This window comes from Diceros bicornis, chromosome X (genome assembly GCF_020826845.1).
Source record: "Diceros bicornis minor isolate mBicDic1 chromosome X, mDicBic1.mat.cur, whole genome shotgun sequence".
Lineage (NCBI taxonomy): Eukaryota > Metazoa > Chordata > Mammalia > Perissodactyla > Rhinocerotidae > Diceros > Diceros bicornis.
The window spans coordinates 59,061,962-59,206,140 of NC_080781.1; the positions used below are offsets into that span (position 1 = coordinate 59,061,962).

The 144,179-nt window shown below is 40.5% G+C and overlaps 2 protein-coding genes across 2 annotated transcripts; one reads left to right on the forward strand and one right to left on the reverse strand.

Moving 5' to 3' along the window:
* Positions 1–1,544: 1,544 nt before the first annotated feature.
* ZC3H12B (zinc finger CCCH-type containing 12B) lies at positions 1,545–84,979 on the forward strand. Its single transcript, XM_058536027.1, has 6 exons — positions 1,545–1,747; positions 72,496–73,263; positions 79,016–79,155; positions 80,641–80,875; positions 81,540–81,646; positions 82,815–84,979. Exons 2-6 carry the CDS (start codon positions 72,653–72,655, stop codon positions 84,230–84,232), a joined length of 2,511 nt encoding a protein of 836 aa, XP_058392010.1. The 5' UTR covers positions 1,545–1,747; positions 72,496–72,652; the 3' UTR covers positions 84,233–84,979.
* Positions 84,980–94,195: 9,216 nt separating this feature from the next.
* On the reverse strand, positions 94,196–114,986 carry LAS1L (LAS1 like ribosome biogenesis factor). Its single transcript, XM_058535076.1, has 14 exons — positions 114,849–114,986; positions 113,778–114,475; positions 112,907–113,032; positions 111,867–111,936; positions 110,956–111,037; positions 109,872–110,153; positions 109,538–109,584; positions 108,593–108,702; positions 106,734–106,819; positions 105,804–106,010; positions 105,300–105,447; positions 99,403–99,926; positions 96,469–96,619; positions 94,196–94,521 (listed from the first exon to the last, which is right to left on the reverse strand). Exons 1-14 carry the CDS (start codon positions 114,984–114,986, stop codon positions 94,398–94,400), a joined length of 2,793 nt encoding a protein of 930 aa, XP_058391059.1. The 3' UTR covers positions 94,196–94,397.
* Between the last annotated feature and the right edge of the window lie 29,193 nt (positions 114,987–144,179).

Below are 144,179 nucleotides of genomic sequence, written 5' to 3' on the forward strand. Positions count from 1 at the left end.
AGTCCCAGTTTTTTCAACATCCAAGTTACATCTCCTGGACTGCACCTGGCAATAAAAAGCCACACAAAAACCTCATTTATCAGATCTTATGGCCTCATTTGAAGTTTGGAAAATATAGTCACCACGCTACTAAAAGTAATAATTGGAGAATGGGAATATACCCAAAGCTAGGGAGTAAGGGATGATGATAAGGAACTCCACAAATTTTTTTAGGTCATATTTTGCTCCTGAACCATGGCTTAATGCTTTAACATCTAGGTAGAAAACATGTTTTGAACCACTTAAAATTTAAAATATTGTAATTGGTTATTACTGTAATAATTTAGCATTTTAAATTTTCCAAAAAGATGATCCATTCTTTTATTTTGCAGTCAGGTAGAAGGGAATGAGTAGAAGGTTCAAAGCTGATCGTATCCAAGTGTTTTTCTTATTTCTGTCAACTTTGTAAACTGCATGTGTGACTTTTTAGTTAATTGGAACATGAGCAAACTAATAGAAAATTCTCTTCAAGGTGGAAATCTAATACATTTCAAGTCATTAGGAAATTAATGTTTATTTTTGTCAATGCAAGTAATGAAAAATCAATCTATAGATCAAAATTGAGATGACTTTAATATATGAGCCAATTCTGGCGACTATAGCATGGGAGAGCAATCTCCATCAGGGAAGGAAGCACTCCAGAGAAGCGAGGTGTGCAGCATGGTTATATACTGTTTTGGAACAAGGAACATACATAAAATATGACAGGAATACTTTTTTTTCTTTTTATTACAGTCACAAGATATTTTGCTACATACAGCAGGTCAATCTGACACTTGTTTCTGGGAAGGAATGATTATCTGTAAAGAAATGCTGATATGGGAGGGAGAGATTCCTCCCTATCTTTAAAGGCAACATTCTTTGCTTTGGGATACTGTTTAATGTTTAAAGCAGATGTACAATGCATGCTTGACAGGCCACATCAGGCCATTCTGGAAAAACAAGTTCAGGCCGAATCAGGTTTAAACCAAAATGGCTTCCTCATATATCTCAATATATTAACTTTTCTTATTGCTTTTCATTTATTCCATCATTCTAAATTGTGGTCTTTTAAGATTTGTGATCTTTTTGTTTTACATAGAAGATAAACAAGATGAAAGTCATACCTAAACTGCAAATCATACATAGGATCTATCTGGCAACATTCTGCTACTTTATGAAAAGTCTAGATAAAGTAGTTCTCCTTAAATTCACTGTTCATCTGTTTTTTTAAATGCATATATGTGTGTGTGTGGCATGCATAATTCAGCTACTGTTCTTTTAGACTGAGTCTTATCCACAGTCACAAGTTATGTTGTCTTAGGCCCATGGAAGGTTCTGAGTATCAATACATATAAGAGACTAAAAATGTGCTACACCTCAGATTAGCACAATTATTGAAAAGAACTATCAACCTTTGAGATCTAAATCTCTTGCTGCCCTGACTATAGTACTGAACTTTAAATAGGTAAAATGTCTTTTAGAGGGTGACTTATTGAGTTTTCACCATAGGTTTGCCTTCTGCTCATGCAAGTCTATTGGAATCTCCCTTTCCCAAGGCTTTGGAATCTTTTTGACATTTCTCCCTCAGCAACAGAAGATAAAAGCCATGATGTGATGAATAAGCCACACAAGTAAGAAATACAGGTATGAACTACAGGCCTCCAAAGAAGAATTGACCTTGCTGAGGATCTGTGCCACGCACTGGAAATGTCTGAGATGTTAGGAGGTGGGTACTTTGGTGGTTACAGTTCTTGAGGGGTGTGTGTTGGAAAGTGTATACTATAATAAGATTATTATTATCTTCATAATATGAAAAGCTGAGGTTACTTTTTAAAGAAAGTTAAGCTTTCTTTTAGAAAAATTGAGGTATCAAAACAGTAGTGAAAATCTGAAGAACACAGCTAACAAGATTATTTTCTTAGGTTGAAAACATGTGGGCTTTTGTAATAGGAAATCATCCTAGGAGGGGGCGAGAGAAAAGCAACTATCATTTATTGAGCTTTACTAATCAAGTAACAAGAACTTTACACATGCTATCCCATTTACTCCTCATAACAATCCTATAATGTATGTACTATTATCATCTCCATTTTACACACAGAAAACAGTCTTGAACAGGTTACTTGATTTGCCTAAGGTCATATAGCTATTAAGTTCAGGGTTGTGTTGTAGATCCAGGTCTCTCTGACTTCTAACACTGCGCTCAGAAAGGACTAAATATCTAAAAGAAAACTATGACTGTATCATTTCATGGTTTTCTTATGAAGAATTGTACCTCTACTTCATTTTAGTTTTCTGAGGAAAGTTTTTCACATAGTATATTCAGAAAATGCTTCAGCAACCCCAATATATGCAATTGAAGAAAAACTAGCAGTAGAGAAAGAAGTAACCATTCTCAGCAATCAAGCAGCTATGATTATGACTTTTTTTTTCCTTCTTCTGCATTTTCCATATATTATGTAAATGGACAACAAATTTTCCAGAGTAGGTATATCCTTTATAAGTATAGAAATGAAGCCTTCTGTTTGGAGATCTGTTTAATTTATTTAGCTAAAGCGGCAACAGAAATTTTCTTCTGACTGATTCTAAACTCATATACATACTTTTGGACACTTGATCAGTCTAAGGAATTTAAGCTTCTTTTATTTTTAAAATTTAGAAATGTTTAGGTAGCTTCAAAGAAAATTGGAAATGTTAGTTTATTTTTATTGTTATAGCATTTAGAACTTCTTCCACATGGCATTTATTAACTTTTAAATACATATTTAATAATATCTTTCAGAATTCATTAACTATGTCAAAATTATAGGCAACTGTGGTACAGTGGCTAGATCACTTGATTTAAAGTCAGAGAATCTGAATTGAAATCTCAACTCTGCCTCTTATTTACTGACTAGGTAAATTTGGGTAATTCATTTAATCTCTCTGAGCCTCAGTTTTTTTCATCTGTAATATGGGGATAATAATCACTACCTCATATTGTTGTTGTCACAATAACTTGAGATAATAAATGTGAATGTACTTTGTAGACAATAAAATACCATCAAAATGTAAGGAGAAAGGGAATAAAATGAACACTAAGGGAACACTTACCACTGTGTTAGTTGGTAAGGTAACATTTTCTCTTTGTTTCTCCCAGCAAGACCCAGGTCTGCATTTTCCTGAGGGAGAACATACCCCCCATTGTGTCACATTTCCTGAGTCTCCTACCTATTGCACCAGGAGCCATGCAGTAGTAGACAAGGTACTGGCAGGAAGGTAAAAATGTATGAAAGAACTGCCTCCTAGGTTATTCTCTTCATGTAAAGTGATCTCTCCTCAAGGAGAAGCCTGCTTAACAATGCATATCAATATCTTGCTTCAGGGCAATGAAGGGAAAGTTGGAGATGGACAGTAGTTTCATAACAAAGTCCAAAAGGACCATTGAAATGAGGTATTGTGGTAGAGAAAGAAAGGCACTGGACCGGAAGAAAGGGGACCAGAGTTCCATCTTGGTTTCACTACTGACTAATTGTGTAACCTAAAACAAGTCCCTTTTCCTTCTTGGCCTCAAGATTCCCCTCTGTACCATGATGTGGGATGGAATAGAGTATCTCCAAGGTCTATTCCAGCATTGATATTCTGTATAATATTTTTAATTATAATGAAAATATTCAATGTCTAGATTTTAGGATGCCATTTTACACTCCAAAAGAAAAAAGAAAAAATTACACAAATTGTTTATGCGTTGTGTCATAATAAACATTCACTTACGATAATAGCTTTACTGGAGTATAATTAACATAATCCTTTACATTTTTAAAATGTTTTAACATCTAACATCTCATTAGAGTCTCAAAATAATGAGATTTCATCATTTATCCCCACATAATAAATTAAGAAACTAAGGCTCAAAGAATTTATAACAAATTAAAAGTTTCATAATAAATTAAGAAACTGAGGCTCAAAGGTTTGCACAAAGTCACACAACTAGTACATGATAGAGCCATAAATCCAACTCTGGTCTGTTTGTCTCTAAGCCTGATGTTCTTTCCACTACCCCAACCTGCCTAGGGGATTTTATCTGGGCTTAGAATAAGTGGAACTCATCTAGAAAATTATTTTAAAAGGAAAGAGTTACTGTTTTATACATACATTAAAAGTGGAAAATAAAGACAATTTTTTATATTCATTAAAATATTAGTGAGAATGATGTCGACATCATGGCAGAGTAAGATCTTCTCTTAGTCTCTCCCCCTAAGATACAATGAAAAGGACAGTCATAAACTAACAGAGGACATTTGCACAACAAAACAGATGTCTGAGAGATCTACACAGCCATACATCTGAAGGTGGAGGTGCTGGACCCCCCAGCAGGCAGTGGAGGGAGTTAAGGAGATCTCCTACTCCTCCCTGAGTGGCAGCAATCTAGGGCATGAGACCTTGAACAGTGGCCAGTGCACGACACTAAGAGGATAAGGGGAAAAAGGCAACCTTCCATGGGAATGCTTGCACACTAAGAGTTGCCTCCCAGCCTGTGGGAACACTCCACATTGAGGCAGATAAGCAACCATGAGGGTGTCCACAAAAAGCTGAGCAGCCAAAGCTGGCAGACAGTGAGCAGGGGCACATGGGATCACACACACAAAAGAAAGCACCACACCCTCCCTCCTGCCTGGTACGCCAGCTTGGCCTGTCGGCCAGAACAGGGGTTCCCCACCAGAATTGCTTCACATATGTGTGTAAAGCAGCAGTGGCCAGTGGGCAAATATAGGTGGCCCAGTTAGCACAGCTTCCAAAGGATGGGCACATCTGCCATGGGTCACAGATGGCTCAGGAGACAAAGCTCCTGGCTTCCCCACATGGTGGCAGATGGAATATGACCAGATACTACCACTATGCAATGGCACAAATCCACCCCATCGAATAGCATGAAGATGTATATTAACACTTCAAACCAGAAGGAAAATGACAAGTACCCAGAAATCAATCTTGAACTCACAGAAATTTACAATCTAAATGACAGATAATTCAAAATAGCTGTCATAGAGAAACTCAATGAGTTACAAGAAAACTCAGAAAGAAATTTTAATGATCTCAAGAATAAAATTCATGTACAGAGGGAGTTCTTCACAAAAGACACTGAAACAAAAAAATTCAGAAATGTTGGAGATGAAGAATATAATCAGGGAGATAGAAAATATCTGGAGTCCTTAAGAAATAGAGCTGATATTATGGGACAGGATCAGTAATTTAGAGGACAAAAATATAGAAATGCTGCAGATGGACAAGGAGAGAGAACTAAGACTAAAAAGAAATGAAGAAATTCCCCAAGAAATATCTGACTCAATTAGGAAAAGCAACATAAGGATTACAGGTATTCCAGAAGGAGAACAGTAGGAGAAAGGAGAAGTTAGCTTGTTCAAAGAAATAATAGCTGAGAACTTCCCAACCCTGGGGAAGGAGCTGGAATTACATGTAAATGAAACTAACAGAACTCCTAATTATACCAATGTAAAAAGACTTATCCAAGGCATATATTAGTAAAACTGGCAAAAGTTAATGACAAAGAAAAAATATTAAGGACAATAAAGCAGAAGAAAATAACCTACAAAGATACCCCTATGAGGCTTTCAGTGGATTTCTCAGCAGAAACCTTACATGCCAGGAGAGAGTGAAATAATATATTCAAAATTCTTAAAGACAAAAACTTTCAGCACGAGTACTCTATCTAGCAAAAATCTCCTTCAGATATGATGGAGACATAAAAAACTTTCCAAGATAAACAAAAACTGAGGGAGTTCATCACCATAAGACCTCCCTACAAGAAACTATCAAGATGGCCCTCATATTGAAAAAAGAGAAAGAGTATACAAAGCCTTGAGCAAAGAGATAAATAGACAGACAATGTCATAAAATTACAGCTCTCTATCAGAACAGGTTAGGAAATAACTTTATCCTTAAAGATAAATGGAAAGAAAGCATCAAAAATAACTATAATCACTTCATTTTAATCACAAACACAACACAAAATGGAATAAGTTCTAACAACAATAACTTGGGCAAAAAGAAAGGAATGGAATGTGCATAGTCAAAAGAAATAAGAGACTATCGGAAGATGGATTATCTCATCTACAAGATCTTTTATACAAACCTCACGGTAACCACTAAACAAAAATTCAGAGAAGAGACACAAATGATGAATAAAGAGAAAACTGAGAAAACCATCATAGAGAAACACCAAATTGAACTGGTAGTCCGAAATACATGGGACAAGAAATAAGGAAAATACAGAACAATCAGAAAACAAGTGATAAAATGGCAGTATTAAACCCTCATATATCAATAATCCCTCTAAATGTAAATGGATCAAATTCTCCAATCAAAAGACACAGAGTGGCTAGATGGATTAAAAAACAAGACCCAACAATAGACGCCTACAGGAAACATATCCCAGCTCTAAAGACAAACACAGGTTCAGAGTGAAGGGCTGGAAGACAATTCTCTAAGCTAATGGCAAACAAACAAAAAAAAAACATGTGTTGCCACACTTATATGGGATAAAGTAGACTTCAAGATAAAAAAGGCAATGAAAGAAAAAGAGGGGCAGTATATAATGATAAGAGGGACACTCCATCAAGAGGACATAACACTTATAAATATATATGCACCTAATACAGGAGCACCAAAGTACATAAAGCAACTATTAACAGACCTAAAAGGAGAAATTAACAGCAAGACAACAGTAGTAGGGGATCTCATCAACCCACTTACATCAATGGATAGGTCATCCAGGCAGAACGTCAACAAGGAAACAGTGGAATTAAATGAAAAACTAGACCAGATGGACTTAATAGATATGCATAGAACACTCCATGCAAAATCAGCAGAATACACATTCTTCTCAAGTGAACATGGAACATTCTCAAAGATAGACCATATGTTGGGAAACAAGGCAAGCTTCAATAAATTTAAGAAGATTGAATTCATACCAAGCATCTTTTCTTTTTTTTTATAATTTTATTTATTTATTTTTTTCCCCTAAAGCCCCAGTAGATAGTTGTATGTCATAGCTGCACATCCTTCTACTTGGTGTATGTGGGACGCAGCCTCAGCATGGCCGGAGAAGCGGTGCATCGGTGCGAGCCCAGGATCTGAACCCAGGCCGCGAGTAGTGGAGCGTGCGCACTTAACCGCTAAGCCACGGGGTCGGCCCCAAGCATCTTTTCTGACCATAATGTTGTTAAACTAGAAATCAACTACAAGAAAAAAGCTGTGAAAGTAACAAATATATAGAGACTAAACAAAGTGGTACTGAACAACCATTGGATCAATGAAGAAATCAAAGGAGAAATCGAAAAATATCTGGAGACGATTGAAAATGAAAATACCTCATACCAACTCATGAGATACAGCAAAAGCAGTTCTAGGAGGCAAGTTCATGGCAATACAGGCCTACCACAACACACAAGAAAAATCTCAAATAAGTAATCTTAAGCTGCACTTAACAGAAGTAGAAAAAAGAAGAACAAACGAAGCCTAAAGTCAGCATAAGGAGGAACTAATAAAAATTAGAGCAGAAATAAGTTAAATAGAAACCAAAAAAAAATGTAGAAAAGATAATAAAACTAAGAGCTAGTTTTTGAGAACATAAACAAAAATGACAAACCCTTAGCCAGACTCACTAAGAAATAAAGAGAGAAGACTCAAATAAATAAAATTAGAAATGAAAGAGGAGAAATTACAATGGATACCACAGAATTATAAAGGATTACAAGAGAACATTATGAAAAACTATATGCCAACAAATTGGACAATCTAGAAGAAATGGATAAATTTTTAGACTCATACAAACTCCCAGAACTGAATCAAGAAGAAATAGAGAATCTGAATAAACCAATCACAAGTAAAGAGATTGAAACAGTAATAAAAAACCTTCCAAAAAATAAAAGTCCATAACCAGATGGCTTCTCAGGAGAATTCTAAAACTTTCAAAGAAGATTTAATACTTATCCTTCTCAAACTCTTCCAAAAAATTAAACAAGATGAAACACTTCATAACTCATTCTACGAGGCCAACCCTGATCCCAAAGCCAGACAAGGACAACACAAAGATGGAAAATTACAGGCCAGTGTCGCTGATGAACATAGGTATAAAAATCCTCAACAACAGATTGGTGTCAAGATAGCAGGACAGGCGGACTCTGAACTTACCTACTCCCATGGTCACAACAGACTTACAACTACTCTTGGAATAATTACCCCTGAGAAAGAAATGAAAACTGGATAAGAGGAACCCCTGCAACATGTGACAGTCCTGACACATAATTCCACTGTTTCCTTGTGGAAGAGACAGAAACTCACTTCTGGAGAGAAAAAAAGTTACCTTTGCATGCTGCAGCACTTCATGGCCACCTGGGAGCACTCCAAAGGTACACAGCCTACCATGGAGGAGTGGGGGACCTTAGCGGGGGAGAATTGCCACTATAAGCATCTTTTGGACCCAGCATAACTGAGACAAGTGTCATAATATCTGGCCTTGCTGGCTACTAACAACAACAGGGAATACCCCCAGAAAAACTATAGGACACAAGAAAGAAAAGCCAGCTCTTAAAGGACCCATGCACAAATACACCTATTGAGGAAAGCAACATAAAATCAACAGAAAGAAAGGTATAGTCCTTTAGTGAAAAGAGACTCACCTGATACACCCTGGGTGCATCTTGCTGAGAGGTGAGACCTCTCCAGAGACTGAGATATTGGTGCCAGCCATAGTTGTGATGTTGTGCAGTCATGCTGACATAGTTGCTGACAGATGCCATTGAGTTCTTCCCCTGGCCTGTTAGCACAAGAGTATGCCCCACCCACTAGAGCACTGATTTAATCCAGCTCAGCCAGGGCAAGCAGCCAGACCTGGGACTGGCACCACCTAACAGCAAACCCTTGGGCAACTTGTGGGGCTTGCAAAGCCTAGGTGCCTGTATTCTCTGCAGCCAGGTGAGTGTGTCCATCTCTGTAGGGCAGAACATGCATGAGGAGTGGGTGGAGTACGTGGGGCATTCGTGGAATGTGTGGGACCTCTGCTATGGGGCGTCTGCATCTCCTTCAGGGGGTCTGGGTCAAGCACACAGAACAGGACTGTGTTGACGGTCTATGGGGCCCTGTGGGTGGTGGGGCTTGTCACCTGCAGACTTGTGCTTCTCAAATATCCACATAGGGGATTGGACCCACATTCCATTGCCTGAAACAATTGGGTGCTCCCCTGCCTGGGGCCAGCCCAACCCAGCTGTAATCCTGAGAGAGCTGACAAAAGCCTTATAGGCCTGAGGCCTACAGAAATTGTAAGCCCCTGAGCCTAACAACCAGCCATGCTGTGGGCCTACTCACTTAACAGAAAAACTGCAACAGGAATGTGCTATTAGACCTTGCAGTCAACTTTGTTGGGGCTTCCCACACATGATAAGGAGACTGAAGAGTCCAAAGTAGCCACACACAGCCAAGCATTACAACCAGCCAGCCAGAGGGACAGATCAGCCACCTTGGGCACCTACAACAATAGCAACCCTGCCAAAACAGGACAGGTATAGCCCACACGTGGGTCACTCCTGGAACATTTAGAACTGATGATGAGAGGGAAACACACTGCTGGGCCTCATAAGGCATCTCTTACCTAAGGTCACCTCTCCAAGATCAGGATGCATAGATGACCTACCTAATAAATAGGTACAAGCACAGAGAAAGAGGCAAAATGAGGAGGAAAAGGAGTACGTTCCAAGTAAGGGAACAGGACAAAACCACAGAAAAAGAACTAAATGAAATGGAAATGAGCAATCTACCTGGAAAAGTGTTCAAATAAAAAGTCATAAGGATGCACCCTGATCGTGGGAGAAGAATGGATGAACTCAGTGAGAACTTCAACAAAGAATTGGAAAAATAAACAGGAACAAATCATAAATGAAGAATACAATACTGGAAATGTAAAATTCACTAGAGAGATTCAAAAGCAGAGTAGATGATACAGAAGAATGGATCAGTGACCTGGATGAAAGACTAGAGGAAATCACCCAAGCTGAATATATAAAAGAAAAAAGAAATAAAAAGAGTGAGGACAGTCTAAGGGACCTCTGGGACAACATCAAGTGCACTAACATCTGTGTTATAGGTGTCCCAGAAGGAAAAGAGAGAGACAAAAGGGGCAGAGAATCTATTTGAAGAAATAATAGCTGAAAACTTTCCTAACCTAAGGAAGGAAACAGACATCCAGGTACAGGAAGCACAGAGAGCACCAAACAAGATAAACCCAAAGAGGCCCACACCAAGACACATCATAATTAAAATGTCCAGAATTAAAGATAAAGAGAGAATCCTAAAAGCTGCAAGGGAAACGCAACAAGTTACATACAAAGAAAACACCATAAGACTATCAGCTGAGGGCCGGCCCCGTGGCTTAGTGGTTAAGTGCACGTGCCCTGCTACTGGTGGCCCTGGTTTGGATCCCGGGCACGCACCGATGCACCACTTCTCTGGCCATGCTGAGGCCACGTCCCACATACAGCAACTAGAAGGATGTGCAACTATGACATACAACTATCTACTGGGGCTTTGGGGAAAAAAAAAAGGAGGAGGATTGGCAATAGATGTTAGCTCAGAGCCGGTCTTCCTCAGCAAAAAAAAAGAGGAGGATTAGCATGGATGTTAGCTCAGGGCTCATCTTCCTCACAAAAAAATAAAAAAAGACTATCAGCTCACTTCTCAGCAGAAACCTTACAGGCTAGAAAAGAATGGTGTAATATATTTAAAGTGCTAAAAGGAAAAAAACCTACAGCCAAGAATAATCTACCAAGCAAGGTTCTCATTCAGAATGGAAGGAAAGATAAAGAGTTTCCCAGACAAGCAAAAATTAAGGGAGTTATTCACCAAGAAACCAGTCCTGAAAGAAATGCTAAAGGGTCTTATTTAAGGGGAAAGAGAAGACCACAAATAAGAAAAAATTGTCTATTTCCATGGTAAGAGGGTAAGAGATACAAATGCACAAAATAGAGGTTAGATATAATATCAAAACCATAAAATGTGGGAGGAGGAGAGTAAAAGAGTAGATCATTTAGAAAGAGGTGTAACTAAAGAGACCATCAAGTTACTATAGATTGCTATATACATAGGTTATCATATATCGTCCGCATGGTAATCACAAACCAGAAACCTATAATAAATACATAAACTCTAAGAGAAAGAAACCCAAAAATAATGCTAAAGAACGCCATCAAACCACAATGGAAGAGAGCAAGAGAAGAAGAAAAGAACAGAGAACAACTACTAAAACACCCAGAAAAAAATTACCAAATGGGAGTAAGTGCGTACTTATCAATGGCTACTTCAAATGTCAATGGACTACATGCTCCAATCAAAAGGCATAGGGTGGCTGATTGGATAAAAAAAACAAGACCCAGAAGAGAAGTCAAGATAGCAGCATAGGGAGTCTCTGAACTCACCTCCTCCCACTGACACAGCCAATTTACAACTACTCGTGGAAAAATTACCCCTGAGAGACAACTGAAAACTGGATAAGAGGACCTCTTGCAACAAGCAGCAATCCTAACTGAGGTGGAAGAGGCAGAAATTCCCTTCTGGAGAGAAAAAAACACCACCTTCACAAGCCTCAGCTCTTCATGGCCATGCGGGAACAGCCCAAAGGTACACCACCCTCCCTGGAGAAGCGGGGCCCTGAGCTGGGGAGCTGCCCCGCTGTAGGCATTTGGTTGGACCCAGCACAATCGAGACGAGTGGCATAATATATGACTTTCTTTGCTACTAGAACATTGGGTAGTATCCCCAGAAAAGCTGGTTCACAAAGAAATTAAAACTGGCTCTTAAAGGTCCCACGCACAAACTCACCCATTTCAGCAAGCAACCTAAAATCAGCAGAAAGAAATGTGCACAGCCCTTTGGGGAAAAGAGACTCACCTGATAGGCTCTGAGTGCATCTTGGTGAGAGGTGAGACCTCTCCAGGGACTGGGACATTGGCAGTGGCCATTGTTGTGGCCTGGTGTTGGCATGCTGACACAGACCCTGGTAGATTCCATTGGAGTTCTCCCTGGGGCCTGCTAGCTCAGAGTCAGCCACACCCACTAGAGCATTGATTTAATCCAGCTCAGCCAGGGCAAGCAGCCCATGCTAGGGACTTGCCCCACCCAACAACAAGCCCTCAGGCAACTTGTGGGCCTGTATAGATTGGTGACTGGATTCTCTGCAGCCTGGCAACTGAGCCCACTTCAGTGAGGCAGGGCGTGCACAAGGAGAAGGTGGAGAGTGTAGGGCGGTGATGGAGTGTGTGGGGATCCCACCTTTGGAGAGACTTCAGGAGGTCGGGACGCACACACGGGGCAGGACTGTGTTGACTGTGTGTGGACCTGTAGGCAGTGGGGCTTGTCAGCTGCAGAAGACTTGTGCTTCTCAAAGAGTGACATAGGGGGTTGGTCTCACCTTCCAAAGCCTGAAACAATTGGGTGCTCCCATGCCTGAGGCCAGTCCCACTAGGCTGCAATCCTCAGAGAGTTGACAAGGGACCTAAAGGCTAGAGGCTTGTAGCAATTGTAGGCCCCTGAGCCTAACAACCTGCCACACTGGGGGCCTACTCACTTAATAGAAATACAGCAACAGGAATGTGCTATTAGACCTTCCAGCCAACTGAGCTGAGATATCCCACACCCGATAAAGAGATTGAAGGGCCCACAACAACTACACGCAGCTGAACATTACAACAGTTGGCCAGGGGCATAGCTCATCCTCCCTGGGCAACTATGGGAAGAACAAGCCCGCCACAACAGAAGGACACAAGTAGCCCACACAGGGGTCACTCCTGGAACATTGGCAACTGGAAAGGAGAAGGAAGCACACTGCCAGGCTTCCTAAGGCATCATTTATATAAGGTCACCTCTCCGAGAGCAGGAGATGTAGCCGACCTACCTAATACATAGACACAAGCACAGGGAATGAGGCAAAATGAGGAGGAAAAGAAATATGTTCCAAGTAAGAGAACAGTACAAAATCCCAGAAAAGGAACTAAGTGAAACAGAAATGAGCAACCTACCTGACAGAGTTTAAACAAAGAGTGTTAAGGATGCTCACTGATCTTGGGAGAAGAATAGATGAACTCAGTGAGAACTTCAACAAAGAATTGGAAAATATAAAAAAGAAGAAATCAGAAATGAAGAATACAATACTGGAAATGAACTTTCACCACAGGGACTCAAAAGCAGAGTAGAGGATACAGAAGAACGGATCCGCGAGCTGGATGAAAGACTAAAAGAAATCACCCAACCTGAACAGATAAAAGAAAAAAGAATAAAAAAGAGTGAAGACAGTCTAAGGGACCTTGGGGACAACATCAAGCACACTGACTTCCATATTATAGGTGTCCCAGAAGGATAAGAGCGAGACAAGGGCCAAAGAATCTATTTGAAGAAATAATTGCTGAAAACATCCCTAACTTAAGGAAGGAAACAGACATCCAGGTTCAGGAAGCACAGAGAGCACCAAAAAAGATAAACCCAAAGAGGCCTACACCAAGACACATCATAATTAAAATGTCCAGATTTAAAGATAAAGAGAGAATCCAAAAAGCCACAAGAGAAAGACAAGTTACATGCAAAGGAACTTCCATAATGCTATCAGCTGACTTACCAGAAACCTTACAGGCTAGAAGAGAGTGGCATGATATATTTAAAGTGCTAAAAGGAAAAAATCTACAGCCAAGAATACTCTACCCAGCAAGGGTATCATTCAAAATGGAAGGAGAGATAAAAAGCTTCCCAGACAAGTAAAAATTAAAGCAGTTATTCACCAAGAAACCAGTCCTAAAAGAAATGCTAACGGGACTTATTTAAGGGGAAAAGACCAGACCACAAATAGGAAAAATTATCTATTTCCATGATAAGGGGGTACTGAATAAAAATGCACAAAAAAGAGGTTAGATGTGGTATCCAAAACATAAAATGTGGGAGGAGGGGAGTTAAAGAGTAGAGCTTTCAGACAGAGGTCAAATTAAAGAGACTATCAACTTAATATAGACTGCTATATACTCAGGTTACTGTATATGAACCCCATGGTAATCACAAACCAGAAACCTATAACAAATGCACAAAAAACTAAGAGAAAGGAACCCAAACATAATAGTAAAGAAAGCCATTAAACCACAAGAGAAAAGAGCAAGAGAAGAAGAAAGGAACAGAGAACTACTAAAACACCAACAAAAAAAGTTAAAAAATTGAAGTAAGTACATACATATCAATTGCTACTTTAAACATTAATGGACTCAATTCTCCAATTAAAAGGCATAGGGTGGCTGACTGGATAGAGAAACAAGACCCATATATATGTTGCATACAAGAGACACATTTCAGACCTAAAGACACTCACAAACTGAAAGTAAAGGGATGGAGAAGGATACTGCATGCTAATGGCAATGAAAAGATAACTGGGGTAGCAATACACATATCAGACAAAATAGTCTTTAAAACACAAACTGTAACAAGAGACAAAGAAGGGCACTACAAAATGATCAAGGCAACAATCAAACAAGAGGGCATAACACTTGTAAATATCTATGCACCCAACGCAGGAGCACCTAAATATATAAAGCAATTACTAACAGAAATAAAAAGAGAAATAGTAACACAATAATAGTAGGGAACTTTAACATTCTTCTTACACTAACAGATAGATCATCCAAACAGATGATCAATAAAGAAATATTGGCCTTAAATGGCACACTAGAAGAGATGCACCTAGTAGATATATACAGAACATTCCATCCAAAAACTGAAGAATACACATTCTTTTCAAATGCACATGGAACATTCTCCAGGATTGATGACATATTAGGCCACAAAACAAGTCTCCATAAATTTAAGAAGATTGAAATAATACCAAGCATCTTTTCTGACCACAACCAGAAACTAGAAATCAAATATAGGAAGAAAATCAGAAAAGCCACAAATATGTGGAGATTAAACAAAATGCCACTGAGCAACGACTGGGTCAATGAAGAAATCAAAGGAGAAATAAAAAAAATACCTGGAGACAAATGAAAATGAAAATACAACCTGGCAGAGTTTATGGGATACAGCAAAAGCAGTTTTAAGAGGGAAGTTTATACCAATACTGGCCTATCTCAACAAACAAGAAAAATCTCAACTAAACAATATAATAGTACACCTAAAGGAAGTGGAGAAAAGAAGAACAAACAAGGCCCTAGATCAAGAGAGGGAGGGAAATATAAAAATCAGAGCAGAAAAAAATGAAATAGAGACTAAAAAAACAATAGAAAAAAGTCAATGAAATCAAGATCAGGTTCTTTGAAAAGATAAACAAAATTGACAAAGCTTTAGCTAAACTCACCACGAAAAAAAGAGAGAGAGAAGGCTCAAATAAATAAAATCACAAAGGAAGGAGGAGAAATTAAAACAGACAACTCAGAAATACAAAAGATTATAAGAGAATACTATGAAAAGCTGTGTATAGGATAGGATAATCTAGAAGAAATGGATAAATTCTTAGAATCATACAACCTTACAAAACAGAACCAAGAATAAATAGAGAATTTGAATCAAGCAATCACGAGTAAGGATTTCGAAACAGTAATCAAAAACCTCCCCAAAAATAAAAGTCCTGGACCAGACAGCTTCCCTGGAGAATTCTACCAAACATTCAAAGAAGACTTAATACCTCGCCTTCTCAAACTCTTCCAAAAAACTTGAGGAGCACAAGCTTCCTAACTCATTTCATGAGGCCAACATTACCCTGATAGCAAAAGCAGACAAAGAAAACACAAGAAAAGAAAATGACAGACCAATATCATTGATGAATATTGATGCAAATATCCTTGACAAAATACTAGCAAATCGAATACGACAATACATTAAAAAGATCATACACCTTGGTCAAGTGGAATTTATTCCAGGGATGAAGGGATATTTCAACATCTGCAATTCAATCAACCTGATACACCATATTAACAAAATGGAGAATAGAAAACACATGATCTTCTCAATAGATGCAGAGAAGGCATTTGACAAGATATAGCATTCATTTATGATAAAATTCTGAATAAAATGGGTATAGAAGGAAAGTGGGTCAACATAATAAAGACCATAGATGACAAACCGCAGATAATATCAGTCTCAGTGGTGAAAAAATGAAAGATATCCCTCTAAGAACAGGAATCAGAAAGGGATGCCCACTTTCACCACTCCTATTTAACATAGTATTGGAAGTCCTAGCCAGAGGTATCAGGCAAGAAAAGGAAATAATTGTGATCCAAATTGGAAAGGAAAGAGTGAAACTACACTATTCGCAGAGGACATGATTTTATATATAGGAAGCTCTAAAGAATCCACCAAAAAACTTTTAGAAATAATAAATGAATACAGTCAACTTGCAGAACACAAAATCAACATACAAAAATCAATTACATTTCTATACAATATCAACGAACTAGTAGAAAGAGAAATTAAGAATATAATCCCATTTGCAATTGCAACAAAAATAATACATATGAATAAACTTAATCAAAGAGGTTAAAGATCTGTACACTGAAAACTATAAAACATTGTTGAAAGAAATTGAGAAAGACACAAAGAAATGGAAAGATATTCTGTGCTCTTGGATTGGTAGAATTAACATAGTTAAATTGTGCATATTTCCTAAAGAAATCTACAGATTCAAAGCAATCCCTATCAAAGTCCCAACAACATTTTTCACAGATATGGAACAAAGAATCCTAAAATTTATATGGAACAACAAAAGACCCTGAGTAGCCAAAGAATACTGAGAAAAAAGAACAAAGCTGCAGGTATTTCAAAATATACTATAAAGCTATAGTAACCAAAACAGCATGGTACTGGCACAGAAACAGACATGCAGATCAATGGAACAAAACTGAGAACCCAGAAATAAACCCATGCATCTATGGACAGCTAATTTTCTACAAGGGAGCCGAGAACATACAATGGAGAAAGGAAAGTCTCTTCAACAAATGGTGTTGGGAAAACTGGACAGCTACATGCAAAAAAATGAAAGTAGACCATTATCTTACACCATACACCAAAATTAACTCAAAATGGATTAAAGACTTGAATGTATGACTGAAAACCATGAATATTCTAGATGAAAACATAGGCAGTACGCTCTTCAACATCTGTCTTAGCAACATATTTTCAAGTACCATGTCTGAATGGGGAGGGAAAACAATAGAAAAAATAAACAAATGGGACTACATCCAACTAAAAAGCTTCTGCACAGCAAAGGAAACCATCAACAAAATGAAAAGACAACCTAAGAATTGGGAGAAGATATTTGTAAACCATATATCTGATAAGGGGTTAATATTCAAAATATATAATGAACACATACATCTCGACAAAAATAAATAAATAAATAAATAACAACCCAATTAAATAATGGGCAAAAGATCTGAAGAGACATTTCTCCAAAAAAGATATACAGGTGGCCAATAGACACATGAAACTATGTTCAACATCATTAACTATCAGGGAAATGTATATCAAAACTACAATGAGATATCACCTCACTCCCGTCAGAATGGCTATGATTAACAAGACAGGAAATGACAAATGTTGGAGAGGATGTAGAGACAAGGGAACTCACATACACTGCTGGTGGGAGTGCAAACTTGTACAGCCACTATGGAAAAAAGTATGGAGATTCCTCAAAAAATTAAGAATAGAACTAACATATGATCCAGCTATTCCACTGTTGGGTATTTATCCAAAGAACATTAAAACATGAATGTGTAAAGATAAATGCACCCCTATGTTCATTGCAGCATTATTCACAATAGCCAAGGCTTGGAAGCAACCTAGGTGCCCATCAAGGGATTAATGGATAAAGAAGATATGGTATATATACACAATGAAATGCTACTCAGCCATAAGAAACTGCGAAATTTGGCCATTCGTGACAATATGCTTGAAACTTGAGGGCATTATGATAAGCAAAATGAGTCAGAGGGAGAAAGTCAAATACCATATGATCTCACTCTTAACTGGAAGATAAAAACAACAACAATCACATAGAGACAGAGATAGGATTGGTGGTTACCAGAGGGGAAGGAGGGAGGGAGGAGGGTGAAATGGATGATTAGACAAATGTGTGTGGTGATGGATTGTAATTAGTCTTTGAGTGGTGAACATGATGTAATCTATGCAGAGATCAAAATATAATCATGGACACCTGAAATTTCTATAATGTTATAAACCAATGTTCCCACAGTAAAAAAAATAATAAAGTACTGAAAGAAAAGAAAAATCCTCAAGGAAATATTGGCAAACCGATTACAGCAATACATTAAAAGGATCATACACCAGGATCAAGTGGGATTTATACCAGGGATGCAGGGATGGTTCAAAATCCATAAATCAATGTGATACACCACATTAACAAATGAGTAGTAAAAACCACATGATCATCTCAATAGATGCAGAGGAAGCATTTGACAAGGTCCAACATCCATTTAAGATTAAAATAAACTCTCAATAAAATTGGTATAGAAGGAATTACATGAACATAATAAATGCTACATATGACAGACCCACAGCCAACATCATACTCAATGGTGAAAAATTGAAAGCCACCCCTCTGAGAGCAGGAACAAGACAAGGTTGCCCACTCTCACCACTCTTATTCAACATAGTAGTGGAGGTTTTAGCCAGAGAAATTTGGCAAGAGAAAGAAATAAAAGAGATCCAAATTGGCAATGAAGATGTGCAACTCTTGCTATTTGCAGATGACATGATTATATGTATATAAAACCCTAAAGAATCCATTGGAAAACTGTTAGAAATAATCATCAACTACAGCAAAGTTGCAGGGTACAAAATCAACTTACAAAAATCAGTTGCATTTCTACACTCTAATAACAAACTAACAGAAAGAGAAGTCAGGAATATAATCCCATTTATAATCGCAACAAAAGAATAAAATATCTAGGAATAAATGTAACCAAGGAGGTGAAAGAACTACACAATGAAAACTAAGATATTATGGAAAGAAATCGATGATGACATAAGGAAATGGAATGATACTCCATGCACATGGATTGGAAGAATAAACGTAGTTAAAATGTCTATACTACCTAAAGCACTCTAAAGATTCAACACAATTCCAGTCAGAATCTCAATGACGTTCTTCATGGAAATAGAACAAAGAATCCTAAAATTCATATGGGGCAACAAAAGACCCCAGAGCTAAAGCAATCCTGAGAAAAAAGAACAAAGTTGGAGACATCACAATCCCTGACTTCAAAATATACTACAAAGCTATAGTAATCAAAACAACATGATACTGGCACAAAATCAGACACATAGATCAATGGAACAGAATTGAAAGTCCAGAAATAAAACCACACATCTACACCCAGCTAATCTTTGACAAAGGAGCCAGGAACATAAAATGGAGAAAGGAAACTCTTTTCAATAAATGGTGTTGGGAAAACTGGACAGCCACATGAAAAGGAATGAAAACAGTCCTTTATCTTTTTCCATACACAAAAATTAACTCAAAATGGATTAAAACCTTGAGGGTTAGATGTGAAATCATGAAACTCCTAGTTGAAAATATAGGCAGTACACTCTTTGACCTCAGCCTTAGGAACATCTTTTCGAATACCATGTCTACTCAGGCAAGGGAAACAAAAGAAAAAATAAACAAATGGGACTTCATCAGACTGAAGAGCTTCTGCAAGGCAAAGGAAACCAGGAACAAAGTGAAAAGGCAACCCACCAACTGGGATAAAATATTTGTAAATCATATAAACGACAAAAGGTTAATCTCCAAAATATATAAAGAACTCGCACAACTCAACAACAAAAATAATACCAATCAAAAAATGGGCAGAGGACATGAACAGATATTTTTCCAAAGAAGATATACAGATGGCCAACAGGCACTTGAAAAGATGTTCTACATCGGTAATCATTAGGAAAATGCAAATGTAAACTACAATGAGATATCACCTTTCACCTGTTAGAATGGCTATAGTTAAGAAGAAAAAAAATAACAAATGTTGGAGAGGATGTGGAGAAAAGGGAACTCTGTTTCACTACTCGTGGGAATGAAAACTAATGCAACTATTATGGAAAATAGTATGTAGATTTCTCAAAAAATTAAAAATAGAAATGCCATGCAATCCAGCTATCCCACTACTGTGTATTTATCCAAAGAACTTGAAATCAACAATTCAGAGACTTATGCACCGCTGTGTTCATTGCAGCATTTTTCACAGTAGCCAAGACGTGGAAGAAACCCAAGTGCCTATTGACTGATGAATGGATAAAGGGATAAAGAAGTTGTGGTGTATATATATATATATATATATATATATATATATATACACACACACATATCTAGGCACACAATGGAATACTACTCAGCCATAAAGAAGACAAAATTGTCCCATTTGCAACAACATGGATAGACCTTGAGGATATTATGTCAAGCAAATTAAGCCAGAAATAGAAAGGCAAAGACCACATCATTTCACTCATATGTGGAAGATAAACAAACACATGCACAAAGATAAAAAATTAGTGGTTACCAGAGGTGAAGGGGGTTGGGGAGTGGGCATAAGAGGTAAAGGGGCACATATATAGGTTGACTGACAAGTAATAATGTACAACTGAAATTTCACAATGTTATAAATTATTATGCCCTCAATAAAATAATTTTAAATACTAGATTAGTGGTTGCCAGTGGCTGGGGCAGGGAGCTGGAATTGAAATTGGCTAATAATATGTATACGGTTTACTTTTTTGTGTGTGAGCAAGATCAGCCCTGAGCTAACATCCACGCTAATCCCCCTCTTTTTGCTGAGGACGACTGGCTCTGAGCTAACATCTACCGCCAATCCTCCTCCTTTTTTTTCCCCAAAAGCCCCAGTAGATAGTTGTATGTCATAGTTGCACATCCTTCTAGTTGCTGTATGTAGGACGTGGCCTCAGCATGGCCAAAGAAGCAGTGCATTGGTGCACGCCGAGGATCTGAACCCGGGCCACCAGTAGCAGAGCAGTAGCACTTAACCACTAAGCCACGGGGCCGACCCCTGTATACGGTTTCTTTATGGGATGATAAAATGTTCTAAAATTAGGTTGCAGTGATTGTTGTACAACTGTACAACTCTGAATATACTGAAAGCAATTGTGTTCTCTACTTTAAATGAGTGAATAGTGTGTTCTGAGTTATATTTCAATAAAGTTGTTATTAAAAAAAATTCTTCACATTTGAGACTGAAGCTGCTAACTACATTCAAGCAATTGCACAAACAGAATATAAATGCATCTTTCCAAGCCCTATGGATTATGAAAGATTTAAGAAATTGTATTTGTAACACACTTTAATATCCTTGGAAGAAAATGGCTATTTAAATATAATATTTAGAGCTGTCACTCTCAGGCATGTAATAGAAAGGAAAAGAATAAGGGATGGTATATAAGAAGATATCCATTTATCTAGGGATCATCTATCACCTTCATTATGTTACTATAGACTTGTGTGGCAACTGCTGTACTCCCTACTTTTCCTTTCCCATGCTTCTTCCATCACCCCTCCAATAAATATAATTGTAGGCTTTAAGGAGTTTAAAAACAGTAATCTCATCAATGAATGAAGGGACTGCTTGTTATTGGTGTCATAGCAACAACAAAAGCCACCAATGGAGAGTTTGTCTAAAATCATTATTAGTAATGATATCAGAAAATGTATAGTTTCTGGGAAGCCTATGCATTAAAATTAAAGAAACTCCATTTCTCTGACAAATAAATGTTTTGTGAATGTGGAAGGTATTAACTTGCTTATTAGCATGTTAAAATTTTAATCAGATCCAGCAAAAGATATTTAGATACATTAGATTTAAAGATTTTTGAAAATGAGCCTATATGCATTATGAAGAAACCTACTGTTCCAAAAGCATGCATTCCAAGCCTTTCCAGTCCATGAAAAAGTAAGTATCAAATATTTACTATGAATCCAACTCTGTTGGGGAAGCAACAGAGATTTAGGATATGGGTGCTGCCCTCCTGGGGCTTACAGACTGATGGGGTACATGGAAAGATACCTTCCATTCATTATCTTATTTGATAAGCAAAACTAGCTTGTGAGGGGATTCTTATCCTCATTTTACAGATAGGGGAACTCAGGTTCAAAGAACTTAGGCAATTTGCCCAAAGTCACATAGCTAGTATGTGGCAAGGTCAAGATTCAAACCCATTGATTGTAAAATACATACATTTCTTTGTACGATACACAGAAAAAGAAAGACAAAGAAGAAATAACACTTTAGTAATAAAATAAATAAAACATGTAAGTGCAATTGGAATTCAGAGAAGGGTGATATGATTTCAAGTTGGACCTTAATCAGTCCATATTTTCTTCACAAAGGATATAGTACCTAAGATGGGTCTTGTAACATGTCTAATTAGAGAAAAGGGGGGAATGAATAATCCTCTCTCTGAGTCTGTTTCTTCATTTTTAAAACAAGGATGGTGCCATCCATCTGACAGTACCATTGCTAGGGTTGAATAAGATGGCATATGTAAAAGCATTTAGTAAATTAAAAAGCATTAAACAATGTAAACTGTTATTATTACTTACTAAAGTATGAAAGTCTGAATGCATGTGATGTGTGTACATCAAGTTGACAGTGAGGATACTGGTTCAAAGATAGACAACTCTCCCACTACCAACTCAGAGAATTAAATAAACTTGAGGTAGAAAGGGACCTCAAAGTTCATCTAATGTAACCCCCATCTTGTGCTTATTAAAAAAGAATCTGGAGTAGAAAATGGTCTGATGTCTATTAAGGGAACTTATCTGTAGCTTAGTATAGTCATTTCCCTCCCAAATTCTGTTAATTTTAGACTAGAGTGCTGCAGTTTTTTTCATCAATCTTATAAATTGACTTGAATTCACCTTTTCTTTTGCTTTTAAAGATTTTAATAATGTTGACTGAAGTAAAAGTGCTATATTTATTTCAATGCAGACTCTTCTTTGCTCTTCTAACTATCATCTTCCAAAAATATAGTACCTGGAAGATAGGAAGGCAGTCTGCTTAGTTCTACTCATTGTTTCTGAATCGTACTCCTAAAAGCAGAGTCTAGGGTCTTTGCATTCCTAAACAAAAAACCCTGACTCCTTGGGGGAGATGTTCTAGCCAAAAGCACAGAAAAGGGAGAGGAGAACCCACAGCTTCATCTTTCAGCTCACTTAATCTGGATGTGAATCTCTACCTGGATGCTAATTCACATCAGGGAAGACCTTGCCACTAATTTGAATCAGGTTGGACTTTATAGTAGGTAATCATTTCAGAGCAGTCCTCAGTATAAATGGGTTAATTTAGAAGGTAATGTTAGTCACTTTTCTGTGGTTCTAAACATACTTCCAAGGAAACAACAATATTATAATGGTAGTTAATCAAAACATTAAAAGTAATTATCTTTAGATGGGGAAAACACAGGCGACGTTTATCTTCTTCTTTATATGTTTCTCTGTTTTCCAATTTTTCTACAGCAAGCATGTAATACATATATAATTTTTTAAAATAATTTATCAAGTTGAAATTCACATAAAACAATAGTAGCCATTTTAAAGTTGAGCAATTTGGTATCATTTAGTACACACACAATGTTGTACAACTACCTCTATCTAGTTGGAAAACATTCCCATCACACCAAGGTAAAACCCCTTACCCATTAAGTAGTTTCTCCAATTCCCCACTGCCCTTAGCCCCTGGCAACCACCATTCTGTGTTCTGTCTCTATGGATTTATCTATACTAAGTATTTCATGTATATTTTGAATATTTCATGTATATAGAATCATACAGTATGTCTGGCTTCTTTCACTTAGCATAACATTTTGAGATTCATCTACGTTGTAGCATGTATCAGAACTTCATTCCTTTTTATGACTGAATAATATTTATTTGTTTATTAATCCTTTGGTGAACATTTTGGCCATTTCCACCTTTTGGCTATTGTAAACAATGCTGCAACGAACATGTGTTACATGCACTTGTTTGAGTACAGGTTTTCAGTTCTTTTGGGTTATATACTTAGGACTGGAACTGCAAGGTCATATGGTAATTCTATGTTAGGTTGTTTGAGAGATTGCTAAACTATTTTTCACAGTGACTGAGACATTTTATGTTCCCACCAGCAAAGTATGTGGGTTCCAATTTCTCCACATCCTCACCAACACTTAATTTTCACTTGTTATTTTTATAGTCATCCTAGTGAATGTGAATACCTCATTGTGGTTTTGATTTGCATTTCCCTGATAGCGAATTATGTGGAGCACCTTTTCATGTGCTTGTTGGCCTTTTTATATGTTTTTTGGAGAAATATCTATTCAAATACTTTGCCCATTTTTTAAAAATTGAGTTGTCTTTTTGTTGTTAAATTGTAAAAGTTCTTTATATATTCTGGATGCTAGACCCTTATCAGATATATGATTCTCAAATATTTTTTCTCATTCTGTAGGTTGTCTTTTCACTTTCTTGATCATGTCCATTGATGCAGAAAATGTTTTAATTTTCATGAAGTGCAATTAATCCATTTTGTGTTGTTGTTGCTTTTACTTTTGGTGTCATATCTCAGAATCTGTTGCCAAATCCAAGGTCATGAAGATTTATCTCTATGTTTTATTCCAAGGGTTTTATGGTTTTTACTCTTATATTTGGGTCATTGAACCATTTTTAGTTAAATTTTGTATATAGTATGAGGTATAGGCCAAACTTCATTCTTTTGCATATTGATATCCAGTTATCCCAGCAGTGTTTGTCGAAGAAACTATTTTTTCCCATTGAATAGTCTTGGCACCCTTGTCAAAAATCAATTTGCCATAGATTTATGGGTTTATTTCTGGATTCTCATTTCTATTCTGTTGATCAATATGTTTAGCCCTATGCCATTACCACACTGTTTTGATAACTTTATCTTTGTATTAAGATTTGAAATCAGAAAGTTTGAGTTCTTTGTGTGTTTATGTCTTCTTTTAGCTTTATTGAGGTATAATTGATATACAAAATATTGAACGTATTTAATGTATGTACCTTGACGAGTTTGGACATAAGTATGTCATCACTACACCTCAAGGTACTAAACATATCCATCACCTCCAAAAATTTCCTTGTGTTCTTTTGTGGGTTTTTTTTTTATAAGAACACTTAACATGAGATCTATTCTCTTAACATATTTTAAAGTACACAATACTTTATTGTTAACTATAGGTATTATGTTGTTCAGTAGATCTCTAGAACTTATTCATCTTGCATAACAGAAACTTCATACCCATTGAAAAACAATTCTCTATTTCCCCTCTCCCCCAACCTCTGGCAACTACTATTGTATTCTCTGTTTCTATGAGTTTGACTATTTTAGATACCTCATATAAGTGGAATCATGTATTATTTGTCCTTCTGTGACTGGCTTATTTCACTCAGCGTTGTGTCCTCCAGGTTCATTCATGTTGTAAATGGAAGAATTTCCTTCTATTTGAAGGCTAAATAATATTCCATTGTATTTATATACTACATTTTTTATCCATTCATCTGTCAATGGACTTTTGTTCTATTCTCAGAATGTTCTGGCTACTTGGGACCCCTTGCAGTTCCATATGAATTTGTGAATCTACTTTTCATATCTGCAAAAATGACCTTTGGAATTTTGATAGACATTCCACTGAATTTTTAGATCACTTTGTGTAGTATTGCCATCTTAACAGTATTGTCTTCCATTCCATGAACACAGGTTGTTGTTCTATTTATTTAGGTCTTCTTTAATTACTTTCAGCGGTGTTTTGTATTTTACATTGCAGAAGTATTTCACCTCCTTGGTTAAATTTATTCCTATGTATTTTATTAATTTGGATGCTATTGTAAATGGAATTGTTTTATTTATTTCTTTTTCAGATTGTTCATTGCTGTCATAAATTTTTTATTACGCTGTTGTTTTTGATTTGCTAGTATTTTGTTAAGATTTTTTGCATCTATATTGATAAGGGATATTGGTGTGTGATTTTCTTTTCTTGAAATGTTTCATCAGACTTTGGTGTCAGGGTAATACTGGCCTCATAGAATACATTGGGAAGTGTTTTCTCCTCTTGTATTTTTTTGAAGAGTTTCAGAAATGTTGCTATTAATTCTTCTTTGAATGTTTGGTGCATTTCACCATTGAAGCCATCTGGTCCTGGACTTTTCTTTGTTTGAGAGTGTTCTGTATATGTCTATTAGATCTAGTTTGTTTATAGTGTTGTTCAAGTCTTTTATTTCTTTATTGATCTTCTATCTAGTTCTAGCCATTATTGAAAGTGGAGTATTGAAGTCTCCACCTGTTATTCTAGAACTGTTTATTTCTCCCTTCAATTCTGTTAATGTTTGCTTTATATATTATGAAGCTCTGTTACTTGGTGCATATATGTTTATGATTATATCTTCTTGAAGAATTGACTCTTTTATGAGTATATAATTTCCTTCTTTGTCTCTTGTGACAGGTTTTAACTTAAAGTCTATTTTGTTTGATATTAATATAGCCACCCCAGCTGTATTTTGGTTACTATTTGCATAAAATACCTTCTTCCATTCTTTCACTTTAAAACCTGTTGTGTCTTTGGATCTAAAGTGAATCTCTTGTAGAAAACACATAGTTGGATAATGTCTTTTTATCCAATATGCCAATCTCTGCCATTTGATAAAGTAGTTTAATCCATTAGCATTTAAAAATAATTACTGATCTGGAAAGACTTACTCTGTCACTTTGCTTTTTTCTTTCTGTGTATCTTATAGATTTTTGTCCTGAATATCCTTCATTACTGCCTTCTTTTGTATTTAGTTGAGTTTTTATAGTGTATCATTATGATTCACTTCTCATTTCCTTTTTTTATCTTTTTTAGATATTTTCTTAGTGGTTGCCATGGAGATTATACTTGATATTCTAAATTTATAACAATTGATGCTTAGCCTCAATAGCATACAAAAAAATCTGCTCCTATACAGTTCTGCTCCCTTTTTGTATTGTTCTTGTCACAAATTATATCTTTATACTTGTATACACAATAACTTAGGTTTATTATTATTTTTATGTCTTTGTCTTTTAAATATGTAGGAAATGAAAAGTGGAATTACAAACCAAAGTGGAAATAATACAGGCTGTTATATTTACTTATGTGGTTACATTTACTGGATATCATTATTCCTACCATCCTTTCATTTCAACCTGAAGAACTCTATCATTTCTTGTAGGAAAGTCTACTGGTAAAATCTCTCTCAGATTTTCATTATCTAGAATGTCTTAATTTCTCCTTCCTTTTTGAAGGCTAGTTTTGCCAGCTATAGAATTCTTTGTTGACAGGATTTTTTTTTTTCAGTACTTTAAATATGTCATCTCACTATCTTTTACCTCCATAGTTTCTGATGAGGAATTGGCTGCTTATCTTAGAAAATCCCTGTATGTGACAAGTTGTATCTCTCTTGCTGCTTTCAAGATTCTCTTTATCTTTGTCTTTCAACAGTTTGATTATAATGTGTCTCAGTGTGGATCTCTTTAAATTCATATTTCTTAGAGTTTTATGAACTTCTTGGATGTGTACAGTCATGTATTTCATCAAATTTGGAAAAATTTCACCCAGTATTTGTGCACATATTCTTTCTGCCCATGTCTCTTTTCTTCTCCTTCAGGGATTCTCACAATGTGCATGTTGGTATGTTTGATGGTGTCACGTAGCTCCTTTAGGCTCTGTTCAATTTTCTTCATTCTTTTTACTTCGTGGGCCTCAGAATCAATAACTTTAATTTTCCTATCTTCAAGTTTGCTGATTCTTTCTTCTGCCTGCTCAAATGTGCTGATGAACACCTCCATTGAATTTTTTTCTAGTAGTTTTATTTTTTACCTCCAAAACTTCTATTTTGTTCGTTTTTTTCATAATTTCTCTCTATTGTTATTCTCACTTTTATCATATATAATACACTGGTTCTTTTAGTTCTTTGTGCATGGTTGCCTGTTAGCTTTTTAAGAATACTTCAGACAGCTGATTTAAAACCTTTGTCTAGTAAGTCTTATCTCTGGGCTTCCTCAGGGATGGTTTCTGTCCACTTTTTTCCCAGTGAATACATCATACTTTCCTGTATAATTTACATATTATAATATACTAACTCTGGAAATCAAAATTTTCAACTTTACTCAGGGTTTGCTCTTCTTTATTGTTTAATGCTATACTTGTCTGTTTGTTTAGTGAATTTTCCAAATAATTTTTTGCAAAGAATGTATTCTTTGTCATATGTGGTCACTAAACTCTCTCTTACTTTAGCTTATGTTTAGCTTGAGTTTGAACAGAGAATTCCTTGAATTCTAAAATCTAGAAAGAAAAATGTACAACACCTCTCCCAGTCTTTGCAGATTGGCTTTATACAGGGTACTCCTTCAGCATTTAGCCAGGCTATATAAACCTTTGCCTTATCCTTACCTTTCTCCTTGCACTGAGCCCAAAAATCAATGAAAGATGAAAGCTTTGGGTCTTCTAAGGTGTTTTCTGAGCATGTGTCCTGCCCTGGGCATGTATGAAAATTTGAAAATTCCGCAGAGTACACAGACATTTTGGTAGCCCTAATTTCTCAAAGAAACATTCTTCCCAGCTTTTCCTCCCAGACTTTAGACAGTCTATTTTACGTCTCAGCAATAATCTTTCTGTTGTTATTGTTGTTGAGGTAAAATTGACATACAACATTATGTTAGTTTTAAGCATACATCTAATGATTTGATATTTGTATATATTACAAAATGATCACTACAATAACTCTAGTTAACATCTGTCACCATACATAGTTAAGGAATTTTTATTCTTGTAATGAGAATTTTAGTATTTACTCTCTTAGCAACTTTCAAGTATGCAAAAGAGTATTATTAACTATAGTACCTATGCTGTATATTACATCCCTTGACATATTTTATAACTGGAAGTTTGTAATTTTTGACTCTCTTCACTCATCTTGCCCACCCCCCAACTCTGGCAAGCACTAGTCTGTTCTCTGTACCTATGAGCGTTTTTTTTTTTTTTTGGTTTCCACATATAAGCAAGATCATTCAGTTTTTGTCTTTCTCTATCTGATTTATTTCACTTAGCAGAATGCCCTGAAGGTTCATCCATGTTGTCACAAATGGTAAGATTGCATTCATTTTTAAAGATGAATAATATTTCATTATGTATATATACCACATTTTCTTTATCCATTCATCCATTGATGGACACGTAGGTTGTTTCCATATCTTGGCTATTGTACATAAGGCTGAAGTGATCATGGGAGGGCATATATATTTTTGATTTAGTGTATTTGTTTTCTTTGGATAAATATCCAGAAATGGAATTTCTGGAGCACATGGTAGTTTTATTTTTAGTATTTTGAGGACCCTCCATAATGTTGTCCATAGTGGTTGCACCAATTTACATTCCCACCAACAGTGCACAAGAGTTCCCTTTTCTCCACATCCTGGTCAACATTTGTTATTTCTTGTCTTTTTGATAGTAGGCATTCTAACAGGTGTGAGGTGGTATTGCATTTTGTTTTTTTTGTTTGTTTTTTAATTTTTTGTTTATTGCCTTAACATTGGTTTATAACGTTGTATAAATTTCAGGTGTACATCATTATACTTCTATTTCTGCATAGATTACATCATGTTCACCACCCAAATACTAAATACAACCCATCACCACACACATGTGCCAAAGTATCTCTTTCACCCTCCTCCCTCCCCTCTTCCCCTCTAGTAACCACCAATCCAATATCTGTCTCTATGTGTTTGTTCATTGTTGTTATTATCTAATACTTAATGGAGGAAATCATACGGTATTTGACCTTCTCCCTCTGACTTATTTCACTTTGCATAATACCCTCAATGTCCATCCATGTTGTCACAAATGGCTGGATTTCATCCTTTCTTATGGCTGAGTAGTATTCTATTGTGTATATATACCACATCTTTGTTATCCATTTGTCCTTTGATGGGCACGTAGGTTGCTTCCAAGTCTTGGCTATTGTGAATAACGCTGCAATGAACACAGGGGTGCATATATCTTTACGCATTGGTGTTTTCAAGTTCTTTGGATAAATACCCAGCAGTGGTATAGCTGGATCACATGGTAGTTCTATCCTTGATTTTTTGAGGAATCTGCATACTGTTTTCCATAGTGGCTGCACAAGTTTGCACCACCACCAGCAGTGTATGAGAGTTCCCTTCTCTCCACATCCTCTCCAACACATGTTGTTTCCTGTCTTGTTAATTATAGCCATTCTGTCGGGCATGAGGTGATATATCATTGCAGTTTTGATTTGCATTACCCTGATACTTAATGATTTTGAACATCTTTTCATGTGTCTGTTGGCCATCTGTATATCTCCTTTGGGGAAATGTCTGTTCAGGTCTTTTGTCCATTTTTTAATTGGGTTGTTAGTTTTTTGTTGTTGAGATACATGAGTTCTTGATGTATTTTGGAGATTAAGCCCTTATCAGATATATGGTTTGCAAATATCTTCTCCCAATTGGTAGGTTGTCTTTACGTTTTGTTAGATGGTTTCCTTTGCTGTGCAGAAGCTTTTTAGTTTGATGTAGTCCCATTTGTTTATTTTTTCTATTGTTTCTCTTGCCTGGTCAGACATCGTGCTTGAAAATATGTTGCTAAGAGTGATGTCGAAGAGCATACTGCCTATGTTTTCTTCTAGAAGTTTCATAGTATCAGGTCTTACATTCAAGTCTTTAATCCATTTGGAGGTAATTTTGTGTATGGTGTAAGGTAAGGGTCGACTTTCATTTTTTTGCATGTGGCTGTCCAGTTTTCCCAACACCATTTCTTGAAGAGACTTTCTTTTGTCCATTGTATGTTCTTGGCTCCTATGTTAAAGATTAGCTACCCATAGATGTGTGGGTTTATTTCTGGGCTTTCAATTCTATTCCATTGATCTGTGTGTCTGTTTTTGTGCCAGTACCATGCTGTTTTGGTTACTATAGCTTTGTAGTATATTTTGAAATCAGGGAGTGTGATACCTCCAGCTTTGTTCTTTTTTCTCAGGATTCTTTTACCTATTCGGGGTCTTTTGTTGTTCCATATAAATTTTAAGATTCTTTGTTCTATTTCTGTGAAAAATGTTGTTGGACCTTTGATAGGGATTGCATTGAATCTATAGATTGCTTTAGGAAGTATGGACATCTTAACTATGTTAATTCTTCAAATCCAAGTGCACAGAATATCTTTCCGTTTCTTTGTGTCTTCTTCAATTTCTTTCAGCAATGTTTTATAGTTTTCCATGTACAGCTCTTTCAACTCTTTAGTTAAGTTTTATTCCTAGGAATTTTATTCTTTTTGTTGCAGTTGTAAATGGGATGGTATTCTTAGTTTCTCTTTCTGCTAATTCATTGTTAGTATATAGAAATGCAACTGATTTTTGTATGTTGATTTTGTATCCTGCAACTTTACCATATTCGTTTATTACTTCTAAAAGTTTTCTGGTGGATTCTTTAGGGTTTTCTATATATAAAATCATGTCATCTGCAAAGAGTGACAGTTTCACTTCTTCCTTTCCAATTTGGATCCCTTTTATTTCTTTCTCTTGCCTGATTGCTCCGGCTAGGACTTCCAGTACTATGTTAAATAGGAGTGGTTACAGTGGGCATCCTTGTCTGGTTCCTGTTCTTAGAGGGATAGCTTTTAATTTTTCACCATTGAGGATGATATTAGCTGTGGGTGTCTCATATATGGTCTTTATTATATTGAGGTACTTACCTTCTTTACGCATTTTATTTAGAGTTTTTAGCATAAATGGATGTTGTATCTTGTCAAATGCTTTCTCTGCATCTATTGAGATGATCATGTGATTTTTATTCTTCATTTTATTAATGTGGTGTATCACATTGATTGATTTGCGAATGTTAAACCATCCCTGCATACCTGGAATAAATCCCACTTGATCATGGTGTATAATCTTTTTAACGTATTGTTGCATGCAGTTTGCTCGTATTTTGCTGAGGATTTTTGCATCGATGTTCATCAGTGATATTGGCCTGTAATTTTCTTTTTTTGTGTTGTCCTTGTCTGGTTTTGGTATCAGGGTAATGTTGGCTTCATAGAATGAGTTAGGAAGCTTCCCCCCTCCTCAATTTTTTGGAAGAGTTTGAGAAAGATATGTATTAAGTCTTCTTTGAATGTTTGGTAGAATTCACCAGGGAAGCCGTCTGGTCCTGGACTTTTATTTTTGGGGATGTTTGTGATTACTGTTTCGATCTCCTTACTGGTGATTGGTCTATTCAAATTCTATACTTCTTCTTGATCCAGTTTTGGACGGTTGTATGATTCTAAAAATTTATCCATTTCTTCCAGAATGTTGAGTTACTTCGCATATAGCTTTTCATAGTATTCACTTATAATCTTTTGTATTTCTGAGGTGTCTGTTGTAATTTCTCGTCTTTCTTTTCTGATTTTACTTATTTGTGCCTTCTCTCTTTTTTTCTTGGTGAGTCTAGCTAAAGGTTTGTCAATTTTGTTTATCTTTTCAAAGAACCAGCTCTTGGTTTTATTAATTTTTTCTATTGTTCTTTTGGTCTCTATTTCATTTAATTCTGCTGTGATTTTTATTATTTCCCTTCTTCTACTGATTTTGGGCTTGGTTTGTTCTTCGTTTTCCAGTTCCTTTAGGTGCATTGTTAGATTGTTTATTTGAGATTTTTCTTGTTTCTTGAGATAGGCCTGTATTGTTGTAAACTTCCCTCTTAGAACTGCTTTTGCTGTATCCCATAAATTCTGGCATGTCGTATTTTCATTTTCATTTGTCTCCAGGTATTTTTTGATTTCTTCTTTGATTTCTTCGTGGACCCAGTCATTGTTCAGTAGCATTTTGTTTAATCTCCACGTATTTGTGGCTTTTCTGATTTTCTTCCTATAGTTGATTTCTAGTTTCATACCGTTGTGGTCAGAAAAGGTGCTTGGTATTATTTCGATCTTCTTAAATTTATGGAGACTTGTTTTGTGGCCTAATATGTGATCAATCCTGGAGAATGTCCCATGTTCATTTGAAACGAGTGTGTATTCTTCGGTTTTTGGATGGAATGCTCTGTGTATATCTGCTAGGTCCATCTGTTCTAGTGTGTCATTTAAGGCCAATGTTTCCTTATTGATCTTCTGTTTGGATGACCTATCCATTGGTGTAAGTGGAGTGTTAAAGTCCTCTAGTATTATTGTATTACTGTCTATTTCTATTTTTATGTCTGTTCATAATTGCTTTATATATTTAGGTGCACCTACATTGGGTGCGTAGATATTTACAAGTGTTATATCCTCTTGTTGGATTGTTCCCTTGATCATTATGTAATGCCCTTCATTGTCACTTTTTACAGTTTTTGTTTTACAGTCTATTTTGTCTGATATGAGTACTGCTACCCCAGCCTTCTTTTCATTGCCATTTGCGTGGAGTATCATTTTCCATCCCTTCACTTTCAGTTTGTGAGTGTCATTAGGTCTGAAGTGTGTCTCTTGTATGCAGCATATATATGGGCCTTGTTTTTTTATCCAATGAGCCACCCTATGCCTTTTAATTGGAGCATTTAGTCCATTGACTTTTAAATTAGCTATTGATAAGTATGTACTTACTGACATTTTTTAACTTATTTTTCCTCAGTGTTTTACTAGTCCTTCTCTGTTCCTTTCTTCTTCTATACAGAATTGATGGTCTCTTTACTTTGACCTCTGTCTGAAAGCTCTACTCTTTAACTCCCGCCTCCCTCCTTTTATGTTTTTGATATCATATCTAACCTCTTTTTGTGCATTTGTATCCATTACCGTCTTATCATGGAAATAGATATTTTTTCCTATTTTTGGTCTTCTATTTTCCCCTTAAATCAGTCCCTTTAACATTTCTTGTAGCACTGGTTTCTTGGTGACAAATCCTTTAATTTTTGCTTGTCTTGGAAATGTTTGATCTCTCCTTCCATTTTGAATGATAACCTTGCTGGGTAGAGTATTCTTGGCTGTAAGGTTTTTCCTTTTAGCGCTTTAAATATATCATGCCACTCTCTTCTAGCCTGTAAGGTTTCTGCTGAGAAGTCAGCTGATAGCCTTATGGGGTTTCCCTTGTATGTAACTTGATTTTCTCTTGCAACTTTTAGGATTCTCTCTTTAATTCTGGACATTTTGGTTATGATGTGTCTTGGTGTGGGCCTCTTTGGGTTTTTCTTGTTTGGGGCTCTCTGTGCTTCCTGTACCTGGATGTCTGTTTCCTTCCTTAGGTTAGGGAAGTTTTCATCTATTATTTTTTGAAATAGATTCTCTGCCCCTTTGTCTTGCTCTTCTCCTTCCAGGACACCTATAGCACAGATGTTAGTGCGCTTATGTTGTCCCAGAGGTTCTTTAGACTGTGTTCACACTTTTTAATTCTTTTCTCTTGTACCCGTTCATCTTGGCTAATTTCTTCTAGTCTTTCGTCCAGCTCACAGATCCGTTCTTCTGTGTCCTCTACTCTGCTTTTGAGTCCCTCTAGTGAATTTTTCATTTCCAGTATTGTAGTTTTCATTTCTGCTTGGTTCTTTTTTATATCTTCCATTTCTTTGTTGACATTCTCACTGAGTTCACCTATTCTTCTCCTCACATCAGTCAGCAACCTTAACACTCTTAGTTTGAACTCTCTGTCAGGTAGGTTTCCCATTTCTGTTTCACTTAGTTCCATTTCTGGAGTTTTGTCCTGTTCCCTTACTTGGAATGTATTCCTTTGCCTCCTCATTTTGCCTCTTTCCCTGTGCTTGTGTCTACATATTAGGTAGGTCAGCTACTTCTCCTGCTCCTGGATAGGTGACCTTATGTAAGTGATGGCTTAGGAGGCCTGCTGTGTGCTTCCCTCAGTTCTCAATGTTCCAGGGGTGACCCCTATGTGGGCTACATGTGTCCTTCTGTTGTGGCCTGTTTGTTCTCCCTGTAGGCACCCAGGGAGGCCAAGTTATGCTCCTGGCCAGCTGTTGTAGTGCTCAGCTGCTTGTAGTTGTTATTGGCCCTTAAGTCTCTTTATCAGGTGTGGAGAGCCCCAGCACAGTTGGCTGCAAGTTCTAATACCACATTTGTGTTGCAGTTTTTCTTTTAAGTGAGTAGGCCCCCTGCGTGGCAGGTTGTTAGGCTCAGGGCCTTACAAATGCTATAAACCTCCAGCCTTTTGGTCTCTTGTCAGCTCTCTGAGGATTGCAGCTGTGTGGGGCTGGCCTCAGGCACAGGTGCACCCAACTGTTTCAGGTTTTGGAAGGTGGGGCAAACGCCCTATGTGGTTCTTTGAGAAGCACATGTCTTCTGCAGCTGTCAAGCCCTGCCGGCCACCAGTCGACACACATGGTCAACACAATCCTGCCCTGTGTGTGCACCCCGACCTCCCGAAGCAGACCCAGTCTCTCCACTGTAGGAGCCCCACACACTCCACCACCGCCCCACACTCTCCACCCGCTCCTTGTGCCCGCCCTGCCCCACTCAAGTCGGCTCAGTTGCCAGGTTGCTGAGAATCCAGTCACCAATGTATGCAGACCCACAAGTTGCTTGAGGGCTTGTTGTTGGGTGAGGCCAGTCTCTAGGGTGGGCTGCCTGCCGTGGCTGAGCTGGATTAAATCGGTGCTCTAGTGGGTGGGGCAGACCTGGGCTAGCAGGCCCCAGGGAGAACTCCAATGTTGTCTGTGTCAGCACGCCCGTACCAGGCCACAACAATGGCCCCCACCAAGGTCGCAGTCCCTGGAGAGGTCTCACCTCTCACCAAGATGCACTCAAGGCCTATTAGGTGATTCTCTTTCCACCAAAGCACTGTGCACCTTTCTTTCTGGTGATTTTAGGTTACTATCTGAAACGGATGAGTTTGCCCATGGGCCCTTTAAGAGCCAGTTTTAATTTCTTTGTGAAGCAGCTTTTCTGGGGGTACTCCCCAATGCTTTAGTAGCAGGCAAAGTCAGATATTATGCCAGTAGTCTCGATTGTGCTGAGTCCACAAAATGCCCACAGTGGGGGGGTGCTACCCGGCTCAGGGCCCCGATCCTCTAGGGAGGCTGCGTACCTGTGGGCTGCTCCTGGGCAGTCATGAGGAGCTGCGGTTTGTGAAGGCGGCATATTTCCTCTCCAGAAGGTAGTTTCTGCCTCTTCTACCTTGGTTAGGATTGTCGTTTGTTGCAGGAGTTCCTCTTACCCAGTTTTTGGTTCTGTCTCAGGGGTAGTTTTTCCACGAGTAGTTGTAAATTGGCTGTGTCCATGGGTGGAGGTGAATTCAGAGTTTGCCTATGCCGCCATCTTGACTTCCTCCCCAGCATTTTCTTTTTAATTTACATTTCCTTAATGATTAGTGATGTTGAACATCTTTTCATGTATCTGTTGGTCATCTATATGTCTTCTTTGATAAAATGCCTATTCAGATCCTCTGCCCATTTTTTAATTGTTTTGTTTGTTTTCTTGCTATTGAACTTTATGAATTCTTTATATATTTTGTATATTAACCCCTTATCAGATATATGATTTGTGAATATTTTCTCCCACTTTGTAGGTTGCCTTTTCATTTTGTTGGTGGTTTCCTTTGCTGTGGATACTCTTTTTAATTTGATGTAGTTCCACTTGTTTATTTTTTCTTTTGTCACTTTTGCTTTTTGTGTCAAATACAAAAAATCATGGCCAAGACTGATATCAAGGTCCTTATTGCCTGTTTTCTTCTTGGCATTTTATGGTTTCAGGTCTTACATTCAAGTCTTTAATCCATCTTGAGTTAATTTTTGTGTATAGTGTAAGGTCCAGTTTCTTTTTTTTTTTTTTGCCTATAGCTGTCCAGTTTTTCTAACACTGTTTATTGAAGAGACTGTCATTTCCCCATTGTTTCTTGGCTCCTTTGTCATAAATTAATTGACCATGTATTCATGAGTTTATTTCTGGTCTGCCTATTATGTTCCATTGATTTATATGTCTGTTTTTATGTCAATACCATACTGCTTTGATTACTATAGCTTTGTAAACCAGGAAGGGTGATTGGATTGTTTGTTTTATTTCTGCGATAAAGGCCATTGGAATTTAATAGAGATTGCATTGATCTGTTGCTTGCTTTGTGTTGTATGGACATTTTAACAATATTGGTTCTTCCAATCATGATCACAGAATATTTTTCCATTTATTTGTGTCTTCTTCAATTTCTTTCATCAATGTGCATTTGTTTGTGTCTTCTTCAATTTCTTTCATCAGTGTCTTATGGTTTATGGTGTGTAGGTCTTTCACCTCCTTGATTAAATTTATTCCTAAGCATTTTATTCTTTTTGATGTAATTATAAATGGGATTGTTTTCTCAATTTCTCTTTCTGATATTTCATTATTAGAATATGGAAACACAACAGATATTCTATATTGATTTTACAGAAAAGTGTATGATAAAGTCTTTTGTTTGTTTGTTTTTAATTTTATTATTTATTTATTTATTTCTAATTTTTGTTTATTTCAGTAACATTGGTTTATAACATTGTATAAGTTTCAGGTGTACATCATTATACTTCTATTTCTGCATAGATTACATCATGCTCACCATCAAGGGATGAATGGGTAAAGAAGATGTGGTATATATACACAATGTCATACTACTCAGCCATAAGAAATGATGAAATCCAGCCATTTGTGACAACATGGATGGACACTGAGGGTATTATGCAAAGTGAAATAAGTCAGAGGGAGAAGGTCAAATAACATATGATCTCACTCATTAAGTAGTAGATAATAACAACAACAAACACATAGAGACAGAGATTCAATTGTTGGTTACTAGAAGGGAAGGGGGAGGGAGGAGGGTGAAAAGGATAATTTGGCACATGCGTGTGGTGATGGGTTGTAATTAGTATTTGGGTGGTGAACATGATGTAATGTATATTGATTTTATATCCTAGAAACTTTGCTGAATTTGTTTATTAGTTCTAACAGTTTTTTTGGTGAAATCTTTAGTATGTTTTATATACAATATCATGTCATCTGCAAATAGTTTTACTTCTTCATTTCCAATTTGGATGCATTTTATTTCTTTTTCTTGCCTAATTACTATGGCTAGAACTTCCCATACTATGTTTAATAAAAGTGGTGAGAGTGGGAATGCTTGTCTTGCTAATCTTAAAGGAAAAGATTTTCAGTTTTTCACTGTTGAGGATGATATGAGCTGTGGGCTTGTCATATATGACCTTTATTATGTTGAGGTACGTTCCCTCTATACCCACTTTGTTAAAAATTTTTATTGTAAATAGATGCTGAATTTTGCCAAATCCTTTTTTGCATCCATTGAGATGATCATATTATTTTTTAGCCTTTGTTTTGTTAATGTGGTAGATCATGTTGATTGATTTGTGATTGTTGAACCATCCTTGCATCTCTAGAATAAATCCCACCTGATCATGATGTATGATCCTTTTAATGTATTGTTGAATTCAGTTTGCTAATATTTCATTGAGGATTCTTGCATCTATTTTTACCAGGGATATTGGCCTGTAATTTTCTTTTCTTGTGGTGTCCTTGTCTGGTTTTCCTATCATGGTAATGCTGGCCTTATAAAATGAGTTTGGAGCTTCCTCATCTTCTATTTTTTGGAAGAATTTGAGAAGGATTTGTATTAATTCTTCTTTGAATGTTTAGTAGAATTCACCAGTGAAACTTTCTGGTCATGAACTTTTGTTCCTTGGGAGGTTTTAGATTACTGATTCAATCATCTTCTTACTAACAATCAGTCTGTTGAGATTTTCTATTTCTTCATGATTCAGTTATGGAAGGTTGTATGTTTCCTGGAATTTATCCATTTCTTCTAGATTGTCAAATTTGTTGGTGTATAATTGTTCATAGTAGTCTCTTATGATCCTTTATATTTCTGTGGTATAAATTGTAATGTATCCTCTTTTCTTTCTAATGTTATTTATTTGAATCCTCTCTCTTTTTTCCTTGGTGAGTCTAGCTAAATTTTTCTCTATTTTGTTTATCTTTTCAAAGAACCAGCTCTTAGTTTCATTGATTTTTTTCTATAGCCATTTATTTCTATTTCATTTATTTCTGTTGTGATCTTTGTTATTTCCTTCATTTTACTAACTTTGAGCTTCATTTGTTCTTTGTTTTCTAATTCCTCATTGTATAAATTTAGTTTGTTTATTTGATATTTTTCTTGTTTCTTGAGGTAGGCATTTATTGCTATGAACTTCCCTCTTAGAATTACTTTTGCTTCATCCTATAAGTTTTGGTATGTTGTATTTCTATTTTTATTTGTCTCAAGGTATTGTTTGATTTCTCTTTTGATTTCTATGTTGACCCATTATTGTTTAGTAGCATGTTATTTAATCTCCACATATGTGTGAATTTTCTGGTTTTCTTGTAATTGATTTCTAGTTTCATACCATTGTGGTCAGAACAAATGCTTGATATAATTTCAATCTTCTTAAATTTGTTAAGATTTGTTTTGTGACCTAGCATGTGATCTATCCTGGAGAATGTTCCATGTGCACTTGAGAAGAATGTGTATTCTGCTGCTTTTGGATGGAATGTTCTATATACATTTGTTAAGTCCATCTGGTCTAATGTGTCTTTTAAGGCCAATGTTTTCTTATTGATTTTCTGTCTGAATGATCTATCCAGTGATGTAAGTGTGGTATTAAAGTCCTCTACTATTATTGTATTGCTATCTATTTCTTCCTTTAGGTTGTTAATATTTGTTTTATATATTTAGTTGCTCCTTTGTTAAGTGCATAAATATTTACAAGTGTTACATCCTCTTGTTGGATTGATACTTTTATTATTAAGTAATGCCCTTCTTTGATTCTTAGTACAATCTTTGTTTTTAAGTCTGTGTTGTCTGATATAAGTGTGGCCACCTCTGCTTTCGTTTCATTTCTATTTGCATGGAATATCTTTTTCCATTCCTTCACTTTCAGTCTGTGTGTGTCTTTAGATCTGAAGTGAGTGTTTTCTAGGCAGCATATACATGGGTCTTATTTTTTTATCCATTCAGCTGCTCTACATCTTTTTATTGGAGAATTTAGTCCATTTACATTTAAAGTAATTGTTGATAGTTATGTACTTATTTCCGTTTTGTTAATTGTTTTCTCTCCTGGTTTGTAGTTCTTCTGTTTTATTTTTCTCTTGCTCTCTTCCTTTGTGGTTTAATGACTTTCTTTAGTGGTATGCTTAGATTCTTTTCTCATTATCTTTTGTGTATCTACTATAGGTTTTTGCTTCGTGGTTACCATGAGGCTTACATATAGCAACTTATATTTATAACAGTCTATTATAAGTTAAGTTTGAACACATTCTAAAGCTCTATATTTTTACTCCCCCCAACATTTTGTTTTTGATGTCCATTTTGCATCTTTTTATCTTCTGTATCCCTTAACTAATTATTGTAGTTCCAATTATTTTTACTGCTTTTGTCTTTTAACCTTCATATAGCTTTATAAGTGATTAATCCATGATCTTTACTATATATTTACCTTTACCAGTGAAATTTATTCTTTCATATGTTTTCTTGTTACTAATTACCTTTCTTTTCAGCTTAAAGAAGTCTCTTTAACATTTCTTGTAAGGCCAGTTTAGTGGTGATGAACTCCTTTAGCTTTTGCTTGTCTGCAAAACTCTCTCTCTTTCAATTCTGAATGATAACTTTTCTGGGTAGAGTATTCTTCATTTGAAGATTTTTTTTCTTTCAGCACTTTAAATATATTGTGCCTCTCCCTTCTGGTCTGCAATTTTCTACTGAAAAATATGCTAATGCTCTTATGGTGGGTTCCTTTGTATGTAACAAGTTGTTTTTCTCTTGCTGCTTTTAAGAGTCTCTCCTTGTCTTTAACTTTTGACATTTTAATTATAATATGTTATAGTTTGGTTCTTTTTGGGTTCATCTTATTTGTAACTCTCTGAGCTTCCTATATCCATATATCTGTTTCCTTCCTTAGGTTAAGGAAGTTTTTAGCCATTATTTCTTCAAGTAAATTTTCTGCCCCTTTCTCTCTTCTTGTTCTGGGACGCCTATAATGCAGATGTTAGTTGCTTGATGTTGTCCCATAAGTCCATTAAGCTATATTCACTTTTTTCTTTTCTCTCCTTTTTTTTTTCCTGGTCTGATTGAGTGAGTTCTTCTGTCCTGTCTTTGAGTTCACTGATCCTTTCTTCTCGTTCATCTAGTCTGCTATTGAACCCCTCTAGTGTATTTTTAAGTTAAGTTACTGTATTCTTCAGCTCTATGACTTCAGTTTGGTACTTTCTTATATTTTCTATCTCTTTGTTGAAGTTCTCACTATGTTCATCTATTATTCTCTTGAGTTTGGTGAGCATCTTTATAACCATTACTTCAAACACTTTATCAGGTAAATTACCTATTTGCATTTCATTAAGATTTTTTTCTGAGGTTTTATCTTCTTTGTTCATTTGGAATATATTTCTTTATTTCTTCATTTTGCTTGACTCTCTGTGTTGGTTTCTATGCATTAGATGAAACAGCCACCTTTCCCAGCCTTGAAGGGTTGGTCTTGTTGTAAGAGATGAACCTCATCATTTATCCCTGCCCTAGCCCTTGGTTGTTTCTAAAACTTTTGTGATTGTACAAGCACCCTATTTTATTTTTACTAGCTCCCCAAGCAGCTCTTCAGGGTGTTCCAAGACCATTCAGTGTCCCAAAATGGAGGATCTCAGTCAGGACCTAGATTCAGGCTGATTGGAAACCAGGCCCTCAGGCAGTGGTTTTTAAAGAATGCAAATATATACAGCCCTATGGGACTACAAGCATAAGCCCCACTGGCCGCCAGAGCCAGGCAATCAGGAGGTGTCCCCTTGGTGACAGTTGTAAAAATCAGGGCTCCAGATGAGTGTATAAGCTCCTTTCTTGGAGGTACCAATTAGTTGCAGTGAAGCAGAAGGGGAGTGCAAAGATGGCATTCCCTGACCTATATTCCCTGAAAGCACCTCAGAGCCACTAGATGTGTGCCAAACCTGAAACCTGTCCCTAAGGCTGAAGCTGAAGGACAAGTAAGTATGGTTATTTCACAGAAAGGCTTGGGGTGTTTCAGTCTGCTATCTGTGTAGTGCCCTGGGGATGGTAGCCTGCCAAGAACTATCTCTATGATTGTTATAGTCCAAGGGACCCAGGAACACAAGCCTCCTAGCCATCAAAGCCAGGCAATCAAGGGCTATCCCCTGAGCAGTAGCCACAGAAACTAGGTCACCAGATGTGAAAACTGGGGCACCAGACATGTATAAGAGCTCCCTTCTGAGAGATGCTGGTGCTCTGAACCATGGCAGAGGGAGAGCATGAAGATAGTACCTGTTCAAAGATTTACAATCAGCTTTTAAATGTGTGTTCAATTAGAAGCCTGCCCCTCAGGCTGCAGCTACGATAAGTTGATAGGCCTATTTCACAGAAAACCTGAGCTCCTGGGTCTGTTGCTTCTTGCTGTTCCCTGGGGTTGGTAGGTGTTTAAGAACGCTTTCTCCACTGGTTACAGTCTTGTGGGACCTGTAATCATAATCCCCACAAGCTGCTGGAGCTAGGCAATGTAGAGGTATCCCCTAGAAGAAGCCACAAAAATTGGGACACCAGACAAGGGTATAAGCTCCTTTCTTGAAGATACCAGCAAGTTGGAGCAAGATAGAAAGAAAACACAAAGATTGAATCCACCAGCCTCCATTCCCTGAGAACACTTCCACAGGACTCTATAAGTGTGACAAGCCAGAAGCCTGCCCCTCAGTTTTAGTCTACTGTCTGTCCAGTGCCCTGAAGGTGATAGCCTGCCAAGGACTGTCTCTCCAATTGTTAGAGTCCCATGGGACCCAGGAATGCAAGTCTCCCTCACCTCTAGAGCCATGCAATCAAGGGGTGTCCTCTGGGTGGTGGCCACAAAAAATGGGTCAACAGACATAAAACTGGGGCACCAGATGTGCATAGAAGCACCCCTCTGGGAGATACTGATGCTTTGGAGCATAGCAGAGAGAGAGTACAAATATGGTGCCCACTGGCTAGAGCAAGGCAGAGGGGGAGTGCAAAGATGGCACCTGCCAAAAAAAAGAACTTACAAAAAAGAAAAAATAAAAAGAATTAATAAGAGAAAAGACAAAAAAAGATGGCATCCGCTGACCATAGCAAGGCAGTATGACAACAGAAAGGTGATGCCCACCAGCCTCTGTCCCTGGAGAGTATCACAGCAAGCGCCTGCCCCTCAGACCAGTGCTTTAAAATTACCAAATGAGCCTCTTTCACATAGTGTCTGGGTGCTTTTCAAAGGGCTGCTTCCGTGCTGGGCCCTGGGGCAAATGAGTGAGCCATTTAAAAGCTGTTTCTCTGTTCGCCACGTGTCTCATGTGTATGAACCTCATTGGTTTTCAAAGTTTTTTTGATGTTTCTGTGGAGGGATAGGATTTATGAGCTGCTTACTCCACCATTTTACTGATGTTATGCCATACATGTACAGTGTAAAAAAGTTAATTTCTAAATTATTGGCATAAAAGTGGTGATTGGATTCCCAGGCCAGTCACCACTCTCCCACCACTACTAAAACCTAGTTAATCTACAAGTATACCTGAATAGATTCACACCTCCAGGAAAATAATTGTGTCTGGTATATTTCTGTACTCTCAATTTCTAGTACAGTGCCTGTAAGAAAGCAAGTGCTCAATAAATTCATTTTAAATAAATGAACAGTACTATAAAATCCAACCATTACTGGTAACAGTGATTACATAGAAACATGTGCAATGCCAGGAACACAGAATTGTATTAGCAATTAAAATTTATATCCATATACCCATTTATACTTTCCAGAGGACTTTCTTATTTATTATCATCAGAGCTTCATAACCATTCTGTAAAGTAAGAATAACAGGGGTTACTACTGTAAGGGAGGGAGAAAATACGTCTATCCCCTCTAGGTCCTTCTGGCTGGCCTATGAATTAAATTCACATCAGACAGAATAACAGGAGAAAATAAAACAAATCTTTATAACATGTATGCATGGGAGACACTCAGGAAAACTGAGCAACTCACCAAAATATTTAAGCTGCCAGCTTAAATATCATCTTCAGCTAAAGACAAAGGAGGACGTTGGGGGTAGTTGTTTGAGACTTCAAGGGGGAGGAAGGCAATTTACATGGAGATGGAACTGTAAATGGGCCAACTACAGACAATGTGACCTGAGAGACACATTTTATATTACATTACAGTTATCTTATGGTATTACCTCCTTCCTGTAACAGGCCCTTCTATTTTAAATACTTTTAGACAGTTGGAGGGAGGTCTAAGTTTCTATCAGAGTCTTTTGTTCTTAAAAATAATCAAGCCAAAGAGACACATTTTGGGGTGGCCAATTCTGATACCCCACACTACCCCCATTTTGTAAATCAGATAAATTAAATGATGTTCCAAGTCATCCAATCATAAGTGAAAATGGAAATTTTATCTAAGTCTGCTGCACACAAAACTTCTACTCCCTTCATTTTTCCCAATTTCTTTCTTTTGAGACTCACTATGGAAGAAAATAATCCCTCTTCTCAGTTGCCCTTCCTGAACAAAGCAAGCACACTGCTCTTTTGGAGGTTTGGAAGAATACCAATTGCCAACAACTACTGGAAACAGAATAGAAGAGATCCTACTCTAAAGCATCCCATTCACTTAGCCCTCTCAGAACTGAATTGTGCATATGTGTGAATGGTGGGGCTTGAATTCTTGGAGGGATAAGTGACCTTTATCTGCATTCCAGAGTGCCAATAAACCTCAATGTTTGAGGCACTTATCTAGGAGCAGAAAAGTTTGTGAGAGAAATTTGGAGATCAGCCCAGATACTGGGGAAACAGGGGAATGATAGCCTTCTTTTTATAGAGGAGAAGCAGCCATCATGAGCCTTAAGGGTCTCTCTCTCCTCATCTCAGATTTGCTCTCCTATCTTTACTAGTCCCTTGGTGATGTCACTGAAGAATTAGAGCCTGGGGCAAGAAAGACCAGTTATGTGAAGAGGTAGGAGTGCCTCCAGGCAACAGTGAAACCCACAGAGGTGAAGGAAAAAGAAAGGGCATATTGTAAGCTAGGGCATGCAGGAGTATTAAGGGAGTTCTTGTTGTTTCTGTAAGTGAAAGAAACTACTCATGCTACTAAAGTTTACATGCCCATCTTTTAGGAAGCTCTAAAAGGAGTATGGCCTGCAAAGACTCAGGAGAACTGTCTACTATCCAGTTTCTCAGCCTGAGCTTTTTCTTCCTGTAATGAAAGCAGAACGATGTAGAGAAATGGAGTCAGATATATCTAAATTCAAACCTAGCCCCACTACCAGTTAACTACCTGTGTGATTTCAACAATTTAATTAACTTCGCTGAACCTTACTTTAGATAGTCATCCTCTAAGGAATAATAATATGTGTCTCAAAGTATTATTGTGAAAAAATGAACTTGCTTTTAGAATGTTAGATATTGTTATTACCACATTTGGGTTGCCTGAACTCCAGTTTTAGATAATCTTCATTTATTCTGTATCATTTGGGATTGATAGAGTAGTTTTCAAAAGTAAATTTATTAGACTACTTAAACATTGGTATTTAAAAGTTGACCCTCCATGGAAATATTTCTAAAATATATTGTACAATCCTATACCTGCTTAAACAGTAAACTAAACAGAATTAAACCTCTTCAGGTAACTAGGGGTCATTATTAATGAACATCCATTATCTCACTTCACTATCATATAAGATGCAATGTTAACACTCAAGAACTAGGAGACTGGTAGTCATGAGAGAGGGGGAGGAGTGAAACACATAAGGTTCTTGGTACTTACACTCAATAGCCTCAGGAAAATATGTTCTTTTATTTCTTATGTCTCTTTTTTATAGTTTCTGTCCCCCCCCCCATTCTCAACCTATCACATGTTGCTTCTTACTGCTATTGGTATGCTTGCCTCTGACTACTCCCCTTTTAATTATTCCTGCTAATCTAGACTAGACAACCAAATAACTAAGGTTGTTAAAATTATATCTATGTAGTCATTCTCCTATTGTGGTCCTTGGACCAGTAGCATCAACATCACTGAGAAACATGTTAGAAATGCAAAATCTCAGGTCCCACTCCAGACTTATTAAATCAGAGAACTCTGGGGTAGATCCCAGCAATCTGTGTCTTAACATACATCTCTTATGAATATTGGCACAAAAGTTCTCAACAAAATACTAGCAAACAGAGGCCAGCCCAGTCGTGTAGCAGTTAAGTTCACGTGCTCCACTTCAGTGGCCTGGGGTTCACTGGTTTGGATCCCAGGCACGGATGCACACACCACTTATCAAGCCATGCTGTGGCAGGCATCCCACATATAAAGTAGAGGAAGATGGGCACAGATGTTAGCCCAGAGCCAATATTCCTCAGCAAAAAAAAAGAGGAGGGTTGGCAACAGATGTTAGCTCAGGGCTAATTTTCCTCATACACACAAAAAAAATACTAGCAAACAAAATCCAAAAACATTTAAAAAGAGTTACACACCATGATTAATTGGGATTTATCCCAGAGATGCAAGGTTGATTTAACATCCAAAATAAATTAATGTTATACATCATATTAATAAAATAAAATTCAAAAATCACATGATCATCTCAATAGACAAAAAAAGCGTTTGACAAAGTCAAACACCTTTCTTGACAAAAAACACTCAACAAATTTGGAAGAGAAGGGAACCTCCTCAATCTGATAAAGGGCATGGAAAAAAATCCAGCTAACATCATACTTAATGGTATAAGACTGGATGCTTTCCCCCTAAAATCAGGAACAAGACAAGGATGTTTGCTGTTGCCACTTCCATTCAACATGGTGTTTGAAGTTCTAGTCAGATAATTAAGCAAGAAAAAGAAATAAAATTCATCTGTATTGGAAAGAAAGGAGTAAAATTATCTCTATGATAGCTGATAGGATTTCATACATAAAAAATTCTAAGGAATCCACTATAAAAACTATTAGAATTAATAAACAAGTTCAGTGAGGTTCCAGAATACAAATGCAACATAGAAAAATCAATTGTATTCCAATACACTTTCATTTATTTATTTATTTATTTATTTATTTATTTATTTATTTATTTATTTATCTTCCCCCAAAGCCTCAGTAGATAGTTGTATGTCATAGCTGCACATCCTTCTAGTTGCTATATGTGGGACGCAGCCTCAGCATGGCCAGAGAAGCTGTGCGTCGGTGGGCACCCGGGATCCGAACCTGGGCCGCCAGTAGCGGAGCGTGCACACTTAACCGCTAAGCCACGGGGCCGGCCCCCAATCCACTTACAATTAGAAAATGAATTAAGAAAACAATTCACAAAAAACATTCACAATAACATCAAAAAGAATAAAATACATAGGAATAAATTTAACAAAAGAAGTGCAAAACTTATAATCTGAAAAATACCACATATCATGGAAGGAAATTAAAGATCTAAATAAATAGAAAAACATCCCATGTTCATTAATCAGAAGACTTAACATGGTTAAGATAGTAATACTCCCCAAACTGATCTACAGATTCAATGCAATCCTTATTAGTCCTCCAACTTACTTTTTTATAGAAACAGAATAGCTGATGGAACTTGAAGAGACCCCAAGTAGCCAAAATAATACTGAAAAAGAGTAAACTTAGAAGACTTCACACTTCCTGATTTCAGAACTTACAAGAATCAAGTAGCAACAATAATCAAGACAGTGTGTTACTGGAAAAAAGATAGACATATAGATAAATAGAATTGAAAGTCCAGAAATAATCCCATACATTTATGACCAACTGACTTGTGATAAAGGTGCCAAGACCATTCAATGAAGGAAATAATAGTCTTCTCAAGAAATAGTATTGGCACAACTGGATAATCACATATAAATGAATGAAGTTGGACTCCAACCTCACATCATATACAAAAATTAACTCAAGGATTAATAACATAAATGCAAGAGGAAAAACTTTTTAAAAACCCTTAGAAGAAAACATAGGGGTACATATTCATGACCTAGGATTTTTGACAATGAATTTTTAGATATGGCACAAAAATACAAAGAACCAGAGACACTAGATAAATTGGCCTTCAGCAAAGTTAAAAACTTTTGTGCTTCCAAAGAATCCATCAAAAAAATGAAAAGATAACCAATTCTATATGGGAGAAAATATTTGAAAATAATATCTGACAAGGAACTTTTATTTATAATATATAAATAACTTGTACAACTCAACAATAAAAAGACAAATAATCCAATTTAACAATGGGCAATGGGGCCAGCCTGGTGGCACAAGTGGTTAAGTGCATGCATCCTGCTTCGTGGCCTGGGATTCGCAGGTTCGGATCCCAGGCAGGCACCGACACACTGCTTGTCAAGCCATGCTGTGGTGGTGTTCCATATAAAGTAGAGGAAGATGGGCACGGATGTTAGCTCAGGGCCAATCTTCCTCAGCCAAAAAAAAAAAAAGAGGAGGATTGGCATCAGATGTTAGCTCAGGCCTGATCTTCCTCACACACACACACAAAAATGGGCAAAGGATTTGAATAGACATTTCTCAAAAGAAGATATACAAATGGCCAATAAGCACATGAAAAGATGCTTGGTCTCATTAGTCATCAGGGAAATGCAACTCAGAATCACAATGAGATACCACTTTACACTCATAAGGATGGCTAGAATAAAAAAGTCAGACAACAGCAAGTGTTGGCGAAGAGGTGAAGGAATCAGAACCCTCATACACTGCTGGTAGGAATGTTAAATGGTACAGCCACTATGGAAGACAGTGTGACAGTTCCTCGTGTGATTAAACATAGAATTGCCATATAATTCTGTGATTCCACTCGTACATTTGTACCCAAGAGAAATGAAAACATGTTCACACAGACACTTATACATGAATATTTATAGCAGTATTATTTTTAATAGCCAATAGGTAATAACAACCCATGTCCATCAGCAGATGAATGAATAAGCAAAATGTGTTATATCCATACAGAGAAATATTTTTCAACCATAAAAAGAATCAAGTATTGATACATTCCATGGCATGGGTGAATCTTGAAAGCATTACACTAAGTTAAAGTGGTCAGTCACAAATGACCACATACTATATGATTCAATTCATATGAAAGTCCAGGATAGGAAAATGTATAGAGAAAGAAAGTAGATGAGTGATTGCTTAGGGTTTGGGGTGAGGATGTGGGGATACATGTGTGAATGTATAAAGGTTTCAGGGTATCATCTTTTATTTTTAGTTGTGGTTAAATGCATGTAACACAAAATTTACCATCTCAACCGTTTTTTTTTTTTAAGTTTAAAGATATTATCTCCTTCTGATCCTGTCACACCAAGCCATGTGCATTGGAAATGTTTGTTTATTGTAAAAAACATATAAAATGTACCATCTTACCCATTTTTAGATATACAGTACAGTACTGTTACTATATACACATTGTTGTACAATAGAACTCTAGAAGTTTTTCTTCTTGCAAAACTGAAACTCTATATCCATTGAATAACAACTCCTTTTACCTCTTTCTCTCAATCCCTGGTACCCACCATTCTACTTTCTGTTTCTAAGAGTTTGTCTATTTTAAATACCTTATATAAGTGGAATCATGCAGTATTTGTCCTTTTGTGGCTGGCTTATTTCACTTAGCATAATGTCCTTAAGTTTCATCTATGTTGTAGCAATTGTCAGAATTTCTTTCCTTTTTAAGGCTGAGTATTCCATTGTATATACAGTCATGCACCGCATAACATTATAATCAATGACTGACTGCATATATGATGGTGGTTCCATAAGGTTAGTACAATATAGCTAGGTGTGTAGTAGGCTATACCATCTAGGTTTGTGTAAGTACACTCTATGATGTTTGCACAATGACAAAATCGCCTAATGATGCATTTCTCAGAACATATCATCATCGTTAATTGACACATGACTGTATATAACACAATTTGTTTATCCCTTCATCCATTGATGGACATTTGGGTTGCTTCCACCTTTTGGCTATTGTGAGTACAGGCATACCTCATTTTACTGTGCTTGGCTTTGTTGTGTGTCACAGATATTGCTTTTTTTGCAACATCCTCCACCAGCAAAAAGATTATGACTTGCTGAAGGCTCAGATGATGGTTAGCATTTTGTAGCAATAAAAATTTTTTTAATTAAGGTATGTACATTGTTTTTTTAGACATAATGCTATTGCACAATTAATAGACTACATATGGTGTAAACATAACATTTATATGCACAAGGAAGCCAAAAATTTTTTGGGACTCTCTTTATTGCTATATTTGTCTTAATGGTCTGGAACCAAACCTATAATTATTCCATGGTGTACTTGAATGTTGCAATGAACATGGGTATAAAAATATGTCTTTGAGACCCTGCTTTCAATTCTTTGGGGTATATATCCAGAAGTGAAATTACTTGATCATATGGTAATTCTGTTTTTGGTTTTCTGATGATCCTCCATACTGTTTTCCATGGTGGCTACACCATTTTACATTCCCAGCAACAGTGCAGAAGAGTTCCAATTTCTCCACATCCTTGCCAATACTTGTTATTTTCTAATTTTTTGCTATTAGACATCCTAATGAGTGGGAGGTGGTATCTCATTTTGGTTTTGGTTTGCATTTCCCTAATAATTAGTGATGTTGATCATCTTTTCATGTGCTTATTGGCCATTTGTATATCTTCTTTGGAGAAATGTCTATTCACAACTTTTTTCCATTTTTTAATTGTGTTTTTTTTTTGTAGAGTTTTAGGAATTCTTTGTATATTCTGGATATAACCCCCTTTCACATATATGTTTTGCAAATATTTTCTCCCATTCCATAGGCTACATTTTTACTCTGTTGATTGTGTCCTTGGATGCTCAGAAGTTTTTAAGTTTAATGTAGTCCAATTTTTCTATTTTTACTTTTGTTGCCTGTTCTTTTGGTGTCATATCCAAGAAATCATTGTCAAATCCAATGTCATGAAGATTTTCCCCTATGTTTTCTTCTAAGAATTTTATAGTTTTAGTTCTTACTTTTGGCCCATTTTGAGGTAATTTTTGTGTATGTCATAAGGTAATGGTACAAATTCATTCTTTTGCATGTGGATTTCCAGTTTTCCTAATACCATTCGATGAAAAGACTGTCTTTTCCCCATGGGGAATGGTCTTGGCACCCTTGTAGAAAATCATTTCATCATATATGTGAGGGTTTATTTATGGGCTTTCTATGGTATTCCATTGGTCTATATGTCTGTCTTTATGCCAACCACACTTTTTATTGCTGTAACTTTGTAATAAGTTTTGAAATTAGGAAGTGTGAGACCTCCAACTTTATTCTTCTTTGTCTAGCTTGTTTGGGCTATTCTTGGTACCTTAAGATTCCAAATGAATTTTAGGATAGATTTTTCTCTTTCTGCAAAAAAATGCCATTGGGATTTTATTTATTTATTTATTTATTTATAATTTAATTTTATTTTTGTGTGTGTGTGAGATCAGCCCTGTTCTAACATCTGCCAATCCTCCTCTTTTTTTGCTGAGGAAGACTGGCCCTGGGCTAATATCTGTGCCCATCTTCCTCCACTTTATATGGGACGCCGCCACAGCATGGCTTGCCAAGCAGGGCGTCGGTGCGCATCCAGGATCCCAACCGGCGAACCCCGGGCTGCCGCAGCAGAGCATGCACACTTAACTGATTGCACCACCGGGCCGGCCCAGCCATTGGGATTTTAACAGGTATTGCATTAAATATGTAGATCACTTTGGGGAGTATTGACATCTTAACAATATTAGTCTTCCAATCTATGAACACATGGGATTTCCTTTTGAAGTGATGAAATATTCTAAAATTGGTGATGGTTGCACATATCTGTGAATATACCAAAAACCATTGAATTGAACACTTTGAATGGATGAATTGTATGGTATGTGAATTATATCTCAATAAAGCTGTTTTTAAAGAAAGATTGAATATACAGTGCCCATACCAACATCTGTACCTATTGCTTTCATTTATGTGAAGACACGGTGATGGTTGGTGTGCCATAGATGAGCCCAGAACATTCCATATGCTACCTAACTTTCATAATAAAGATGGTTTTATTATTATAGTTTATATCATCTTATCCTCCCCCAAATCATTTTTTAATGTAGGGCAAATATCATTATCTCCACCTAACCTCAGGAAACTAAAGTACAATGAATTTGTGGGAAAAATATAAGATCCTTTGGCTAAGAAGTAGCAGAGCTAACACGAACATAGGTCTCTGACTACATTGTCTGTTCTCTTTCCACTATGCCGTACCACTTATAATGACACATGAATTTTGTAAACTCTTTGAGGTCAGGAACTATTTATACATCTTTGTACCACAAATAATGCCTGGCCTATAGCAAGTATTTTATAAATATTTATTAGACTTTTAAACTGATCTGTAATTTATAAAGTGCATTACATTTATTGTCCTATTTAATCTTTACCATGATCAGATAGTATTATTCCCACTTTACAGATGTTAAAAATGAAGCTCAGAGAGGTTAAGTAAATTTCTCAGAGTTTAACAGCTAGTAAGCATAATTAAGACTGTAGCTTTGTAGTCAAGTCCTCCAACTTTGTTGTCTTTCAGATTGGTTTTTTTCTATTCAGGCTTGCATCACCATATAAATTTTAAGATCAGCTGGTCAGTTTCTGCAAAAGATGTTCTGGGACTTTTTAAAATTTTTATTCAATTTGTTTAAACTAGAAAAAAAATATAGTTCACCCATTTCTCCCATTCCCCACCGCCCACCTCTTGCAGCCACCAATCTGTTCTCTGTATCTGTGAGCTTGGTTTTTGTTTTTGTTTTGTTTTGTGTTTTTTAGATTTCACGAACAAGAGATATCAAATAGTTTTGTCTTTCTCTATCTGATTTATTTCACTTAGCATAATGCCCTCGAGGATTTCCATGTTGTCACAAATGGAAAGATTTCATTCTTTTTATGGCTAAATAATATTCCATTGTGTATATATACTGCAATTTCTTTATCCATTCATCCATTGATGGATACTTAGGTTATTTCCATATAGTAGCTATTGTAAATAATACTGCAATGAACGTGGGGATGCATATATCTTTTCAAATTAGTATTTTTGTTTTCTTTGGATAAATATCCAGAAGTGGAATGGCTGGGTCATATGGTAGTTCTATTTTTAATTTTTTGAGGAAGCTCCATACGGTTCTTCATAGTGGCTGCACCAATTTACAGTCCCACCAACAGTGAACAAGTATTCCCTTTTCTCCACATCCTCTCCAACACTTGTTATTTCTTGTCTTTTTGATAATATCCATTCTAACAGGTGTAATGTTTTATCACTTTGTGGTTTTGATTTGCATTTCCCTGATGATTAATGATGTTGAGCATATTTTTATGTAGCTGTTGGCCATTTGTATGTCTTCCTCTTCCTTGGAAAAAATGTCTTTAGGCCCTTTGCCCATTTTCTAATCAGATTATTTGTTTTTTTGCTATTGAGTTGTATGAGTTCCATATATATTTTAGAAATTAATCCATAATCAGATTTCTGGTTTGCAAATATATTCTCCTATTATGTTGGCTGCCTTTTCATTCTGATGACTCTATCCTTTGCTGTACAGAAAGTTTTTAGTTTGACGTAGTCCCACTTGTTTATTTTAGCTTCTGTTGCCTGTGCTTTTGGTGTCATATGCAAAAATATCATTGCCAAGACCAATGTCAAGGAACTTCTCCTATGTTTTCTTCTGGGAATTTGGTGGTTTTAGGTGTTATGATTATGTCTTTAATCCATCCTGGGTTGATTTTTGTATATGGTGTAAGATAAGGGTCCAATTTCATTCTTTTGCATGTGGATATACAGTTTTCCAAACCCTATTTGTTGAAGAGATAGCCCTTTACCAATTGTGTATTCTTGACACACTATTGTCAGAGATCAGTTGTCTGCATGTGCATGGGTTTATTTCTGGGCTCTCTTCTGATCCATTGGTCTACATGTCTGTTTTTATGCCAGTACCATAATGCTTTGGGTACTCTAGCTTTGTAACATTGTTTGAAAATAGGAACTGTGATGTCCCGCTCTTTTTACTTCTTTCTTAAGATTGCTTTGGCTATTTGGGGTCTTTTGTGATTCCATATGAATTTTAGGATTGCTTTTTTCTATTTCTGTGAAAAATACCATTGGAATTTTGATAGGGATTCCACTGAATCTGTAGATCACTTTGAGTAGTATCCTGAAACTTCACTGACTTCATTTGTTAGTATTATGTGTGTCCTTTAGTGAGTCTCTCGTAGGCAGCATATTATTGGATCTTGTTTTTATATTTATTCAGCCATTCTATGTTTTTTGATTGGAGAATTTAATCTGTTTACATTGAAAGCAATTACTGATAGATAAGAACTTACTATTGCTATTTTTTTCATTATTTCCTGTTTCGTAGTTCCTTTTTTCCATTCTTCCACTGTCTTCTATTGTGTCTTCTGTCTTCTATTGTGATTTATTTTTTGTAGTATTATACTATAATTCCTTTCTCTTTATCTTTTTTTGTATCTACTAGAGGTCTTTCTTTGTGGTTACCATGAGTCTCACATAAATCATCTTATAGTTGTAACATTCTATTTTAAGCTGATAACAACTTAACTTCGACAACATACAAAAACTGTACACTTTTACTTCCACTCTCCCTGCAATTTATGCCATTGATGTGACACTACATCTTTTTTTTTAATAATTTTATTTATTTATTTATTTCCCCCAAAGCCCCAGAGGATAGTTGTATGTCATAGCTGCACGTCCTTCTAGTTGCTGTATGTGGGACGCGGCCTCAGCATGGCCGGAGAGGCAGTGCCTTGGTGTGCGCCCGGGATCCGAACCCAGGCCGCCAGCAGCAGAGCGTGCGCATTCAACCGCTAAGCCATGGGGCCGGCCCCACTACATCTTTTTATATTGTGCATCAATTAACAAATTATTGTAACTATAGTTTTTTTATTGATGTTTTAATAGTTTATAACATTGTGAAATTTTGGGTTGTACATTTTTGTTTGTCCATCACCATATGTATGTCTCCCTTCACCCCTTGTGCCCACCCCCTACCCCCATTGACCCTGGTAACCACAATACAGTTTTCTCTGTCCATATGTTGGTTTATATTCCACATATTACTGAGATCATACAGTGTTTGTCTTTCTCTTTATGGCTTATTTCGCTTAACATAATATCCTCCAGGCCCATCCATGTTGTTGCAAATAGGATGATTTTGTCATTTTTATGGCTGAGTAGTATTCCATTGTGTATATATATATACCATAGCTTCTTGATCCAATCATCAGTCGAGGTACATTTATGTTGCATCCAGTTCTTGGCTATAATGAATAATGCTGAAGCTCCCTAATTCATTCTATGAAGCCAACATTACCCTGATACCAAAACCAGACAAGGACAACACAAAAAAATGAAAATTACAGGCCAATATCGCTGATGAACATCGATGCAAAAATCCTCAACAAAATACTAGCAAATCACATACAACAATACAGTAAAAAGATTATACACCATGATGAAGTGGGATTTATTCCAGGTATGTAGGGATGGTTCAACATTTGCAAATAAATCAACATAATACACCACATAAATAAAATGAAGAATAAAAATCACATGATCGTCTCAATAGAGGCGGAGAAAGCATTTGACAAGATGCAGCATCCATTTATGATAAAAACTCTGAATAAATGGGTATAGAAGGAAAGTATCTCAACATAATAAAGGCCATATATGACAAACCCACAGCTAATATCATCCTCAATAGTGAAAAACTGAAAGCTATCCCTCTAAGAACAGGAAACAGACAAGGAAGCCCACTCTCACCACTCCTATTTAACATAGTACTAGAAGTCCTAGCCAGAGCAATCAGGCAAGAAAAAGAAATAAAAGTGATCCAAATTGGAAAGGAAGAAGTGAAACTCTCACTATTTGCAGATGACATGATTTTATATATAGAAAACCATAAAGAATCCACCAAAAAACTTTTAGAAGTAATAAATAAATATGGTAAAGGTGCAGGATACAAAATCAACATAGAATAATCAGTTGCATTTCTATACACTAACAAAGAAGTAGCAGAAAGAGAAATTAAGAATACAATCCCATTTACAATTGCAACAAAAATAATAAAATACCTAGGAATAAACGTAGCCAAAGAGGTGAAAGATCTGTACACCAAAAACTATAAAACATTGCTGAAAGAAATTGAAGAAGTCACAAAGAACTGGAAAGATATTGGGTGCTATTGAATCGGAAGAATTAACATAGTTAAGATGTCCATACTTCCTAAAGCAATCTATAGATTCAATGCAATCCCTATCAAAGTTCCAACAACATTTTTCATAGAAATAGAACAAGGAATCCTAAAATTTATATGGAACAACAAAAGACCCCGAATAGCTAAAGGAATCCTGAGAAAAAAGAACAAAGCTGGAGGTATCACACTCCCTGATTTCAAAATATACTACAAAGCTGTACTAACCAAAACAGCATGGTACTGGCACAAAAACAGACACAGAGATCAATGGAATAGAATTGAAACCCCAGAAATAAACCCACATCTATGGGAAGCTAATCTTCGACAAAGGAGCCAAGAACATACAATGGAGACAAGAACGTCTCTTCAACAAATGGTGTTGGGAAAACTGGACAGCCACATGCAAAAAAATGAAAGTCGACCCTTACCTTACACCATGCACAAAATTACCTCCAAATGGATTAAAGACTTGAATGTAAGACCTGAAACTATGAAACATCGAGAAGAAAACATAGGCAGTACGCTCTTCGACATCGGTCTTAACAACATATTTTCAAGCACGATGTCTGACCAGGCAAGAGAAACAATAGAAAAAATAAACAAATGGGACTACATGAAACTAAAAAGATTCTGCACAGCAAAGGAAACCATCAACAAAACGAAAAGACAACCTAACAATTGGGAGAAGATATTTGCAAAGCATACATCTGATAAGGGGTTAATCTCCAAAATATATAAACAACACATGCATGTCAACACAAAGAAACTAACAACCCAATTAAAAAATGGGCAAAAGACCTGAACAGACATTTCTCCAAAGAAGATATACAGATGGCCAACAGATACATGAAAAGATTTTCAACATCATTAACTATCAGGGAAATGCAAATCAAAACTACAATGAGATATCAACTCACGCCCGTCAGAATGGCTATAATTAACAAGACAGGAAACAACATGTGTTGGAGAGGATGTGGAGAGAAGGGAACTCTCATACACTGCTGGTGGGAGTGTAAACTGGTGCAGCCACTATGGAAAACAGTATGGAGATTTCTCAAAAAATTAAGGCTAGAACTGCCATCTGATCCAGCTATTCCACTGCTGGGTATTTATCCACAGAACTTGAATACACCAATGCACAAAGATACATGCATCCCTGTGTTCATTGCAGCGTTATTTACAATAGCCAAGACTTGGAAGCAACCTAAGTGCCCATCAAGGGACGAATGGATAAAGAAGATGTGGTGTATATACAAAATGGAATACTACTCAGCCATAAGAAACGATGAAATCCAGCCATTTGAGACAACATGGATGGACATTGAGGATATTATGCAAACTGAAACAAGCCAGAGGAAGAAGGTCAAATACCGTATGATCTCCCTCATTAAGTAGTAGATAATAACAACAACAAACAAACACAAGAGATAGAGATTGAATTGGTGGTAACCAGAGGGGAAGCTGGGAGGGAGGAGGTTGAAAGGGATAATTTGGCACATGTGTGTGGTGATGGGTTGTAATTAGTATTTTGGTGGTGAACATTTTGTATTCTATGCAGAAATAGAAGTATACTGATGTACACCTGAAATTTATACAATGTTATAAACCAATGTTACTGCAATAAACAAAAAAGAAAAAAAAAGGAAAAAATATTGAATAATGCTGCAATGATCATAGGGGTGCATAAGCCTCTTTGGATTGTTGATTTCAGGTTCGTTGGATAGATTCCCAGTAATGGGATAGCTGGCTCATAAGGTATTTCTACTTTTAATTCTTTGAGGAATCTCCATACCGTTTTCCATGGAGGCTGCACCAGTTTGCATTCCCACCAGCTGTGTATTAGTGTTCCTGTTTCTCCACATCCTCTCCAACATTTGTTGTTTTTTGTCTTGGTGATTATAGCCATTCTAATGGGCGTGAGGTGATATCTCAGTGTTACTTTGATTTGCATTTCCCTGATGGTTAGTGATATTGAACATCTTTTCATGTGCCTATTGGCCATCTGTATATCTTCTTTGGAGAAGTGTCTGTTCATTTCCTCTGCCCATTTTTTCATCGGGTTGTTTGTTTTTTTGTTGTTCAGTTGTGTGTGTTCTTTATATATCATGGACATTAACCCCTTGTCAGATATAAGTTTTGCAAATATTTTCTCCCAGCTGTTGGGTTGTCTGTTCATCTTGATTCTGATTTCATTTGTCTTGTAGAATCTCTTTCATTTGATAAAGTCCCACTTGCTTATTTTTTCTTTAATTTCCCTTGTCTGGGTAGGCATGTCATCCGAAAAGATTCCTTTATGACCAATGTCAAATAGTGTGTTGCCTATATTTTCTTCTATGAGTTTTATAGTTTCAGGTCTCACCTTCAGGTCTTGGATCCATTTTGAGTTAATTTTTGTGAATGGCGATAGCACATGGTCCACTTTCATTCTTTTGCATGTGGCTGTCCAGTTTTCCCAACACCATTTATGGAAGAGACTTTCCTTTGTCCATGGTATGTTCTTAGCTCCTTTGTCGAAAATTAGCTGTCCGTATACGTGTAGTTTTATTCCTGGGCTTTCAATTCTGTTCCATTGATCTGTGTGTCAGGTTTTGTACCAGTACTATGCTGTTTTGATTACTATTGCTTTGTACTATGTTTTGAAGTCAGGGATTGTGATGCCTCCAGCTTTGTTCTTTTTTCTTAGGATTGTTTTAGCTATTTGGGGTCTTTTGTTGCCTCATATGAATTTTAGGATTCTTTCTTCTATTTTCTTGAAAAATGTCATTGGGATTGTGATTGGGATTCCACTGAATCTGTAGATTGCTTTAGGTAATATAGACATTTTAACTATGTTTATTCTTCCAATCCATGTGCATGAGATGTCTTTCCATTTCTTTATGTCATCATCAATTTCTTTCAATAATGTCTTATAGTTTTCATTGTATAGGTCTTTCACCTCCTTGGTAAGATTTATTGCTAGATATTTTATTCTTTTTGATGCAATTGTAAATGGTATTATCTTTTAGAGCTCTCTTTCTGTTAGTTTGTTATTAGCATACAGAAATGCAACTGATTTTTGTAGATTGATATTGTACCCTGCAACTTTGCTGTAGGTGTTGATTATTTCTAACAGTTTTCCAACGGATTCTTTAGGGTTTTCTATATATAAAATCATGTCATCTTTGTTGCCCATTTGGATTCCTTTTATTCCTTTTTCTTGCCTAATTGCTCTGGCCAAAATCTCCAGTACTATTTTGAATAGGAGTGGTGAGAGTGGGCAGCCCTGCCTCGTTCTTGTTCTCAGAGGAATGGCTTTCAGCCTTTCCCCATTGAGTATGATGTTGGCTGTGGGTTTGTCATAAATAGCCTTTATTATGTTGAGGTACTTTCCTTCTATACCAATTTTGTTGAGAGATTTTATCATAAATGGATGTTGTATCTTGTCAAATGCTTTCTCAGCATCTATTGAGATGACCATGTGGTTTTTATTCCTCGCTTGGTTGATGTGGTTTATCACGTTGATTGATTTTCGGATTTTGAGCCATCCCCACATCCCTGGTATAAACCCCACTTGATCATGGTGTATGATCTTTTTAATGTATTGCTGTATTCAGTTTGCCAATATTTTGTTGAGGATTTTTGCATCTATGTTCATCAGCGATGTTGGCCTCTAATTTTCCTTCTTTGTATTGTCTTTTTCTGGCTTGGGTGTCAGGGTGATGTTGGCCTCGTAGAATGATTTAGGACGTGTTCCATCTTCTTCTATTTTTTGGAATAGTTTGAGAAGGATGGGTATTAAATCTTCTTTGAATGTTTGGTAAAATTCACTGGAGAAGCCATCTGGTCCTGGACTTTTATTTTTTGGGAGATTTTTGATTACTATTTCAATCTCTTTATTTGTGATTGGTCTATTCAGATTCTCCATTTCTTCTTTGTTCGCTTTTGGGAGGTTGTATGAGTCTAAGAATTTCTCCATTTCTTCTAGATTGTCCAATTTGTTGGCATATAATTTCTCATAGTATTCTCTTATAATGCTTTGTATCTCCGTGGTATCCATTGTAATTTCTCCTCTTTCATTTCTAATTTTATTTACTTGAGCCTTTTCTCTTTTTTTCTTAGTAAGCCTGGCTAAGGGTTTGTCGATTTTGTTTATCTTCTCAAAGAACCAACTCTTTGTTTCATTAATCCTTTCTACCAGTTTTTTGGTCTCAATTTCGTTTATTTCTGCTCTGATTTTTATTATTTCTCTCCTTCTGCTGACTTTGGGCTTTGTTTGTTCTTCTTTTTCTAGTTCTGTGAGGTGTAATTTAAGGTTACTTATTTGGGCTTTTTCTTGTTTGTTAACGTGGGCCTGTATTGCTATGAATTTCCCCCTCAGGGCTTCTTTTGCTGCATCCCATAAAAGTTGGTATTGTGTGGTATAGTTATTTTTAATACTATTGACTTTTAACTTTAATTCTACAGATAAATAGTGATTTATGCACCACCATTACAGCATTAGAGTATTCTGAATTTGAATATATATTTACCTTTACCAGTGAGTTTGTATACTTTCACATGTTTTCATGTTGTTACTTTGTGTCCTTTTATTTCAACTTGAAGAACTGCCTTTGTCTTTCTTGTAAGACTGTTCTACTGGTCATGAACTCCCTCAGCTTTTGTTTGTCTGAGTGGAACTTCATCTGTCCTTCATTTCTTAAGGATGGTTTTGCCAGTTATAGTATTCTTGGTTGGCAGTGTTTTTCTTTCAGCACTTTGAATATATCATCCCACTCCCTTCTGGCCTGCAAGTTTTCTGCTGAAAAATTTGCTCATAATCTTATAGGGTTCCACCCTATATGATGAGCCATTTTTCTCTTGCTGCTTTCAAAATTCTCTTTGTCTTTGACTTTTAACACTTTGACTATTTGTGTCTCAGGATAATCTTTGGGTTGATCTTGCTTGAGGTCCTTTGAGCTTTGTGGACCTGAATGTCCATATCTCTCTCAAGATTTGAGATCTTTTTAGCTATTATTTCCTTAAATAAGCTTTCTGCCTCTTTCTTGCTTATCCTTCTGGAACTCCCATGATGTGAATACTCATTTGCTTGATGATGTCACATAATTCATGTAAGCTTTCTTCACTCTTTTTCATTATTTTTGTTCCTCTAACTGGGTAATTTCAAATAACTTATCTTTGAGTTTGCTTATTGTTTCTTCTGCATGATTCAGTTTGTGGTTGAAGCTTTCTATTGAATTTTTCAGTTCTGTCCTTTTATTGTTCAACTTCAGGATTTCTGTTTAGTTGTTTGTGATGATTTCTATTTCTTTGTTAAACTTCTTTTTTTTTTCATGCATTGTTTTCCTAATTTCATTTAGTTGCCTGTGTTGTCTTGCATTTCATTGAGTTTCTTTAAAATGATTATTTTTATTTCTTTGTCAGACAATTTTTAGATTCCATTTTGGGGGGATCAGTTACTGGAGGTTTATTTGTTTCCTTTTGGTGTCATATTTGCCTGATTCTTTGTGATCCCTGTGTGCTTGCATTTATGTGTGTATTTGAAGAAGCAAACACCTCTTCTGGTCTTTACAGACTGGTTTTGGCAGATAAGAACTTTTTCCTGTTGGTTCCCTGGGTTGATGGGATTACCTCCAGAATTGCAATTGAGCTGTGTTGGAGCTGGGTCATGTGGCTGTTGCTGAATCCACAATGGGGTTTCCAGTTGGGGGCCTGTTACGAGAGGCTCAACTGGGTGTGGATCTTCTCTGGCCCTTGGGTGGATGGAACTGCCTCCAGGATCTTGTTCAGTAAGGCTGGTGTTGGGACAATGATCCACATTAGGGTCCACGTTTGGGTTCACAGACAGTGTGCCTGTTACCAGGTGCATGGATGGGCTTGGCTCTCATCAGATCTCTGGTAGGATTCCTGATAGGTCACTGGGTAGATTCCTGAGCAGGCAGGACTGGCCCTGAACTGTGGCTGATAGGGGCTATAATTGAGTCCTGGGACTACTTCAGGGTCTGTAGCTAGGACTGAGGTCTATAGACCTTGCTCCAGAGGCACAGATGGATATGTCTCCCACCAGGTCCCTGGGAAGGCAAGAGTGTCCCCTGACTGCTATTGGGAGGGGCTGGAGCTGAGTTACAGGGCCTTTTCAGGATCTGCAGTTGGACTGTAGTCCATGAGCTTCCCTCTGGGTGTATGTGCAGGTGTGTCTCCTGGTGGGTCTCTGGGAAAGCAGGATTGCTCATGGACTACATTTGGGAGGGGCTGGAGCTGAATCAGAGAGCTGTTTCAGGATCTGCTGTTGGGCCAAGTTTGGCTGGCCTGCCTCCAGGGGCTCCAATGGGTGTATCTCCCAGCAGGACTGTAGGCAGGCAGTTGTACTTCCTGACCATAGCTGGGAGGGGCTGGAGCCAAGTTACAAGGCCAGGTTTCTGGGCTGGCAGGACTCCACCCATACTGCAGCTGGGAAGGGCTGGAGCTGAGTTTTAGGGCCATTTCAGAATCTTGGGAGGCACAAATGAGCATGTCTCCCCATGGATTCCTGGGAGGACTGCTTGTAGACTGCTGCTGGGAGCGGCTGGAGCCCAGTTACAGGGCTTTCAGAATCTACGGTTGGACTGAGTTCAGTGGGCTTGCCTCTAAGGGCTTCTGGACCATGGCTGAGAGGGGCTGGAGCCAGATGATGGGCCACTTCAAGATCCACAGCTGGGACTAAGGTCCATGGACCTATTACTTGAGGCATAGGCAGGCGTGACTCCCTCTGGGTCCCTTGTCGTATGGCACTGGTGGTAGGACCAAGGCCAAACAAGGCTATAGCTGAGTCCACAGGTGGACAGCGCTATTTCCAGATCTGTAGCTGGTACCATGGTTGGTGAGTCAGCCATGTGGGTATGGACGTACCTTTTCAAAATGTCCCTCATTGATCTTGGACTCCACCAAGTTTTCACAGTCTCTTATCTGGATCCCAAAGCTCCCACAAAGGCACTTTTGTTCATGGATGGCTGTCAAATTATTGTTGCTGAGGGGGGATACAAACAGGGAACCTCCTGTTCCATCATCTTGCTGATATCACCTGAGCTGTACTTGTTTCTTTGCATGTATCATAATTTTTTGTTGAAAACTGGACACTTTAAAGAACATAATGTGACAACTCTGGAAATCAGATTCCCTCCTCTCCCCAGGGTTTGTTGTTGTAGTTGTTATTTAGTGACTTCTAAAGTAATTCTGTAAAGTCTGTATTCTTTGTTGTGTGTGACCACTGAAGTCTCTGCTTAGAATAGCTTAGTGGTCAGCTAATGGTTCAACAAAGATTTTCTTAAATGCCTTGAACCAATACACGTCCCTCTCTTTGCTGAGGGATTTTCTGTGCATGTTGGGGCACAATTTCAACACTCTGGAAGGCATTTGATAACTTTGTCTTAGCCTTCACTTTCTGCTGCACAGAGCCTTAAGGTCAGCCAGAGGTGAGAGATTAAGGCTTTTTTGGGCCTTTCCTGAGCACATGCACAGCCCTGCACATGTACATGTCCTTCTAGAGCCCCAGGAATATGTGGGAGCTTTTTAATGTCTCCTATGGAATCCAGTTCCCAGATTTTCCTTCTAAGTTTTTTGGTCAGCTTCTTGTTTGCTCCAACTATTATTACAACCTAAGGCAGCTGTGATGTTAAACAGTTGCTTCTAATTGTTTTTGATGAATATCCCTGGGGAAAAATGTGTTCACCATGCCCAAGCTCTAAGTCAGGTCAAATAAAGACAAGGCCCTGTGAGTCGAGTTTTCCAAGGAACTGCCAGACAGATCAGATAAGGATAATTCTATGGGGATGGGACTTTGGGGGAGCTCTAAATTCATTCTGATTCCTCTATTGCCTTCTAGGTTGCTGGTTCTCATGGCTACTATGATTGTGAGGCTGTTGGCCTTCAAGGCCACCATGGATCTGGGGAGAGGAGATGGGAATAGGGCAAATTAAAATGCCACAACGTTTTCTGTTCTTATCAAGGTTAAGCCAGTTGTTTGATAGTATTGGTTTTTGTTTTGGTTTTAGAATAAACACTCCTTGGATTATTGCAGGCCTTTGGTTAATTTCCAGAATTCTGGAAAAGTTTATTTTAACAATTTTTGTTAGTGTTCTCATTGCTTTTATTGATAAGCAGATTTTTGGAGGTCCTTTCTCTACCATTCCTGTGGACATCACTCATAACTAGTAATTAAAGTTATGTAACTATCAAAATACTTCATGGCATCAAGGTAATTACATAAATTTTTGGACACTTGGAAAGTTATTGCTGTACATCTTGTTCACTATTTTTAATCTCTATTGTGAAAAGAAGTGCTTTCCAAACAACTAGTATTAAATGTTGACTGAACTACAAAGTCAATTATAGACAGATGTTTAAGGAAATCACCCCTAGATAATAAGTGACTCACAAGAAATCATTTTAACCCAACTCACCATCGTTTTGATAAAAGTCAGTTTTATATATAAGTGATATAAAGTCAAATGGTTTTTTTGATCATCTGAACCTGGATGCAGGCTTCTATGAGTATGCCAGAGGCTACAACAGTACAAAGATGAGGCATTTGATAAAATATTTATTGAAAACCTACCATGTACAAAGCAATATGCAAGTGTTGGGATGGGGGGAAGCAGAGATGCAAGCATGAATGTGAATGGTTCTTGCTTTTAGTGGAATTCACAGTCTACTGAAGGAGAGAGACAGACTTTTAACAAATGAGGGAGAGAGTGAAGTGGAAGAAGTAGAGAGGAGAGAATCCTGAGTGTGGAGAGCATTACTCCCTAGTCTTGACCCCACCATGGTCTTTCACAACTCTATGCCCTTTCATATGCTGTTCCATCTGCCCAGCATGTCTTCCACAATTTCCTTACCCTTTCCCTGATGAACCCTCAAAGATAGCTCAAATTCCACTTCCCTTACCTCAGATAGCAGAATTACTTATTCCCTGCTTGGTATTCCCTTAGCACTTATAAACAACATTATGAGAGCATATTATATTGTTTGTAACTATTTGTTTACATGTTTGTCTCACCTACTAGAATGTGAGCACCTTATAGGGACTGTGTCATATTTTTTCTTTAGAGCCCCCAGTACCTGGAATGGTGCTGGGCACATAGTATGAAGAAAGGGAGTGAAAAATTAGAATTTCCTGGCTTCAAAGACCCGAATGGGCACAGTGATTTTATGATGTGGTAGGGCAGTTTTTGGGTATCATCCTAGTGGCAATGTCTGGATAAAAGAGGAATGCAAGCCCAAGAGAAATACTACTTTGATATCATGTTTCAAAAGTATAGTTGATGGTGAAGCAACCTACCGAGTCTGGGGGTATGAAAATAGGTTAGAGGGGCCAGCCCCGTGGCGTAGCAGTTAAGTGCACACACTCCACTGCTGGCAGCCCAGGTTCGGATCCCAGGTGTGCACCGACTTGGCTTGTTAGGCCATGCTGTGGCGGCATCCCATATAAAGTGGAGGAAGATGGGCACAGATGTTAGCCCAGGGCCAGTCTTCCTCAGCAAAAAAAGAGGAGGATTGGCATGGATGTTAGCTCAAGGCTGATCTTCCTCACAAAAAAAAAAAAAGAAAGAAATAGGTTAGATGGACAACTGGTATAAAACTTTACAGTTTATAAACAGCTTTCACATCTGTTTTGCATTTAATGTTTACAAAACCCTATGAAATAGGTACCATCATCATTCTCATTTTATAGGTGAGGAAACTATGGCTCAGAGAGGTAGTATAATTTGCCCAAGATCACATAATTAGCCATGGTACAGTTGGGACTAGCACTTAAGTCTCCTGACTCTCATTCTACTACAGTTGTTGCTTTTATTATTAAGTGGTTCGTACCTCTCTCTGCTGTAACCAATAGTAATGATAGTTTACATTTATACAATTTTACAGTTTATAATATTCTTTCAACATCCACTTTCTTGTTTGATCCTCATATCAGTCCTCTCAGCAGACAGATAAGAGTATCCCCATTTTCCGTGTGAGAAAACAGACTCATAACTCATAGGTGAGATTACTGCATAAAGTCACACAGCTCTAGTAAGTGGTAGAAGGAAGATTTGAACCCAGATCTTATGACTGCAACTCCAAATGCAGAAGGCTTATCCCTATTTTCAGGCCCCCATGGCTGTTTGTGCATGGGACCTTCAAGGATCACTAGTACCCTAGGTTCATAGGACAGCCAGGAGAGTGCCTATGTCGTAACGTGGTTGACATATTACTTAGTATAACATATGTTGCATTATTAAGCATTCCTTATTCTGAAAGCCTATGAAGTATTTTTAAAGCTGTTTCTTATGAACTTCACTGGTCATAGAAGCACAGCTGCTGCTAAGATAGAGCAGAGCATGTGTTGAAAAAAAGAAAAAACATAACTGTCTGAGGAAGGAAGTGAAAACAAATCATGTGTTGGTTGAAATAAGGAGAATTTAGACTTATGAGAGTCTAATAACCTCTAAGACCATTCCACTCCTCTCTTTCCCTCCTAATCCCATTTGCCTCCCAATATACTTCAAATTTCCTCTTAGAGATCTCTGGGGCTAACCAGACGTAAGCTGACGATATCACAGCTGCAATACTGCAGCTAACTCTCAGAATGGTCCTGATCATTGAGTCCTTTCTCATTTTAGTCTAATGATTTGAGTATGAGGAAAGAAAATAAGATATACTCCATTCCACTCATTTTTCAAACTAATTGAATTCAAGAGAATCAAGAAAGATCAAACTTAGTATTTTTAACTGAATGGGATGCTCAAGATAACGTTTATTGCTATTAAAGTCATAAGACAGGCACTATTTCTTTTTTTCGATTTACTGTAAGTATAGGATGACACAGCCACATTTTCCTATAGCTTTTGACCAAAAGAGTCTTGTGGGTGGGAGTGTGTGGCGCAGAGAGAAAAAAAGAGAATGGAAAAGGAAAGAAAAGGGAAGAGGGGAGAAGAGAACAAAAGAAAGAAAGAAAGATAAGAAACTTCACCAATGAGTCATGGAAATGGGCATGTTCTCTGGAGAAGCCACTTCCATAACAGCTCCCCAGCCATCACTAGTGGCCATAGAATGCACATTTACTGCACAGTTACTCTAACAGAGATCGTCTCCTGTAGTGTATGATGCAGCTTCCCCACATGAGTTTCAACTGATCCTTCTCTAGACGTTCTTTACATAGAGAGAAGAAAATAGTAAGTATATAACCTACAGTTTCCTTGTCGTTTTGAAGAGTTGAGCACTAGAAATGCTTTTTGTTTGGTAAATTGAATCCAGTGTAAATTAAAGTTACATTTACCAATATGGTTTTAATTAGTTTGGACAACAGTGTGTGTGTAATGTAAGGTGTTTTAGATGTTCTGTGGATATAAGTCCTTCCTAATGGGATAAGCGGCAGTGGAAGGTAGCAAGAAAATGAGCCCCAATTCAAAACCTAGGAATAAAGAGTTTTGAAATCAAATCATTGTGTGTTTATTATGTTTGAAATCCTAGAAGAATGAATGGATAATGAAAGCCAACAGATCATTACTTTCCTATGAACATTTTGTCTAAAGCTTCAACGTGTGATATGGGGGCGAGGGGCAAGAACTGAGGCCATTTAATAATGCAAAGCTTTGAAATGAAATTCTACATTTTGAATAGTTCAGTTGTTCTTGGCTCTGGCTGTGACAATTTTTGCTGTGACATGCATCACATTGAGAATGCAGCGAAGATAAAAAAGTGTTTTTAAAAAAGAAAGAGCCAATTTTGTTTTAGAGGGTAGTGTAAAAACAAACAGGCTGACAAGCATGTTCCCATTGCTTGAAGGAAATCCCATTTTTACAAACCACAGAAAGTATCTTATTTCTTATACTTATTTCTTTGATAAGTGTTAGAACCTGTGAACCATTTGAGAGCACATGAACACGTGGGAGTAGTTGGAGGTTGAGGAAGGTATGAAGCAAGTCTTTATCTCCTTTATGATATAATTGCTTTATGTAATTGATATAAATGAAAATGGAAAGATTTGGAGATTGGATTTTCTCAGATTGTCTTCATGTGTAACTTTTTCATTTTGAGAATCAGCAAAGGTTTCAAACCCCTTTGCCTCCCAAGCATTGAGAGAGTTTACACTTGTTTCTCCCTGGGATTTGTGTGTTTCTTTAGTTGATGTGCTTGACACAGGGAATTAAAGGTGGGCTATGTAGTCATAATAACCCAAATCTGGGTTAGGTAGGTGATGATGTGGCCCTGTTGATTGAGAGCGTGTATGTGAAAGCACTTAGGCAACTCAAACATGCAAGGCAAATGTAAATGATTGTTCATATTTTATTACTATTACTAAAGTTTCATAATAACTTTTATTTTCTTTGCCATTTTTAAAGTAAAATATGATGGCTTGATACAATAAAGATTTGGATTTGTTCTCTTTAGCTAATTCTAAAAGCAGTGGTACAGTTCAAAGAGTAGAAACCAAGGAAAGAGCTTAGCATTCTTATGATGACTGAACTATAGTAACTCTTCAATTATCTGGGCCCAACCAAAAATCCCACACAGTAGATAATTTTTGATATGTGTATTTTCTTTGAGGATAACTATTATGAAAAAAATTGCTAGAAGGGAAAGGGAAGGGCAATTGTCTAATTAGGTGTCCCTAAGTCTCTCTCAAAACATGCCTTCCCAGAGCACAGCTTGAGATTTAACAACTCCACAAATAATAAAGTGGCTTAGCCACATGTAGATAACTGAGAATTTATTATTCTGTTCTTGACTTGGCTAGATGGCTGTGTCCTACATGCTATTGGGCTTTTTTGAACATTTCCAGTGGCTTTAGTTGAGTAGACATGGCCAGATGTTTCTGTCTCCATACAGGGTGTTGTTTGACAGATTTTGGAAAAGATGAAGTGGAGTTTGTAGTAGAACCTGAAGATTGATCTTGGAAAATTGGTCTGTGCAAATACAAAATGAATGAATTGTATTTCATAATAAAAGGATGAGGGAGGGAGTGGAGGAAGAAAGCAGACTGAGCAATCTTCTCATTAGAGAAGACTTTGTTGCTTTTGTCTTGGTGGAAATTCCTTGAGGTCACTGTTGGCAGCTTTTGTCTGCTTATGTTTCTTTGATGTTTTAGATTCAAATTAAACTTTACAATCATTTGGTTAATCATATTCTTAAGCAAATTATAGACAAGTTCTGTACCTATAACATGTGGCTATCTGGTGACAAAGCTCTTATCTTCTTAAAGCAAATTACATCCAGTTCTATAATTTCGTCTGACTAACATGATTTTCCAAGGTATGTCAGTCTTTAATACACTCATTTGTGATTTTTTTCAATCAATAACAATGAAAGATAAAAACTCTTTTCAACATCTGTCATAAGTAGGAGCTAGAATGTCATCTTTGAAACTTTTCTCCCGACTCACCTTCCTTTTTGGGAAAAAGTATTTTCCTTTAGCCATTCTTAATGCTTTCATTCATCACTCCTCACCAGTAATATTAGGCATGAGGTGTTGGCTAAGGCAGAATATCATATTAATCTTCATATATCTATAATTTAAAAAACTCTTCCCTGCCCAGCAAATTGATTCTCTTTCCTTTAAGGCTCAACTCATAGCTCCCTATACTTCTTAACACTGTATCACTTTTCACAGTTCGTAATTATGAATTATATAATTACTTGATTATTATCTGTCTCCACTCCCTACCACCACCACTATAAGCACCTTTGGATCAGAATCCATGTCCGTTTTTACGTTCTCCAGCCCCTAACATGTTTCCTGGCACATAGTCGGCACTAAGTAAATGTTTGTTAATTAATTAACTAATGAGTCAGAAAATGACTTCAAATATTATATCCTTCTTGAATTCTTTCCTAATCCCTTCAACCACCACCCCCATCTGACACCCCACTGACAGAATTGAACATTCCCTCTTCCATACATCAATGGAAATTTTCAAGTAACTTGAAGGACCAAGCATACATTCAGGTTTGCCTAGGACGTGCCGCATTTATGTCTATTGTTCTGACATAGTTATTAGTAATGCTCCTTTTATCCTTAAAAGTGTCCCAGCTTGGGCTCTAAATGTGGTGGTCACCCTCTATAGAATTGTTTCAGCATTTCCTAGGGACACTCCTAGTTTTTTACTAGTTTTCGAGTTCTTTGAGGACAGGTTCAGTTCTGGTTTCTCTTCCTAGACCCAGGGTTTATCACAGTGTCTGGCACTCAGTGACTGTTCTTTTGAAAGAAAAGATATTCCTGCTATGTTTGCCTCAATAAATTTGCATTATAAAACAAACACAAAAAACACATGACACCTACACACCCTCGTAGGTTTTAGGACAGACTATCATTTTTTCTAAAATCTTCTTACTTAAGGCTTTGAAAGGTAAATCCAAGTTTATGTCTGCTACATCATTTATTTCTCTTCTACTTTAGGTTATTGAGTAGGAAACTTTCACAATAATAACTAGCAGTTTCAATGAGGGTTTCCTATGTTGTGAGATTTTCCCTGAACTTAAATTTTCTCTTGTATCTCTACATAAACATGGTAAATGTGCTCACACCAATGTCGATTTGGACAGAGAAAAATATCATATAGTAGAGGAAAAAAACATTCTGTGGTCCACGAGCTAAGAGCAGCCAAACTTATCTTTTACTGGTACCTCTGATTTGCCAATAAAATATAAATTTAGTCTTATAAACAGTTGTTTTTAAGTGACTTTGGAGCTTTGAATAAATTCAGGGAGGAAAATCTGAATGCCCTGTGTGCACTAGAAATTATTTTGAAGTGAATAAAATGTCAGTAAGATAGTAAATGTCAAACTTATAAAGGAAATAGGCTTTAAAATTTGAATAACAAAGATTAATGGAGAAGTGAAAGTGAAATGGGTGTTTGTCTATGTGTTGGCTAATTCATTAAGGGAAAATTTTGAAGTCACAAGTGATAGGATATTCATTAGAGAAGTCATTATATGCTGCCTGAATATCAGTTCTGAGATGTCAGTTCTGTGTGCATATGATGTTTTCAAACGTGACTTTCTTAAAGTAAGCATGCAGTTATCCATGTTATTCTTAGATAGAGCTAGTTGTGGCTATTCTTCTTGTTTGTATAAATAGAATTGAAATGTAACTGGAAAACCCTAGTACACTAGTTACCTAGATACTCTGATTTTAGATTAATGAGCACAGCTGCTATCTAAAGAGCTTGTCAGTGCTCACAGGTCTATAGCCGTGCCTCGCTGTCAGTCTTCTTTTTTTATTTAAACCAAACCTCTGGTTATGTCTGTTGCACCCTTTACCTATATTGAGAACCTACTATGTTCTGTCCACTTTTCTAAGCACTTTTCTTACTTTATCTTATGTAATCCTCACCCTGTGAGGTAACTATCAATATCTTCATTTGCATATGAGGAAACTCAGGCTCAAATTGAAGGAAACACTTTGGCCAGGTTAGAACTCAAACTTGCAGGCACAGATGAGGTAGGTGAGAAGAGGAGTTATTAATAGTTTTTAAATGTTCTGGTTTCTCATGCGAGTTGAGTTTTCTCCTTTTATTTACCAATTACAATAAATAAAAGAGGCTGCAGATACACAATTCATGAGTATGCACAAATCTCTTTACTTATCTGGAGCACACACTTCTCTACTTGTTACCTTTATAGCCTGCTTCAATTGCTTGAGAGCAATTTTAATGGTTTTCCAGTCTGCCCGGTAGATGGTGTCCCTGATATTTTGCAAAGAGTAGTGCTGGAAAGGTTGTTCTCTTCAACAGTGGAGTTCAACTTTAGCAAGAAGGATCTGGTGTCAGATCTGGAAAACTTACCTGGCAGAAAGGAAGACAGAGAGTCCCTTCAAGGATGTATATATTCCTGCACCCTGTTGAAATGCCATGTTTCTTTTTCTCAAAGTTGTTGTGATAAGCAGTTAACTTGAGCTGTGACTTTTGTGTGTGTGTGTGTGTGTGTGTGGGAATTACAGCGTTATTGCCAGCACTGAAATTTCTATATCTAGAATTATTAGAGAATTAGAGACTCTCTATATTTTTTAATGTAAGGTGAGTCCAATCATTTTAGTTAGAAAAATAAAATGTCAGACAACCTGTAGTTTCTTAGGAAGAAACCTCTGTGTTCTAAAATGCTTTCCTAGAATTTTACTGAACATAATTGTGATATGTGTGTTTATTTGTAGGGACTGGTAACATCCAAACATACAAAACCAAATAAGCAAACTATTGCACCAACACTACCACCACATTTTACCACAAAGGAATGCCACTGTACATGGATTCCAAACAGGCTAAAAAGAAAAAAAAGTTGATTAGACCTCAGACTGCCCACTGAACGGGATGACAGCCACGGCTGCCATGGAGACACCAAAAATGGAGAAGAGTGCCTCCAAAGAAGAGAAGCAGCAGCCTAAGCAGGATAGCACAGAGCAGGTCAATGCTGATTCTGAAGAGTGGATAAGCTCTGAGAGTGACCCTGAACAGATGAGCCTTAAGAGTGGCAACAACAATGACAACAGCTGCGAACCTGGTGATGCTCAGTTGAACAAAAAGGAGATTCCCTCCAAACCACACCGCCAGCTCTGTAGGTCACCCTGCCTAGATCGTCCAAGCTTCTCCCAGAGCAGCATTCTACAGGATGGGAAGCTTGACTTAGAAAAGGAATACCAAGCCAAGATGGATTTTGCTCTAAAGCTGGGCTATGCAGAGGAACAGATTCAATCAGTGCTGAACAAGCTGGGCCCAGAATCACTTATTAATGATGTGTTGGCAGAGCTTGTCAGACTTGGGAACAAAGGTGATTCGGAAGGGCAGGTCAACTTGAGTCTGTTAGTGCCTCAGGGGCCCAGCTCCAGACAGACTGCAAACCCTGAACAGTCTCTTGAAGATGGAATAGACAACAGTGACAATTTGAGGCCAGTTGTCATTGATGGAAGTAATGTGGCAATGAGGTAAGACTGGTATGTTTTCTCTCTCTTTTTTAAAAACTGCCCTGAGCTCATAGAAATTGTCTTCCTTTGCAAAATACTATGAGAGGCCTTTGGTTGTTGTCTGTGGCTTGTGCTCCTCTACGTGGACAGAGGCTAAAATGATCCTACCCTGGCCTTTTCTCTATCCTTTGAAATTGTTGCCAATTTTTTTTCAGGAATTCTGAATGCTGCTTAGACATCAGTGATGCTTCAAAGGAGACATAACCATTCAGCCTCTGTTTCTCTTGGGGTCCCCTCTCCCACCTCTGCTTGGCTAGGCCAATCATCTTGAAAATGCTGGTTTTATAATGTCACTTGGGGACGTACTTGGGAACTTGCAGTAATTCCCAATTGCCATTCTACAAAATTTGGACCCCTTTTCCTGGCTTTGTGATCCGACCTTTCCCTCCTTCCATTTGATTGCATCTCTCACAGTTACTGCATTTACATCAGTCTCTTTAACAGTCTCCACATAAATCATGCTGATTTCTATCCCCATTACTTGTGTTCATGTCGTTTCCCAACCTAGGAGTAACCTTCTCCTTATATTCATACTGTCCAAGATGTACCACCTCCACAAACACCATCCTGACTTTTCTGATACCAATGATTGTCTCTGAGTTGTAGTACCTATGGTAGGCTGAATAATACCCCCCTAAAGATGTCCACATCTTAATCCCTGGAATCTGTGAATATGTTATCTTACATGGTAAAAGGAACTTTGCAGATATGCTTAAAGTTAAGGATCTTGAGATGGGGGAGTACATCCTGGATTATTAAGGTGGGCTCAGTGTCATCATAAGGGTCTTTATAAGAGGGAGGGAGGCAGCAGAATCAGAATGAGTAGTAGAAGATGTAATGACAGAAACAAAAGATTGGGGTGATGTAAGAAAGGGGCCATGAGCCAAGAAGCTGAAAAAGGCAAGGAAACAGATTCTCCCCTGAAGCCTGCTGAAAGAACACAGTCTTGCCAACACCTTGATTTTACCCTTCTGACCTCCTGAACTATAAAAGAATAAATTGGTGTTATTTTAAGCTACTGAATGTGCAGTAATTTGTTACAGTGGCAATAGGAAAGTAATACAGAACCAAGAGTGCCTTTATACTTTATTCCATATTCTCTCAAATAACTTTTTATCTCATGTCAGAGAGCCTTAGGAACCCCTTCTTCTATTTCTCAAATGAGCTGTCGTCTAGCTTTTGCTTAAAAATTCCCAGGGATCAGGAGCCTGCTTCCTATTGAATCTACCATTGCTTGATGAACTCTCTAGAATTCTAAGACCATACACAATCAGAACAAAGTAAAAAGCCTTAGACTAGCATGTTTTTCATTTGATTATCCCATTGTCTTTGAAGGCAGGGACCTTGTTTTATGCCTCCCTTGTTTTCCTCACAGCACATAGAACAGTACTTCCCACAGAGATATGAGGAAGCAGGGATAGGGGGAAGTCTTATGAACCATACCATTGCTTATGCAGGAGTTGCTTGCAGGCTATCTGGAGGTACATTTTAATATATAGTTCTATTTAATACTTATAGCAACTTTACTTTACAGATGAGAAAACTAGAGCTCAGCAAGGTTAAGTGACTTCCTTGAGGTTACTTGTTATAGCTAGTAAGTAGCAAAGTGAGGATTTGAACTTAGGTTTTCTGGCTTCAAATGGATGAAATGAAACTAACGTTTATAAATATGTATTCTGTGCCAGGTACTTTTGCATACGTGAGTTAATCCTCACTAAAATACCTACAAGAACGGACTAATTAGGTTCATTTTTTCAGGTGAGGAGACTCAGGTTAAGTGCCCAAGGTTACACAAATAACAAATGGCAAAGCTTGTATTAAAACCTGAATCTGACTCCAATGCTTCTTTGACAATATCATGTGATAGTATGTGCCTATTAGTGTTATTAAGAATATCTGACATCCTTCCTAGTAGCAGAAAATACATTTACAGATTTCCTTTTACAAATCTTTTAAATCATGACAGCATCATCACAAGATGAGTAAAGCAGGCCTAGTCATCTCTCCTGTTTTAATGAGGGGAAACTAGAAACATAGTAACAAGAAAGTTAAATGACCTGTACACAATACTACAGTAATCAGAATGATGCAGTGGGCCAGTGAAAAGCAGAGGGTGATTTTTATGTTCAAAGGGCCAAAAGTAACTTTGCTTCCCTCCAAATAGGTATAAACTAGAGTGATTCTTGGGGGAAAGAAGTATGATATCTGCCAAACTCAATCTCTTACCAGACCAGACTACCCGAAATACCTTAGACTGGACCTGTTTCCCAAGGCCTACCCTTCAATGAGGGTTTTGTGTTTTGGAGGTGGGGATGAGAAGAACTCAGGACTTCTTTGAGGACTTTGACTTCATGGTGATATAAGATCTTCCTTGTTTTGGGACTTCTATTCAAGGGTTGCTCGTTCTGAAGGACACTGTATAGTTCTTTTGCTTTGTAAGAAATAATGAAAAGATTAATTACCAAGGTAATTAGTTTCAACATTTTTAGTCTATCCCAGTAGCAAACTGTCATACTAATAGGAAGATGAACTTTTGTCTTTTGTAGGAGTTGCTTTGCTAAATTAAAGATACCTCACACAATTTAAATAAAGGAAAAAAAAATCAGCACTCAACCTTAATTTTAGGAGCATATTAAAATAATGCATAGTGGACCACGTGATTTTTTTTAAATGCCAGGTGTGTCTTTCTTAGCATCTCTTCCCTTATCTGACTAGGTAAGTTACTGATGAGTCCCATTTATTCTGCAATCACATTTCACATGGTGAAAGTTCAGTGCCATAGTCTGCTTATGAATTTGTTAGTTCCATTAATCTAAATTTGGTTTGTTTTCCCCATTGGCTAGCTGTAAATTTATCATGAGATTGGTACTTCTTAGACAAACTACATATTAACATCTGTTGTTCCTCAGCATGTTGAATGAAACTGCATTGAAATAATGATGCTTTGCTTGTCATCAGCAGGATTTGTTTAACATTTGCAATAGTGGTGTACCTGTGATTCACATACTGATGTATGCTAAGATCCTAAAGGGTATGTTCATTCTGAGAGCTGTCTCCTTTAGGAGGAAAAATCCATTTCAGGGTAATTAAGGCTTTAAAATATAAATAACACCATATTCTGTGTTAAGTCTGGGAGAAGCCCAAATATTTGAACCCTACAAAAAAGTGTAGAGGGAGAGGCCAGTGACCCATCTGCTAAGTAGAATTTGGCTTGGAACCTGAGTCATAATATGTATGTAAGCCAGTTTACAGGACAAAGTGAGCTATAGTGTCACCAAGACACTCTATGACTTACAAGTCGTAGGCTTTAGATTGTTTTTTAGATAGGCTTTTAGGTCCTAGTTTTTTTAGATTGGAAAAGGCTATTTTGTGGGTTTGGGCTAAAACAGGTCATCTTGCAAGCATTATTATCCACTTTTTAAAAAATATATTCATTCCTTAAGTACTTATTGAGCACTAAACTTTGCATTCTGGGCCCTTATGTAAGACTTCATTGCCACCTTAATAAATGTTGAAAGTGAATTCTGATTCCTATTGGGCATTTGGTGTGCTTCATGCGATGCTCCAATGGCATGATTTTAATATATTTTCAATGGAATGCTATATGTATTTAACATTTTCTCTTAACATGATAATTCTCAGTATGTTAAAAAATTGATATCAAAATACAGATGCATCAAAATATTAACAGTATTTATCTCTGAGTGGTAGTAAAACAGATTATGCAGGGTTTTTTCTTTATATTTTATGTATTTTCCAAATTTTATACTATAAGTATATATTACTTTTATAATGATGAAAAATAATTTTAAAAAATTTGCCAGTATAGACTATAAAATTGGGATATACAACAGCAAATGTTACTCTTGTATTTATTTCTAGTCTTAGACTGTGTTAGGGAGGACACACTTTATAGCACCACAGAACCAAATGAAATGAAATCCCATCCCCTTCCTCCAAAGTCTCTCTATAATGGCAATTCTGATGATTTTCCCAAGGTCATTTTACACTTACCAGCACTATAACAGTGGGAAAAATCATAACTGGACATCTTCTCTACCTGCCTGTTTTATGCTGGGTTCATCTAGTATTAACCCTTTAAGAGCCATGGGCTTGCCCAGTTTACCCATTGTTCAACTTTTTAGAAGCAATCAGTGGAAGCTTCCTCTAAGGCTACCTTGGAGTGTATTGGCAATTAAATAAATTTTCCTTTCTTTTTTTTCTTAAGTGCTTTGACTTTAAGTAGAGTAGTATAATTGCTTTATGGTACTCACTGGAGACTTTTAAACATGATTAACATGTGTTTGGAAATGTTAACAAAGGCATTTAATAAATTTTTGTCATATGCCTCAAGAGTGATAAGACAGTGGGAAGTCTCGCAGTGTATGTATTAATGGGGCCCCTGAGATTATGTATGAATTCACTCAAAGGGAACAATATAATTGAAGCTCATTTCTCTTGTAGTTGAGTGAATGAGTACCAATGAGAAAGTGAGGAATCTAAAGAGAGAGCCCCCATCACATTGTCTTAATTAACCTTCTGGCAAAATGGTTCTTTTTTTTTTTAATCAGTCTTGTTTGACAGGCAATATCCACTTTATTGTAATAGAATTGGTACATGTAAACCAATTTCTTTTACCATCCAAACTGTTTAATTAACTGTAATTTAGTGTGGCTTATGTATATGTCAGAGCACCAAATTCCATGCTAAGAGATCGGAATTTTCCCAGCCAAACTACGCAGAAAGCTAATACACAGTTTGTGAGTTTTTAAGATGATGACAATAGATACATTTTTTTTCCAATTCTTCTGCTAATTTTTCCCTCTTCCAATTTCCAATCAAATGAATTCTGTTTGGCTTTTTTAGTTTTTACAATATTTATTCCTACAAGTAATTGTGATAGAATGCCTTTTCTTTTTACATCATGTTCTAATTATAAAAGGAATACTTATTTTTTGAAGAAATTTTGGAATTAGAGTAAGAAAATAGATCACTTATAACCATCTCACACAGAATAAGAATTTTTATTAATGTTTTCGTGTATCTATTTTCTAGTATTTTTCTAAGCTTACACATAGACTTTCTTCTACAAAATTGGGTTTGCATTATCTATAGTCTGTAGACTTTTTTTTTTTCTCTTTTAGTGTTATATTGTGGGCATTGCCCACATCGTAAAATTTTCGAGAATGTGATTTTTGTTGGTATGTTATATTTAATTAAATGTGATAGCTATTTTCAGTCTGTGTGTGGCATTTTTTGGCGTTTTTTTTCTGTTAATGTTATTTTTTAAGCTTAATATATGTGCTTAAGACTCATCTCCAACTAATCCTCCATATAAACTTTATCTAAACCTCTTGTGACACCTCTTCTTTTTGCATCTATTGTGAATATTTGAATCTTTGAAAAGAAAGTGGTAGTAGAAACAGAAAGAGAAGAGAGAAAATGGAAGTAGTGACAGCCACCAGGGCTGCTATAAGTTGTAAGTTGTTATTAATCATCTGTGGCCTTGAATGAAGGTATAATAATAATGGCAACATTTGTAATGATTGAATAAAAAAGAATTTGGTTTGCGCTTTTTAAAAATGCATTTTTGGCATCATCAAAATTAGAATGTCTGTTGTTAATGTTTTGGTACTAAGAAAAAGCCTGTTTGGAGTATTTCTTTGCTACCTCTTGTCAATCCTCTATCCTCTCATTCTCTCTCTTCCTAAAGCCATGGGAATAAAGAAGAGTTCTCCTGCAGAGGAATACAACTTGCTGTGGATTGGTTTCTAGATAAAGGCCATAAAGATATTACTGTATTCGTGCCTGCATGGAGAAAGGAGCAATCCCGCCCTGATGCACCAATTACAGGTATTATTTCAAATAAGACATTTTTTTCTCATCCAGAGGCAAAGCTAGCAATATAGTTTGGGTAGAGGTTGATGGTCCCAATTTAGATAATTGTTTTTCTAAATTATTAAGTATACTTAAAATGTCTTTTATTAAGTGTATTTTTAAGCATATTTTTCCTTATCCAAATAAAACCATCATTGTGTTGTGGCATAAGGTAGTTAAATAGAGACAACTTCAGTTTGGCAAAGAATAAAGCACACGGTTGAAAAAAAGGGGTGCTTTCCTATTTGACCATAGACTTCCGACTAAAGGGAGATGAATCTGGTTATGAATGTGACTGAGTTTTCCAGAAGACTAAAGAAACCATGATAGACAGTGGATCTCATTCTGTACCAGAGAAGTGATTGTGGAATTTGCAAATTAGGTGGTGAAGTAGAGAGACAGAGAAAAGTCCCATGGCAGCCAGAGGCAACTTATCCATGAGGCACAGTAGGCCCAGTGCCTAGGGCCCACAATACTTTTAGGGTCCCACAGAAATGTTTTAATTTTATTATTTTCTTTTAACATCAGAAGGAAAAATTGAATATAATAACAATTAATGTGTAATAATGTATCTAACTAGATTATTTGTCTTTATACCAACGCAGTTGTAAAGTGTAATTTTTAATATTTCTTTATGGAAGAAGGGGCCCATGAAGGCAAAAGTGCCTAAGGTCCACAAGAGTCATGATTTGGCCCTAATGGCAGTAGGATCACTACATTTACTTTCAACAGTATATGAAGCTAACTCTTTACAGAATTTGAGAGCATATAGACGCAGTCCTCTGAGTATCAGCTGTTACCTGATGTGCCAAATGAGAAAGTCCAGTGAATGGCTATCGGAGCTGTGTCATGAAGCTGTCTGCCAGCTGCTGAACAGGTTCTTAGCCTCAGTCTGAGAGTGGATCCTGGCCCTGCTCAAATCCAGCCTGCAAGCTTTCTTTCCTCAGCAATTAAGAAGCCAAAAACAAAAAGGGTGTCAGTACTCACATGATACAGCCTGATGTTTCCCTTTAGTTGTGGCCTTCCTCCAGGCAGACGGCAAAAATGTAACTCCCTAGGAGTGATGCTTTGGTCTCCTCCTGGCAGACACATCCTCAGCATACTGCCCTGTTTTCTTCAGCTGTCAAATGCTGGTGCTTCAGCCAAAGGGCAAAACAAGCATCAAGAATGCTAGTATGTCAGCGTTATTTCTCACTCTTCATGGTAGTTTCTAAAACTTAGATGTCATTGAATCCTATTCCTTCATTTTATCAAAAAGAAAACTGAAGACCAAAGGGGAAGATGACTTGCCTACGATGACTATCAAAATTGGTACCATAGCCAGGAATAGAGGCCACTTTCTCTCTAAGGGAAAATAATATATTTATATAGTACCAACTTTTGTATCTGTGATATGGAGATAATGCTGTTAGTTTCCAAAGATGATCTTTATGCTGTGGCATATAATTCATATTTTGACAGATCAAGATATACTACGTAAACTGGAGAAGGAAAAGATTCTTGTCTTCACTCCATCCCGAAGGGTCCAGGGCAGGAGAGTTGTCTGCTACGATGACCGGTTCATAGTCAAATTGGCTTTTGATTCCGACGGCATCATTGTATCTAATGATAACTACAGAGACCTTCAAGTCGAAAAGCCAGAGTGGAAGAAGTTTATAGAGGAGCGGTTGCTGATGTATTCTTTTGTGAATGACAAGTATGTTTCTTTCCAGTAGGCTCTGAATAGCCTAAATCCAAGTTACCACTAAGATAGATTTCATCTCATTTCAATAAACATTAACTGAACACTTACCGTGTACCGTGCATTATCCTGGTTGCCATGAGGATAAAAGGCTGAATAAGAAACAGGACTCACCCTTAAGAGGCTCAAAGTGTGGTGGAGAAGAGAGAGAAAGAGATAACCACAATGTGTTGTGATAAGTGCTATAGTTAGAATTTTTTAAATTGATTTTCAATGCAAAATGATAGGAAAAGGCTTCACAGAGGAGATGACATTTGAGATGAAGTTTACAGACAGAGGAAAGGGAGTTGCTGGGCATTACAGGTAAAGGGGACATCATGAATAAAGCTATAAAGATGTTAAAGTGGGTTGCATGTTGGGGGAACCAGCAGGCATGCTAGTATTGTTGGAACATATAGTCCATGGAAGAATGACGCACAGGAGAAATTATCCTTTTCTTGTGATCAAGTGGGAACAGAGGGAAGAACTGCTGCCTTAGCAAAAGATAGACTTGAGGCAGGAAGGGCAATTAGAAAGCTGTGACAACAGTATAAGCAAGAGGTAATGAAGGTCTGAACTCCTGGTAAGGGGTAGTGGGGACAGAAGGGAAGGCATTTACCTCTTGCTTGCTTGCTTTTAGATTTATGCCTCCAGATGATCCTTTAGGACGCCATGGCCCAAGCCTTGAAAATTTCTTAAGAAAGAGACCTGTTGTTCCTGAGCACAAGAAACAACCATGCCCTTATGGTGAGTACCTATGTGCAGAACTGAGTTCTGTACTAAGGGAAACATAAGGACTCTATGAATACTTTTCTCTTCAAGGTTTCCCTTTCAAATGGAAAATCCTGGCTTGTTCACTTTCTGTGAGTTAAAGTCTGTGTCTTCATGTATTCTCAATTAGGTGTTTAAAGAATCATCCTAGAAACTGCATGAGGAAAAGGTAACTAGAACTGAAGGGAAGATTAGTTGTCACTTGTTAAAATGATGTCTGGGTTCTAGCTGCCTCCATCCTGAGCAGTGTTGCTGGGAGCAGAGAAGTGTCCATGTGGGTCTACAGAAGCAGAAAGGGCAAGGCCAAATTGGGTTTGGCCCCAAGAAGGACGTGTCTCTCAGGCAGGTGACTGCACCCTCTAATAATACCCTTTTCTTCCCATCTGTACTTTCCAGTTTGCTTCCAAACTTCATTTTTATTTGCGTTTTTAAAATATAGTTTTCTAGAGTACTTTCGTGACCTTACCCAAGTCCGTCTGATACAGAGTTTGTGAGCCTAACAATGCAACATGGGCTGCCTGGTCTGAGGCTACTTTGGATGTTCACTCTTTTTGGATGATCGTTTGTTTATGGGACATCTTGGTTTTTGTTCAATTAACATTTATTTAAATCATAGAGTATTTTCATGTTCATTATCTTCATTTAATCTTCACAATGACCCTATAATATAGGCATGATTATGAACCTTGTTTACAGAAGAGGAAAATGAGGCTCAGAAAGTAAAGTCACTTACCAAAGTCACACAGCTAGTAAGTGGCACAGCTGGAATTGAAACTCAGATCTGACTGGCCTCCAAGCCTGTGCTCTTTGCACTGCATCATGCTGCCTGCTGCTGCTCTACTCCACCTTAGCACGTAGGTTATTCCTAGGCAAAGTTGTGAATTAGAGGAAAATGAAAGCTGTGCAACACTTAGTTTTCACACTGCAGTTTCCTCCCCAGCTTTCCACTTCCTTCCTCTCCCCTCGCAGTGTGTGATGCCTCCTTGGTGTTGTCTGTCTCTCATCTTTATGGACAGTTAATTTTCTGCCTTTAACCCCAAACAGTAAAACTCTAACCTGAGTGACCAGATTGTTACAACAGTTTCTGGCACACAGAGTTGTACCACTATGAGAGAGAGTCTTACCCCAAGGCATTATTTTTCAGGCAAAAAATGTACCTACGGCCACAAGTGCAAATACTACCATCCGGAGCGGGCCAACCAACCCCAGCGTTCGGTGGCTGATGAGCTCCGCATCAGTGCCAAACTGTCCACAGTGAAAACCATGAGCAAAGGCACCCCTGCCAAGTGTGGCACAGGGCTGTCTAGTGCCAAAGGTGAAATAACCTCAGAAGTCAAACGTGTGGCCCCCAAGCGCCAATCGGATCCCAGCATTCGGTCCGTGGCTGTGGAGCCTGAGGAATGGCTGTCCATTGTCCGTAAGCCTGAGGCCAGCTCTGTCCCCTCACTTGTGACTGCCCTAAGTGTCCCCACAATCCCACCCCCCAAAAACCATGCAGTAGGTGCACTCAATACCCGTTCAGCCAGCAGCCCAGTGCCAGGATCTCATTTTCCCCACCAGAAGGCCTCATTGGAGCACATGGCCAGCATGCAGTACCCCCCCATCCTGGTTACCAACAGCCACGGGACGTCTATTAGCTATGCTGAGCAATACCCAAAGTTTGAATCCTTGGGAGACCACGGCTATTATTCAATGTTAGGTGACTTCTCCAAACTGAACATCAATAGCATGCATAATCGAGAGTACTACATGGCTGAAGCAGACCGGGGGGTGTATGCCCGGAATCCCAACCTGTGTTCTGACAGTCATATGAGCCATACCAGAAATGAAAACTATTCCTCTTACAACAACCTGTACTTGGCTGTAGCTGATACCTATCCTGAAAGCAATTTGAAGCTACATCGATCAGCATCTCAGAACCGTCTTCAGCCTTTTCCTCATGGTTACCATGAGGCCTTAACACGAGTGCAGAGCTATGGTCCAGAGGATTCTAAGCAAGCCTCCCACAAGCAGTCAGTTCCCCACTTGGTTCTGCATGCCCAGCACCCAGCAACTGGAACACGATCCAGCTGTCCTGGAGACTACCCTATGCCTCCCAATATCCATCCTGGGGCGACCCCACAGCCAGGACGTGCCCTGGTGATGACTCGTATGGACAGCATTTCTGACTCTCGCCTCTATGAGAGCAACCCCATGAGACAAAGACGACCTCCTCTGTGCCGGGAACAACGTGCCAGCTGGGACCCATTGCCCTGTACAACTGACTCCTATAGCTACCACTCATATCCCTTGAGTAACAGCCTCATGCAACCATGCTATGAGCCAGTCATGGTACGGAGCGTGCCTGAAAAGATGGAACAGCTTTGGAGGAATCCTTGGGTTGGAATGTGCAATGATTCCAGGGAGCATATGATCCCAGAGCACCAGTATCAGACCTACAAGAACCTCTGCAATATTTTCCCTTCAAACATTGTCCTTGCAGTAATGGAGAAGAATCCCCACACAGCAGATGCCCAGCAACTGGCAGCCTTGATTGTTTCTAAGCTTAGGGCTGCACGTTGACATAACATAGAACTTATTCCTTTAAATATAAATATTAATACTAATAATGCACTAATACTATGATAATAGTAACTAATAATTTTGTGTTGCACTTTACAAGTTACAGAGTATTTATGTCATTGAAGTGCATAACAACCTTGTGAGGTAAGTCTTACTAATGTCTTGTTTTCTAGACAAGGAAATTGAAGCTCAGTGAGATTAAGTGACTTGCCAAGGTCACACTGCTAGCAAATGACCAAGTCAGGACTCACACCCAAGTCCTCTGACTCCAAGTTCCGTGCCCTTTTGCACTGCACCATGCAGGTAATGGAAGACAAAACCCAGGGGGAGAGGCCTAAATGCAAGAAACCCCAAGGGATTCCATTACCAACGTTTTCTTAGTCACACATTCTATATTACAAAGTATCAATGATACATCTAATTTAGAGAGCAAGAGCATCAAGATCAGATCATATGTTGAATTAACCTTTTAGGATTTTTAATAGGAATATTTAAAGCGATGTAAAAGTAAATGCATACTTTATTGCATGGATATCTGACCATTCAATATTTTTATTTACCAAGCTATAGGGTCACATCGAAGCTTCTAGAGCTATATTTCAAACCTATTGTTAGCAATTATATTGCATGTATGACTGTATGTGTTTAGTTTGAGATGTATGTGTATCTCTGTATAATCTTTTATATAGTGACGATGAGAAGATAGGCTCAGCACAGTCCTTAGTCTACAGCTGTATAGAACACAAATCTGACTTCATAATTTATGTCACATTTCATAATTTCAATTAGTTTTGAAAGTGAAATTACATGCCAATATTTGAACATTGCTTTCTTAGGCACCAGAGCAAGCTAGCTCTATTTCCCTTGTACTTTTTACTTGTCAACATTTATTGACACTTCTTAGCTTTTAAATCTCTTCACCTCAGCAAATTAGGGATCAGATTGCAGCCTTCTTCTGCAGAGGAGATGATGGATAAGCTCAAATTCCAGGCATAGTAGGTGTGTGCTAGACAAGCGTAGAAGAGTTTGACCAGGACCAAGGGATTTACTACCATTTCCCTTATCCAAGGAGAGATGGCCAAACTCATGCAACATTAAATTATGAACACAAAAGCTATACTCAAGGAGTGTCCAATGGATGCTCTTTGAACTTCCAACCTATGCAGTATTCAATATCACAGGATGAAATGTAATGGAGGACAGTGCACAGCCGTGTAATCCACTTTGTCTTGCTATCCACCCTTTAGGCAATAAGGTCGATCATTGGTGGAGCAGAATATTTTTAGGAAACAAAACCATTGGATTTTCTAGGTAGAAAAGGCATCTTTCAAAAGGGGGTGCAGCTTCCAAAAGGAGATGCTACATCTTTGCTAATAGCTGGCACAGTTATGCACTTCAAATCCACGCAAAGAGGGCGCACTTGCCCTTAGGTAATGAATTACTAAAGAAAGCAGGACTTTGGGTTGAGCAGCACCATTTGCTCAACTTGTATCTTGCTCAGGGTGGGAACCTTTGTAGCTAAATGCCTCTAAAAGAGGCATTTATTGTTTTTGGTTTTTTCAAGCTGCACTAAATGAACCCCCTTTTTGAATCCATTGTATATTTCAATATTTTGAACCATGACCTGCTCACTATTTCTTGAGCTGGAACTTGCTAATTTCTATGGTCGTTTTTCATGAAAGTTGAGAAGGCCTGGTCTTGGCCTTTTGTTTCTTCATGAGAAGGTGTGACACTACCTATAAATGTTTCTTACTGTGAAACACTCAGAACGTGAGGCTACAGTCAGGGTTGTTTCTGGTGGTTTGATAATGGCTTGCATGCTGCTTTTCTGGCTTTTCTGTCTCCATCCTAGTTGATCAAAACTGCATGTCAACCAATGTTTTTCTTCAGTTAACCACAGCTTCACATTTATCTCCTACCCTCTGATCTTTCCATCCCCCAACATATTGAGGTGTAAAAGTATTTTCTGTCAGGTAGGTGAGTGACTATAGAGAGTGACAGTTGCCACTGAAGTGCTTGCCATTTCACACAAACACCATTTCATACCTTCAACTTCTTGGATCGTCTAAATATGTCCCATGTGTAAATCAGGACATTTGATAATCTTAGATGATTCTACTGCCTTTGTGCCAGTTAGTTCATCTTCCTACCAAAATAATCAACGGTGCCACAATATCCACTAGCTGCACAATTTACAGAGAAGCACAAGATTAATCTTGTCAACTGCAATTCATCTTGAACATGTTCGTGTTTAGTAGTCAAAAAAATTCTAAGTTCCTCCCAACACAGGAAATATTTTTTAAGGCAGTGTATGTATTTCTTATTTCCTGCAAACAATTGTCATTCTTCTCTTCTCATAAAATGTGTATGAACCAAAGCGGCTAGGAGCAATGCCTCAAATAACCAGAAATGACCTTTTGTTGATACAAATTGTATCTCTCTTTTTCCTGATTATATAGAAATAAATGTACAAAATTCATCTTAAACTAGGTTTGGTACTGACTTTTCACCATGATGTTTGTGGCACTGTGTGTCACAAGGAAGTAGCCCAGGGATTGTGAGGGAACTTTTATTTCCAAAGGGCGGTAGTACTTTATAGACAAAGACAATTTTTCAAGGCCTCTTTATTACTATGTGCACAGCTATTATTTGTACAGTTTCGAGCATTATATTGCATATGTTCTCTTTAGCGTATTAAATTTAATATGTCCTTGCAAAAGCAATTTTGTGTAAAAAGTGTCAGTGTGAGTGAATCATCTGCAAGAATCTATAAATGGAGCTGTATAATTATGAATGCATAAATCCAACTTGGTTCTTAGTAAAGTTATTAGAGAAACATTTTCTTTATATTGAGGTCTGCACATTTTTTTGACTTTTCCATTTTGTTTGTAATTATAAAACAGCAAATACAAAGAAGTATTGGGACTCCTTGGCTCACTTGATAATAAAATCAAACTTCCTTCCTGGGGCTAGGGCTGTGTCCCTCAGGATACTTACCTCTGAGCACTCAGCAGGGGTTACTGCACAGTGTTTTGTGTGGTTTTCAAGAAGCAGTATATTTTGTAAGAGGTGCTTTATAATTTTAATTCTTTCAGTGAGGATTTGAACTAATAGCAAGTCTGGGCCTGTTCAGGCCTTGGATTTTGTGATTTTTTTTCTTTTTGTGATTTTGTTGTTATTTTTATTTCAACCTGAAGAAGTGTGACTCTGGAGTGGCATGGTCAATCCAGGGCACTCTTTCTGTAAGACAGCTAAAAGGAAAAGGAGCCTTTTCAAAGGTAACATACAGCCATTGCACTCTCTCTTAAGGTGCAAGGTATGGAAGGGAGAATGACAGAGGCCTTATGGAAATGGTCTACAAAACTTTTCTTCTTCTAAGTAATGAAACACACACACACACACACACACACACACACACATATTCTCTCCCTCCCCTTTCTGCTAGTTTCCAGGAGAATACCTCTAAAACCCATTTTTTCTATTTCAGAAAAAAATAAATTATCTTTATACAGTAATTCAAACATTGATATCCATTAACCTTTGGCACTGAGTTTTCTTCTAACATAGAAGAGTTCATTTTAAGAGGCACTCAGTTACCATTTTATCTATGCTTTAAGTATGAGACTTTGTACAACTGCCCTTTTTGAGGGCCAACAATTTCAATACACTTTGTTTTACTCTGTGAACCAGATCTGGAGCTGAACAGGGAAAGTAATGTCAAACTGTCGAAAGAGCCCTTCTCAGGTCTCCTCCTCACCCTTCTCTGCCTTCCCCTAGTTTGCTTCCCCTTAGGTCTGACACTGAGGAGTGCATAGTCTTCAACTGAAATGGCACTACAGTTAGTTCTCATTGGAAACCAACCCAGTATATTTTGGGAACCTGCTTGTCTAAAGTTGTCACTTTGAAAAGTGACAAAAGCCTTTGAAAAGACTCAGCATATTCAATATCTATCATATTGTAGCTAGCTATATACATAGGCAGATTGACTATTTTTAATCCTGGTTTGTGTATCATTGAGCTATAGTAGTTTGCTTTATCTATTTGTGGGATTAAACAATATTGTTTAATTGTTGTAAACTTTTATAAAACCTCTTTGGGTTTTTTGTTTGACCCAAACATAATGTAAGTCTCAATGACAAAATACAGAAAGCCAAACAGAGGTGAGTGAAAATATATCCTGTCCCCAGTTTTGTCTGGCCCTATAATGCACGTGCCGTGCTTTGCAATGTGTATTCACTAGTATGAATGTGCTATGACTACTTCATGAGGTTTTAATTTGTTTTACCTATAATCATGATGGAACATGCTGTTTCATTGACAACAATGAACTGTAACCACACTTATTTACTGAATAAACTATTTGCCTACTAACCACTAATGGCTCTGTTTTTTTAAGAACATCAACAACAAAAGCCATACCACACCTATGTATACACACACTCCAATTTGCTCCTAAAAAATTAAATTATCGTCCTTGGGACTTGCATCTTGAGATCAGCTATCAAGGGAGGGATCTCCCTAAATGAGTTCATCTGAATTTTATCACAGTAATCATATGCCTTCTTATTTTTGTTTACAGTGATAAGTTGCTTAACAACAGGGATACATTCTGAGAAATGTGTCGTTAGGCGATTTCATCATTGTATGAACATCACAGAGTGTACTTACACAAACCTAGATGGTATAGCCTACTACACACCTAGGCTATATGGTACTAATCTTATGGGACCACTGTTGTATATGCAGTCCATCATTCATTGACCAAAACGTTGTTATGCGACGTATGACTGTACTAACACAGCTCCAAATACTAGTCAACTGGTATTTCCCACAAGGCTGTGTTACCAGACACAAACACAGGTCCTTTACCTGCCACACAGGGGCCAAATAAAAACTGGAATGCCAGGCTTATGGCAAGGAAAGCGTTTTTATTTCGGGTGATGTCAGCCAGGAGACGAGAGTGAGCCTTCAAATTCATCCCATCTCTCAGAAAGATGGGAGGCAAGGGGTTTTGAAGGTTGCGAGGAATGCAGCTGCTTGTAGGGTGAGGAAGCTTGTGGCCTTGCTGGTTGGTGCCTTCCCAGCAGCGTGCCTTTGGCCTTGTGAGGCTGCTTGCAGGGAAGAGGATGGCAAGATAAGGGAATCTGCATGTAGGTGTCCTTGGGTGTCTGCCTCCATGGTGGAGAGTGGATGCTGGAGCCAAGGAGTTGTGGTCTGAGAAGCTTCACCTTCTTGATATTCTCTGGATATCAGTTTCCCTGTAACAAACCTCAAGAACTGGTAATTAGTCAAAGCTTCAGCATGAGCCCAGCATGAGGCCATCTGGGTAACAATTCGTGCCTTTTGAAGTTCAGGGATACAAAGGTTTAAAAAACCAATATTTACATATGTATGCAACTTAGAGAAGCAGGGAAAGGGGATGAGTGCTTTTGGTTTTAGCCCCATGTATGCTGGGTTTAATGTAGGGGAACTGATATCAGGGCTGGCATCAGCTGGGCTTGGCTGGGCCTCTACTGGTTGGGCCAGAACAAGGTGGACGGCTCAGGGCCCAGGATTATTTCTGTAAACAACTTATAATTTCTCCCCTGAATAGCCACAGGGCCACAGAGACATCATCTGCTGGGCCTTAGCCAGTCTATCAGAACTAGAAGTGGCCTGGAACCCTACACTTCACAGAGAAGTCACTTGGGAAATAATACTCAGCTGCATCAATTCCATCAGGTTTTAGGTGTGGGCGCTGAGGCTCCAAGAACTGAAGAGATGTGACCAAGACTAAACAGGGAGTTAGTGACAAAGGCACGACTGGAACCCCAGGCCTCATTGTTCCCAGGCCAGTGAGCCCTTCTTCAAAGTGGTGTCTGCTCTTCCCTCAGGCTTCTCTGGGGCCTCCTACTCACCTCCCTCTGCTCCCCCCCACAAAGCCAGTCTCATTGTAAAAGCAGAGGTGGCCATAATGGCTGCAGGGGAGCCCAGCATAGGAGCCTTTGGAAGGGACTATTTAGAAGAAGCTAATCTGAGAATATCTTTTTTTCTTTCATCATCCTCCTTGGGACTAAGAGTGCTCATCTCTCCCTACCCTTTTCCTCTTCAGTCTCCACCCTTGCTGCCTCCTCTCACATTTCTCAGGCATACATGTATCAAGTTCTTTGTTGTTGTTAGTGCCCTTGAGTCAATTCTGACTCCCAGTGACCCTGTGTATAGCAGAGCTGAATCCTGCCTGGTCTTTTTTTTTAAAGGCAAGAGTTTTTTTGTTTTTTGTTTTTTTTTTTAAACTCACCTTCTGGCACTATATCAGACAATGCTCTGCTGCTATTCATAGAGTTTTCATGGCCAGTTTTCTCAGAAATGGGTGGCCAGGTCCTTCTCCCTAGTCTGTCTTAGTCTGGAAGCTCTGCTAAAACCTGTCCACCATGGGTGACCCCGCTGGTATTTGAAATACCGGTGGCATAGCTTTCAACATCACAGTAACACGCAGCTGCGACAGTATGACAACTGACAGATAGGTAGTATGGTTCCCTGACAAGGAAACGGATCTGGGCCGTGGCAGTGAGAGTGCCAAATCTTAACTACTAGACCACTATCAAGTTCTCACTGAGTACCAAATAGGGGCCTGCCCTATACTGGGCTAGGGAGACACAGAAAAGGAGAAAAGAGTTTCTGTATTCTGGAATTTGCACACTAGTGAGGAAATAAAGCACACTTAGAGAATACATTAATAAATTAAGACTTTCGTGGAGGGCAGTGGAGTGTGAGGTTAGGGGGAGTGATAGGAATAGTTAGAATTCCAGAAAGGGGCAATTCAATGTCCAGTGCCTCTCCCTAATCATAGGTGGAAAATCAACTAGTCTGACCATACCCCTCTCTAACTTACCTTTCTGGCCTCAGGACCTACCATGTTCTTCACATGACCTATGTTCCAATTATCCTCGACACTTCTTCACTGGTACTCCAACATGCCATGCTCTTTCTTATCTCCTCCAGACTTTTACCTTCCTTTCACTCCTTGTTCTGACTAGTAAACACTTGCCTTTAAAGATTCACTGTTGGGCCGGCTCCGTGGCTTAGCGGTTAAGTGCGTGCGCTCCACTGCTGGCGGCCCGGGTTCAGATCCCAGGCGCGCACTGACACACCGCTTCTCTGGCCATGCTGAGGCTGTGTCCCACATACAGCAACTAGAAGAATGTGCAGCTATGACATACAACTATCTACTGGGGCTTTGGGGGGAAAAAGATAAAGAAAAAAAAAAGATTCACTGCTAATGTCACCTCGTCCCTTAAGCTGTCCTACCTCCTTGTCCACAGATTGTTAGGCCTTCCCCCTAGTGGGCCTTCCAGGTATCTTGAATACCTCTGTCTTAGCACTTGTCACGCTGTTATAATTATGTTGGCATGCAGACTCCCCTACGAAACAAGGAGCTCCTTAGGGGCAGAAACCATGTTCTTCATCACTGATGTATTATCTCCTATCAGAAGAAGTTACTCTTAATTACTATTGTTGAGTAACAGTACAATCTATGCTCCCTTCCCTTGACCACCCCCCCCAACCCTGTTCCCCAGTTAAATGTGTGCAGTTCAAAGACTTTTTCTAATCAGTTTCTGATGTCTAGTCAGAAGGAAAAGGTCCAAGGGCATTGGGCTAAGGTTGCTTCCTGGCTGGTCCTCCCTCACCCACCTCCCTCACCCCCCACCACCACGTCCGCTCCTGCCATCTGAAGCAGCCCTTCTCAGGGACCTGGCTTCACAAATCCCAGGTTTGATGAGGACTCTAGCCAACAATGACCCTTGGCTCTTACGCTCCCTGGACCTCGACTAGAAATGAGCTCAGATAGCCTGCTCCTCATCTTTAGGTCAGTCTTGGAGGGCCAAGGGAAAGCACTTTGTTCTAGAATATATGGGGACCAGAGTCCTGAGTTCAAGACCCACCAACCCTGCCATGAATCCACACCACTCACACATAGAAAGCGTGATAAGCTTTAGAGAGCACTTTCACATCTATTATCTTTTTTGATCCTTATAAACAAGCCTGCAAGGCAAATATTATCCTCCTTCTACAGATGAAGAAACTGTGGCATGATTTGCCCAAAGTTGCTCCCATTAAATTCTAGAACTTGTCTGGAACCTAGGTCTTTGGGTAGCTTTTTCCTCCATACCAGTGCATCTTAAACTTCAGTGTGCATCAGACTCACCTGAAGGGCTTGTTAAATCAGATTGCTGCCCACCTTCAACCTTTCTAATTCAGGTCTGGAATCAATAATTTGTATTTCTAACAAGTACCCAGGTGATACTGATGTTGCAAGAAATGTGGATCTACACCAAGCTATTAACCTGTTCTGTGCCTTTTGGCAAATCCCTTTCCTTTTTGTCTGCCTCGGTGTCTCAATGCATAAAATGAGGGGGCTAGACTAGAACTATGATCTCCAAACTTTTTAGCAGCAAAACTCACTTTGAAAAAGAAAAATTCTTACATAGGATACCAATACATACACCATAAATAAAATCCAGGCTGCTCTAGAGAAGTAGTGGAGGGGAACCAAGAGCTTGCAGCACCCATCTTCCTACAGAGCAGGTGCTGAGCTATCTCCTAGAGTACATATTTGCAAATCCCTTGACTAGAGGTGGTCCCTAGATGCTCTGAGGACTCCTTCAGCTCTGACATTCCAGGATGCTAAAAGACTTAGCATATGCTATTGTGGCAAGAGAGGGAAGAGTTGGAGGGAAACTGACTGTGCATTAACCAGTGCAAGAGACTGCTCTGCCCATGCCTAATACTTGGGTCCACATAGGACAGGAAATCTTAACCCTGTTGGGCTATTAGGCTGATGGATCCCTTGGTAATCTGATTAGATCTGTGGACTAGCTCTAGAAAAATGATTACATACTCATACCCACAAAGATATTCAGGATATCCTTGAAGAGGTGTTGGGGACTCCCTAGGGGTCCCAACTCAAGTTAAAACTTTTGGGGTCTGGCATGACATTTCCACTAAATTCCTCCTTGGCATTTTCATAGCGTAAGCCCTCTCCTTCCTTTCATCATTCCTTGGCTCAGCCACTTCTTGGGACAGTTTCTTGGTTGGTATACCTGGTTCTGTCCCTTGCTTCCCCTTGTTTGGACCCAAACTTGGCCCCAGAGATGCCCACTCTCTCACCCAGCTATCACTCTTCCCAGAGTGGGGATGGGGAATACTGTAGCCAGACTTGACATGAGTCAACCACCACCCTGGAAATATCACTCTGACATAAACAAAGAACTTGTGGCACACCAGAGCTCCCATAAGGCACTTAGCAGAGGCATCAGGTTATCATAATTGGTGCCTTTGTCCTTTCTCCCCAGGCAGAGGGCTCTGAGGGATGAGAACATGGTTTATTCATCCCTGTCTCTTGGCAGCTCAGGGCTGACATAGGGTAGGCACTCTGAGTGTCTGAGGGAATTGGGTAGCCATAGTGGAGCTCTGGGTCAGTCCCTAAGACATTTCTCTGGCTCCAATGTCCACCACAGGGAAGTCTGCATCTTTTCTAGGACAAAGGAGTGAATAAGTGACAAAGAAAGGTTTCTCTTTGGCTTTCAACTACTGTTTGGTGTCCAGCGAGGGCAGGGAGGGAAATGAGCCAGAAGCCTGCTGGATAGCATCAGGAAGGCCTGGGTCTTCTTGCTGTCAGAGAGGTTCTCAACAGATTCCCCTGACGCTGGCTGGGCTCTATGGCCAGCAATGCCTCTCTTCTGGGGCCTGATGCTTCCAAGTGACCTGGCCCCATACTACAGCTCAGGGGAGGGAAAATAGTTTGAGTCAGGAAGAAGCTATGAGTGGAGACTGGTGGTAGAAACAATCAGGGGCAGTGGGCCCAAGGGGCCTCAGAACCCTGCTCCCACTCAAAGCCCTGTTATGGTCCTGCATTCTCTGGAGCCCCCAGAAAAGGAGAATTACATTGGTCTGCCCCAGCACACACCCTCATCTCACAAACCCTGAAACAACAGTTTCCTGTTTATTGTTTTTCAAAACAAAACAAAACAAAAAAAACCCCAGAACATATTCAAAATTCCACTGTGGTGGAAAACCGAGCTGATGTGGGCTGTCTCCCAGGTTGTTTCATGGGCATCAGGTGCACTGGATGGGGGGAGGCTGCTGCCCCAGCAGGGCTGGATGAACACTTGCACCAGGGCAGGCATCAGAAGAGCTGCAGGCCAGTTTTGAGCCCATGCAGCTGGCCCTGGCTCCAGACAAGCCCCTCCAAGTTGCTGCTGCCATTGCTGCAGTTGCCACTGCCGATGCCACAGCTCAGGCCCAGGGTGCTGTGGAGAGAGGGGGTGCGGTCAGTCAGGGAAGGAGGCAGCTTTAAGCTCTGGAAGGACTAAGGGTGCTTGATGTGTGTTTGTCTATGGGAAGGGCCCACCCTCCTGCCTAGCTTTACGAAGAAGAAACTGGAGCAAATCTGAGAAACCACTTCAGATGGGCCCCAAGGGTGGCTCTGCCCTCCCCTCAGTGGAGGGAGGGAGGGGAGGAGTGGAACTTTTCAAATGAAACTTTATGCAGAGTCCCAGGATATAAACCCGATTAAAGCAGACCTATTTGGGTTGAGATAGAAGAGGGGAACCCACACCACCCCACCTCCAGGAAGATACTGAAAGTGGCTGCCTTAACAGGCCTTCTTCCAAGGCCCTAGAGCTTGGGGGCCCAGAGGATGCTGGGCTGGATCCCTCCCACTCCCAATAGCTGGTTAAGGGGCCCAAAGTCAGGCTTGTGCTACAGGGCTAGGTCGAGCTCCCATCCCAGGACTGCAAGATTCCTCTAGGGAGACGATAGGTCGAGCTCCCATCCCAGGACTGCAAGATTGCTCTAGGGAGACGACTATCCTCCCCACCCCTGGCCCTGCTGAGAACACTCTTCCTTCCCCTGCTTCCTGCAGGTCAAAGGTCCTTCCAGGTAGATGAGGGTGATAGCTGAGAGCAAAGCCATCATCCTTTCCCTCAGGCAGATCCATGGTTACACTGCTGCAGCTGAAAAAACCCTAAGAGATGATCTAGTCCTGGAACTGAGGCACAGAGATGAAGAAAAGGGACTTGCTCAAGGCCACATAGCCAAGTCAGGGGTGGAGCTGAGACAAGGAACAGGGGTAGGCATGACCGCTCCAGCAGAAGCCTCCCCACTACAGCGGGTGTGAGAGCTGGGCCTAATCAGCTTTCTTCTGGATTTAACAGCTCTACCTGCCCACACTTCATCCATGATACCCTGGTGCTCATCAAGCCAGCCTTACCCAAGGGAAAAGGCGGCCTCTTTCTCTCTCAGACGTGTGGGCCCCACTCCCAACTACAGAACACCTGGCTTCTCCAGCTACCTCCTCTCCTCTCCAAGAGCCCTGCTGCTCCCTGGCCTAGGACCCAAGTCCAGGGCACTGCCTTGGGCCTGGCCAGCTGCTGGAACCCCTGGGTTCTACTAGCCTTCTCCCCGAATGTCCAGAGGAAGAGGGGCTCATCTCCCAGGAAGTGGGTAGGAGGCACAGGGATAGACTCTCAGTTTCAGGGGCCCACAGAGGTCTCTCTCTGGTACTCACAGGATTCTCCTGGTCACAACGGCCCCGCATTCCGGAATATACACGCCCTCTGGACGGGCTTCTTTGTGTTACCAGCGGAGCCCCTGAGCAAGGGCTGCTTGGTTCCTGGCTCCCTGATGACCCAAAGGCTCCCACGCCTGTGATCCAGAGGTGAGTTTCGAGGGAGAGCATTGAGCCCTGCGCAAGGCTTGCTACCAAGATGCCTGGACAGTGTGGGGAGGCCTACCGATTACTCTGTGCACCTCTGGACAAATCCCTTCCCCTTTGTGGGCCTCAGTTTTCTCCTCAGGAACATGAAGAAGTTGGATTAGAGCATCCGTTCTTGACCTTTTGGGAGTGGTGGACCTTTTAACGGATCTGTTGAAAGCTATGGACCTCTCTCTTCCCAAAATGTGCGTGTGCGTGCGCGCACACACACACACACACACACACACAAACTGGATGCAATCTGAGAGGGGTGCCAAGCCATTTCTGCATGGCTGCCTCACTGGCTCCCCCCACTAGGGGCTGGGAGTTCTGGTCAGAGCTCAGCCAGGGACTGGAGTTTATAGATTCCTCATTTAGGCCATGACTAGAGACAGCTATCTCCCCCACCCACCCCACTTTGTGTCCCACCCTTCCTCCATCCCACCCTCCCTCCTTCCCTCCAGAGAAAGGGGTAAGAAATCCTGCTACCACGGGTACTCACCCAGTCTTGCATGTTGGGGGTTCCAGCCGCTGCTCTAGCACAGGCTGGTCCAAAAGATACATGGTGTCATAACTGTCCAGCATAAGCTCTGCTGGGTCCTCGGTCTGACCTGGCATTCGGCCTAAGGGGAAGATGTCCCATCGCACATCTTCTGTGGAGCAAAGGGAGGAGGCAAGAGCATTAGTTCTCAGACTGATGCACAAGCCCACTTACCTTGTCCACCCACTCACCTCAATTAGCCCACTAGCATGGGCTCTCTGTGTATCTCCAGCCTCACTCCTCTCTGCATCACTTCTCATGAGCTCCTCTCCACCTTAATGTTCCCCACCCATTCCATACTCCCTCATACACTCTTTATGGCCCTTCTTTCCCTCTATGTGTTCACACACACACACACACCCTACCACACCCCACATCCCATGCACACAACTACAGACATTTTTGTTCTCTCTGCTCTTCTCCCGCTTCCCCTAAAGGTGTCCTCACATAGATACAGAGAACAACGTCTTTTTCAGACCTAGCTGTATCACTGCCTCAACCTCTCACCCTTACCACTATTTCCACACACACATATATCCAGGAAAGTCTGCATGCCCCAGAATTCCCACAGCACTTCCTCCCCAAACCCACAGATACCTCGGAGTATCTGAATGACCTAGATTTCCTACACATCTACACACAAACCCCCAAATGTGCTTGAGTGCCATATCATTTCTTAGTGGCTTTGCCTTGAGAGATACACACACACACCCACACACCACCTCAGGGTAGACTCTCTCTCAGAGGTATTATGCTCCCCCTGCCCCCTGCAAGGTTTTACTGTCCCCAGATGCACACACAAAGAACATCCCTTCTCTGGGAAAGGGCTTTCTCACTGTATATCCCACCCCCCACCACCACCTAAGTATACATACACAAGCACATAGACCAAGCCCTCCATTTAACAAATGTTCCCAGTTTCACTCCCTGCCTCCCACACCTCTCATTCACAGACACATAAACCAGAAATCTTAATGTCCCTGCATCCCCACATATGTGTATGCACACACAAAGGAAGCAATGGTAAGGGAGAGAAAGAAAGATTTTAACGCCCAGCCTTTCCACGTTCACAAACCACTCCCCACCTCACCCCAAAGATACTCCATTTTAGAATGGACCATGTCAGGTACTCCCCATCTCCTCTGTCCTATCAGTTAAACACTCTCCACACAGTTTATCTTAAATCCCTGTCCCCATCCCCATCCTTAAACCAGTGTATCCAATGTTTTCAAGTGAAGCCTTAACCAGTGAGCTCCTCCAAGTAGATTCAGTCTCTGGCCTCCCACATCTCCCTGGTACCCAAAGAATTTTCCCTGTCATAATGCCCCTGGCATTCTGGAAAGTATCAATCCTGGACTAGCTTTTTATGTTCGCCACAGAATTCCCTTCAGCAAGGGCTGTTCCTCTGCCTGCCCATCCCCCACCTCTGGCTCTTTTACAGGAAGGAAACTGTGTCTATCTTAATGCCCTGCATTGCCCTATGCATACAAAAATATCTTCGTACACAGGAATCACTCCCTCACATGCCTGTCACTGACCTGATCATACTCTCTCCCCATCACTAACATCCCCAACGCTGCCTACATAACTGCCCTTACCTCTCTAGCCTGCACCCTTGTACATGTCCCCTCAGTAACAGCATGGACACACACAGACCATCTCTGGATGGCTGTCTCACTGCCTGTTCTCATGCCCTTCCATATATCCCCAACTCTCATTGCTGCCAGTTCTCTCCCTCATACAGATACCTCCTGACCCCCATGGGTCTCAGCAACTCTGCCCCCCTTCCAAAAACATACATGACCATGTGTGCATGTATGCACAGATGCACGTACAGCCTTCTTCACAATGACTTCTCTTTTCATAGCCCCTACTCTCTGTGACACACACACACACACACACACACACATTTCTGCCTGTGTTGATGCCGCTCCCTTTCAATATTTACAAAGATCTCCAAACACAGCCCTCCTTGCCCTAAGAGATTTCTCTGTCACTGTGCCTTGGTTTGTCCAGCACATGTAGGCACACACCCATTCACAAATACAGACATAAACATGTTCCCCCACCCCTGGCACTCACGGCCTTTATGCCCCAGTCCTTCCACACACATGTCCACAGAAGGGCAAAGGCTCCACCTTTCCCCCTAAGTTCCTTCACTGCCTCCCCTCTCTCCCTATTGTTTCTCACCATGCCCACAATACCCCACACCCAGTCTGTTTCCCCTCCGACCCTCAGACTCCATCACACAGGCTGTGCCCCCACATCTACCCCTGCCTCCAGTGTGTCAGTATACACACATGCCCCCCCACACACACCAGATTGTTCATTCCTTCAGGGTCTCCCTGCCTTAAGGTTCCTGCTCCCTAACCTAAATGAGGACACTCAAAAGACCACCCTCAAGAGAAGCAGATCCATGTTCCCCCACTTTCTTATCACCCAACCCTCCTTGCCCCCCTCCCGGCATTGTGTCACAAACTTGTATGGTCACCTAAAAACACACCACTCCTTATTCTCACTCTTCTGATCTCACTTCCACTTCCTTTGACTTAATGCCCTTGCGTTCCTTCTTTTTCATACACACAGCAAAATCCTGTCTCATTACCACTCAGCCTCCATGTGTACATACACATTCACATATACACAAAAAGCACTCTTTTTTGTCTCCTTGCCCTTGGATCACTGCACATGAAAAACACATGCAGAATCATACACATATCTACCCCCTACCTCTCGTGGTCTCCTCCATGGTTTGCTGGCTAGTGCCTACACCCACACTACCCTTCTATGCTCTCTGAATGAAGCAGCCAGCAGCATGACAATGGAGGGAATCCTCAAGAGCCAACCAAAGATGGAAGATTGGTATGGGGAGAAAGTGAGTATCAGGTTTCTCACCTGAGCTAACTTGCCATGCAGAACCCTGCAAAGCTCCTCTTTTCTGGGCCAGAAGCCTAGCTTTCTCAGCAGTGGGGGACTCCTCCCTCGTAGAGAAAGGCCCCACCTCCATTCTGTCTTCCTCATCATCTTCGTCATCGTCGTCGTCATCGTCATCGTCATCATCATCATCATCTTCATCCTCCACCTCCTCCTTCCACTTCTCCTGGTCATCATTTTCCTCTTCCTCCTCCTCCACCTGGTCTTCCAAAACCTCTTTCTCCTCCTCCTCATCTTCCTTAACATCATTAAGGCTGCCCTGCTCCTCCTGCTGCTGGGCTTCTCCTTCAGGTCCAGAGCTAGAGCAATCTGGTTTGAGGCTCCAATACAGGCTGTCCAGTGTGTATGGAGACTTCCCAACGGGGGAGGCCTCTGAGCCCTCCTGCACCCGACTATTTTCTCCACTCTGGTTATAAATGGAACAGATGTGCAGCAGCTTTTCCTGCTCCCCGTCTGGCAGGACCTGCCCCATGGCTTTAAAGATGCTGAGCAAAGGGAGGGATAGGGAAAGCAAGATTCAAAATCTCAAGTCACTTCATACCCCAACACTCCATGGTTTGAACTTGGTCACTGAGCTTCCCGACCTACCTCTGAAAGGCAGTGAGTAGAGCAGACAGAAAACAGAAACAACAGGACCCTGGACCCTGAACAAGCTCTCTAATTCATCTCTGTGGCACACTTCCATTCTCAGTAAAATAAGGACAATAATGGCAGCCAAATTAGAGGGTTTTGGGGAGGAGTAAATAAGATAGCTCATGTACAGTGCCTGGCACATAGTGGGCATGCAATAAATGATAGCTATTAGTCTGTACTGAAATGATATGTAAATATACAAACTAGCCAATAGACCTGCAGGGCTTGACATGAGAATGGCAGATCTCTCTCTTGCTCTGGCCTAGCTGAGCCACCTGTCCTGAGCTCCAAAGATATGCCTGGAAGTATGCTGGGCTCCTTCTGCCTGGAACACAAAGTGTAATCCCTTTCCAGGAGCAACTACAGCTCAGCCTGGAATGGAGGAAAAGAAAAAAAAGGAGCAGTTGACAAGACAAAGCAGGATGTGGGAGGGAGGCCAGATGAGCACTGCAGACCTCAGGCACTACAGGAGCTGGGGGGAGGCAGAGAGCAAAGGAGGGCAGGAGAGATCAAGAGAGGGCTTTGTGCAGAGACAAGAGCAAGCACGCCGTGCCATGTGCATGTGGTGAGAGTAGCCTGGCTCAAGGGGAAGGGCTGTGCCGAGGAGCTGTGGGAGGAAGAGAAGGCTGTAAAGGTTAAGTGTGTGTGTTGGGCACAGGGGGTCACTTGACAACTCTGAGTGCAGGTGAAGGCTGCGTTTCTGAAGATCACTGTAGTGCCTGTGTGGAGGGTGGCCATATGGAGGATGGCCTGGGTGGGGCAGTCCAGAGGTAGGGAGACCAGGGAGAGTTGGTGAGGGCTGACCTAGGGCACTGGCAGTGGAGAGGGGAGGGAGAGAAGCTGTGAAGGACAAACAGAGAGCAGAGCTTGGTGACCAGATCACAGGGGTCAGGCAGAGGAGAGTTAAAGATGATGATGATGTGCATACAAAGGACGGTGCTAACAGCAAAATCACCTACAGATACAGAGCTGTTGGGAAGGAGAGCTCCTGGGGAAGCAGAGGGCGAGCACCCCTTGCAGAGCCTCACATAGTACCGGGCACCTAGCAGGCACCTGGTCACCGTGGGAGGCACGGGTGGGATGGACAGATGGATAGTTTCCTTCTAGGTGTATTGAGTTTGAACTGTGGGTCGTTCATGAAGGGGCCATATGCTCAGTGGGCTGTTTTCTCTCTGGGTCCTGCAGGCAGACTGGCCACATATGTGTAGTCTCTGGTCACTGGTTGCTGGTTACTGGGGGCAGGGCTGGGAGACCCTTTCTGCAGGGCTAATTTCATATTCCAAGAGGACACTGGCTCAAATTGAACTGATATTGGCTGTCTGGGGGAAGCTCTTGAAAAGCTTTCAGCCTTATTAGAGGAAAAGCCAGAGAAGAAACACTCTTCTCTCTCACTGTGCTCCATTAGTATGATTAATAATAAATATTCCCAGGCACTTAATATTGGCAAGACACCATATCACTGCTGTTTGTTATTACGCAATCGCTATTTCGAGCTGTCTAGTCTGACCACTGAGATGCAGGGGTGATACAAATCTTAAAAGGCATCTCCTTCCTCGGGTTTGTCTGGTCATGGCTCGGGACTGAGAAGCTCACAGGTCAGGTTGGTGGAAGAAGGTAGACTTTGGACTCACAAGACCTGGGCCCAAATCCCTGTTCCACCATCAACAAACCATGCAACTTTTGGATAAGTCACTTCACTCCTCAGAGCTTCAACGTCTTTCTCATCTGTCAAATAAGGATATAATACTTCTACCTCCAAAGATTGCTGTGTCAAATGAAATGAAATAACTTCAAAACAACACAGCACCATGCTTGATACTTAATTTCCAGGGGTATCTTTTACTTTTCCTCTGGGGAAATCAAAGTTCCGCATGCGCCTAACAGCACATGCTTTTTGCAATAGTGCAATCTAACGGGACACTGTAGAAAGCCCAGGAGTTAAGGACAGGATATCTTGGGCTGGCCCAGTGGCGCAGTGGTTAAGTGCGCACTCTCCGCTTTGGCGGCCTGGGGTTCACAGGTTCCGATCCCGGGCGTGCACCAACGCACCGCTTGTCAAGCCATGCTGTGGCGGCGTCCCATATAAAGCAGAGGAAGACGGGCACGGATGTTAGCCCAGGGCCAATCTTCCTCAGCAAAAAAGAGGATTGACCTCAGATGTTAGCTCAGGGCTGATCTTCCTCATAAAAAAAAAAAAAGACAGCATATCTGGATTCTAGACCCAGCTCTGACTTGCAGACTTGCAGTATAACACCTAGGGAAATCTCGTTTCCCAGTCTGTGTAATGGGGTGATTAGAACTAGATTCACTGATTGTCTGGGAAAGGCAGGATCTGTGCACAAGGAATCGTACCCAAGTGAGCCGCTGTTACTGCTGGCATGTGTCGCATCCCTCTGGTATGCTTGGGTTGGGAGAAGATCTCTGTGGTCCAGACTTCTCCAAGACCAGCAGCTTCCACTCTGCAGGCACTTAGGATTGGAAAGTACCTTGAAGGCCACCTATCCAAACCTCTCCATGATGCTCTTTTCACTCCCTCCCCCCATTACATACACATGCCATGTTCCTTCTGGACTTTGAAACTTCCTTTATTCTTTCTCCTGCTTGAATTGCTTAAATGCCTCGTCTGTGACGCTTTCCTGACCCTCCAGGCCTTTTTGGTTCTCCTCCCAGTTTCCTACCCATCCATATCTCTTCCAGTCATGAACACACACATCTGGAGATTTGGCTGTTTGGTTCAGTCTCATCTCCTAGAGGTCTTGCCCTGGCTGACTTCGTCTACAAGGCTACATTTTTCTCTTATAAGCTACTTATAAGCTACTACTGTGCCCCAAATGCTATCAGGGTTCAAGAAAGACTTTATGGGGGGGATCAGGAGTCTAAGAGGGTCTTGGCATCCAGACTCCCACTTCATTTATTCTCCAGGAATGGAGTCAGCTCCCACCAAAGACAATACTGCTGGCAATGAGACAGCAGAGTATAGTTCAATGTTTACTGAGGCCCATATGGGGCCTGGGCTTGTGTGGTGTGCTGTGGCACAGGTGGCTAATGCAGAGCCCTTGTGCTTGAAAAGCTTAGTCTGATAGAGGGAAGGAGACACTAGGGAAAGTAGACACAGCAACACAAAACCTCAGATTTGGGAAGCACCTGAGAGAGTCAACATGACAGGGTAGATGGTGCTGCCACCAAGTGAGACAGGGAGCAGAGGAGGAAGATCACTTTGGGGTTGGGGTGTGGAGTAAGATGACCAATTCCCTTTTGGTCACAGTAAGGTGCCTATGGGTCATCCAAGGGGAGAGGCCTGACATGCAGTCACATAGGAGCTGAATGAAAGGCCTGGGCTAGATAAAGAGATTTGGGTCTTGGCACTTAATGGGAACTAGTAAAAAAGCACAGGCATTTCAAGGAGGGAGTGGTAAACAGCATCAATGCAGCAGACACAACAACAGACAAGGGCCCACTTGATTTGGTAATTAGGAGGTCAAAGCAGCTCTGGGGTGAATGCCAAATTGCAGCAAGTTAAGGAGTAAGAGGGTAGGGAGGAAATCAACATTGTTGAGTGTAGACTACTCTTTTGAGACGTTTTGATGGGACAGAAAGGCGTAATAAGCTCATGATAACCCAACAGAGGGATGCTGGGTCAAAGGAGATTTTGCTTGTGTTGCTGTTATTGTTGTCTTAAGATGAGAAAAACTCAGACATGTTCATAAGTTGAAGAACAAGAGCCAGTAGAGCAAGGGAGAGGCTGGGGTGAGGCCCCAGCGATGCTGGTGGAGGCGGCTCCAGAACACAGGTGGAGGAGCAGACTTTGAGGTGGGGTAAGGCCACCTCATCCCCAGACTAGTGAGAAGGTTGAGTGTAGCCGCCTATCAGTTCACGAGGGCTGGATTTCAGGTAAGTGGGCCCTGCCGGATGCCTCCATGTGCTCGAGGAAGTTAGGGTTCCTCGAAAGGAATGGGAGAGGGGGAGGGGCTTAAAGCGAGTGGTAGGGGTTTAGAACAGTCAGAAAATGGGAGAGAAAGTGGACAGAAAACAAGTAGAAGTTCAGAGAAGCAGAACTGAGACTTAGCCCAAGATTAAGAATCATACCTCTGCAGTGGCAGCAATCTGCAGGGCTATGTGGTTTTCTCCAGCAGAGCTCAGCCACCCAGGCTGAGGAGTGGGGGAAGCAGAGTGGGGAAGATCTATCCCAGCTTGGGGGTTTGCAAGTCAGATATGCCAAAGGATGAGCAGAGCTGAGGGTGCTGATGATGAGCGGCTGATGTAATCAACCACAGACAGGATCAAAGGGAAGCAAGGTTGAGGGAGGGAGAAAATAGAGATGGAGGTCTGGATGCAGGCAAAGAGCAGATGTCATAGCATGTGAGGGTGAGAACTGGAAGGACAAGAGGTGGTGGTCACTGAGGGGGATGCTAGGATGTCAGCTTTCGGAGGTGGAACAGCTCTGAGTGTTGGAAATGGGTAGCTGAGTGTAGTGGAGAATTAAAGTCACTAGTGTTGAGGAGCTGCAGAGTGTCAGATGGGTCACTCAAATGAAAACAGATGTTGTTCCAGAAAACAGGAAGATAACTGAGCGCTAAAGGCTTCTATGAATATGAGGGAAGTGGCTCGAGGTCAGAAAATGACAGAGAAAAGGAAAGGGAGACAACCACAGGCATTTTACAGGAACCAGCAGAATATTCAGTTTGACCATAGAGCCCAGGGTGGACTGTGTAAAGGGAAATCACAGGAGGTACGGTTACCAATGATAGGTTGGGGCAGAATCAGAAAGATCTTTGAACGTCAGGCTAAGAAGCCTAGACTTCATCAGGAAGGCAACAGGGAGCCACTGAAGGTTGCTGAGCACCTATGTATGAGATGTATACTTTGGGAAGATAATAGAAGAGACAGCACTGAGCTTAGAATCAGAAGACTGGGTTCGATAACTAAATAGCAGCTACTATTTATTGTGCACCTACTCTGTACAGGCCACTGTGCTAAGCACTCTAGGGGGGTTGTCTCATTCATTCTCATCCTGGACTCAGTTCAGCCAAGTCTTAAGCTGTGTGATCTGGCAAGAATAGCCTACCCCTCTCGTCTTTGGGACTCAGTTCCCCTATCTGTTAGTAGGAAGGGGACGGAACTAGGTATCCTTGTAAGGGCTGGCCCAACTCTGCCATTCTAGGGCCGTGTGGCCCTGAGGCCTATAAGGCCTCATCCTCTTATCAGATGGAATTCAAGAGACTTACAGCTGAAGGAGTTGGGGGCTGGCCCAGCAAGGTGAGCCCAAGCAGGACTCAACCACCCGGGGCCAGTCAAGGGAGGCAGAGCAGTTGAATAGCCTCCAGCTCCGTCTTGCTTCCCACTGGCTTGCAGAAAATCGGCGGGCATTCCTTCCTGAGAGAGAAGAGAGGGCCTGAGGAGAAGGAATCAGTAAGCCCCCCACCCAATCTTGCACCTTGAAAAGCTTGGCTCTGTTCCTCCCCATCCCCCTAGACTCCCTCCTCTATACCTCCCAATTGCTCAAACAATTCAGGGCCCTCTGCCCCAGCCCAGTTTAGTTGGCTCTGAGGAAAAAAAAAAAAAGGTGGAGGGAGATCTGTCCACTGCTGCCACTGGGCCCTCTTGGGCAAACCTGAACCTTCAAGAAGGAATGTGTCTGCCTGATGCTATTCAGCCGAGAGCTGAGGACAGTGGCAGATGCTCTTGCCTGGGCTGCATCAGGTCCTGGGGCTAGGGCTAGTCTCCCTCACCAGTCTTGGTGTTAGCCACGATCAGTTCAATGGTCCATCTGAGGATGTAGGTGGGCCGGATCCCGCTGTCCCCCAAGGCTGGCAGCTCGGAGAGCATCCTCTCCAACAGGGCCTGCGTGAAGGCCTGGGAGTGCAGGCCCCTGAGCAGGGGCTGCCAGAATTGAGAGAACGGCTTTGGCACCAGGACGTCATTCAAGTCCACATTTTCTGGTTTGTGAGGGACACCCATTGACAAGGAAAGCGGAGGGAGATAGGGAGAAAGGGAGAGAGGGAAGGAGGAAGGGAGGGGGAGAGGGAGGAAAGGAGGAGAGAGGAAGAGAAGGGGGAGAGGAAGGGGAGGAGAGAGTGAAGGAGAAGGAACGGGGCCCCAGCACCACCACCAGAGTTGTCACCACAGAACGAGAGGAAAGAGGAAAGTAGAACAGTGGGGAGAGAAACCAGTTAGTATCTGGCAACCAACAACTGACTCACAACAGAGTATAAAAGAAAAAGAGTTCTGGTTCTAGCTTTCAGCTTTGTCAATAACTCACTGTGTGACTTTGGGTCAGTACCTTCCCCTCTCTGGACCTCAGTCTGCCCGTCTGTAACACGAGGATGTTGGACTAGATGACCTCACAGGCCCTTCCAGTTCTGCTGTTCTAGCTCTCTAGCAAGTGGCTAAATCATAGTTAACACAGCACAATAACGGCATTAAGACTCCCCCTACTCCACCCCGCCCGACCCCATCCAATTCCAGGCCACGGAAGAACAGCCCAGCCACTCCTTATCAGTGGGGCTACCTGTTCTGCTCAGCTGAGAGGGGCTTCCAGAGGCTATGGAATGGCAGGAAACAGCCCTTGACACCCAGTCCAGGGTCACCCTGGCCACCCCTGGCATTCTAGCCCAAGAAACACAGTACCCTAGGGCTGTAGTGAGCCCCCAGGACCCTACCTTCATAGTCTATCTGCAAAGCTGCCAACTGCTCAAATGTGGGAATGAGAAAGCCGTCATCCAGAAAAGCATCCAGCACAGCCTCCCTGGAGCAAGAGGAGATTTAATTAAGCAAACTGAAGCAGGCAGAAGACCCTCTCCTACTCCCCTACCCACTCCAAAGGCAGCTAAAGCCTCTGGCTCAATTGGCTAAAGCAGCATGCGGGAAAAGGAAGGCAGGTGACAGTTGGATCTCAAGTCTTAGCCTCCTGGGCAAGGGGCTGGGCCAGAGACTGGGATCAGTGGGTTTTGAACAAGCATTTGCCAAGCACATGCTGATCTAAGACCCACAATGAGGGCAGTAGTGGCTGAACAAGACTGAAAATACAGATGGTGAAAAGTCCCAGGCCCACAGAGGAGTTAAATGCCTGGGGTCACAGGGCTTTTAGACTTTAGTTCCTGCTCAGTCTTTCTGTTTCTCTTGACAGTCCTCTGGCCTCCTAGCCCTCCCCCTCTCCCTGGTTGCCCTGTTTCAGATCCTAGATGCAGAAACTTTGGGGACACAATTGCTGGACCAAATATGATCCTTATTCCTAGGGACTCCAAGAACCCAGTAGTAAGTTATAGAGGTTGAAAGCATAGGCTATACGGGTAATCCCTCATCCTCATCTAGTTCAAAGTGAAACCAGCAAGAGCCAGCTGTCTTCTCCAGAGCTAGCAGTTCCCCAAGAGGCTCTCCTAGATGACAAGGCCTAGAGGGAGAACAAGAGCTCCCAAGGTGTCTCAATGCCTGAAGGGTGGTCATGCTCAGATCCCCCACCCCCGCACCAGGCTCAAGGAGGAAAGAGTTGTCCTTCCATCCCTCTCCCATCTCCTCAGGTCAGTATCCAGGAAGAGCACTTGAAGCAGCCAGCCAGCTGTCTGCTAAGCACAAGCAGGCAGACACTACTGTATAGAGGCACAAGGATAGTTTTCCCAGCTGCGGAAGAGGCTACCACCCATCTTTTTGCTGAAAGGTGCAGCCAAGAAGCCTAGGCTGGGCAGACATTGATAAAACACCTTTGGAACTAGTAATATCCTGGGAATGAAGAAGACTCCAGGGGTAATCCCAACCTGCACTGTAGGCTCCCACTCAAGCCCACTGCCACCTAGACCACCTTCCTATACACTCTGCTCCATCCTAGATTCCTTCCAACCTCTCCCTAGCTGGGAAGGTCTAGGACTGCCTCCACAGGTTCTTAGTGGAAGGTTCCCCAAAGACCTTTCCAGCTAAATTTAGGTAGCAAGCCCCCAAGAGCTAGGGAGAAGAGGAATGGATAGACGCTGTTTGTCTGCTCTGGATTGAACTGAGCACTATTTTTTGGGAAAAAGGCTCATGGCCATACTAAGCGAGGAGGGACTTAGTCGTTTGAGGACCCAGGCCCTGGGAAGGCCCCTCCTTGGTACCCCCAACCATGACTATCCAGTGGATACTGACACTCTCCAATAGCAGTTCAAAAGAAAAGACAAGCAGTGCCCACCATATATCTTTTACCTCAAACTTGGACAAGGGCTAGGCAGTGAGGCGGTAATTCTCCTAGTTGCCAAGAGTTCCACATACCACTGGACGGAGAAGAACAAAGCTGGCCAGGGGACGGATGACCACCGACATTCCTGCCTCTGGCCATTTTAGTGACTCAGAGTAGGCAACTCCCACCTGGTCGCTGGCAGGGCCAGGACAAGAGGGTCATGCAGAATGCAAGGTCACCCCATGAGGGATCAGGATTATCCTTGGGATTTCCTACAGTAGAGGTTGGCAAGCTGGGATATGGAAACCAATTTCAGTGAGGCTGCTACGCTCTACCCCAGAGTAGGCAGCCCCTGATTACCTAGTTACGAACCTGTTCTCCCATGTAATGCCCTTGAGCTCAGCCAGGATGCATTCTACAGGTGGGGACAGGTTATTCCATGCCTTAATGGCCTGAGGTAAATGCCTAAATTTCTCCAGAACCTGCCAGCAAAAAGGAACCCATCAGAAGGTTGGTTCAGTCAGGCAACCCTCCTCCACCCCTCCAGGATCCCTTCCCATAGGACCTCTCAGCACCTCCCTTCAGGGGATAGGGCAGGGCATGCAGGGGTGGGCCCCTAACTCCCCTATTGGTCTTGCAACTAAAAATATCATGACCTTCAAACGCCAGACTTTCTTCTCCTCCTCCTCCTCCCCAAACCCCTTGAATTCCCTGTGGCTCCCAATCACCACATACCCCAATACTAAGATATCTAGTGGGAGAATTTGGTTGGAGTTGGGTAGAGACCCTTGGGCCAAGGGGTGAGGGGAAGCAATGGGTTATGCAAGAAAGGAAATCAGGAAACCCAGGCTCTAATCCTGGTTCTATCACTAACTGCTTATGTGACCTTGGGCCAGTCGCTTCAATTATCCATGGCTTCAGTTTCTTTGTCTGTGAAAAGGAAGGATTCAGCTGAATGGTTTCTAAGCTACCTTCCTTTCTGCTAAAACAGCTCCCCTCAAGCTCACCTGATCTAGGAAAGTTCCTGGGCACCATCTGCTGATCAGCTGCAGTACTGCAGGTCTATGCAACCACCTATGTCCAGTTGTTCCCCACCACCCCATGGGGCAGATTATCCACAAACTTTCAGCATCTCCCCCCTCCATTGGTGTGGAGGGTTAGCCAACTGGACTCTGCTTCTCCTGTTTCTGAGAAGTTCCCTCAAGCTTTGCCACTTTTCTTTAAAATTCCTTCTTAGGATTTCTCTAAGGTAGCTGGCAAGAGGGAAGAAATGGCTGGGGAAGGAGAGAACATGCCAAATCAAGGGCACTTTCTTACCTTAAACTGTTCCTCTTCATATGATACCAGCAGTTCCCGGGCTCTTTCTGAAAACAGAATAGGGAAACAGATAGAGCAGCCAGCCCAGCACCCTGTTCCTAATGGGATTCTGAGCCCCTCTCACCTCATTTCTTGAGTTGTAAATTGGGAACTAGAATTCTTGCCTCTCCTACTTCACAGGGATCAAGGAAGATGCTTGAGATAGTAGTTTTTTTAAGCTAAGACTCACTACAACCCCAGAGAAAATGCTGAGCCAGGGAAACCACCAGTGTCAACCTTAAGCCCGAGTCTTCCAGGCTCATGGGCCCCTTTCTGCCCCGACAAGGACACCTACCATATAGCTCTTTATGTCTCAGAGCCTTTTCCCAATGCAAATCAGCCTCTGTGTTGCTTTTGTGGTCTCCATCAGCCCGGACATCCAGCTCTGCATCTTTCCCTTCATCCTTATGTTCTGGTCTCTGTTCTGTGACATCATCAACAACAATGTTCTTATCCTCTTGGCCCTCTTCATCTGTCTCTTCCCTGTCCTCCTCCAACTCCCAGGTCTCTCTCAGGCTGTTCTCCAGTTGGCGGCACCAGTAGGTCTTCTGGAGCCAATCCAGGACAAAGTAGCAGCCTAAAGGAGGAGAGGAAGAAAGGCAGTGCCATAGGAGCAGCCACAGGCTAGCAGCTCTTAGCAGGTCCCCAGCCTCATCTTGCAAGCATTATGGGAAGGCCCCAGGGAAGAGGCGTGGCTCCAAGAAGGCACAAATCTCAAATATCCAGAAGCTGCCCCTCTTTCATTGGGTTATCCCTCTGTTCTTTGCTGTCTCCTGCTCACCAGTACCTTTCCTAGAAAAAGCTAATACTAGGCTTGGATATGGAATGACAAAAATGGCACAGGGCTGGCAAGTGGGAGAACAAAGACCCAGCCCCACTGGCTAGTTACATGGCCTTGGTCTGAGATCTTTTCTAGATCTGTTTCCCCTGCACGAAAGGTCTAGGCTGAAGCAGGGGTCCTTAGTTAGGATGGGGTGTCCAAAGAACCCCTGGGTTCATGACACTTGATGGCTCACACCTCTCAACTTGCCCCCTGCCACTCCCCTCCTCAGGCACAAAATTTAAGGGATGCCCAAACACTCAATAATCGAGATATCAAAACAAGATCAGAACAGTGCCCTGCCAAGCCACATTACAAAAGGAGAAATCAGTTAACACTAATCCTGTCTTTACTTAAAATTTGATATTTTGTTCATTGTGGGTTTTTCCACATTAAAATGTTATTTATCTTGATTACTGAGTTCTGATGCCCCCTTAAAGTTTGTGCCCAAGGCAAGTGCCTCACTTGCCTCGCCCTAGTCCTGGCTCTGACCCCAGATGGAGACCTTCCTCCCTCTACCTGGGCTTAACTATGATAGTTATACTCCCTGGGGACTCACCTCTGCGGCAGTCATTTATATGGGGCATTTTCTTGTGGGTCAACTCATGGCGAAGTTCAACAATCCAATCTGGAATGTTCACCTGATTTTGGGGGAGGACGTTGAGTGTAGAAATTAGAAAATATTAAAGCTGGAAGGGACCACAGAGATGAATTAGCCTGGCCTCCCCCCACTTTACAGATAGAGAAATTGAGGTCCTGAGAAGGGGTTCCAGTCTTAGTGGCAGAGCTAAGATTAGAAACCAGGTCTCCCAATTCTTTTTACTACTCTGCAGAGGTGATCTTGAAAATCAGAAAAAACACTCGCCTCCCCCAGCCACCAAACACCCTCCTTCAACAAAGAGGTTCCTGTGAATGAGCATTAACAATCATCTTCTCCAGCCTCCCTCCAACCTGTCTATACCAGTCCCTCTCCCTGGGTACCCTTTACCCCCTCCTTCCTCCCTCTTTCCCACACCTCCTCCAGGATGCTTCTCTTTATGGTTGAGAACCTGCCTGCCCTCTGGGCCTCTACACATCTCACATACTCACTGAGGGCAGGAACATCTGGCATTTTCATGCTACTTGGCTGAGCGTGTCTCCTCCCTCAGACTGTCAGCTCCCAGAAGGCAGGCGCTGTGACTGCCACCTCTTTCCTGTCCCCACCCAGTGGAGCATCCAGGTGCCTCAGCTTCACTGGGCCACTCCCAGCAAGCTGGGCAGTAAAGCCAACTGAAGATAGCAGCCATGAGCAAGGGAGTAAGTGTGCTTCTTTCACGTTGGAGGCTGAGGCTCTGGGGTTCTTGCTGGGCTTGGCCTGGCCAGTAGTGGTGGGATGAGCTAGTCTGACTGTGTGCCCACATCACCCCATGCCCCATTTAGTGAGCCCTCCTGGGGAGAGAGAATTGAGCAAGGCCACTTTATCATACACACCTCCTGAGCCAGGAACTTGAGGGGGAGCTTGACAAACTTTGTTTTCCTTTCCGAAATAAGATTCACAAACCTGGAGTTGGGGGAGAAATAAGTGGCACAGCCCAAGCAACTGTTTTACTCAAACCAGTGGGGCTTCAAAACACCTTGCTGAGTTACTGACACTTTGCATTTCCACAACCTTTCCACTGAGTGTTCTGTCCTATTCTTATGGTTGGTGTCAGCCAGAGCAGGGACAGTTCCATCCAGTCCAACAATTACTGAGGGTCTGCCCTGTACTGAAGCCGTACAGATGAGTAAGACACTGCTCTGGACTTGAAGAATTCAGTCTAGGATAAATAATCACAACATAATGTAACATATTATGCTGGAACATAATACTATAATGCTAGGACGAAGGACTACATAAAATGATACGGGAAGCACAGCTAAATGATGGAGAAGGTAAGAAGAGCTAGGGAGGACCTCCAGGCAGATAAGGGGAAGAGTATGAGATGAGCAAAGACTTTGACAGATGAGAAAACTCAGTGACAGCCTTTTTCCCAATGTGCATGAGCCTGCTAGAACCACTATGAGTCACTCTGTGAGTCAGGAACTACTGGGCCACATCTCCACTTCCACAACTCAGCAACCTTTCAGTGTTCGTGGAGAGAAGGGGAAAAGTGTGGTGCTAAGTATAAATGGGGAGAGGATTGGAAAATCTACATTAAATTATGGCCAAGGACATGGAACCATTCAGAAAAGTTCCTCTGGGTGAAAGAGTTAAAGGGGAAGAAAAACAAACTGTCAAAGCTGGAAGAGACCTACAGAGATCTCTTGGTGTGAACCACCCCCACCCCACATTCCAAGAAACAGATGGAAAGAAAAATAAAAGAGAGAAGGCTCTCAGGAAAGGAAAAAGAGAAACGTGTGTTGATAGGGGGGTACCAAAAGCTGTCAAGTCAAGCAATCACAGGGTAACCCAAGCTTTGCTTAACATGTGCTACCCCCACCCCAACCCCCCCCAAAACCACCCCCCAACTCCCACCCGTGGTAGGTCTTACCTGACCAATGCCATGCCATAGAGCAGTCTAAGTTCATCAGTGCCCAAGCCACCAGTTACATCCATGAGCTTACAGCGTACCAGGTCAGCAGTAGAAGCCACTGCCAGGGGGAGTTCGTTGCCTAACCTAAAGGGCCACAGTCCAGCACCATCATAAAGGTCCCTTACACTGATCCACCCTCCACCTCAGAACCTAGGTTGCTGTAGGTTATTCCAATTATATATTGGCTGAAGAGTGCATGAACAGACACAAATCAAGAAGATGGGAAGAGGGAGGATAACGTCCCTGGGATCCAATAGTACAGAGGGCATGAGAAGCTGTCTAGGATATATACAGGACATCTAACTGCTATGCAATCAACCAACAATTAAGTGTGGACACACCCCTTTCTTTCACCCTGAAACCCTCAACTCATTCAACTGGAGAAGACCCTTATCCCTTGAGACCTTTACCCTTTGTCTGCTCTCAACTGGACTGAGGAGGCCCATTCCAACATGGTTTTGTAGGCAAACCACCCCCGCCCCCATTCGAATCGGAAATCCACCCTAGGATATTAACCTACTACTTAAGCACTGGCTCAGCCACACTGGTCCCTCCGGCACCCTCACCAAGATGGGAGAAGGTGAGGGTCAAAGCTCGAAGATTTTACAGGAGGATTGTTAAGGCACACTCTCTTTCTTTCTGCAAACGGGATTAGTGCAAGAGCTTGGCTGAGACTTTCCCCCAGGCACTTGGGAGAGGGGCAACGCCCAAACCACTCACACGGGCACCACCAGGCAATTTAGGAGAATAAAGCCTTATACAAATTCTACAAAGGAAGAGGTGAGGCGCCACCAGCACGCAGGTAGGAAGGCTGAGCCTGCCGCCTTACCTGCTTCTCCACACGGTGATGCGGTTCAGCGCGTACTGCTGCAATTTATGGTCGTCACAGAACAGATACACCGTCACCTGATCCCACTCGGCCTTACCGAGCCAGGCGACCACGATGCGCTGTGCCCAAAGTGGCGACGACTCTATCTCTTGGACGCACTTCCCGCACCACGCACTCCACACGCGATCCATCACCCGGTGACCCAGACCTGGCCCGGCCCCGGATTCCCACCAGACACTGGACTCGACGCAGCTTGTACCGCGGCCCTCCTCACAGCCTGCAGCCCAACAAGCCACGCTCACTCCAAACCGCCGCCGCACCAGTAGCCAATAGGAGAGCGTGACCCCGACGCAAGCCCGCCTCCCAGCGTTAGCGTGGCAAATCGGAACGCGAGGGCAGGGGGCCGACCAAACACGAGATGGGAGTACGTCTTCGCCGGCCGGATGTGTTCTTTTCGCAAAGCAACCGTAGCAGCTGCAAGCGTTCGGCCTCAAGGTTCCGCTAATTTCCTCGTTGCTAACGGCCTTCTGTCCCAGACCGAGAGGGATGTGTCTGCACTGCAGGAGGAATGTTAGTTTGCGCCCCTTGGCGGGCAGGGAAGGGATTGTGATAATCCAGTGTACTGCAAATGGTCTTATGTTTTTATTGCCATGAATCAGCACCTGATCCAGTAAAACGCTATTGACACTGGAGCAAGACTACAGAGCAAATATCTAATATCTAGATATCTAAAGTTGAGATGAAAAATCTGCTGGGTTTTCACATCTGTACAGTGAGGGGCTTAGACTGAGTGACCTCTAGGTTTTCTTTCATAGCTGAGAATTGTAGGATTTTACTCTGCCAGCATTCCACTGCTTTGTTGGTTTCAATATCCACAAACGTATACTTAATTTTTCTGCATAATTCCTTGGCATTCTGCAGTTCTGGGGGGAAAGCAATATTATGAAGCCTTTCTGGTTTTACACGTTGGCTAAAATGTATTCAGGACTCTGTCTCAGTCCTTCTCACAGAAGTTATTTTCCAGTCTAACACTTGAGAGAAAACTGTTGCTAGCAATCTTAACAGCATTACTGTAAGTCGCTCTGTTTGACTTGAGAGCAACAAATTCCAATCCATTCTCCGTATGCGCCTCTTTCTCCAGCCAGCTTCTCCTAAGATGTAGTCTGCCTGTGGTTCTTGAATGACAGTTACTCTGTCCTGAGTAGCCATGCCAACCAGTAAGCCAGGTGTCTACCAGAAACCAGATACCCTTTCACCTTCGAGTGAGTGCAGGCAAAGACAGGAAGATGGCTTATACGACCCATCAAGATCCAGTCCAGTCAAAGGGCCTGCTAGGTCTGCAGGAATCATCCGTGAACATTTGAATGATTAGAAGGGGGGTTAGAAGCTAGTCCTTTTTCAGGTAAAGACCCCTACCCTTCCTCTTTCCTACCCCGTGAAGCTGAAGGTCTCCCTATTCCATGTATTCCAAGAAAACTTGACCAAAGCATGTAACAAGAGCACCATGTCTAATATGTGGCAAATGAGGCCTGAGACCTATTGAGAATGGGATTATTGGATCAAGTATACTAAGTAGTGATGCCTTTGAGGAGGCACTATATTAATTTCCTGTGGCTGCTATAACAAATTTCCACAAACTTGGTGGCTTAAAACAACAGAAATTTTTGATCTCACAGTTCTGGAAGTCTGAAGTCCAAAATCAGTATCATTTAGCTGAAATCAAGGTGCTGACAGGACCATAGTCCCTTTGGCTGCTCTAGGGGAGAATCCATTTCTTCTCTTTTCCAGCTTCTAAAGGCTACTGGCATTCCTTGGCTTGTAGCCACATCACTCCAATCTTAAAGTCCAGCATCCTCAAATGTTTCTCTGCTCCGTCTTCACTTTATCTTTTCTCTGTTTAAGATCTCCCTCTGCCTCCCTCTACTACATGTGGTTACATTTAGGGCTCGTCTGGATAATCCAGGATAATCTCTCCATTTCAAGGTCTTTAATTTAACTATATCTGCAATTAAATTTATGTTAACATATAAAGTAGCATTATTTTATTTTATTTATTTATTTTACCATATAAAGTAACATTCACACTTTCCAGGGATTAGGATATGGATGTCTTTGGGGTGTGGGGGGTGGGGGTTGGGTGTGCAATTTTTTCAGCCTACCACAGGCACTATGGAATCCATCCTGGTACATCCTCAAGAATCCTAAGAATCCCTAGGCATGTGGTGCTACAGGACACCTCCAGCTGTACCAGTGGTCTTGAATTAAACAAGCATTCTCCAAGTCTAAGGCATTGCCTATGAATCTTGAAGTTGATCAAATTTGTCTTTAAGCACTGCTTCCATTTGTTTCACCATTCCCCTCCCTCTAACTCCCCACCCCCACTTTTGTGCATCCCATTCACCTGAGGCAGTCCTGAGGCCCCTACTGAGCACATACCTATATGCTGATGCCTTTCAAGTCTCCAGCTCTGGTCCTAATCTTTCTCTGAAGCTCTAGATTCATTTAATCAACTGCCTGCTACACTCAGTATTAATCTTTCCAAAACTAAAATACTTTCCCCAAAAATCTGCCCTGCAACTCCTTCAATCCCAGTAAATGTCAACAACGTCCACACAGTCATCCAAATTTCACTCTCTGCACTCAGACAGCTTGGGCTTGAATTCTGGCTTCAGCACTATCTGTGAAAACTCGAGCAAGTTATTTAACTTCTCTGATTTTCTTCATCTTAAAATGGAGAAAAAGGAGCACTTACCTCGTAGGACTGTTGTGTCGATTTAAAAAGGTAAGTGTAGAGTTCTTAGAACCGTGCATGCCACATTGTAAGCACTTGAAATATTAGCCTATATTGTTATTAACATTATCATCCTCTACTATCCACCTCCTCCCTCACCTCCACGCTGCCCCTCCCCACAACTACATAATCTGTCTAGTAAATTCTACTAACTATCTTTTAATCAGTCCTCTCCTTGACATCCTCATGGCCACTGTTCTCGTTCAGGCCTTGGTCCTCTCTGGATCATGTACTACCTTCCTAACTGGTCTCCTTGCTTCCATCCCTTACACAGCAGGGAAGAGGGCTCACAAACTTGAACCTCATCTTGTTAGAATCATAAATTCCTGAACTGTTTTCCTGAAAAAGTAGGCATTAAATGGCTTTTCAAGGGTTTTTACAATTTGGCTCAAACCTACCTCATGTCCAATTACTCCCTGTACCACATTGAAGTTATAGCTGGTCTCTAAATATGCAAATCTCTTGTAAGCCTCTGTGCCTTTGTCTATTATGTTAGCACTCTCTAGAGTTCTCTCCTTTCTTCCCTCTTTCTGGCAAACCACTATTCATCCTTTAAGATTCAGGATCCTTTGTCAAAATCAGTCATTCCCCCCCTGCCCCCAGGAGTGCCGCTTCGGCGGCCCAGCAGGGTTCGCAGGTGCAGATCCTGGCCATGCACCGATGCACTGCTTGTCAAGCCATGCTATGGTGGCATCCCATTTAAAGTAGAGGAAGATGGGCACGGATGTTAGCCCAGGGCCAATCTTCTTCAGCAAAAAGAGGAGGATCAGCATTGGATGTTAGCTCAGGGCTGATCTTCCTCACAACAAAAAAAAAGAAAAAAAAAATCAGTTCCCCCAAACAGAGTAAATCTGTCAAGCCCTTCTCTGAATCCCCACACCACTTGTACATCCTTCTATTGGAGGAAGGAAGGGAAAGAAACACTGAATGCCTACCATGGGCCAGGCTATGTGCTATGTACTATGCAAAGTGCTTGACAGCATTGAACTTTATCTGAGCCCTGGGCTCCAAGAAAGCAGCCACAATTGAGAAACTCCCCCAACCTTTTGTGTTCCAAAAAACAGCTAATTATAAAGGACCACAGTGCTCTGGCGTATTCCAGGATAAGACCCTCTCCATACTGCTTCACGACTCCCGTAAGACTTGTGATGACTCCTTTGTTTACCTGCCTCTATAAAACCCTAACTTTCCTTTTTTTTTCTTTGAACATTTTCTCTATGGCTATAGCCTGAATAAAATCATCTCCTTAATTGCCTGGTGCATTTTGTCTTTCACATGGTCCTCACAATTCTGTGAAGTTGGTTTTGTTCTCATCAGTTTACAGATGAGAAAACCAAAGCTCAGCTGCATGGCCTAAATTAGCACAATTATGTGATTCCCTCCCAGGTCTGTGTGGCTCTGAAGCCTAGGGTCTTTCCACAACCCTCAGACATGGGTTGTGATTTACCTGTTTACAGGTCTGCTTCAGACCATGAGAACTTCAAAAGCAGGAACATCCAGGGCTCCAATTAGCCTTAATCTTTGTTTGCTGAAGGAATTTCTGAACAAACCACATCAACTCCCACTAAAGTAGTGTTGCAATGTTTCTCAAACTTTCTCTTTAACCCAAACTTCTTTTTGATAAGTGGGAAAAACAAACGTGAAAGGCTGAAATTCTGAGCCAAAGGAGAATGTACGTTTTAAATGGAAAAAACAGAGCCTTATCCAAAGGAATGGGGCCCTCTGAGGAATTTCAGGCCTGATGTTGGGGAGGGGCTAATGTCTCTTCTAAAACCTCAAGCATTCTAAAGCCCTAAAGTGTCAGAATTTCCTCAGAGAAGTAGATGACCCACTTGACAATGGAAGGTCTTCATTGGCCACTGTGTCACATTTATTGTTCTATCCAACAATACCTCAGAATCAAATGCTGGGAGGTGATAGCAATGTAACACATCTCAGGTTAACTGCCTGCTTCTGTTGCAGGATCCTTTCTAGAATCATTATATCTTCCCAATGGAGGGGGCCCCAGAGGTCATCTTATCCAGTCCCCTGACTAAGTAGATTGTTTCTCAGCCAAATGGGAACCTATACTTTCTTAAGGATTTGTTTTAGATGCTAACACTGGTCACAGTAGGAAGTTGTTATTTGTGTCTAGCTTCCATCTTTTGTGCTGCAATAGCAACATGACTTCTTTCAGCTCTCTGCCAAAATGGCAGACAGTCTTATAGATTCAAAGTTCCCACTCAACCCTTAATCTACCTGAACAGTGCCTCTGTTCCAATTCTCAGATTATGTATTTTTCCCTAACGAAGCCAGACACTCCTCTACTACTAGCATGGAAGGCTAGATTGGAGCAGTGCAAACTGGATGAGAGAGGGGATCCTCCGTTTTAGGGGTCTATCAGCATATCTCTAAAGGAGTAGCTTTTGAACATTTCTGGATCCAGACCCATTGTAAGCAATACCTTTTACTTCATAACTCGTTTCACATGTACATATGTATAACCGAAACAAAATTTCCACAAGACAGTACTTACCACTACATGAAATTCAACTCTAGTTTTTTTAGTTTCATTTTTTGAAAAATGCTGGTCATCACTCTCATGTAAGGGGGGCATGGACCTATGCCACAAATGTTACCGCCCATCGTGGGGCCTTCTGCTTGCCACAAGACATGCCAATAGTCAAGAGGCAAGGTGGTAGGAGAAAAAGGACTTTTATTATAGCTTGCTAGCAAGATGGAAGATGGCTGACTAATGTCTGAAAAAAAACATCTTAAGGGGCACAAAGTCTTACAGCAGTTATATAGGCTGGTGGGTTATAGGGGAGGGGGTTAGGAATGTTAACCTTCTGGTGTTACAGACTGGGAGTCACCACACCAGATCTTTCAGTTTTCATTGATGATGGCGATTAGCATAAATTCTCTGTTAGGGGGTCATCACATTCCTAAAGAACTCAAAAGAACAAAGTTATCATCTTACCACAGCTGGGAGGTACGTGCACAAGCAGGGGTTATAAAATCAACACTGCAGTTAGATCTCCTGGAGGGTGCATATCCAGCTGGGTTAGTTTGTCAGAGGTCTTTCAAAGTTATCGTAGGATTTCTTTTCTACAATGGCTTCCCTTATGTCAACCTTCTCTTGAGCCAGTATCAATTCCCCCTTTGCTGTTTAACCCCTCAATCTTGAGGGATATCCTGTTATTCCATCTTATTGAACCAGTCTCTTAGTAAGATGGTGGTGCAGATGGGCTCCCAAAGTTAGGCCTATAATGTGTAAGCAAGTGTAAGCAAGTAACCAGGTAATTAATAAGACAAAAAGAAAAACAAAGTTAATCGTGGGAGCAAATTATAAACCAGTTTCTGAGTTCAGAGGACAGCCAGTCAAGATTTCTAGATGTCAGCGTCAAAGCATCTTTTGCAGTTTGGAATGTCTCTGATGATGTTATGGGGTATTCATGTACCTTTCTGAGTGGCTTATAGAGCAACAGACGTGAACCTCTCTTAAGTTTATATCAAGTCCACCAGCTTCAGTTTGTAAAGCTTCAGGAAAAAGGGCAGGTTCAGTTCTCAGTGATTCCAAATGAAAATGACAGAAAAAAAAATCAAAAACGTTAGTTTGGAGATTTGTGCCAGATAGTTCAGGAGACTAGAAGAATTCAGGATCCAGTCCAGTTAACAGATACAAAACAGAAGCCTCAAAGACAATTATCAGAACTAAAACCTAATATAAATAAATGTGTACTATAGTTTCTATTGAAACATATATTTTTCCCTCTAAAATCACCCTCGTTTTATAAAAGCTAGCCAAATTAAAACTAACTGGTTTGCAGAATAAGTTTAGTTTCAATAAATTTGGCCCAATTATTTACATAAGTACAGCAAGAATAGCCATTGGTCACATAGGCTCTTTTAATGCCGCTCTGCTGGAACTCTTTATAAGAAATCTCAGATTGAACTTCAAAGGTCTCTCGAGGCCAGAAAAGCCAAGCCAAGGACTTTGTCATCAGCATTTGCCTGCAATACCTACAGATTTGGGTGATTTCCTCTCTTCTTGAAGGTCCCCCAAAATATTTCAAGGTTCTTTGCACCTGCCGGATAAGTGACATTCCTTACTTATCCAGTAAGTGCTGCTTGGAACACTGAACATAAGGTACCAAGCCAATATTTCCATGTGGCTTTATTCCATAAAGCCCAATCTTTGTCTGTCAAAAGCTGTCTTGTCACATTCCAGTCAAAGCGTGGTAATATGGCCAATGTTTCCAAATGTGTCCTGTTATAAGGAGAACAGATTCTTATTGAACTTATGCAAATAACTATATTGACATGAAACCAACAATACTCACTTACTAAGAGTTTTCAAATCCTGGAGGGATCAGGTAGGGAGAAAAAGATAAATGTTTCAATCCTGCTTACAAAGGTAAAATTTACCAAATTGCCATAAGCCATAGCAGCTCAGGAGAGAAGAGAAAAAGTTTTCCTTGAATCTGAAAAAACAAAACATTAAAAAATCATCAATATTTGAAACAAAGTCATAAAAATTATAGTCATCCTCATCAGTTCATTCAGTCCAATGTAATTGATTCTTGATCTTAATCTTCTGTTAGCAGTTTCATGAAATCATCAGTTTCTCAGTTAGAGATCTGTTATTTCTTATCCAGTTCAGTTTCATATTCTGAAATTTTATCAGAAACCTATATTCTAGAATAAATGTCAGAGTCCTTTCCACAAATTTGTCTGAAGATGAAACATATTTTGCAAAAGTATCAGAGCAAATAAATAACTGTCTGTAACCAACAAGACCCCAAATGGCAACTGACACAGTTTTAGTTAACTTTGTGACATACAATACTTGAAAATAATAACCAGAACCAGACTGACAACCAGGAAAGATCAGAATTTCAGTAATGTTATACAATTTCAAAACACCTATATCAATAACTTTCACCCACATAATACTACCCAAGAAGGTTTATCATCACTTATTTGACAATGCTTCCCATGTAATTTAACATACCAAATAAGCCTAATAAGTTTAGTATCTTCCTCCTTATACGAAAAGAGCAAATTTATTTGAGAAGTCCCAGGGCCCTTTGAAAATTCTCAAAGACAAAAAGTCAAAAAAAAGACTTTATTTAAAATATGAATTTTGCAGAGCTTGTCAAAAATATAAACAGTTAAGGGCAAACAGAGCACTAACAGTCCAAAAAGCCTTAATAGAGAGACCTCAGTCTTTTGAACGTGGGAAATTGTTTTAACAGTTTTTTCTGTCTTTTAGGTAGACTTACTCAAAGGTAAAGAAAAATCTTTTATAACCTCTTTATCAAGAAAATTATCCTTTTAAGAGAAGACCAAATTTTAACTTTACACCAGCTTACTTTTGACATTAAAACTCATTTACTTAATTGTGATTTAGTTTAATCTTAGCCAACTTGACCATGTATAAAACTCCTCAGAGTTTTACTTTCAGAAACTTTCTGTCACTTACTTTTTACATTTAGAATTTGTCCCATGCCTTCCTTTCTTCCCCTCTAGTACTTTTGGACAAATTTATCTTTCTTAACCAACCAAACAAAATATTTCCATTCTTTGTACCTTTTTACTATATACATCTTACTTTCCTTGTATACAGAGCTGTTTTCATTATTAATTTTTAGTAGCTTTAATTACATATATTAATTAGAATTTTTTAACCCTTACAGACCTTAGTAAAAACTATAAAGTAAACAATCATGAACTGTCTTTTATATTAGAATTTTGTGGCTTGGCAAATTTATAAATACCTTTCATAATTTCTAAAAACCTGTTACTTTATAGTACAACCTTTTAATAAAATACAAGACATGTCTACTAATAGACCCAAAACACCTTTTAGTTTTTCTGTAATAAGCCAAAAGTAGATAAACTTAGATATGTTTAGCAATAATGTTTCAGTATTTTATCTTATTTGAAAATGACCCAGATACTCAATGAACTTTTATCAAAAACTCTAAAGTTTAAGTTGCCAAAACGAATTTGGAAGCTGTTTTTTAAGTATACAGACTGTAAAACATAATTATTGTACCCAAAAGCTCTCACTCATTTTCATCTAAATAATTTGTTTCCAACAATGGTCAATCAAACCAATAAACATAAACCAGCTTTCATTTACCAAAGATTAATTTATGCCATGTTAACTTGAAAGACATTTGGGTTAATTTCTATTACATTTAGAATTTATATAAGCCCTTACTTTAATCCAGTTAAACAGAGCTCTTAATTTTGACCATACCCTCTGGAGGTAAAATATCACACATATGTAACATACATATAGACATACATACACAGAGTCTCCACAGCTATGGTTTTAAAATTACTGCCATGAATCGGGTACAGTAATACAAAGCTCCCTAGTTACGAATCCAAATTTCATTTTAAGCCTTTTTACTTACTAATATTTGTAGAGAAGACACTAAAGATGCTAGATTTTTGCCCAGGGTGCTCTTATGGCCATTTTCTGCCTTTTTACTCTTTTTTTCCTTCAGTCTCAGGAATTGGTGATGAGCTAGATAACACTTCCTAGAGAGGCAAGGCAATAATCTTTTTTGAGATTAAGGAACGGGTTCAATCTGAGCTGCCTCTAGAGCTGCTTTTCCAGTCTTACAGGGTTTTGTTTTGTTTTTTTTTTTTAAGGACAATTGCTCTTAATTTCTCAGAAATTGGGTTGTAACTCAAATGACATTATAGGTTGATCTACCTGTCCAACTATATCACAAAGGCACAGAGAAATCACTCCAGTTTTCCCCAAGATGGAGTTTCTGGGGCATAACCCATCCAATTGGAAGTGTTTCCAATTAGTTAAAATGCACCCAAGGGGTGAGTCTCCAGGGATGCTTGGGGCATTCCCCAAGGTGGTAAAGCATTGTCAGTGTCTGACTGACAGCGGCACGGACAAGGGTGCAGAGCCCAACTGTGAGTGTCAATATAGCTAGAAGCTTTAGTCAAGTCCCACTCAGCCCAGGCACTTAGTCCCTGAGCCAGCACAAGGCAAGCCAGGGAGACAAGAGGCAAAAGCCTGGAGTGGGGAGGGGGCCGAGGCTCCCAATGCTGAGGTTGAGACTTAAGTCCCTGGGAGAAAGTTTTCAAGTTTTTGATTTTTACAGAAGGTCCAGGTTCTGCTCAAGCCCAGCCTGAACTTAACCCCAACTTGATGACAACAGAGGAGGTGATGAATGAAACAGACAAAGAAGAGAAAGAGGTGATCAGACCTCGCCCTCCTGGCCTCTTCACAAGGGTTATCAAGAAAAGGGTCACACAGACAACAGTTCCCATGCTGGGGCACACAACCCCGGCAGGACATTTTACAGAATAGATTACAGATCTCCTGTCCCTATAACTGACTCAGTGGGCGCCTAAAATACTCAACGCGTTCTTGATAGGAGACAAAACAGGGTTCCAGATTTCAGTCAAATGACGGAGGGCCAATCTGGACTCACTCCAGGTGCCCGAAAACCAGAGGAGAGCTCCCAGAGGTGGAGCACAGACTCTCCGAAACCAGAAGCCAGAGGAGAGTTCCTAGGGGTGGAGTGTGCGGACTCTCTGAAACCAGAGGCTGCAGCCTTGTCAGTCAAAGGACTGACCCACTGGGCAACCTGGAATCACTCCAGGCGCCCAAACAGATTAACAGAAACAAGAAACCAGAACCGCCAAGAGAGGGCTTACTTGGGGTCTCAGGGGTGATCAGGCCCGGAAACCAGAGGAGAGCTCCCAGGGGTGGAACCTTCAACTCTTTAAAGATTTCTCTCTCAAATCAAAAGCTCAAAAGGAACCCAAAGTGGCCACTGTAACTTTAAATTATCCTGGGTTATCTTGCCAGCTGTTTATGGTTAACTGCATTTTAGGGGAATTTTCCCAAGGCAGCTGTAACAAACAGGGTAATTTCTAAAGTGAGTTTGTTATGATCACCAAGAAACTCAGTCTCCAAACAACCAATTTTAAGCTATTTACCAACACAGACACAGATGCAGACACAGAAAAACCAGACAACCAGCGAACTATTTCCCAGATTTAGGGTATAAAGTCCTGCAACTGTTCCCACTCCAAGTGCGCGCCCAGATGGTCCTATTGGAACCCAGATGGCCCTGCTGCAAACAGAAGGACTCCAGATGGAGGGGAAGAGAGTTCATGAGCGTCCTCAAGTGACTTACCCTATTCCAGATTGAGCCTGTCAACTCACCAGATGTAGCCATTTCTCTTCCTACCACAACCAGTGTTAGAAGGCAGCCGGCACCACTATGGGAAAGCAGGTAGGGCAGTTTGCCAAGACAAAGAGAGCTTCTGTGGCCGCTAGGGACTTACCCAACAGGTTGCCCATCTGAGGTCGGCTGCCCACAAGCAGGACTTAACATCCCATCTGGGGTGCCAAATTGTTACCACCCAACATGGGGCCTTCTGCTCGCCGCAAGACATGCCAATAGTCAAGAGGCAAGGTGGTAAAAGGACTTTTACTACACCTTGCTAGCAAGAGGGAAGAAGGCTGACTAATGGCTGAAAAAAAAAACCATCTTAAGGGGCACAAAGTCTTACAGCAGTTATATAGGCAGGTGGATTATAGGGGAGGGGGTTAGGAATGTTAACCTTCTGGTGTTACAGACTGGGAATCACCACACCAGATCTTTCAGCTTTCCTGGATGATGGCCATTAGCATAGATTCTCTGTTCGGGGGTCATCACATTCCTAAGGAACTCAAAAGAACAAAGTTATCATCTTATCACAGCTGGGAGGTACATGCACAAGCAGGCATTGAAAAATCAACACAGCAGTGAGATCTCCTGGAGGGTGCATATCCAGCTGGGTTAGTGTGTCAGAGGTCATTCAAAGTTATGATAGGGTTTCTTTTCTACAATGGCTTCCCTTATGTCAACCTTGTCTTGAGGCGGTATCACTAACAAACACCTGAAAACCAAAATCTTTTATACCTATATTTAGCTTGGATTTGAGAACTGAAACCACACTTTACTGTCTACATTAACATGATTTTGCTATTCTACTGTCTTCATTAGCATGATTTTATTTTTCCTGGACTCCCTTGCCCAGGCAAATGGTTCATTACATGAACATCCCCATAAATCCCAAACTAACTCTTCAATGGAAACCATCAACAGAGAGTTTGAAATGCCCTAAGATTCTTTAAATCTCTCACCTCAAAATCCTTGTCTTGCTGTTTCCACCAATCCTAGACTGTTGTATTATGATCCTTACCTAATTCTAATCCAAGTCCCTGCCATGAAAGACCTACCTCAAACCAAACTTCCAAATCTCAAGTTCTAACCTTGCCTTCCCTCCCTCTGAGACACCTCTACCAAAGACTTGCAGAGGTGGTGTTCTCCTCCACTCTGGTAAGCAATAAACTCTGCTTTGTCTTATCAACAAGCTGTGTTGGTAAAATTTGGGGAGTCAGCTCTCTATATGCCACAAAGTACAGATACAACAGGGAGTTTGTTTATTCGGGGAAAACTTACAAGCAAGCTGAGAAGTAGCAGAGCACACACAGTTTCCCAAACTCTCCTTGTTCCATTTCATAGTCCAGTCACAGATGTTCTGTATGCACTAAAGATGAAGTCCCAGCAAAGAGGGGCCTGCTTGGACAGCAGGCTGTGCCACTGTGAGCACTCCAAAAGAACACAAGCTCCACCTCCACACTGGGAAAAGGGGCTGAGGCAACATCTAGTTTCTCTAAGCAGCAAGAAATGTATCAATGATCTCCCAGATCAGGAACAATGCTAAGGAGTGTGCATGCCCAAGGCCATGGTCTTGCATACTGAGGACCCTAGGAAGAGCCTTCCTTGCCAGGAATGCTGATATCAGCCAAAGGCTTTGTCTTTCCACAGCTAGCTCAGTACAGCACAGCCATCTCTCAGCTAAACTACTGAAAAGGGGAAGGAAATGAGGTTACAGGGCTATCCAGTTTTATCTTTCATCAGTCACCCCAGAAGTGGTTCCACAAATGACTATTGAGTTGCAACCTACAATTTAAGAGACAGTGTTCTAACTTTTGTGGTGATTGATACGTTCATTATATTGATTGTGGCCATGATTTCATGAGTGTATACATATACCAAAAGTCATCCAATTTTATACTTTAAATATATGGAATTTATTGTATAAAAATTATACCTCATTAAAGCTGTGAAAAATTAATAAAAGGGGTGGGTAAGAGTAGAGGCCATAGATGCAACAAGATTGGTCATATGTTGACAATTGTTAAAGCTATTTTTCCCTGTTTGGAAATTTCCTGAATAATTTTTAAATGAATTTTACCACACATATATGAAAAAAAAAAAAACTCAGAAAACAAAGAACCTATTCTACAAGAAAACAAATACTGTGTGATATAATTTCAGGTAATGATAATTTCAGGTAATAAGAGTTATGAAAAAAAATAAATAGATACAGGGATAAGAGCATAACAAGGAGTTCAGGGAAGACTTCTAAAGAATGAGTTCGATCTAGAGTTAAGAGTGAAACATTGGAAATGGAGACAAGGGAAGGAACAAGAAAAGGGGATTAAATACTAGAAATGAATGATATTTGCTGGTTATTGGAAGAAAGTGCTAAAGATAAGGGAGATATTGTTCAAGTGAAAAGTGTCAAAGCCCCTGCCCTTACCCTTACTAATAGAAGAGGATAAATACAAGGTTTTGGAGGGCTTAGTCCTAAAGGATTGGGGCTCAGGAGTCTAGTCTTGGCACAAGCCCAAGGACCCTTAGGAAGCACCCAGCTTCCTCCTGTCTGGGCTGGTGCTGTTAGAGTTGAAACAGCACAGTTGGTTTCTGGTTGGCCACCTTTGTGTGTCTCATTTTTTCCTCTGCCCAGTGACCTAGCTATGCCCTATATTGATCAGCAGTTGACCTCTATATCAGATTGGAAAACTAGAACTTGAGGGCTGGGCGTCAAGGAGCTGAGAATTGTTAAATTCTGATCCTCTACTGACAAAGTTTGGGGGACTGCTCCACTTGGGGGAGTGTGACACTAGATAGATCCTCAATACTACTGCCATGCCTACTATCAACTTACCACCTCCCAATTTTATATTGTTTTAATTATATTCTTCCAAACAGTTTTAGATTTACAGAATATGTAAATTGTCATTAACTACATAAATATGACCATATAAATATCGGGGATATTTTGAGCAGTCATTCTCGTGGGAATCCTCCTTCCCATCATTCCCATAATCCATGTTGACATGCTATTATATATCTTTCTCCACACATAACTAAATATTTCTATGCTTAAATGCACAATTTGTTTTCCAAAAAGGTATCATATCATAAAAACTTTTCTACATATTTCCTTCAACAATATCTCATTAAAGCCCCTTCAAGTCATCTGGTATAACTGCAATTATTTCTTTTTAATGGCTGTATAATATTCCCTGGGAGGAATGTACTGTAATCCTTTCAACAATGCCCTATTGCTGGGCATTCACTCTGTTACCAACTTTTTGCCACCAAGAACTATGATTCAACAAATTCTCATACAGATTTTCTGGAGAAGCAGTGTTGCAGTACACAACTCACATGGATATACCTGGTGGCCCTGCTAGAAAGGGTAAACAGGCTCTTAATTATTTTTTTTTAAACTCAGATCTGTACTGTTTTCCAATTTCCATGGTTTAAATACTTTCATCATAGCTTATTTCAAGCTACTAATATGAAATCACTGAATGCAGAATTGGAAAGAGATGCACAAAATTGGCTCCAGTGTGTATGAACCAGCTCCAGAGCATCACTGTGAGGACTAATAGGAAATGTGGTGTTCTGTTCTTGGTTTTTATTTGTTTATTTCTTTTGGTGGCAGGAAGAGGAACAGCACCCTTACTGGCAGGTCTGCACTGCAGAACTCTACATGGCACCATTCACATCTACATGAAGGACGGCCTCCGGAGTTGTGTAAAGCGCAACTGTTCTTGGTGGCTCTGCTTCCTAGTACCTCTAAAATGATACCATTTTGCTTCTTTGTAAGGCTAACCTAAGGGTACAGGGCAGATATTGTCCAAGTGTAGCATATAGCAGAATCACCCAGGGTGCTGGTTAAAACCAGGATTACTGGGGGGCTGGCCTGGTGGCACAAGTGGTTAAGTGCGCACGCTCTGCTTTGGTGTCCCTGGGTTCGCAGGTTCGGATCCCGGGCGCGCACCAACGCACCGCTTGTCAAACAATGTTGTGGCAGCATCACATATAAAGTAGAAGAAGATGGGCATGGATTAGCCCAGGGCCAATCTTCCTCAGCCAAAAAAAAAAGAGGAGGATTGGCATCGGATGTTAGCTCAGGGCTGATCTTCCCCACACACACAAAAACAAACAAAAATCCCAGGACTACTGGGCTTTAACCCCCAGAGTGTCTGACTCTGTAGGTCTGGGGTGGGACCTGATATTTTGCATTTCTAACAAGTTCCCAGATGGTGGTGATGTTGTTGATTAAGAGACCATGTTTCGAGAACCACTGGTATAAAGTAAACTAGGTGTTTTCTCTGTGAGAAGGAACTATATGGCTGGAATACTCAATTAGACTGCTTGCCTTAGGGAATAAGGGCTTAGGGTAAAGTGGGGTTCCAAACTCAGATGCTTATTGGGGCCTGGCAGGTAAAAGAAGTATGTGTAGTGGCTAGCTAGGATGTAGAAAATGTCACATTTAAGATTAATTTCTTTGCTTTGTGGTTTAGAAGCTTTAGAGAGGACAAATTGATCAAGGCCAAGGGCTTTGGGGGAATAGGAGCTAGGCTGTGAGGCTAGGAGATGGGGTTGAAGTGAGAGAAAGTCAGCAGTCCAGGAGCACAGTGTAAAAGAGATGTCAAAAGGAGAAAGGGGAAGGTCTAAAGCCTCCTTCCTTTCTAATACTCCTCCACCTCCAAACCCTAACACCTGCCTCAGGATCCTCAAATTTCAAGGTATTAAGAGAGCCTGCTGGGTGAGAATTAAGGGTACAGAGGTGTGAGGAGGTATATTGGCCTTCATTTAGCATTAATGTGGAAGTGCCTGCTTGGCCTACAAGCCTGAGATTCTAGAGACCACAGTGACATGAGCTGTGCACTAAGTGGCAGGACTCCCTAGTATTCCTGTCCCTCTTCCCTCTCAAACAGTGAGCTAGACCCTTTTCTAGACTTCATTTTCTCTATCTGTAAAATGAGAGCTTTGGGCTAGATTACCTCAGCAGGCCACTTCTATGAGCTCTACAGTGCAAGATATGGTCCCTCTTGGGGGCTGTTATTCTTGTGGATGCCAAGAAGCTGGACAGATTGGCTGGCTGCCTCTCCATAACTGACTACTATCTTGGAAAGGATGGACTTTCCACTCTTTCCTCTCCACCACCACACTGGTCACCAGCTGTCACTCACCTCCAGGCATCTCAGGGGCCCCAGCCAATGACCAAACCCTCATTGCCATCATACCTGTGCCCTGTGTGTGTGTTAAGGGGGTGGAGTAGGCTGTAGGGTACAAGGCTAAAATGGATTAAGAAGCTAACAGCCTGAATTTTGGAGGCTCCATCTTCCCTTCTCTAACATGGACTGTGTTTTATCATACCAGGGATGCGACAAATCCAAATGAGGTGACAAACAAAACATTTCTCAGGAGCATTGCAATATAGTAAGAAAAGAACTGGATCCAGACTCAACCAGTCTGGGTTTGAATCCTATCTGGGCCACTTTCCAGCTCTTTGACCTTGAGCTACTTATCTCACTCAGCCTCAGAGTCTTCTTTGTATTATCTAATAATATCTATTAGCTCTGCACAGGGTTTCTCAACCTCAACACTATTGTCATTTTTTTTTTTTTTTGGTGAGGAAGATCAGCCCTGTACTAGCATCTGCCCATACTCCTCTTTTTTATTTGTGCTGAGGAAGACTGACCCTGGGCTAACATCTGTGCCCATCTTCCTCCACTTTATATGGGACGCTGCCACAGCACAGCTTGCCAAGCAGTGCTTCAGTGCGTGCCCGGGATCCGAACTGGTGAACCCCGGGCCGCTGCAGCAGATCGTGCACACTTAACTGCTTGCATCACCGGGCCGGCCCCACTATTGACATTTTGATCCAAATAATTTGTTGTTGGAGTTGTCTTGCACATTATGGGATGTTTAGTAGCACCCCTGGCCCCTACCCACTAGATGCCAGTAGCATTCTCCTCACCAGGTTGTGACAACAAAAAATGCCTCCCGATATTGCCAAATTTCCCCTGTGGGTAAAATCACCTCAGTTGGGAAGCATTTCCCTAGAACACAGAGTTTTTGAGAGGAACAGACATTAGAAGTACATTGCAATTTGTTGGACCTATGTATTTTTTACAAATTTTTAAGATTTTTATTAGAGAAATCTAAAAGTAGATTGGTTTGTGAGTCAAACAAATGAGGATGTGAGATGGTTGGATTGTGCCTTCATTTGAAGAGTTGAGAAGAGAGGATTGAAAATAGGGTGACCAACCATCCCGGTCTGCCAGGACTCAGGGAGTTTCCCATGATGTGAGACTTGTGCTAAAACTAGGAAAGTCCTGGGCAAACCGGGATGTCACTCTAGTCAAAAAAGTCACCACCAGTATGTACTATATGCCAGGCATTGTGCTGAACACTTTACACATATTGTTCAATCCTTATTTCCTTGGACAGGCAACTGAGACTCAGTGTAGTAGGATGGTCTAGCCACAGGCATTTGCACAAGTCCACTCAAAGGAGGTGGGATGGTTTCAGGCCTTCCAAAAACCCAGTGGGATGATCCAGGTTACCTTCTACCCTACTCTGGGGTCTCCCTCTCCCTCTACTCTTGGCCCAGGATGCAGAGGAAGCCTACCAGAATACAGCCAGTAACTTGCTGATGGCTGATGACAATACGGATGCACGATTCTGAACATATTATGCCCAAAACCATCAGCATGAAGTGGGCTGGAGTGGGCCTCCTTGGAGCATACTGTACATCAGCAAAATCATCTCCAAAGGTAAGGAGATGGTCATGAGGAAAGAGGGAGTACCAGGAAGATGCATCTGCAAGATTGTCTTGGCTACTTTGGGGGCATTATCCTTGAGTAGGAGGAGATGGGGTGAGAGAGGTGAGTGGGGTTACTTGGGGCAGAAAAGAGACAGCAAATTCACTGTGCCATTGTGAAACTCACATTTCCTCAGTGTGCCATGACTTCCTAGGAATCCTCAACACTCCACCCCAACTCCTACCAAACAACAACAACAACAAAAACATTTTGCTCCTGGAAAACTCTGCCCAATGGTCTGGCATCATAAGTCCTTGCCAGGACTTTTGGAAGGAAGCTATCTTCCCTGGGATGAGGAATTTTCTTTAGGGAAGTCTGAGGCTTTGTCTGCTAATTGCTGGAAAATATGTTATCTATCTATATATCTCTTCTGCTCTCCTTCCTGCCTGCATTTTGGTGTCCTAAAAGCTATCCTTGCTCTAGTCTTAGCAAGTTGAAAACAAACTTGCATTCGTTCCTAGATCCCACAGTGGAAACTATGAGCTGCTCACTTCTTTCCCATTAGTATCTTTTTGATCAAAGGCCAGGATTTATTAGTGCTACTGCTTGCCTAACAGGAACTGACGACTCTCATCATAGTTTTACCTGTTCCTCTCTGAAGTCCAAGGCTGCCAGAGAAAAATGTTCTTTTATGTATCCCCCCAACTTCTACCTCCTGGTCTCTGGCCAGCCAGAGAGACTTCAGAAGGGGTGGTGAGGAAGCATACTCATGTGGATCCACTCTTACACTTAAAACTTCTGAGGAAAACTCTCCTAGAAGCAGGGACTACTGGAGCTAGAAGGACCTTCAGATCAGCCAGTTTATCTCTTTAAGCTTAGAGAAGGGGAGGTAGTGATGACCAGAAAGGCCAATGGCTTAGCCCAAGATGGCTCAGGGAGTTGGGGACTGAGCCTGGCACTGGAATCCACAGCTGCTGGAATCTAAGTTATTGTTCAGAAGACTTCTTACTTTCTGAGCACTGTCCTAGCCCTGGTGCAGATGAGGGGATTGGAAGTTCTAGCCAGGAGTCTGACTACATGATACCTTGAGCTGAAGAGCAGTCAGCTGATCCCTTTCTCCTTGTAAAGGTCAGTGTTCTCACCCAAGTGCCCAGCCCTAGTAGGACAACCTTGGAGTGGGGAGAGAGGAAGCCAGACCATCAGAGGGGTTGGTGAGGTGACCAATGTCTCAGTGGCTCTCACTGACAAGTGTGATCCTGGATTTAACTCATTTGCCTAGTTTGGCATAATTAAGTTAAAGAATTGACTTTTTCTCTATTTATGTATTTTTACTTCCATAAATCTTTGTTAAAACACTGCCACAAGCCAGCAACACCTGTTAAGATGAAGGGTTTGAGTATCTTCTCTCTTTTTTTTTTCCCCTGGACATGTGTTCTGTGGGTTGTGATTTTAGACACATGTGTATGATATGTTGTCTGTTGGGAAATTTTTTTCATGGTTTTCATGAAAGAATCAAATAAAGAGCAGGAACTTTGGAGACTAACAGATGAGGATTCCAGCCCCAGTTTGAACTAACTGCATAAATTTGGGAGAGTTGCTTAATCTTTCTGAGCCTTGATTTCTCCAGCTGCAAAATGGAGGCCATGATACTCACTTCAGTGGATTGTTGGAAGGATTATATGAGATGATGTAGGTAAAGTACTTAGTTTAGTGTCTGGCACATACACTGAATGTGTGCTCAGCCAATAGGGTCTATTAACATCATTGTTATGTTCTGTGATGTTCTGCTAAGAGCATTGGGGCCTCTAGGTATATTGCAGCCACTGGCCTGGGAAGCAGTACACCATTCCCATAAGCCCTGTTCCAGCTCCCCCATCCATGTCCTCTTCTGTACTACAAAAGCAGTTTTTGAGTATGGCTAGGCTAAAAGGGAAGCATAGTAATTAAAAGTTTTCCTTGCCCTCTACTAGCCTGGGTACTTTGCTAATATTGTGGGTATGTAGCTTTACCTCTGCTTTTTTGCATTGTTTTATAATTATCCATTTATGCCACTGTGTCTGTCCAGCTGGACTTTAAATGAGGTCCCAAACTGTCTTAATTCCTTCTGATTCCCCAGAGACCAGCATTAAACCTACAGCAGAGGGGGTGCTCAAGGAGTATTTAAATAAATTAACAAATGAATGAGCCCCCAGATGCTAAGGACTCAGCACTCAACCTCTTTCTGGTTGTAAAAGGACCCACCTCTCTCCTTAGATCACCATCTGTATACCCAAAGAGTCCCAGATGTTTCTGGTAAGAGAGTTGGTTCCAAGCTGTTTTGAGAAGCTTTTTTTTTTTTTTTGCCACGTCCATCGCATTTGAGTTTACTTCCTATTCCTCTTCGTGTGCACAGAAATTTCCACCTTTATTCTGGAACTTAACATAGTCAGTCTTACAGTACAGTGTGCTGTATATTTCAGTTACCCCTTAAGAGTGGCTACTCCTGAAGGGTGGTTTCTGGCTTTGGAATCTGACAGGTCTGGATTGAAACTCTGGCTCTACTATTCATTTATTGGCTGTGATGGTGCTCAGGGCAGGCCACCCTAAGTTGCGCCACTCTGGTATGCGGATTATTTCGAGCTGAAGACAATAAAGGCTCAGAAGATTCAGGAAGAACATTTGAGCTTCCCCTCCCAAACTGCCTAAAGAATTTAACATGTAAGGCCTGTTATAGGAAGGAGCCACTACCATATGATGGCTGTAGTATAATGTAAAATAGAAGCAATAAGAAGGCACCAACAAGCCCATCTTATCAAAAACTCTGTCTCTCCTGCCACATTCTCTATAGATGGCCCTGTAAAGGGTTGTCTGACAAACATTTGCATTTCCATCTCCATGTAAATTGTCTTTGTCTCCTCCAAAGTCCCAAATGACTACCCCCCAATACCCTCCTCATCTTTAGCTGAATATACTTAAGCAAGCAACTTAGTTAGAAGGACGAGTTGCTCAGTTTCTATTTTCTGAGTTTCTCCCACGTATACATGTTATTAAACTTTGTTTGATTTTCTCCTGCTAACCTGCCTTTATAATTATTTGGCCAGCCATAAGAACCTTAAGGGAAAGTGTGGGGAGGGATTGTATAATCCCCAGGGGAAGTTATCCCCTGTATAACCTTCAATAAGTGGCTTAAACTCTTGAGTCCAGTATCTGTATTTGTAAAATGATGTAAAAGATTTGTAAAAAAACTTATGTAATCCTTGCAACAATCCTAAAGGGAAGGCAGTGTAGAATTTTCACAAGGATTAAAGAAGATAATGTGTGCCAAGTGCCCAGTATAGTGCTTGGCACATAGTAGTATAGGGGAAGAAGAAATATTCCTCTACCCATCTAGATTCTTCTGGCTGGTCTAAGAAATAAATTGACACGAGACAGAAGAACAGCAGAAAATCAAACAAGTTTAATAACCCTGTATACATGGGAGAGACCCAGGAAAATTGAGTAACTCACTAAAATGGCCAAGCCACCACCTTCAATACCATTTTCAGCTAAAGACAAAGGAGGATGTTGGGGGTAGTGGTTTTGGAATTCAAAGGGGAGGAAGGCAATTCACATGGAGATGGAAAAGCAAGTGTTTGGTAAAAAATGTTTGCCAGGCCTTGCAATGACAATGAGACATGAAGAGGACTTCGATCAAATGGGCCTTGCTAGGTTCCTCTCTGTCCACCACACCTAGTTCATTTATACTATAGTTATCTATGGTGATAGCTCCTTCCTGGAATAGGCCTTCTACCTTAAATTCTTTTAGGCAGTTAGCGGGGGAGGTCAATGTTTTTTCCCGAGTCTTTTGTTCTTAAAAATAATCAAGCCAAAGAGACACAATTTGGGATAGCAAATTCTGCTGCCCTACAGTAGATATTCAACCAACCAATATTAGCTTATCATTTGTTTATGAAAAATAACCACATTACAGAAAAAATGTAGAAAATAGAGAAAAGAAGGAAAAAATTATCCATAGTTCCACTACCTTATTCTAACAACGTTTGGCCTCTGTGTGTCTTCAGGGATCCTGTCTTCTTTATAGTCCGTACAGTGCCTGGCACATAGTGGGTGCTCACTCAATGTGTTCTATTCAATTGGCTTAGAAGGAAGAAGTAAACAAATGGCAAACATATGTAGAGACCTTGGCAGTTTACAAAATCTATGTCCACTACACATTTGTTGCCCACACCAATACTTTGAGGTTAGTAGATTGTCATTTCTCCCATTTCACAAAGGAAGAAATTGAGACTCAAAGAGGCACAAGTCATTTGCCTGAGTCCACACATCCAATATGTAAATGGCAGGACTGGGCCTTTCGCCCAGGTTTTCTAACTCCAGAGTCTGGGCTTTTGCCGCTGTCTGTCCCTCATTCCCTGAGCCTAGTCCTCTCAGAGAAAGCCTAAATTGCCATCCCTGCTCCTAGGGATGTAATGTTCCCAGGAAAACTGCCCAACTATTCCCCCTCTTTACTCTTGGCCCCTGGGACCTGGGTTGGGGTGTAGGGATGGTGGTGGACAGGTTGCTGAGACAGGGAGGGCCTTGGATCTGCCAGCCCAGAGGGAGCAGAGGGAGAAAAGGCATGCCAAGAGGGGCCTTAGGCCATTTCCAATGGGAGTAGGGGGAGAGAAATTCACTTTATATAAGGTTCAGCTGGTCCTAGACCAGTAAACTTTGGGAGAAAGTGAGAGCTCCCCCTGAAGCCCTGGTCCAGACAATTGGGAAAGTATTCTGGGCCACTTCAGGTTATCTCAATCTCCTGTGCTTGGGGCAGCCTATGTTCCTGGGACAACCCCACCTGTACTATGCCTCTGCCCTTAGCCACCAAGTCCTGGTATTTCAATCCCCACCCTAAACTGGAGGCTTTTGAAACTGCTCCCAGTTGAGCTAAGCTAGGACTCAAAGTAAGCCTCCACCCCCCCATACATCAGCCCCAGGTTCCAGTCTCACACTCTACTGCAAGAAGCTGACCCACACACCTGTGAGGCCGTCTCTAGCCTGCCTTGATCCCTGAGATCTAAGCATGTTTTCTCAGATTGATGAAATGTTCCTACACATGCTCATGGAGAAAATCCAGATGACAGTACTCCACCAGAAGTTCAGCAAGTGTGGATATAGCTCTACCAGAGAGTACTTAGAGAAGGGTGGCGTAGGGGAGCAGAGGAAGTGGGATGGGTTCGGGGTGGTAGGGGGAGGCATGGCCCTGCTCATCTGCCTCCAGTCTGCTGGGTGGGCTTTACCTCCCTGGGCCTTAAATGCCACCTGGTTTAAAGGAAAGGATTCCCAGAATGTTCAAATTGGTATGGACTTCGGAGGTCTTATCCTACCTGAGACCCAGAGACTTGTCCAAGGTAAGTTAATGTCAGAGCTGGGATTTGAATGCAAGGAAAAAATGCCTAGACAGTGCCCAGCACAGAGTAAGAACTCAAATGTTCATCTCCTTTCTTCTTTCTGACTTTTTGGCAGGGTTCTTTTTAGGGTGACCAACTGGTTCTGGTTTCCCCAGGAATTTCCTAGTTTTAATATTGAAAGTCATAAGTCCTGGGAACCTCCCTCGGTCCTGGGCAGACCAGAACAGTTGCTCACCCTGGTTCTCTTGCTGCTTTCCTCTCACCACCCTGCTTCACTTTGGGAACTTCAAGCTTTCAGGCAGAGTTGAAATTACTTCTTGGGAAAACAGAATCTGAAATTTGTTTTGTTTTTTTTTTTTCATCTGAGACTGGCATGTTTCACTAGCATTATGTCTTTGGATTTATAGATCACTTTATGATTTCTTTTATTGATGTTTTAATGGTTTCTAACATTGTGAAATTTTGGGTTGTACATTTTTGTTGTCCATCACCATATATATGACTCCCTTCACCCCTTGTGCCCACCCCCCACCCCCACTGCCCCTGGTAACCACAGTCCAGTTTTCTCTGTCCATGTGTTGGTTTATAGTCCACATATAAGTGAGATCATACAGTGTTTGTCTTTCTCTTTCTGGCTTATTTCACTTAACATAATACGCTCCAGGCCCATCCATGTTGTCGCAAATGGGACGGTTTTGTCTTTTTTTATGGCTGAGTAGTATTCCATTGTATATATATACCACATTTTCTTAATCCAATCGTCAGTCGAGGGACACTTAGGTTGCTTCCACTTCTTGGCTATGGTGAATAATGCCGCAATGAACATAGGGGTGCATAAGCCTCTTTGGATTGTTGATTTCAGGTGCGTTGGATAGATTCCCAGTAGTGGGATGGCTGGATCATAGGGCATCTCTATTTTTAATTCTTTGAGGAATCTCCATACCGTTTTCCATAGAGGCTGCACCAGTTTGCATTCCCACCAGCTGTGTATGAGGGTTCCTATTTCTCCACATCCTCTCCAACATTTGTTGTTTTTTTGTCTTGGTGATTATAGCCATTCTAACAGGCGTGAGGTGGTATCTTAGTGTTGTTTTGATTTGCATTTCCCTGAAGATTAGGGATGTTGAGCATCTTTTCATGTGCCTATTGGCCATCTGTATATCTTCCTTGGAGAAGTGTCTGTTCATTTCCTCTGCCCATTTTTTGATCGGGTTGTTTGTTTTTTTGTTGTTCAATTGTGTGGGTTCTTTATACATTATGGAGATCAACCCCTTGTCAGATGTATGTTTTGCAAATATTCTCTCCCAGCTGGTTTGTTGTCTGTTCATCTTGATTCTGGTTTCATTTGTCTTATAAAAGCTCTTTAATCTGATAAAGTCCCACTTGTTTATTTTTTCTTTAGTTTCCCTAGTCTGGGTAGGCATGTCATCCGAAAAGATTCCTTTAAAACCAATGTCAAATAGTGTGTTGCCTATATTTTCTTCTATGAGTTTTATAGTTTCAGGTCTCACCTTCAGGTCTTTGATCCATTTTGAGTTAATTTTTGTGAATGGCGATAAACATGGTCCACTTTCATTCTTTTGCATGTGGCTGTCCAGTTTTCCCAACACCATTTATTGAAGAGACTTTCCTTTCTCCATTGCATGTTCTTAGCACCTTTGTCGAAAATTAGCTGTCCGTATATGTGTGGTTTTATTTCTGGGCTTTCAATTCTGTTCCATTGATCTGTGTGTCTGTTTTTGTACCAGTACCATGCTGTTTTGATTACTATTGCTTTGTAGTATGTTTTGAAGTCAGGGATTGTGATGCCTCCTGCTTTGTTCTTTTTCTTTAGGATTTCTTTAGCTATTCAGGGTCTTTTGTTGCCCCATATAAATTTTAGTATTCTTTTTTCTATTTCTGTGAAGAATGTCATTGGGATTCTGATTGGGATTGCATTGAATCTGTAGATTGCTTTAGGTAATATAGACATTTTAACTATGTTTATTCTTCCAATCCACGTGCATGGGATATCTTTCCATTTGTTTATGTCATCATGGATTTCTTTCAATAATGTCTTGTAGTTCTCATTGTATAGGTCCTTCACCTCCTTGGTAAGATTTATTCCTAGGTATTTTATTCTTTTCGATGCAATTGTAAATGGTATTATCTTTTTGAGCTCTCTTTCTGTTAGTTCATTATTAGCATATAGAAATGGAACTGATTTTTGTAGATTGATTTTGTACCCTGCAACTTTGCTGTAGTTGTTGATTGTTTCTAACAGTTTTCCAACAGATTCTTTAGGGTTTTCTATATATACAATCATGTCATCTGCAAATAGTGAGAGTTTCACTTCTTCGTTACCTATTTGGATTCCTTTTATTCCTTTTTCTTGCCTAATTGCTCTGGCCAAAATCTCCAGTACTATGTTGAACAGGAGTGGTGAGAGTGGGTAGCCCTGCCTCGTTCCTGTTCTCAGAGGAATGGCTTTCAGTCTTTCCCCATTGAGTATGATGTTGGCTGTGGGTTTGTCATATATGGCCTTTATTACGTTGAGGTACTTTCCTTCTATTCCCATTTTATTGAGAGTTTTTGTCATAAATGGATGTTGTATCTTGTCCAATGTCTTCTCTGCGTCTGTTGAGATGATCATGTGGTTTTTATTCTTTGTTTTGTTGATGTGATGTATCACGTTGATTGATTTGCGGATGTTGAACCATCCCTGCGTCCCTGGTATAAATCCCACTTGATCATGGTGTATGATCTTTTTAATATATTGTTGTATTCGGTTTGCCAATATTTTGTAGAGGATCTTTGCATCAATGTTCATCAGCGATATTGGCCTGTAATTTTCTTTCTTTGTATTGTCTTTGTCTGGTTTTGGTATCAGGGTGATGTTGGCTTCGTAGAATGATTTAGGAAGTGTTCCATCTTCCTCTGTTTTTTGGAATAGTTTGAGAAGGATGGGTATTAAATCTTCTTTGAATGTTTGGTAAAATTCACTGGAGAAACCATCTGGCCTGGACTTTTATTTTTGGGGAGGTTTTTGATTACCATTTCAATCTCTTTACTTGTGATTGGTCTATTCAGATTTTCCATTTCTTCTTGGTTCAATTTTGGGAGGTTGTATAAGTCTAAGAATTTATCCATTTCTTCTAGATTGTCCAATTTGTTGGCATATAATTTCTCATAGTATTCTCTTATAATCCTCTGTATTTCCATGGTATCCGTTGTAATTTCTCCTCTTTCATTTCTGGTTTTATTTACTTGAGCCTTTTCTCTTTTTTTCTTAGTAAGCCTGGCTAAGGGTTTGTCAATTTTGTTTATCTTCTCGAAGAACCAACTTTTTGTTTCATTAATCCTTTCTACTGATTTTTTGGTCTCAATTTCATTTATTTCTGCTCTGATTTTTATTATTTCTCTCCTTCTGCTGGCTTTGGGCTTTATTTGTTCTTCTTTTTCTAGTTCTGTTAGGTGTAATTTAAGGTTGCCTATTAGGGCTTTTTCTTGTTTGTTAAGGTGGGCTTGTATCGCTATGAGTTTTCCTGTCAGGACCGCTTTTGCTGCATCCCATATGGTTTGATATGGCATGTTATCATTTTCGTTTGTTTCCAGATAGATTTTGATTTCTCCTTTAATTTCATCAATGATCCATTCGTTGTTCAGTAGCATGTTGTTTAATCTCCACATTTTTGTCACTTTCCCAGTTTTTTTTTCATGGTTCATTTCCAGTTTCATAGCCTTATGGTCTGAAAAGATGCTTGTTATGATTTCAATCTTCTTAAATTTATTGAGGCTTGCTTTGTTTTCCAACATATGGTCTATCCTAGAGAATGTTCCATGCGCGCTTGAGAAGAATGTGTAGTCAGCTGTTTTTGGATGGAGTGCTCTGTATATGTCTACTAGGTCCATCTCGTCCAGTTTTTCATTTAAGTCTACTATTTCTTTATTGACTTTTTGTCTGGATGATCTATCCATTGCTGTAAGTGGGGTGTTAAGATCCCCTACTATTATTGTGTTGTTGTTGATTTCTCCTTTTAGGTTTGTTAATAGTTGCTTTATGTACATTGGTGCCCCTATGTTGGGTGCATATATATTTATAAGTGATATGTCTTCTTGATGGAGTGTCCCTTTTATCATTAAATATTTCCCTTCTTTGTCTTTCTTAACCTGTTTTATCTTGAAGTCTACTTTGTCTGATATGAGTATGGCAACACCTGCTTTCTTTTGTTTGCCATTAGCTTGGAGTATTGTCTTCCATCCTTTCACTCTGAGCATGTGCTTGTCTTTAGTGCTAAGATGTGTTTCCTGAAGGCAGCATATTGTTGGGTCTTGCTTTTTAATCCATCCTGCCACTCTGTATCTTTTGATTGGAGAGTTCAATCCATTTACATTTAGGGTAATTATTGATATATGAGGGCTTAATGTTGCTGTTTTGTCACTTATTTTCTGGTTCTTTTGCATTTCCTTTGTTTCTTGTCCCATTTGTTTTGGACTGCTAATTCAGTTTGGTTGTTCTGTCTTATGATTCTTCTAGTTTTCTCTTTGTTTATCATATGTGGTTTTACTTTGATTATTTGTATAGTGGTTACCTTTAGGTTTGGGCAAAAAATCTTGTGTATGAGATAGTCCATTATCTGATGGCCTCCTATTTCCTTATACTAAGTCAATTCAGTCACTTTCCTCTTCCCCTTCTAAGTTGTTCTTGTTATACATTATTCTATCTTGTGTTGTGGCTGTGTGTTTACAGTGATGAGGTTAAATTTATTTTTGGTGAATTTCTTCCTTTGATCTTTGAATTTAGTATTTAAGTGGTTGCTAACCTATTCCGGTAAAGATCTACTATTTCTCTGATTTTGTCTACCTACTTTTCTCCTTCCTCCAAGCTTTGTGTTCCCTTTCTCTTCTTTTTTTCAGGCCTGAGGGCCTTCTTGAGTATTTCTTGTAGTGGGGGTCTCGTGGCCATGAACTCCCTTAGCTTTTGTTTATCTGGGAGAGTTACTATTTCTCCATCATATTTGAAGGATACTTTTGCTGGATAGAGTATTCTTGGCTGAAAGTTTTTGTCTTTCAGTATTTTGAATATATCATTCCAGTCTCTTCTGGCCTGAAAAGTTTCTGTTGAGAAATCCGCTGAGAGCCTGATGGGAGTTCCTTTGTACGTTATTTTTTGTTTTTGTCTAGTTGCCCTTAATATTGTTTCTTTGTCATTGACCCTGGCTAGCCTTACCACTAGGTGTTGTGGTGAAGGCCTTTGTCTGTTAATATATATAGGTGTCCTGTTGGCTTTGCTTACTGGTATTTCCTGCTCCTTCCCCAGATTTGGGAAATTCTCAGCTATTATTTCCTTGAATAGGCTCTCTGTTCCTCTTTCCCTCTCCTCTCCCTCAGGAATACCTATAATTCTTATGTTACATTTTCTAATAGAGTCAGATATTTCTCGGAGTCTTTCTTCATTTCTTTTTAGTCTTAGTTCTCTCTCCTCTTCCATCTGGAGTATATCTGTATTCCTATCCTCTAAAGTGCTAATTCTTTCCTCCATATTGTCAGCTCTGTTCTTTAAAGATTCCAGATTCTCCTTTATCTCCTCCATTGTGTTCTTCATCTCCATCAGCACTGATTGGTTTTTCTTTATGATTTCAATCTCTTTTGTGAAGAAACTCCTAATCTCATTGAATTGTTTGTCTGTGTTGTCTCGTATTTCGTTGAGTGTTTTTATGATAGCTATTTTGAAATCTCTGTCATTTAGATTATGGATTTCTGTGTCTTCGGGGTTGATTTCTGGGTGCTTGTCATTTTGTTTCTGGTCTGGTGATTTCATATATTTTTGCATTGTGGTTCCTGTGTTGGTTTTGTTTTTCCTCATCCTGGAAGTCTCTGGTTGCAATTTCCACCTGCCGCCACTGTCTGGTGGTAAAGGGCTGTGTATTCTAAGCCCCCTGCGCTCTGCCCCGGTTTTTCTGCTGCGATCTGCAGTTTTTTTTTTTTTTTTTTTTCCCCACTGCGATCCACGGGTCCAGTCGTTTGATCAGGTCTGCCGCGGATCGCTAGGTCTGGTCTGGTCCGTTGAGCTGCAGAGTCCGGGTTGCGGGGAGGGGGGAGCTCTCTCTTTTGCCCTCTGGGTCCCTGACGTGGGAGGCTTCTCGTTTGCCCCTCTTTATCCGCTCTCTGGGGTGCTCAGAAGTTGATGGTAGCCCTGTGGCTCCTCTGAGTCCTCTGTGCGGGAGTTTCCCACTGGCTGAGAGAGTCCAAGAGCCACGGTTTCCCCGCCGAGGGCCGCCCCTCCCCCCTCTCTGGGAGCCGCGCGGACCAGGATCTCTGATCTGATGGGGAGGGAGAGGAGTTCTCCTTACCTCTCCCCACTTCCTCCGGGGGCCCAGCACGTTCCGCTCTCAGATGTGCGGCAGTGTGTATCCCTCCGCTCTAGGTTTTCACTGTCTGGGATTCCGTTGTTGGTCTGTGACTGTTGCTTCTGTTGTATCTTGTCGGGGGAAGAGTTCACGGGAAAGCTCACTCCACCATGATGCTGACGTCCGATCACTTTATGATTTTTAAAGGCTTTTATAGGCATTATCTAGTTTAAACTTCCCTCTGGCCCTGGAAGGAAGATGATCATTAGCCTATTTTACAGATAAGGTATCCACGGCTCAGGTAGGTTAGATAGCTTGCCTAAGGTCATACAGTGGGTCCATGGTGTGGGGTTCAAGGATAGATATGCAAACCCAGGGCTTCTGACACTAGGTTCATTGTATTTACCATGACACTCCCCATTACCCTTAAAAATTGGACTTGGGATTGCACTTTCTTGCATCTTTGGGGCTTCTTTGAGGACTGAGGCCAGGGCTGTGCATCCAGGGTGTCTTTAGCCAGAGCACTGTCTGCCCACATGATGTCTCTGTGTGTGGTAGTGGGCCAAGCAATTGAGGAGGGCTGGCATCTTGCTGGTTCCGGGAACTTGTTTGTAGAGTGCCTCATCCTTCCAGTCTCTCCTGGAGGCTTGAGATCCCTCTCTGTCTGCTGGTAGACTGCCCCTCCCTCTTCATCCCCCCCAAGCTCATGTTACAGTTCTGGTGTCTTTTTAGGCTAGCCTTTGTATGCACTATGGGATTGTCCTGATGGTGTCTGATGATGTCCACCTGATATAGGAACACATAAGCAGCCTACTGGAGATATCTCACCAATAGATGTGCCAGTGAGAAGTGAGGACTTGGGGGAGGGGTTGAGGGACCCCAGCCTACCCTCTAGAACACCTCTGCATCCCCACTCCATACTCTATCAATGGTTCCTGGGCCTGAGGGTTGGGGGAAGAGACCTGGGAGGGTACAATGGGCAAG

Coding starts and splice junctions, on each gene's coding strand:
- LAS1L (XM_058535076.1), bottom strand. CDS start 114,986: ATGGCTACTCAGGACAGAGTAACTGTCATTCAAGAACCACAGGCAGAC. Junction 114,476..114,848: donor GTCAAACAGAGCGACTTACA/GTAATGCTGTTA, acceptor TTTGCTCTGTAG/TCTTGCTCCAGTGTCAATAG. Junction 108,703..109,537: donor ATGAAGAGGAACAGTTTAAG/GTAAGAAAGTGC, acceptor TTTTGCTGGCAG/GTTCTGGAGAAATTTAGGCA.
- ZC3H12B (XM_058536027.1), top strand. CDS start 72,653: ATGACAGCCACGGCTGCCATGGAGACACCAAAAATGGAGAAGAGTGCC. Junction 79,156..80,640: donor CCCTGATGCACCAATTACAG/GTATTATTTCAA, acceptor ATATTTTGACAG/ATCAAGATATACTACGTAAA. Junction 81,647..82,814: donor GAAACAACCATGCCCTTATG/GTGAGTACCTAT, acceptor ATTATTTTTCAG/GCAAAAAATGTACCTACGGC.